We start from the raw sequence: 133,749 nt of genomic DNA, 5'->3' as shown, positions 1-133,749 counted from the left end.
GTCTTCTGACGTGAACAACGTGTATAAAAAAAGAATTTTAATTTTTATTACACATTTTTTTTATAAAAGAAAAAGAGACCATACTCCGTCTTTTGCTTTATCTTCACTACTTGAAGTATTAAGTCAAATCAAACTCTTCTTCTGACCTTTTTTTCGATCCGACACATGCACTCCAGTGGCATCAATTTAAATTGGTGTTACCGACACAATTATTTTTTTTATTATTTTTGTCGCCGCTCAAATTATTTTGGTATTCCGTTATTTTGTATAATTTATTAACTTGAGCCAACCTCTTGCCCAAATCCATTTACCAGGCATAGTGTAACCGTACTTGGGTCGTCAAACCTGAAAAACCAAGTCAATTCCAATTCCAATCTCAATCTGCATCTCCCCCGCCGTCTCAGATGATTTCGATGCCCTCTACTGTAATTCCACGAGCAATTAGCGAGAATTCCGTGAATAGTTTTTCGACACTCAATTGTTCCTCCGCAAAATGATGGCTAAAACCGAAATTGACTTTACCTTAAGGAACGTTTTTGTCACAACTGACCGGTTTACAAACATTAAAACTTCTGCCACATCCGAATTTAAAAATTTCTCTCCCAGCATGAGTCAAGTCCATCACGATCAGATTCGGACCTTGTGGGAAGAGGTGGAAAAAAGCTACGAGATCTGTTTCACCTTTCGCTTCGTGCCCGCTGATAGTACGGCCACTGCGACAGTGCTTGAATCGAAGTAGAATGATTGTTAGTCAATGTATTCAAGATTTGTTGCCCAACTCCAGAAAGCAACAGAGAAGCTCGCCTCCCCTTATACGGGTTGTCGCCTGCCACCGGTGGACACCGAAGTTTTTGCTGGTGACTATCTTTGGTGGCAACGGTTCAGAGACCTTTTAACTGCACGCCATTGTTTCCAACGCCCCGCTCACCAATGAAAGGTTCGACTCAGAGTGGCGAAGCCTCACCGACCACCTCAAAAACTACCCCGTGCGTATATGTCCCCGTTTCCTTGAAATGGGTGTTTTCGAGCGATCGGATTTCAGAGCTTCAGAGCTTCTAACAGAGCTTCGCAAAGCTCTGCCACCCTTCTCTCCACGGTACTCACGAGCGTCTCGTGTTTCCAAGCTTCGCCCTGTCAAGGTTGAGTCCTCATAATTTGAGTCCTCAGAATTATTAACTTTCTAGGACTCCAATGAAGTTTAATTTCCCTTTGTGAAGCTATCTGACAATGGTAGCTCCAGTTTTATTATTTGTTCCTACATGCTTACATTGTCGAAACTTCGTAATAATTGGAAAAACTTTACCACCATTCAGATGGTTAACGATAGGCTTTCGGATAGGAACCATTAGATTGTCCTAGTCCTAGGAGAGTTTAACATCCTTGGTCCACAAATGGACTCCTAACATCTCGTTGTCTCAAGAATACATCTGACCGTCCATTAAAAAAAGTGTTTTTGCAAGTCCGGCTGAAGTCGGCTGAATAATTTTAAATATGAATTTAATTGGTCCGATCTTTACAGTTGCCGTGGATACTTTTACAATGCCATGAGTTCATTTTACTCAGAATTTGTTCCGTTATACTATCACCTAATTTCGAATGAGTCTCCGCGGATTACTTTAGAGTTGAGTCGTCTTAAAAATACAAAATCTAGGTTGTATGCAAATTAAAACTCATCGGTTCTTAAACTATGCTATGTATGTAGCTATGCTTGGGGTCGCTTGTCAGTTGGACTTACAAACAGATCTTAATTAAATTATATTATTATTATTAAACTTGAACGACTTTAAATCTATTCTAATGAAATTTTTTATCGTTACTAAGCTTTCAACTTACACGTTGAAGTTTTGCTTTTCGGAAATAATTAATTCAGTTGATGTTTTGCAAGTCCTCTTGTATCTTAAACTTGACTATCGATTATATATGTGCTGGGATTTATTACTTCTTGAGTTCGTCCAATTTTAGAATATGCATCTTGGGTATGGAGCCTTTACTTCGAGATCCAAAGTAAACGCACCAAATCGATTCAAAAGAACTTTTAATTTTTCACTCTACGATTAAATTGGGATGCAGACTAAAGATTGCCGTTCTATTCTAATAGGTTCCTCCTTATAAACTTACCTTCCATAGCAAACCGTTTAGCCCGAGAGTTACTCTTGTAAAGAAATTCATGAACAATTGCATGTTCGAGCCATATGAAAGTATATAGGAACCTTAGTATATAACGCGTCTGGAAGTGCAATTTTAAATGAAGAAATATCTTGCTTCAACTTAAAATGGAATTTTGAGGCGGAGAATTCAGACATAGAAACATTCAATTTGTTGCTTAAGTGAATAGAAACATCTTTTTCGGATGCATCAGAATTAAGGCGAGAGACAAAAACTAGCCTTTTTGGGGCACTGCCAGCAAGAGGCGCCGGAGATCGTTGAATGCAGTGGTCTATGGCTAGATTTTGGAGATGAGATGGTGACCGCCGGGCCGATCGCAAAGTGAGCATTCTTAAGTTGGTTCAAGGCCAGCAAGGCTTTGCTTGCGGCAGCAGCATGCGACTTAGTTGCCTAAACCACGTTGACTGTCTGCAAGGTCTGAGATGCGACGATATCGGCTACTTCAGAGCAAGGGGCAGCGTTCAATACTTGACCAGACGCAGCGACATCGGCAGCTGAGTCATCGGCAACACCCGTGGTATCACAATTGGAAGGGTTGCGTGGGCTGAACAGCAAAATGTGGCTCGCAAGAGATTATTAGAAGTAGTTCCTGTATTGCTATTTGGTGTGACGCTTATCAGTTTTATCATTTTGAAGAAAGATTCCGTTTTCTGTAAACGGCTTGCTAAATCCTTGAAATCAGTTGCTAAAGATTAAAACTCCAAATGGGTTTGTCTCATAAAAATCCGCATTTTAGATTTAATATGTAGACAGCTCGGGCACGTCTAGACCAAGCCAGCGTGATCCCGTATGCGGTAAACGATGCGCGGGCCAACATGCCCAAGACCGGCACAGCCTTGGTGTGCGGCGTTAGTGCACAGCCAACAATAAACAGTGGCCTGCCGCGAAGTAATTTTGCAGGCTTGTGGACAATCCGTGAAAAGACAGGTTGACATTATGTTGACTTATTGATAAATCACAATAAGCCCTCGAAAGTAAAAGAAAGGCAATTAAATTGTGTGGCGAAGGAAACGATCAAAACAGAAACAAAGCAAGAGAAAAATATAAGCATTTTATCTCAGCTCACGAAATTATGAGTTTGTGTGATTGTTCGCGATAGGCAGATCACTGGCAGCAACAAAAACACTGATACCGATGCATCAGTAAGCGGTAAACGCACAGCATAAGAAAACAAGAACGAAAGACGTGTAGAAAAAAACCTATTTTTCGCCGATTTTGTTTTCGGAAATTAAAGTCACTGTCTTTATATGAGATGATCCAGATGTTTTCGGTAAATGAAGATCGCCAAAACACTGATCACTTGCCTACAATTTGGACTTTTTAGAATAAATATTCACGGTGAAAACTTTAAGCTAAGGTAGAGCAAAGGAAAACACGTCCGACTCGTAGGCAAAGCTTTCGTTGTTGTCGAGGTATCGAAAACGTGGATGTTGATGTTTTCATATCAAGGCAAGTTCTAGGTGTCATGTAGTCAGATATACTGCTCATGGTTCAACTAATTGAGCTGTGTCCGTATGGCGACATATTTTCTAGCGCTTTTAGGCGTTGTGCAGCCTTTCCCGCAGTCAGTTGCGCGTGGATATTCAGGGGATCAATTCCAATTAAGGTCTCTTGAGCTTTTGTGGGGGTGGACCTCAGCGCCCCAGATGTGCAGAGCAGTGCCTGCTGCTGGGTTCTCTCCATAAGCTTTTTGTAAGTCCCCTTTTCAATGGCCTCCCACTAAGACTCCGTATAGCAGTGTCGGACGCATCACCGATAAGTATACCCCATGTGCTGCTGAGCATCTCCCTGGATGCATATAGCGCAATGGTGGCCTTTTTCATCCTCTCTAGTACATTGGGTTTCCATGCCAGCTTGCTGTCCAATACAGTGCCAAGGTATTTGACTTGTGTTTTCGGGGTCAGCCTGATTGTATTGATTTTTGGGGGGATCCATGGCGGTACCATGTATCTCTTAGTGCAGAGAATGTGGTCCGTCTTGTTCGCGTTGATATTGAGTCCTACATTGTCTATCTCCACTCACAAGTCTCCCTGAGTGTTGTATAATATTAAATCTGATGGGAGATGCTGTTCTCTAGTTGCTAGTACTCGGAGATCGTTGGTATCGGTGATCTCTTACAAACTGGGAAGTGCGCGTGCATTAGTGTTGTAAGGCCCGGGTTGAGGTTGGGCCGGCCCCGGCGCTGGGTGCCGACCGGCCCTCAACCCGACAAAGGCGCGGCCCGCGTCTCCGACCCCGTCACCCGGGTATTGGAGCCACAGGACTCGCCTAGGTGAAAGGACACCTCCGGACATAGACATGGCGACCACGTCACCCGTGTGCCGCCCGCAATGCTTGAGGAACCCTGATAAGTCGCGGCCCCTTCAACCATGGGTAGCTTCCACACAGGGGGTTAGGGATGACTCGTTTGCCCGCGGCGGTCACGGCCCTCAGTCGTGAGCCGTTTCCGCCTTGGCCACCAACCTGGGTGGTAGAATAGGGGAGGAAAGGGAACCCTAATTGGACAAAACACACAATGGTAGTGTTTACAAATAATTGTTTATTGTATTAAAGGTTGCCCTACCCCTTCCTTTTCCTGACGATCAGTTCACCCGCTCCTCATGGTTCTTCATGGGACCACCCATCCACGGCGACGGAACCTATGGGTGGCGTCGTTGTTGCGGTCGCTGACCGCGTCGTCGCCCTGAGCCTGGGTCTCCCGGGACTCTGACTCCTCGCGGCTACCGGCTCCAGGAAGCGTGGCAGTGTTCTCGGCCGCGTGGAGCCTGGCTCCTCTTTTCGAATTAAGAACCGACTGCCGGACGCACGTCTGCCCTCTGGGCTGTTGAAAACCGACACCCGGAGGCTGATCTGTCCTCTTCGCGTGTTGAAAACCGACTCCCCGATCGGTGGGCAGAAGAGCCTTCGTCCGCCCTCCTTTGCCGCTTGGCACGAAACTCGGCGTGCCAGCGTTGGGCTTTGGCCGTTTCCCGAAGATCGTCATGGTCGTCGGCGATCGGATTCGCTGTCTGCGTGCGGTTTTTGCAGAAGCTCCTCGCTGTGATCCCGTGTGTGTGTGGTTGTGTCGATGCTCGGCGCTATGCTGTACTTGGCGCTGCTCGGGTGTATGGCTATGTTGCTGCTCTGCCGTGCGTATGGTTAAGCTTGTTGCTCTGCTATGCGCTGCTCTGCCGTGTGTGTGGGCTCTGCCAAATGTGTGTGGCTGTGAGCTCTGCCGATGGCGAGTGGCCTGGCCGCGTGTGTGGGCTATGCCGAGGGCGAGTGGCTCCGCCGCTGTGGGCTCTGCCGACGGAGAGTGCGTCTACCGATGTGGGCTCTGCCGCTGTGGCCTCTGCCGATGGCGAGAGGCTCTGTCGCTTCTTCTCTGCTGCGTTGCTCCGCCTTGTGTGTGGCCCTGCCGTGGGCGTGGCTCCGCCGATGGCGTGTGCCATGTGTATGTCGAATCTGGTGGGGGTGTTGTACGACTGCTCCTACTACTATCCTTACTACTAATCTTATTACTATTCCTTCCGCTATCCCTACTGATAGTCGTACTCATATTTTTATTACTACTCCCAACGCTATCCCTACTGCTAATCTTACTACTAACTATTCACTGTGCACTCCTTAGGTCTTCTGTCTGATTTTCTATACTATGCCTACTATATACAAGAGTTACATCTACAAATATTTACATAGGTGAGTGGGGAACGATCGGTTCCTCACAATATAAAAAGAATAGGCATTATGAAAGTAGGCATTATTATTTTCTTAAGTTTGTTTGCTTTAATTTGGTCGAGGTCGGTCGTGTCGATGGTGCCTGATACAATTTAATGTGCACAAGAAATCCAAACCTGGCCATCCTGTGGTGTATCGTTATTTCCGCACCTGCAATTGTAGATTGTACAGTCGATTATGTTCGAAATTTCTGACAAATTAGTCAACTGCCTTACAAGGCCATACTGTTCTCACACTAGGAACTTCCCGTCCAAAACCGGAATGTTGTTCGCATGAGCGAAGTCGGTGGTTGTCCGCAAGCTTGCGGAGATTTTGTTGCGGAGATGGTTTGTAAAAGGGCGTATCTGGTTTATTTCGTACTTATCAAATGCTTTCCTTGTGGACTACTCTCCTAATAATCGGAACAAATGTTTCGTATGCGTTTTTCCGAACAAAGCGGTAGAAAGTTTGTTCCTCCCCTTTTAGTATTTGTTAAGTGTACTTATTGCATAGCTTCGGTATAATACTCGGTTCCGCCAATTAGTGTTAATCCTATGCAAATTGGTTTGTTGTAACATTTAAATTTTTGGCAAAGTTATCTTTTTGATTCGCTGCTAGCTTGAATAACTTTCACTGGTCTGTGCACTGTGACTGGACTTATTATACTTTACGGTAGCGCAAAGGATCAGTACTACGATGTCGACTATTGAAACCCTAAGAGCTACTGTGCGCTTGCAACATCGATGCTGCATTGTTTTTTTTAGTAGAAAAAAAAAGTTTCGGCGTTTATTGAAGCTTAATTAAAGCTTGGTCTTGGTGTACGCTTGGTCTTGGTGTACGCTTGGTCTTGGTTTACGATTCAAGACTTACATACTGTAATAAAGTGACGCGTTCTGTTACTGACTGACTTCTTTCTATCAAAAAAATTTGCTTCCGAAAGCAGTTTAAGAGTTTGTCGGTGGTTTCAATAAGATATGACACCGAAAGTTCACTATGCCCACTGCACTGGGAGGCGGCAATAAACTGAGTTTTGACCTCTAGGGGGTTTTGCTTTTCTTGTGTAGTCAAGTGAAGTGTAAAACATTTACCAATTGATTTTATCAATGAATGTTTTAGACCGCTTCACTTTTCCGTTATTTTTCTGGACGTTAATGCACTACGGTCACTACATTTAAGTGGCCCGTATGACACCAGGCTCGTGCCTGTTTGGGTTAGGTGTTAGTAGGCGCGATGGAAAATATAGGACGGGATAAGAGGAAATTGACTACCGGCGCGCTGCCAGGTTGTTAGCTTGCATGTTTACTAAGTGTGTTAGTATTAAAGATTTTAATTTGGGAAGGGTATCTACGTTAGAGATTAGTGTGTACAAATCATTATAACTTTCACATAACACTCTAAAAGGTTCATGCAGTTCAAAGGAGGTTCTACAGTGGCGCAACACTACTGGGATATAGGATCGAGAAGTTCTACATGGTACGTGGAAATTAAGCTGACTCAACAAGTCAGCACTTTCCACATCACCATGGATAAGGTTAAAAATAAAGGTTATTCCGTGTTTTATTATTCAGCGTGTAAGTAGCAAGCTAAGGAACGACACGACAGAATGTCATTAGCTTGCATTTCGAGCCGTTTAAGTTTAATAAGTTTACACGGTACCAAGTTTGAAAATTATTGAGATCTGTTTGTGAATCCGACTGGCAGGCAACGTCATTGTTTTGCATGCATAGCTTGACGTCATCCGCGTACATATGTAAGCAATCTGGAGTTAGTCAAGACTTTGGGCAGGTCATTTATAAATAATGTAAACAATAAGGGTCGCAAATGGCTTCTTTACCAGATGTAACCCTTAGAACATTAGATAAATTATTCTCAAAGATCACCTTTTGCGTTCTGCCATTCAAATAACTTGAGATCCAATTAAGAAGATCACTTAGAAACCCCATTAAATAGAGTTTCCTTACGAGGAGAGAATGTTTAACAGAGTTAAATGCTTTACTGAAATCAGTATAGATTACATCTGTCTGACAATTATTATGGAAGCCCTTTATAAAATAGAAAGAGAGCTCCAAAAGATTTGTTGTTGTTGATCTTCGCTTAATAAAACCATGTTGACATGGAGATATAACTGATCTACAAAGGTGCTGGAAGTGAGGAGTACTAATATTTTCGAATAATTTAAGGTTGGCCGATAACTTAGAGATTCCTTTATAATTGCTATCATCCAATTTGCTACCGTTTTTGTGAAGAGAAATAATAAAAGATTCCTTCCAAATAATGCGAAAGTGGGAGTTTTCTAAGGATAAGGTGAACAATTTCAGAAGGGGATAGCACAGGGCGTCGGCACAATACCTGAGCACACAGCCACAACTGGCTTGACACGATGAAGATCTAAGACGTGAGAACTTTCGTTTAGGCTAGGACAGAAAATTAAGTTTGATTTGGTTATGTCGTAGGAATAGGTGTGGTGTAAATTCGAAGAGTTTGAATAAGTTGTCTATACATATATATAAAGAGGAATGGTTTGATTTTTTGTTTGTTTGTATGAATTGAATAGGCTCCGAAAGTACTTGGCAGATTTGAAAAATTCTTTCACTGTTGGAAAGCTACATCATTCCTGAGTGACATAGGCTATATTTCATTTAAAAAAAAAAATAGGCATCCTTACTAAAATTACGATAACGTAATCCAAGGTGTTAAAAAAATATCAAAAAACTACCTTACATCGCGTGCGCTGCGAAAACTATTGATGATAGAACAAAATGATATACTACATTTTTTTAGAACACACCATTATCTACAAAAAGTCAGCGGTAGCATATCTCTAACTATTACAGTCATGTCACAATAAGCGTTTTTTTTATTGAAAAAAAGAAATTAAAATACCACCGCTACAAAAATGGCCCAGCAGGTGGTCAACTAGCTCATATACCGAGGATACCGATGATCCAAAATGATATGACAATCCCATTTAAACGGCTTCAATTTCCGGTAAAAACATCTTTCGCATTAACAATTAACAAGTCACAAGGCAAAACCTTCGAATTAGTATGGATCGATCTGCGAAAGAAATGTTTTACTCATGGTCAACTGTATGTTGGTCTATCGCGAGTCGGAGCCAATGAAAATCAATTTATTTTGCTGCCACAAAATAAAAAAACATCAAATATTGTTTACAGAGAAGCTCTAAAAAAATAAATGTATTTAGTTCAAAGGCATTTTTTCTTTTGTCATTTTGAAATGCCTAAAAGATCAAGATATCAACTTTCTAGAAATAGTACCCAGGCCAGGGCATCAAAAATACGTCGAAATGAAGAATCTTCATCAGAAACTGAAAATCGTCTTTCAATTCATAGACAATATGTGGCACAATCGCGTGCTAGAGAGTCGAGTACCGAGCGTTCGCAACGACTCGCTGAACAAAATTTGAGAACCTCTCAAGCACGCGCGTGAGAATCGAGTCTTGAGCGTTTACAGCGTCTAGCTCAACAAAATTTGAGAACCTCTCAGGTACGCGCGCGAGAGTCCAGTCTTGAGCGTTCGCAGCGCCTTACTGAACAAAATCTAAGAACCTCACATGTGCATGCGCGAGAGTCAAGTACTCAGCGTTTTCAACGGCTTGAAGAGCAAAATATCAGAAATATTCAATCTCGCACTAGGGAATCAAGCTCTGAGCGTTTCCAACGTCTGCAAGATCAGAGAGAACGACAACAGACGTCAAGAGCGAGAAGTCGCAATCAAGATATAGCCCACAGTAAAAGATCGGCTTTTAGATACGATCCACAGATTGATTATGCTCAACAGTCTTCCGTCCAAATCGGCGACATGAATAAGATCTGCCCTAAATGTTCAGCCAAAAAATGGGTCGATGAAACTAATGGCATGTGCTGTGCTTCTGGAAAAGTTAGTCTCCCCAGTATTCAGGAATAACCACAGCAAATAAAAAATCTTTTGACAAATAATAATTCGCTATCTAGACATTTCATAACCAACATCCGTAAGTACAATAGCCTATTTCAAATGACTTCGTTTGGCGCTAAAGAAATAAGAGAGGGTAATTTTATGCAAACTTTTAAAATAGAGGGACGATCATAATTGGTCCTTTCAAAGGTGAAGATGTCCTCATTCCTAGGATTCCTCTGATCCCGACTGATACACCGTTCCAGTTCAAGAGATTGCAGTTTCCCATTCGTTTGGAGTTCGCAATGAACATTAATAAAGCTCAAGGTCAATCTCTGGAGTTGTGTGGTCTAGATTTGGATGCAGATTGTTTTTCACACGGACAATTATATATTGCGTGTTCCCGTGTCGGAAAATCAGATAGTCTTTATATTGACGCAGAGAATGGAGAAACGAAGAATATTGTATACCAAAAAGTATTTCAGAATTAAATGAATTTGAAAATTATTCTTTTTTGTTTGACTTATTTCTTATGCGTGCAACCACAATATGCCACAGAGAAACGTGGCAGGGTACAGTTAGTTTGAAATAACTGCGAAAACGGAACAAATTCAGTAATAAATGAATTCATGGCACTGTAAAAAATATCCACGGCAACTGCCAGTCAGTGCACGTGTATAGATCGGACCAATTGAACTCGTTTATAAAATTATTCATCCGTTCAAAGTCCGCCTTCTGAAAACATAGGACTTTTTTAGCTGAACGGTCAGACATATTCTGTACGTCAGTCCCAATATCAAGAGCCACATCGATGATAAGGATCTTCGGGCTGCGTCAGCGGCGCCCCCTTTACTAAACTGAGTCACGCAGGATCAGAGATGAAACAAAGATCGAGCAAGCGTTGTAAGGAATTTCGCACATGGTTGACTTGAGACAGCGAAATGTCGAACAAGCCAGCGATAAAGTCATGTTGTGTAGATTTAAGGAGAGTATTGGTGGAATTATTTGAGCACCAATTAGCACCAGAGCTAGTAAAATCTCCTAAGACTACCAACTGGTCTCTATACTGGAATCCATCTGAATAGCGGAAAGGTGATTCTAATAAATAAGAAGTTCCGACGAGGTATGATATGTAGGAACAGGTAATAAAAATGGAGCTACCGTTGATAGATAGCTTCACACAGAGGAATTCAATATCGTTGCATTCGTCGAAGGTAAATTATCCTGACGTGAGTGAGGAGTCCACCGCTATAAGAACTCCACCTCCGCGCCTGATAGGGCGATCTAGCCGATATACTGTGAACACATCTGGAAAAACTTCGGAGCTCAGAATCTCCGGCTTGAACCAGGTTTCTGCGAGCACAATAACCTGAGATGCAAATGAAAGGCTATCAGAATACGAGCTATGAAGCTTACTACGTAAGCCTCTTGCGTTCTGATAGGAAGTACCTAGGGAGTAGGTTAGTTGAGTCGGGATTGGACGTAGAAGGCGCAGTGGTATGATCAGCCCTGGGAAGAGTTATTCCTTTTCTTCGCTCCGAACTCCTTAAGAACAAGGTACTCTGGCCAGAAGTTGGCAGAGCAAATAGTGTTAAAGAGCTCGTTAGAGACATTTGTTTTGAAAGATGAAATATCCCTAGCGTAAGAAAATTTAAACTTTCCACCTTAATCTTTATTTTATCGGCTATGGCTTTGTCTTGTATAAAGGCGAGAACATCTTCCGATGTTTGATCAGGGGAGATCCGGGAAACAAAAATATATCTCGTCGGAGGAACCGCTATAAGGGCTTTTGGCAAGGCATATTGGTTATCTACAGGGCCAGTGTCGGCCGGTAATCCGGGCCTAACACCCTTGGCAGATATAAGGGTGTGCACGGGACTTTGAGGGGTCAATATTTGCGACCCCCCAGAGACAAAACAGAAATCACCGGCAGTACGGGCACTCCAACTGAACATTCGGGTACCGACTCTTTTCTAGCGCTCGATCTCAGCACTCTTGGAATTAATGCTGAGGTCGAGGTCTATGCCGAGGGAGGCTGCTGCTGAGAGCCCGTTGCAGGTAGTTGGGGTCCGTCTACATGCTGCCCACGAATAGCAGTTTTTTTGCCTCATTTAATGGCGTAAGGGTATTTAATTGGGTGTCCAGAACATATCAAGAGTTTTACGAAAACTCGTTAGAATGCTCTTAAAACCATTTTTGGTTTGCCGCATGAAGGACATCATTTCCCTTTCTACATGCGACAGGCCTCGCAGCAGTAACGCAGGCCGATGTTTTTTTTTACATCGTCCACCGCCCTAGCTGCAACACCAATACCCTTGGCGTGCATAACGTTGTCGCACATCCAGCAGAAGATTGTAAGGTAAGGTGTAAGATGGTGCACACGCGAAGTGACCGGGAAGTTATAAACACAAAATAGAAAATTTAAGTTAACCCCGGTGGTTATTTCCAAACTGTAGGACAAAACGAGAGCGCAAAAAAAAAACACGTCCGTTCTCTTAGAAAGATAAGAAAATTGAATGATGCGCAAAATCTAATTCAAGAAGATTTAGACAAAAAAAAAGACAATACAATTTTAACTGTCAAAATAAATCCAAAAAATGCACAAAAATGTGCAGTTTTTTTATAATTTTAAAAATTAATTTTGAAGGGAATGAACAGTTTTCGTTTTGAAAAAAAAGGGCCGCATTGAAGTTAAAGCAACTCAAATGTACCCAAAAATGTATCCTAAAAAGCTGAAATTTTCTGAAGTCGGATTTTAGTTAAGCACAACAAACACCTTCCAAAAAATATGTTCAGGTTTAATGTTTGCTATTTTTTTTTTAAATTTTGTCGGTCTATATTGCTTATCGACTACACAGGCCTACAAATATAGGGGTCTTGGGAGAGAGAGAGAGAGCTCAGGGTCATTTCCGAAGTAATTTGGTGTGTAGAATTCTAATCCGTCGAAAAATTTTCCCATCATGTCTGAATTTTCAGAAATCTTAGGTTATGAACCAAAACCAAAAGTTTTTTGAACATTTGAGGTTAGAGAATGCAACAAATTTTTATGGACTGACTTTCCAGTCGCATCATTTAGTGCAACTCTTTTCCTTTAATTTGAGAACTCAAGTGATGAACTATTTATTAAATTTGTATCAATTTTACGAATGCTATAGCATTTAGTTTTCATGCAAATGATAATGACTTAGAGGTGGGTTTCATAAAAGAGAGTCAACTTCCGATTTGTAATAGTTTATCTACTTATGTTACTTCTTGTAGCTTGCACACGTTTTGAAAGTTTTGTCTAGTTTAGGTATGAGTTTATGAGTTACGAAACTAAAATAATAGGATTAGTTTATAAGTTAAGTTTAAGGTACATTATAAGTTCAACTACTCATTATTTTTTTTTTAAATTATTCACAACTCAACTAAAACTATTTTTCTTTAATTTGAAACTCAAGTGATGAATTTTTTTTTAAATTTGTTTCCATCTTACGAATGATATAGCCTTTAGGGTTCATAAAACCGCTAATGACGTCGAGGTGGGTTTCATAAAGGAGAATTAACTTCCGATTTAAAATATTTTATCTACTTAGGTTACTTCTTGTAGCTTGCACATGTTTTGAAAGTTTTGTCTAGTTCAGGTATGAGTTTATAAGTTATGAAACTAAAATAATTGGATTAATTTATAGTTTAAGCTTAAGATACATTATAAGCTCAAAATCGAATAATTTTTTTACAACTTAAATGAAAGTGAAGACATTTATGAAATAAATTTCTTTAACTATACTTTTTTTTTCCTCCAAAATTAAAGCTTAAAAAAATGATAATAATAATAAGCTTTCAATACAAAATATTTTAATCCAATGACTTTATTTTGGTGATTGTCTTAAACTGATGAAAGTTGATTTGTAAATTTAAAATACTATTCAATATTTATAAAATTTTGTAAATATATGAAAAAAAATTTTACTGGCATTGAAAGTTGATTAAATTTAAGAAGAAATTATTTACTATTCTCTTTCTGACTTTAGAGATTCCTTATTATACCCTTGCAGGGTATTATAAAATAAGTCAAAAGCTTGCAACGCAGTGAAGGATTCATTTACGACCATATAAAGTATATATATTCTTGAACAGCCGAGTCGATCTAGTCCTGTCCGTCCGTTTGCCCTTTGCTACAAAATCAAGTTTCTCAGTTTTATAGCTTAATAAAGAAAACTTTGAAGCTAGTTTTCTATATACTCTCACTCGTATATAAGTTGGAATGTATCGGACGACTACATCATATAGCTGTGATAGGTACGAACGAACAACATATTTTTATCTATTTTGAAGTTGCTTTTTTAATTTTGATTTTACTTTTATGAAAATCTTTCGAAGATATCATACGAAACGATCGCTAATTATAAAGAAAACGCAAAATTGTGAATAAAGAACTGTAACAATGTAAATACATTCCATGTAGGTAAATGTTAAAACAGAATTTTTATGATATGTATAAATGTTTTATATATTTTCTGTTGGTTTTTCTTTTAGTTTGATCAAATTGTGCTAATTTAAAATTATACAATTATAAACTGCAAGGGTATATAAACTTTGGCTTGCCTAAGTTAGCGCCCTTCCTTGTTATTATACCCTTGCAGGGTATTATAATTTCAGTCAAAAGTTTGCAACGTAGTGAAGGAGGCACCTCCGACCATATAAAGTATATATATTCTTGATCAAGATTAACAGCCGAGTCGTCCTAGCCATGTCCGTCTGTCCGTCTGTTCGTCTGCTCGTTTCTACGCAAACTTGTCTCTCATTTTTGAAGCTATCTGAATGAAACTTTGTAGTTAGTCTTCTATATACTCTCACTCGTATCACTATATCACTATCACTATATCATATAGCTGTCATAGGAATGATCGGAAAATTTTTACAAAAAAAATTATAACATTTTCAGTTTTCAACAGAATTTAATCAAATTTGAGAAATAGCCATTTTTTATATTAATCTTCAATTTTATGTTAAATTTTATGAAAATCGGACTACTATATCATATAGCTCCATTGGGAACGATCGTTGGATGTGGAGGAAAAACGCAAATCTGTAAATGTAAAACTGCAAATATAATATGTATAGGTGAATGAAATGAAAGCAGGTATTACTTCATTGTTTTTTAACATAAATATATATAATTTATATTGTATGGATTCCTAGTCATCGAAGTTCTATCTGCAAGGGTATATAAACTTCGGCGTGCCGAAGTTAGCTACCTTTCTTGTTATAATTTATTTAGTTAAGACTTTTTATTAATTTTGACTGTCAGGAACCATAAAGTAGAATCCTTTTTATGTATTTCCATTTAGAAAGAAAAATGGAATTTACTTTAAAGTAAAATAATTTTAAAAACTATCATTAAATAACTCCCATCTTCTTATATATAATAAACTCTCTCAAGATTATAAAAATAATGATAATTTGTACGGATATTGCAAAATATCGTATAGTGCTGATGGTAACTTCGAAGTGACTCTTGCAACAAAAGCCACAATTTACTCTGAAGGATTAGTTGAATGGAAGCCACCAGCCATATACAAATCATCCTGTGAGATAGATGTAGAATATTTCCCATTTGATGAACAGACCTGTGTTCTAAAGTTTGGCAGTTGGACTTATGATGGGTTTAAGGTAGGTCTGTCCAAATCTGAGTTACTTTTATTTGTACGAATTTGCATATGGTTATTTTTTTGAAAATGTATCATAAAAAGTTTTGCATATTTTTTTTATTTGTTTTAATTTTATTTTTCAAGTTATAATAAGGTTTAAAAACATAAAAAGCTTAATCTCTACAGATCTATTGTATACTGCTTTTAGTTTTCAAAGTGATATTTTTTACAATTGCATATAGTAACCAATTTTTTATATATTTTGTCGTTCTATATTACAAAGTAATATTTTTACAGAACATGTTCAGATTTAAATATCGGTACACGTGAGTATATAGAGTATTTGAGATTATTCGCAATCAAAATTTTATTGTACACCATACTGTACAATATATTTAATGTTTTTTTAACATCATCAGTCAAGAAAAATTAGCTATGTTCGTTTGTCCGTCTGCATGTCCGTCAGTTCGTCTGTATTAAAAAAAAAAAAAACAGATCTTGAGCTAATAATAATATAATGTTTATTATTTTAAATTAAATCTTGGAATTTGTGGGATTAAATCCGCTCCGATTTTGCATTAAAGTGTTGCATCGTCTAGACATCCCATTAATTTGTTTGATACTTTTGGTAAGCGTAATAACACACACAGAAGAAAAATGGAGGAGGGATCAATCAATTCAGTTTCGACACATATTTTATCTTTAAGTGATTTTTTTCTGCCCCTTCCGTTATATTTCGTGCACATACTTGTTGCATATTTTGCGTTTCAATCTTCTGACAAAATTTATGATTCCTTCTGCAAGGGTATACAAATTTGATAAATTTAAAATAATTACTGTACTTGAGTGATAATAAAAAAATCCAATTTCTGATTATAGGTTAAAATACATAACATAAGACTTATATATCCAATATAATTGAAATATATTTTCAGCGTGTGTAATATTATGCTAGGCTTGCGTTCTGGCTATTAAAATTCATGTTCCATCACATAAAGTACATTTTTACATTTACATTTGTACAAAATCCTTTGTACGTCTTAGTGCAATAATAAGTAAACGGAAGTTTCTACATGTATCATATATGTTCTTACATAAGCGAACGAAGAACGTCACTATCATTTAATCTAAATTTTTTTTAATTTGAAGATTTTAATTTAAATCAAAAATAAAGAAGAATAAAACTAAAATATAAAAAAAATTATGTACTTAGTATATGATGCGGTAGTAAGAAACTTTGCAGAGAATTAAAAAAATAGGTCAATGCCTTATAATAAGTCAGAAGTTTGTAAGCCAGTGGTAGGACAGATCAAACGACTATCTCATACCAATAAACACGATCGAGAATTATTTCAAAATTATTATGACTTGCCTGTTTTTAAAACCTTGCAGGGTATTATCATTTTATTCAGAAGTTTTTCACGGAGTGACTGAGTCTTAATTCTACCTAGCTATGTCTGTTTGTACGTCTGTCCGTTTATACGCAAAGAAGTCTGAAGCTATCTGAATGAAACCCTTAAGTTATTTTCCTTTATATATTGTATACTAACTGTACGCTGCCACGTTTCCCTGTGGCATATTCAATCCTTTTGGTTCGTTTTTGAATTTGAGAGCCTGACAGTATGTGCAGACCTGATGCATCCGGCCAATAACGACATTGCGATTCGAGCTATAATCAACAGTTGGATTATATCGGAATGCAAGACGATTGTATTGCAGGTTTTGATCTGCTGCAAGCTGTAAACGCTTCAGCTACCCTTGCCTTGTCGCGTTCCTTATTTTGAGAGTGAATCAAATCGATTGCTGCAGAACGCGACTGCCAAACTCTCAATCGTTTTCTCTCAAGCCTATCTGCTCGTCTATCTGCTGATTCCGCGTTGTGTACCTGCATTGCCCTTAGCCGCTCAGTCTCCCGGATGGAGGCCCGTTCTTCGTCAGTCATATTCGTAATTGCGAGTACGACGACCCAAACTCGACTTCTTGGGTGGCATGACTTCGTTTCTTACTGAAACTGAACAAAAAAATAACATTTTAATCTCCAATTTCTTCTTTCAATATGTTTTGAATGTTTGACAGGAAATGCTTCGATTCAGTAGTAGATCTCAATCGTTTTCTCTCAAGCCTATCTTCTCGTCTTTCTGCTGATTCCGAGTTGTCCATCTGCATTGCTCTCAGCCACTCAGTCTCTCGGATGGAGGCCCATTCTTCTTCAGTCATATTCGTAATCTTACGTCTTTTTGCTTCTGTATTGCGAGTACGACGACCCAAACTCGACTTCTTGGGTGGCATGACTTCGTTTCTTACTGAAACTGAACAAAAAAAATAAAATTTTAATCTCCAATTTCTTCTTTCAATATGTTTTGAATGTTTGACAGGAAATGCATTGATTCAGCTGGCTGCCTGTAGATGGCGCAGCAGTAGGGGCACTGGGAAACGCGAAAAAAACTGATATATTCGCAAACGCAGATAAGCTATCAACATCAAAAGTAGACAATACCCGAGCTGGAACCTCAACGCATGTTGTGTCAAAATTTGGGCTTAAACGGTTCAGAACTTTTCAAGTCTATAAAGGAAGTAGACACGAACAGAGCATTTTTATATATATAGATAAGTCGAAGCAGGCCGGTTTCGGAACGGATGGCATAATAATGATGGGCCAATTAAAAAATTATATTTGCCAATTTTCAGCATATTTATACCATTGCAGTTTCAGTCTGAAGTTTGCAACGCCGTAAACAGGTCACCATCGACCATAGAAAGAATATATATTCTTGATCAGTCAGTCGATCTAGCCATGTCCGTCTGTCCGTTTCTTCTCAGCAAGTCTATTAAGAGCCTACTTGCATTGTCACTAGCTGCTTGTTAGTTTTCATGGATTTGATAACCGCTTGGTTATCCAAGTTATCGCCTTACTGAAAGCCTGGCTGCTTCCGTTATGGCGAGTATCTCAGCCTGAAAACCCTTTTCGATCCAACAGTGTTCAGCGTAGATCCCAGCCCCCACACCGCAGCTCATATTGGAACCGTCGGTCTACGCTTACTGTGTCCGTACTCCAACTTTCCAATGTCGGGTATGAGTCCGTCAAACCGTTATCGAAGTTCATCATTGATCTTGTTGTCCATTTTACGTTTGTCTGCATTGTAACGCTTTCAAGTATCTTAACGTTCCCTCCACTGGGTTTCCTTAGGCAAATGCTTGCCTTCAGTCTTACTGCGCTCGGCGCGGCAATGTCCTTTACGAACAATCGGCATGTCATCCAGGATAGCATTTAGAGCAGTAGCGGGCATAAGTGCCCTGCCTCCGCGGCTCCCGTGCATGCTGGTCGCTGTATCCTTGTTAATTTTGAGATGTTGTTCGCTCTCGTTAGTGTCGGACGCCGTACTAGGGTCCCGTGTCTTATTATTGGCCGTACCTTTACTGTGTTGAGACATATTATTATCTCCAAAAATGTTTATACAGAAGTAGAATGCAATATTTGCTTTTCTGCCTCTTTCCATAAGGTTCTTCTTCCATGAGAGCTTTGAGTGCACTATCAAACCGTGATACTTTGCTTGCTCTAATAGTCTTAGCTCTATGCCGTTTTTTAGTGAAGAGTAAAAGCTCTGTTTTTAGGGTTCATACCTAATCCGCAGGTTTTTGCCCACTTGTTTATGCTACTCAGCGCGCCTTTTACTGTCCCGCTGATAACGTCAGCATACGGTCCTGATACTAGCAAGACCACGTTATCTGCGTGCACCACTGCTTTATGTAGTTAATATTAATTAATTAATTAATTCTTGCAATTGCAATATGCAAGGTTATAATAACATCGGGGTGTCGAAGTTAATATCCTATCTTATTTTTTATTTCAGAATTTAGGTGTAAGTCTTAATTTTATTATTATAAGCTATAGATGCCAAAAAATTAATCGTAAATGAAAAGAAAAATGCAAAGTTGTGAATATAAAACTGTAAAGTAAAAAGCGAATTTTTATGTTATTTTTTAATATTATATAAATTTTGTATTTTTCTTTTCATTTCATCGAATTTTATTAATTTTTAATTATCCATTAATTCTTAATGGTCCAAGTGTAAGCTGCAAGGGTATACAAACCGGCGTTGTTCTAAACATATTTTCAGAATTTAAACGATTGTTAAATGTAGAGGAAAATGCAAAACTGTAAATTTAAGTAAAAGTTTTTGTGGGGTATAAGATAGTTTTCGTAAATATTATAACATTTTTTATATTTTAAAATATGCGGGCGATACAAGCAACCGACGCGACTGTAAAGAATGTTCCTGCTTATATTTTATTTTGTTTTCATGTGTCGATGACGAGTTTGGATTTTTATATATGCTATTAATTTCCACCCTTGCTACACAGTGTTACCGTGAGGTCAAAGGCATAGTCGGTAGTCATAACTTCGTTTTTTTTTAAATAAATATGTTATATTATTTATCATTATTGATTAATTTGCAATCTATAAGGGTAAACAAACTTTTGTATTCCGAAGTTAGCTTTAATATTTCATATTTTATTTTACAAAGACCCTATTAGATGTTTCTGCTCTATCAATTGAACACTTTAATCAACTGTTTTCTTTTATCGGCTTAACTTCTGTACGCTTTCAAACAAAGTGTATATTCATTGATCTTAAATGCATCTAGCTATTAAATGTTTAGCACAGTTTTACTTGCCAAATACATTTTTATACAAGCTACACAGATCCCATAAATGTGTCAGTAGTTTTAAAAGCCTATTTTCGGGACTTTTAATGTCGATAAAAATTTTAATAAAAATGTAATTAATGGGTCAGATGTAAAAATTTTAAGTGGTTTGAGTAATAAAACTGCAATTAATGAGGATTAGCTGTCAACCTGTCAGTGGATGGGGTAATAAAGATGCAATTAATTATGGTCATGCATGTAAAAGAAAACTTGTGTTCCCACAAGGAAGGAGCGATACCGAGCGATCCTGGAGCTCACGTGTACGTTCTTACGACCCCTCATTTAAAAGAAGGGACGGGGGAGGCACCGCAGCGATCCCGTTTACGCACGTGGACGTTCACCCACGATCCTCACTTACAAAGGGACGGGAGTGCAATTGAATAAGGGTGCTAGAGTCGTAACGCTCTGCTTGATCATGGAGCGCACGTGTACGGTTTCCGACGATCCTCATTTTAAAAAGGGAATGGGTCTTAAAAAAGGGTACATGTCTTGTAACGGAAAATCTACGCTCGGATTGAAGGACGTTCACCCACGATTCTCCTTTAAAAAAGGGATGGATGTGATTTTCCTTGTGAGATACTTGAAAAGGTCAGTAACCCGCAATCGCCCCCTTGAAAAAGGATCAGGGAAAGGTGGTTACGCGCACTCATTCTATCTGCAGTTGATCGAATGCGTGTCATGACATACACAGTTAGCTCATCTAAATAGGGGAGGAGGGTAAAAGGACACACAAATATTTTGCAACCCGTCCTAGATGGACAAGTAAAGCAATTTATTAATGGATACAAGGGAAGTATCCTTCAACATATGTTACGAATGAGGGAGCGGCTCTAAGAATTCCTGGAGAATTTTTATATGAGGCGGGCCAGGCGCTACTAAAAAAGTACTCAGTTTCCATACAGCTTCAATACAAATACATTTTGAGCTATTTGCGGAATACATGTTAGTAAAAGAAGATGAAACGTACACATGAATATGAAACGTGTATTTGATGATAGGATTCCCATACGGATAGTATAAAATCGAACATAGATGAGTTCCAAGAGAAGGACAGTGGGCGCTAACACGCATTCTTTGGATGGAGTTGAACATGCTTCAATGTGTTCCTCTCAAAGAAGGATATAAATATATATATCAAGTGAAATTAAATAATTAAAAATTGAGTAAGTCAATATATATATATATATATATATTTATATATATATACATATATAAAACTCAATTTTTAATTATGTAGTTACAGCCTCCTATCTTCACAGTTAGGAAAAAATGGAAATAGGCGATGGTTTTGCAACAAGAGCATCTCCTTTTCGACGAGTGAGTAAAGGACTCAGCAGCATACCGAAAGATGTGCCAACGTTCTGAGCCAACAACCGAAGGAAGGGGAAAATAAATTCAAGTTCAAGAATGTCCACCGCCAGCTGGAGGTGCCCTTCGCTGTGTATGCATGTATATGTAAGTGAAAAATCAGACATAGTAAATAAATATGTCCCGATAGCCTTTGCTTATTATATTAAACGTTCATTCGACCCCCCTTTAGAAAAATTTGTAACTGAGACTGGATCAAATGTCGGACGCACTTTTGTAGATAGTTTACCATTCGATTTGTCCGCTATATACCAAAACTAGATGAAATTTGGGGTACCACTTCAAATGAGTGCACAGGGTTCCTATGATTTTGACGAGGCCCATAAATGTCATATATGTTTTGGAATTTTAGGTAGCGACTCTATAGAGATCACTGCCATTTTACAGTGCAACTTTAAATATAAGACAGAAGATTTTGTCCCTATCTTCTTCCACAATCTTTTTAAATACGATACGAATAAGGAATAATATATTTCAATCTCAAAATATATTCCGTTAGAGAAAAATACGATGGAAATCACATTATTAGGTATCTTTCGTTTCATGCCCTCTAGCCTAGACACACTTGTAGGAAATCAATTTCCAAATCTAAAAGATTTCTTCCTACTTCCTAAAAACACCCAAAATAATGAGGGTGAGAGAGCAACTCTAAAAAGAAAATTAGAAGATACGGAAAGTGCGCTCGACAAATTCAAAGAAAATTTAATTTGGCATTACATATCAATAGATAAAATTCGAAAATTCCATTTAGACGAAACATATATTTTTTATTTCTAGTATAATAATTTATTTATAAATACTTATTTTAAGATTAAAAAAATCAAATGTGTGTAAAAAAAAGTTAAGATTAAAATTGAAACAAAAAAAAATAAATAAATAAATATTCAAAGGAAAAAATAAAACTGCTTGTGTCTTTATTTCATTACAAAATTTCAGAGTTATTTATCCAGCTGTCGTCGGTTTTCGTGAAACTTAACCAACGTACCAGATATTTTTCCTTCTCTTTTAAGTACCTTCTCAAATAGGTAGGTATTGGGAAATCTAGTTAATAGGATTTCCATTTAAATCTTCTAATAGATATGTTGTTGAATATGTATTTTGAACTTTGTATATCCTAAAAATTTTAGCATTCCAATTAGAAGTGTACGATTTCTCAAATACTCTCTTATATTTTGAAAAGCGAACATTGTCACCCATTTTCAGTTTGCTAGCTGTAAACATTTTTATATTTTTGTATACCGTTTCCAAGATGTAATTCTTATTCTTAGCGTCCACATCGATAGAAGCCATTTTTATAGTCCTGTGTATTTTGTTGTTGTAAAAGTTAATTAACTTTTTGTAAATATCAACCCACTTATAGCTAACATTGTAAAAAAAACTCTTTTCACATAAGTTCTTTTAATGTTCTGGTGAATTTCTCAACAATTGAAGCCTTTAAAGAACTAAATGTTCAATAATTATTTATTTGATGTCAATCCATCAAATGTTTGTAGATGCTTTGGTACTCGAGAATGTGTCCATTACTGTAAGTAGGAAGCGATATCCATTATACGAGGCTGAGTACTTTCCCATTTCCACCAGATCAGCCTGCCTCAACGAATTTATTCCGTTTGTATTAACCCTCCGACGTAGAAAATGTTTTCGCACAGGAGCATGTAATTCATAAATAATACCTCGCCTACTCATTATCAGCAAAAAGACTAACAAATTATTTCGAAAATCTTTTTTTTTTTTTCAATAATACTTCAGACAACCTCCTCAAGTCTCTCCAATCTTTCTTCAATATTTGCAGATTTGACTTCAGGAATACTAAAAATTAGTTCTTGTTGATGTGAAATAATTGAATCCCTCAGCTTCTTTGTCGACATATTCCTTGTTGGCTATATCCATAGCTTCTTTGGGAATACCTACGTTGAATATTAAAATTACCTTCTGTATCAGTATGGATTGCCTCAAGGCCATCATAACTTTGTCAAATTTCTTCTTGAAATTTTGTAAGCAATGATGTAAGGGATACTCTCTACTCATAAATATCTTTATCAACATATTCTTTGGTGACGATGTCAGCGTTCTCTTTGGGAAAGCCTCCATTTTTTATACGCATTTTTTGTATATTAATGTTCCTATCAGTATGTAGGTCGAGTCCTGTCTCAGTTTTCTCATATCATTTAAAATGATTAGTGTTCTACTTTTCATATATACAACGTCCAAACTTGTCTACAGTCATGATGAGTATAATCTAATTTGAATATTGCAAAATAAATATATATTTAATCAGCATAAAATTTTGGCCTCTGAACTGGGGAATTATCGTTGTAATTTTTTTGTGTGATTTGTATATTCAGCTGTGTTCGAAGGTATTAAAAGCTTTAGTAGTTCCACTAACTCTTTCGGATCGTTCCAGTATACATAATCATTCCTCTTAAGTGACAAGAAACCAGACCCGGTTACGTTTTCTTTATCGCGCTTGGGTGTAGACTTGATGAGTAAATTAGCTAAAAGTCGTTTGATAATCTGAAAATATTTTAATGCACTCGTTCCTTTCACTTGTCCGTTTGGTAGAAAACTTCTTCGGTAGACATTTTTAGTAAAATTTCTCTTTGGATAATGGATAATTTTTTGGAAGATGATTGAATAATATTAAAGAAAATAATCCGGCAATTTGTATTAGTTGATACATTTATTTGATTATTCCCCAGCATTAATTGACCAGATTCGTTTTTGTATGGTCCATATGTTTTATTCAAAATATGATCTCGTGCTAGGTCACTAACATTAAATTTGATTGAACTCTCTTCAAACACCGGTGGTGGAGATGTCATCAATGATGATATATGGGGGGGCTTTGAGTTGTGTGAGCAGTCGCTTGGTTTGATAATACTGGTGATGATTGATGTGAGTGATGATGAGGTGGTGAGAATGTATATCATCATAGCTGATTAAGAATAAAATTGATTGTTGTCGTCCACCTCATCCCCATTAGAAATATTTCCATAATCGTCATCACTTTTTAATCTCCAATCCAATGGCTTGTATTCATCATATTTAGGTTTTGTTTTTAGCTGCATAGTAAAATGTTAGTTTCCCTTTTTTCATAAGCGGAGTTTTATTGTCTTATCCAATTCAGATTGATAATTTTGATTGTCTCGCCCTGCATTGGTCAGAAATTTTTTGTTATTATTATTATTACCAAGTTCATTTAATGGATCAGTTATAGGCTTAATTGTTGCTTCTAAGCCCATAATATATTGAAAATACTTAAATTCGAAGAGTAGGAGTGGTTATATCAGTCATGAGGTTAAGAATGCACTGAGAAATAATTTATTAATCGTGAGCATATACACAGCTTATTTCGTGCAAAGAAAAACTTAAAATTCAAACTCGTATATTTAATGAACTGTAAGAGATATCAACAAAATTTAAAAGCAGTTTTGTTAAGTAGAATTTAGGCATTTATTAAGACACTTCATTATTTTTTAATACGCTTAAATCTAAAATAAAAAAAATACTGACTTTTTTCATGTCACAGCTTATATCGGGCAAGTAACTTGATCTTAAATATTAATTATAATAATAAACTTAATATTTTGTGTGGCCTCCATATTGCCTTATTACATCCTTAAAACGAGTTTCCATCGAAGAAACCAATTTTTCTGTTGATTCCTTTGGAATCTTGGGCCATTCTTCCAAGACCCCTGTTTTGGTTGGGTATCGACCTCTTGCGGATACCAAGATCCAAAATTGGCCACATATTCTCAATGACGTTAGGGTAAGCAAACTAGGCAGGTGTTCCCATTATGTGACGGCAGTTCCATTGCATCCAGATCTGCAGAAAATCTGATTTTTGCTTTGGGTCATTATCCTGGTTAAATCGGTAGCTCAATAGCCAATTTCTTGAAGTCCTGGTCAAAGTAATCCTTCAATTATTGAAGGTACTTATGTTTGTCAATAATTCAAGATACCAAGATCCAAAATTGGCCACATATTCTCAATGACGTTATGGTAAGCAAACTAGGCAGGTGTTCCCATTATGTGACGGCAGTTCCATTGCATCCAGATCTGCAGAAAATCTGATTTTTGCTTTGGGTCATTATCCTGGTTAAATCGGTAGCTCAATAGCCAATTTCTTGACGTCCTGGTCAAAGTAATCCTTCAATTATTGAAGGTACTTATGTTTGTCCATAATTCCTTATATTAACGCGAAGATTCCAAGTCCGGATGCCGCCATGCATGCCCAAGTGTAGCGCTTGCTTGGCAGAATATACTTTTATTAGCGCCATCTGTTGGTCGATCAAATGTCGAAAGGCGGCTTGGCCACTGTGGCAAGCGTAGGTCGGCTACTGATAGAGCAACATAGTCATTTGTCAACGGTCTCCCCTTTCCCCCACTTTCACATTGGGTTACCGCCACTTTTCCGGTCCCTATCTTTTTCTACTGGCGGGCAGATTTTCGATCCAAAGTATTCGCTAGTGTTTAAAGTGCCGAGAATACAATTTTGGTTATTGGCCACCGAGCCGCATACAGAAGGTGAGCGTGTAGAAGAGGGGAAAGCATAGGCAGCGGGAATTTATTTAAGAATTTTATAGGCTGCAGTTTGTACCGCTCGACGGCCCCAGGAGAGGAGTGGGGCAGGCTGAGAAACGACGCCGGCGCAGCAAGCTTCTGGGATTATCCGAATTTCTGGACGAGGACATCCCCGTCGCCCCGCTCAGCAGAGGTGGATAAAAATTTTCTTTTAAATTTATATATTTATAATTAGTTGCCGACTGGTGTAAATCGACCTTTGTCTAGAAAGGCCAACTAAGCAGAAGATTCGCTAGCATTACACTCAGTCTCATGTTCTCATTTGTTCGGCCGTTTTGAGCTCGCCGCCGCGTTACGATCCCGGCCAAAGTATGAGCCCCATGCCCCATCGCGACGAATAATTGTGGAAAAGGGGTATTTTCGAGCCCCGATTTAGTGTAAGACAGAATAGAAATTATAAGTTAGGTAAATTGTGGAAAAAGTACAGCAAGAATAATCGAAAATGAACCCATATATGTGTAACGATTAATGTGCGGCAAAGAGGGATATTAATTCGTTGCATTCCTGTCAAATTAGAAGAAAAAAATCAAATTAAATAGCGCGGGTCGAATGATTCGTTTTCTTGCAGTTTTCCCCGATCTTCATATTCTATTTTAGGTCGTCCCCTTTAGATGTGAGTTTCTTGTTTTTTTTGCATGCGACGTTTCCTCCAAATTTTCAGCAAGCTTCCGAGGAAAGCGCTTTCATCGGTGAAGATGTGAAATTGGTGAGTGTTGCGGTTCTGATTTAAATAAATTCAAGTAAGAATAAAAAAAAAGGAGAATAGCCCCAATTATGATCCGTTAAAGAATAAAGAAAGAAACGAAAATTTAACCGAACAAACGGAGGAAAACGAAGAGGGAAGGGAAAAAAGGAAAAGAACGTCGATACATAAGGCGATTGAGATTAAGGTTGTTTAAGCTGAAAGCTTTTATGCTTCTCCATATCTGATTGTTCTTTTTGTTGTAATATGTGTGATGATTTTCAGTTAACGTAAGCAGAGCAAGAAAGAAAAATTATCTAAGTTCGATTTGCCTTAAATTGCCTTTGCCATTATTCCTTATGAATGTCCCAAATCGAGTTAAAGGGCGCATACATATTTATAATTTGTATTTTTAGTTTTTATGTTTATTTGTCTATTTACGTTCTCTATTTTAAGGAATGAATTTATACTTTTCTAGTTTTAAATAAAATTATTATAATGTGCCGAGAATTGGCCGCAGCTGGCATGCTTTGTAATATATGGTAGCACTTGTTGAAGGGGTCGCTCAAGCTATATAGCGCTGAGGCTGGAAGCGACCATAGGAAGGGTGGGCAAACTTGAGCCTCCAGAACACCAGGAGTGCTGAGAAGGGGCAAGTAAGCCAAAGAGACATCAATTTTTCTTCAAATTTTTTTGAGTGTTGTCTGCACATCTGTCCCGGTATAAGCTTGTAGTTGCACGCATTCATTTATGTTTAAAATTATGCAAAGACAACCCGAGATCCGAGCAAGACCATCACTCCCGTATCCGATGAGCCGAAGTCGGAAAAATATCTTGCGTGCGCTCAGATCTCGAGCTAACAACTTGCCTGTAATATTCATTTGTGAGTGTAGCGATTCGTTACATTTATAAATAATATGGTTATCATTTTATAATTTTAACAAAATTGGCGCCAAACGTGAGGACCACATATATGTTTAATGTGACTCACACAAACACACACAAATAATTGTTAAAATTTTCGTCCAGCCAAGGGGTGGGGCCAAGACTAGGTTGTTTTTACAGATAGTCACCAAGCCACGGTTGCTCCAGCTGGTAGGAAGGCATGTCAATTTCCACTCACAGTTGCTCGGAAGCATAGGAACACGGAAGAAGATGACTCAGGTTTGAAGCGTCTAGCCGGCCGCAGACGACAACAGAGGAATAGGAAGTAGACAATTTCGTGTATACTCTATACCGTGTCACCCGTGTCGGTGCATATCACACGCATAGGACTAGCAGGTGCATTTGCTTTCAGAAGCGAGCACTTGACCACGGATGATAGGCATAGGCAAAGGGGCACAACAGATTTCATAGGGGCTTATTAATTTTGTTGTTATTTGCAGAGGACTTACTGAGCGTTTATCTTTCAGAAGAGAAACTCAGGCCACGGATAATAGCAGAAGGCATAGACCCAACATTGACGGAATAGTAGAAGCGTGGGCCGATCGGATTGCAGACAGCGAAGCTTTCGTCTGACCACGGCAACACACTCTGCGGTGTTGTTGTTATTGCCAAATAGCGATAAACAACGCTCGTAATAATTTTTTTTTTCAATTCTCTTTTGTGCTGACCGAAACCTTTTGCTTGTATATAAGTGCATTTTTTTTTTGCAAGCATTGCTATGCTTGCTGGCCAGACTTTTTGTATTGATTTGTGTTTGTCGATTTTGATAATTGATTGGTTGATTTTCGTTGCGAAACAAACTTTGTTATTGCTTGTGCTTATATTTTTCTATATTTCAGGTGTTATGATTGTATCTTTTAATATTATTATTACGCTCTCTATTATTTACATATATTTAATGAAGGGATTTGAAGTTAGGCTTCGATCTATATAGATTCCATAGCAATCTTGAGGTTTGGAGCTTGGATAAATTCTTTATTATTTATATTCAATTTTTTTTATTATGTTAATCCGGTTTTTGGTTTTATTTAAAAGTTAGCAAAGATCAAAAGTTAACCATGGATCCAGAGGCTTCGGGGTCCACGAAATGCATGCTCAGCGAAAAGACTTTGTCAGCAGATCAAGTAAGCCGTGGGAGTTGTGGGCATATATTCCACAAGGAATGCGCAGACGCATTGGTCAAGAAGCAGGGCAGTTGTCCTTGTTGCGAGGTCAAGGTAAATTCCGCCAAGGGGAAGACCCCAGACGATCAGCAACATTGTAGCGCAACAACTAAAGGCAGTGCAGCATGGGTGTATGGCTGCACCTGCTGCGCTCTTAGCTTTTCTCTTCTTATCTATTTCCCTCTCTTCTTCTTCTGTCGCCTTATCTTTATGCTAAGCTACATTTTAAGCATCATATATATTGAAGCTATTTGATCGGTTGTTGCAGCTCCGACCAGAGAAGTGATACGAAAATATACACAGCATTTAATTAACCTATTCGTGCGTTATAATTATTGCTCAAGGGTGGCAAATTGGTTGTCTTCCCCACAAACATTTTGGTGACCCCGACGTGATTCTTTGGCTCGGAGCCTGCAACCCGGTGTTCGCTGTTTAATATTGTTTAAACAAATCGTTTTGCTTCGCTGTCGCTTACTGTCACATACATACCTACATAGATAACTAGCTGAGTGCATATAGCCGTCCCCTGTTTTTCGGTTACATCGAGCTGTTGAAACAAAGCTATGTTGTGCCAAACATTATAAATAAAGGTGGCTCGCGTTTAAGCTTTCATATGTACATACATGCTCTTTATAGCATAGACGCGCGTTTACAAGGCAGGCAATTACAACAACAACATTGTCGAGGTTCCGTTGCATCTCGGTGACGCTGATTTACCTCTAAATTGGCGCGGTGAAAAACTAAACGGGTTCATATATACCGAAGCGGTCAGACATATTCCTTTTATTAATTCCTATCGCGTGAGAAAATAAAAATGTCTAATATGGATAACTCGGTTCAACCTCAAAATGAACCGCCAAGTGACGTGAACTTCTACCAAGCCAAAACCCAATCCCTTTTGCGGCAATTGAGCTAGATGAATTATTATATTAACGCAGAGACTGTAGATCAGTTTGATGAAGCTGATTTACTGGCGCGACTGGAGTGTATTAATTCCATAAACATGGCCTTTAATTCCGCACAGACTTCGCTGGAAAAATTTGACTTTTCGGAGATAGCAAGCGACCATCGGATCGAATTCTCCACGGCGTTCATGGATGTGAAGGCGGTAAAGAAGATAAATCGAGGTTTAGCGGCGCTTCGCAAATCGCAATTGCCGGCTGCAATAGCTGCAAATTCAACATCCATCGACATTATTAATCATCCGGATCTTTCTTTCCGATCTAGGAAGCCTCGATTGCCAATTTTGGAGATAGCTCGGTTCCATGGATTCTATTCCGATTGGCCGGATTTTATTGCGACGTTCAGCACGGTCATCGGAAATGATGAAGAGCTAAGTGATATTGAAAAATTACTATATCTAAGGTCAAGTTTAGGCGGTGTGGCTCTAGAGACCATACGTTCGCTTGAGCCCTCGAATGCCAATTATAGAACGGCTTTGGACTTACTCAAAAATCGATTCGATAATAAAGTTCTACATTTTCAGGCACACGTACAGGAAATATTTGGGTTAAAAGGTGTCGAGAGAGGGATCAGCCAAGTTTCTTCGGGAGTTAAGCGATTGCATGAATTCGCATCTGCGAGCAATCCGTACCCTTGCCAATACGCAACAAATGTTGGACAGATTGCTGATTCACATCTTCACACGAAAGCTCGACCAGAGGTCGCGCGAAAAATGGGAAGAGGATTTGTCTATCAACGATCTATCTACTTGGGATTCTATGGAATCGTTCTTGCAGAGGAGGTGTTGGATGATGGAAAATTTGGATCAAGCCTTGGTAACGCAAACACCAAGCCAGTAGGTGGGAAAAGCCCTGCATAGGTATAGTTTCATTGATTCAGCTGCTAGCTCAAATCTTCCGCTATGTACGTTTTGTGATGCGAGGGATCATTATTTGCCAAAATGCTCTCCATTTTTACATTTGAGTCCGCATCTTCGATTTAGACAAGCAAAGAAGTTGCACCTCAATTGTTTGCGCAAGGGGCATAGTTTGCAGCAATGCAAGTCAACGAACTGCAAATATTGTCACATGAAGCACCACTCATTGTTGCATTTCAATCAGGACCCATCTGTCCCATCCACCTACTTATCTCTCTCATCCGATCCATTTCTGAACTCTCAGCCATCAACAACATCCTTATCTGCATTAGCTTTGCCGAGCAATTTTAGAATCGGCGTCTCAGCTAAACTTCATAACTTCTCGCCTAGCAAACCAATTGAATTTGAATTATCGAAAGTCGAATACACTAGTTTCTGGGATTGGTGAATCTTATCTGAATTCTGATAAGACAGTCGACATTCAAACGCAATCCCGGGATGCAAGCTATCGTGCCTCATTCTCCGCGGTCGTGACTGATAGGATCACTGAGTATCAGCCCCAATTCGATATAAACGCAACATCATGGAAAATTCCGGAAAATATATCGCTCGCTGATCCTCACTTCAATCAAGCGTTGCTGACCCCATTGCCGAAAACTTGTTTGCCAATTGGAGGCAACAAAGTCGCCAAGCTATCCGTTCTGCCTCACGATGCCGACAAAGTTGGAACAGTACCTCTTCCAACGGGGGGAGTATGTTTGGAGCAGACCGTTAGCGTCTAATTATGCGCGCATGGGTGTATGGCTGCACCTGCTGCGCTCTAACCTCTTCTCTTTCTTATCTATTTCTCTCTCTCTCTCTCTCTCTCCTTCTTCTGTTTTTTTTTTTTTTTTTTTATATATATTGAAGTCAAGCATTCGATCGAGAGTTGCAGCTTGAACAGAGAACAAACAAAAATAATATACAGCATATAATCGATCTATTCCTGCGTTAGTAGTTATTGCTCAAGGGTGGCAAATAAACAAACGTCGATACATAAGCCGATTGCCATTAAGGCTGTTTAAGCTGAGAGCTTTTATGCTTCTCCATATCTGATTGTTCTTTTTGTTGTAATATGTGTGATGATTTTCAGTTAACGTAAGCAGAGCAAGAAAGAAAAATTATCTAAGTTCGATTTGCCTTAAATTGCCTTTGCCATTATTCCTTATGAATGTCCCAAATCGAGTTAAAGGGCGCATACATATTTATAATTTGTATTTTTAGTTTTTATGTTTATTTGTCTATTTACGTTCTCTATTTTAAGGAATGAATTTATACTTTTCTAGTTTTAAATAAAATTATTAAAATGTTTAAGCGTCGAGAATTGGCCGCAGCTGGCATGCTTTGTAATATATGGTAGCACTTGTTGAAGGGGTCGCTCAAGCTATATAGCGCTGAGGCTGGAAGCGACCATAGGAAGGGTGGGCAAACTTGAGCCTCCAGAACACCAGGAGTGCTGAGAAGGGGCAAGTAAGCCAAAGAGACATCAATTTTTCTTCAAATTTTTTTGAGTGTTGTCTGCACATCTGTCCCGGTATAAGCTTGTAGTTGCACGCATTCATTTATGTTTAAAATTATGCAAAGGCAACCCGAGATCCGAGCAAGACCATAACTCCCGTATCCGACGAGCCGAAGTCGGAAAAATATCTTGCGTGCGCTCAGATCTCGAACCAACAACTTGCCTGTAATATTCATTTGAGAGTGTAGCGATTCTTTACACAAGCCATGATTCTATCGTCACCATGCTTGACCGTAGGTTTTAGATTTTTATTGTGCAGCTCTGTATTTAGTTGATATCACTAATACTGCATTCCATCCGGCCCAGTTTTGGACAAAAATGTTGATCTTGGACTCGTCAATGAAAATAATATCATTCCAGATCGATAACGGATGAGTTACATGGTCGTTGGAAAATAAAGGCCTGCGCTTCTGATTCTTCAGCCTAATAAAAGGCCTTTTGCGGGCTACTCGGCCATTAAAGTTGTGTTTCCGCAAGTCGCGGCGGACGACACCTTTTCTTTCTCAATATCTACTGTAAGTTTTGGTGCCCAATTTTGGCGATTAATTAATTAATTAAATTAATTTTTGTGTTTAAATTTGTATTTTTTGTTATTTTTTTAAGTGATTTAGGACCAATTTGCCTTGCTCCATGGGTGTACGCGGGCTCATTTTGGTAAATCAAAGAAAACTTTTTTTTCAGTGTAACCAAACGCCAAAAAGTTATAAATATATAAGCTGATGTCTTCTCCAATGGATTGCAATAAGAAAAAGTTATTTAAGATTAAGAAATTACAAATTTAGTGTACTTAAAGTTATTGCACGAAATAAGCAGTGACATGAAAAAAGTCGGAATTTTTTTTTTTTTTTTAGATTAAAGAGTTATCTAATGGTAATTAAAAATAATAAAGTGTCTTAATAAATGCCTAACTCCTACTTAACAAAACTACATTTAATTTATTTTTTATTTTTATATCTCGTTCTGTTTGTTAGCTAAAAGAATTTTAATTTCAAGTTTACCTCTGGACGAAATAAGCTGTGAGCCTGATCTGATACCTTATCTGAATAGACTTGGAATTATCAGGTCTGATAAACAGATCTGGTTGTAAGACCTGATTTGATAAACAGACATGGTATTAACAGGCCTAATAATCAGATATGGTTGTAAGATCTGTGCCCCCAAAAGTCGATGTCCCTCTAGCGACTCTCGGATGTGGACGTCCAGAAGTCTTTCTTGTGTGTTCAGGGCGAAGGAGGTGGGACTTATCGGTCTGTAATTCTTTGCTAGGATGTGCCACTTTCCGCCTGGACTTGCTACGAAGATGTCGTTTGCTTCCCTCCACAAGAGCAGGATGAGCGTCAGTGTTAGCCATCTATAAATACTTTTCTTGGCTGATTGTATCATTGCCGGTATTATGCCGTGCGGACCCGGGCTTTTGTACTTGTCAAAAGAATCTATTGCCCACTGGATTTGCTCCGCGGTTATGATGTCTTTCCTTGGCGTGTCTGTTTGAGGGTTCTTTTCTTGCTCGGGTTCGGAGTTCTCTCGTAGGTTCTCAAGCGAGTGTCAACTAGTAGCTCTGGTGACTCCTCTATTGTCGTTGTAGCAGTACCATAAGGGTAGGGCTTATGTGCCCTTTAGCAAGTATCTTGCTTAATCTCGCCGTGTGCTTTTTGTCTTCAAGTGACTGCAGTAGCTTTGCCAGGAGTCTTCCTTGACCTTTTACACAGCGTTTTTGAATGCTTTTTCCGCTCCTTTGTATGGTTCCCATCCCCGGGTTACATAGTTTGAGTTGAAGGACTTTCGCGCTCTCTTTCTGAGACCGCTCAGTTCTTTTGTCCACCACGGTGGGTGCTGCTTCTTTGAGAATGATATCTTACATGTCGCTTGGAAGGCGTTGTTCATCTCTTCCCATCCTTAAATATTTTCCGTGCTTGGAAAAATGAATCTGCACGATCTTTGACTTCGATGTTTGCTGTGATTGTGTTAGGGGAATTGTCGTCGATGACCATGTCGTCCAACAGTTTGTTGGTCATCGTTGTCATCGACCTCCTCCAGTATCTTGTCCGGCTCGGCCAGGAAGTCCTTTATATTGGCTTTCCTACTGCCGTACCGGACCTAATGGTCGTTGGCTTCCAGTTACGGCAGGCAGCGCTGGTTTATCAGTAGGAGGAAAGGTTTGCTCACCTTTATCTCCTGTTCCGCTCTGAGGATGGTCCAGTCCCCTGTATGAACGTCCGGGTTCTGGGCCTTCAGACAGGCAATCACCCTGGCGTGGTTGGTTTGCCCCTTCGGTAACAAGATGCGAGCTCTGGGTCTTCTTGGGATCTCCCTGGCGTGGACTAGCGTAATCTTAGAGCCAGTCCAAGTGTCCCTAATCTTAGCCACACATTCCGAGAACCCGTCGTCACATGTGATGACCCGGTGCCCCTGACCACGTCTGAGGAGTCGAAGGAGGTCCAATTTAACCTCTATCTCCACCCACTTCTCCGACAGCAGGCGAACGTCGTCGTGGTGCTTATCCACCAGAGCCATAGCCAGACTGTCTCTTTCCACCTCTCTAAGTTTCTTTGCCTTGCTGATAAAGTTAGTCACTGTTGGCCTACGCTGTGGGTCTGTCGCCCTCTTAGGTGCGCTTTCGCTCACTTCCTGTGACCGATTGCGCTTTGTCTTCCGCGATCTCCGCAAGAAATTTGGCTTCATCTTCGGCACCCGCGTCTTGCCCTCAGCTTGGTTCTTGGCTGTCTTGCCGAGAACAAAGCGGGCTCTGTTGACCTTCACTCTCCTTTGATGATGCGACATTTTTGCCAACTCTATTTTGGTGCCCAACTGATCCCCAGCTGTGGATGGGGATTGCTACTTGCTCTCCCCTCGGATTGCGACTATTCTTCGTCGGTCCCCGATACTTACTGTGATACCGCGACCAATCTTGGCTTCAGCATCTCCTTCTCGTCCATCTTTGTATTTGGGGCTTATCCTCCCCCGGGAGTTCCGAAGCTCGGCGTTGTGTTTCCATTTTTCATTCAAGCTCAGCGTGCCAGAGGGGTTTGGGGCATTGAAACATGTCGACCGCAGCTTCGCCCCAAAACTACGGCGAGGCAACTTTCGACCCAGGGTTGCCTGGCCCTGAGAAGGTTCCGTACAGACACAGCTGGATTAGCCCCTCAGCTGCTAGAAGTCAGTGGGCACGAGACGCGCCACGCGATCATTATAGAAGCATTCATGTGGGGGCTATGAACATCGTTCTAATAGGCCTCTTTGATACTTGGATAGACCTCGCCAACCTTCGGGATCACTGCCTTCAGCATGTAAATGTCTCAAAGACCCCTAAATCCAATAGAGCTTTTTTTTTAATCTGGACTCTTATCCAAGCAGACTCTTGTTATGGGTCGCTATAACAAAATATTAATTTTTTTCATCCGTTGGGCTTGATTCATTTTGAATACGAATCAGGATTTTTACTAATTCAATTTCAAGGCGATTTTTTTTTTTTTTTTAATTTTTCCATTAATAAATAAGAATATTACATTCATTATTGGCACAGTTTATATGAAAATTTAATTTTTGGATTTCAAAATCGGACGAACAATGAATTATACTAGTTTACTCTTCAATTAGTTAATGCACTTCCTTGTGTAGCTGTGTTGCTTGTTTAAAAATTATAAGGATTGGGAAGTAAGAATGTGCTAAGCATTTAATAGCAAGATGCATTTAAGATCAATGAATTTAAACTATTTTTTTATTTTTTGCAAAGCATGTGGATTAAGATTGTTCCCTTGACCGAGCATTTACAACTAACAGGGTTTTTCTAAAAAGGAATACTATATGAACAAGAAACAAAGATAACTTCCGAACACCGAAGTTTGTATACCCTTGTAGCTTGAAAATTCGACCAACAATAAAGATTATAAATATATTTATGTTAAGATCAAAGAAGGTATGTCTACTTACATTTCATTCACCTGTACATAATATTTTTTCAGTCTTACAGTTATAATTTTATATTCAGTTTTGCATGTTCTTCTACATTTAACCGTCATTTTTATGTCAGCTAAAAGATGCAATCTTTCTATTTGAAATAATAAAAATAGGCATTTCCCACAGAAAATGAAAATATTTAAAACAAGAATGGAAGCTAGCTTCGGCACACAGAAGTTTACATACATAGTAGTCCGATTTTCATAAAATTTAATACAAAATTGTAGAACAATATGAAATGGCTATAACTTAAATTTAATGAAAATCTGTTGAAAACTGAAAAAGTTGAAATTTGATCAAATACTGTTGAAAACTCAAAGTGTTAAAAATTTGGTTAAAATTTTCCGATCATTCCTATGGCAGCTATATGATATTGGTTGTCCGATCCTGCCCGTTCCGACATATATACGAGTGAGAGTATAAAGAAGGCTAACTACAATGTTTCATTCAGATAGGTTCAAAACTGAGAGACTAGTTTGCGTAGAAACGGAGAGACGGACATGGCTAGATCGAATCGGCTGTTGATGCTGATCAAGAATGTATATACTTTATATGGTCGGAGGTGCCTCCTTCATTGCGTTGGAAGCTTCTGTATTATTTATACCCTGCAAGGGTATAAAAACAGCGAAGCTATAATTTTTGTTCTTTTAATTTCCTGTACTTTCATACGGCAACTGTAAAACTAAAGTTGAAATTCTAATATAACACAAAATGGTTGTATTCCTGAGAACTTTGTCTCGCCCCGAATTCATGTTTTATTAAATCCCAGAGTGATAATAAAAAGCAGATAATTCAAATGTCTTTCTAATTCATTTGAATCTCATTAGTTGAGAACGATTTGATAAATATTTATTTTTGAATTTATTGATTTGTTGTTTTTTTTGGACCAAAATAAAAAACGAAATCGTCTTTACTCTGATTTTGTTCAGCTGCCGAATCACCAACAAAATAGATCTGAAAGAATTGTTAGTTGGTGGTAACGAAGTTCACGCTAAATAATGAATTTGCCTTCTGAATGCTTGGAAGCAATTTAGAAGCAACTTAGCAGATTCGAATTCTTCATTTTCATAATATGTATTAGAAAGTCATTACGTATAAAGCACGGGCTGTACTGTTGGTTAACAATTTCGTCATTAAATGACGTCATTCAAATGATCCATTATATTGTTATGCACACGTAAGAAAATGGTTTGATTAGGTAGTTTTTTAATAGAGAAGCAAATACAATGGCTCTGGAGGATGTATCAAATCGGACAATTTTACCTTGCACATTGCACATTGGGCCAGTGAGCCGATTTTTCGACGAAAATTAAAGTTTTAAAGCTAGGTTCTTCAAATTTTGTACATATGATAATGTTGATGCAATTACAAATATATCCAAGTTTCAGAACGATCTGATCACGCCTTCCCTTGCCGCCCATCGGTTTCCTCTTATTATTAAATTCAACAACTGTTTTTAATTCATAACATAACACTTAACCTTAATATTAATAGGTAAAAAATAACAATGCATTCAAAATATTTATAAATAAGTATTTTTCATTTAAAAATGTTCCTAATAGTCGTCCTCTACAAACATTTCTATTGAAAACGGATTTTCAGAGTCAGAATTTGAATCACTATCACTTTTCGGGAACATTTTTATTATTGTTCATGTTACAAGAATTTAGGAAGTTTGGTGATTCCAAAAGTTCGATTACGTCTGTTGGTAGGGTTAGTTTATTTTCCTGACCCAATCTTTTCGTTAGATAGATACTCGACACAAGAGGATCCATTGCTCTGTGGAAAACGTCTACCATGTTGTTCTCCCGAGTACTCTTCCGAGCATGTAACCACCTGTCACTCTTATAGTATTTGTAGCGAGCCTCTGAGGCGTTCTCGCCGAGAACACCTAATAGAAGCATCAATGTACTGGACTGTTGCCGACATTAGAAACCATCGATACAAAGACATATATAGTGTTATGGTTTTCTGAAAATATTTTGTATATTTTTTTGGATTAATTGGTAAGAAAATGCAATTAAAATATTGTTAAAATATGCAATGAGAATTGCATCAAGACCAGATGAGGTACGATTGTTTTGTATATAAATATCAAGCAGTTGCTCATAGGCGAAATCAACCACGGGTAAGCAGGTTAGCTTTTTTCTACTTTTGGACAACACCAATAAACGTACACAAATGACACATAATCAAACATGTACAAAGTCTTTTTTATTACAAATATTCTACATACCTTTGTATTTCTTTTTCATAATTTTAGTAAAAATTGCTTAAACCACAACAATTTTGGCAAACTTGCAAGTAAACAAAATCTTGCCGCGCATTTAAGTTTCGCACGCATGCAATAAAACAGCTGACTTTGAAGGGCTGCCAAAATTTCAGGAATGCATCAAAGCAATTAAAATCTTTTGATTTTTTTAGTCAAAGTATATTCTATTCATATTTTATTATTAAAATAGCTTTACGAACTTTGAATTACGAAATTTGAATTTTCGTCGAAAAATCGGCTCGCTGGCCCAATGTGCAGCGGTGCAACATGATCCATTAGGTTCCAATTGAAACTTTACTAATTGGTAATGCGGACATACGACATATAGTGAACCAATAAGAACGCAGCTTTTTAGGCGAATGTAGAATCGTAATTGAAGCACGATTCAAGTCTAAATTTACGGGATGTTTTCTTCTAGTAAACTTCGTCTATTCTGAGGTAGCGTTTCTGCATTGGGTCCATATTAATGTATTTTATTTGGCACGTTCATCTTGTGTTAGATTATTACGAATATTCATTTGCCGAATGTTAGGTCGTCTTATACCAGACACTTAAAAAAAACAATTCTCATACAATTCTCATGGCGTCTAATGTTTAATCGCATAATAACACCCACACAATTACAATTACAAGTTCGGTTGTGCAAGTCGCGAGTACGGTTGCACTGCGGTGGTGCTCCCGCAAATTGTGCGCGGTGCGTGGATGGCGGGGCGCCGTCAGGATGCGTATAGTTGGCGGTGTTACTCACTTGCAGTGTCGGGCCCCTGAAGTCCAAGGAGGATCCGCTGAACCCAATCTCAGATTTCAGAGATCTGAGTTGGCCGAGAGAGTGGTGAGAGCATTTCCCCCCACCTTCGTCATGTCTTGTTGTTGCCTCTGTTTTTCGAGCTACCTCTCCCGCGGTATACGTGGCTGCCCCCGCAGTTTTTGCTAGTCCCGTTACCTGTTGGCGAGATCAGCTGCGACTAGTGTGGAGAAGCGTCTGGAACCACTCCGATCTGGCAGCCCCCCACCGCCACAGGTGGCGTCGGGTTACTCGACAGCGCACTATGTGGAATTTGACCCGTTTTCGTGGCCAAAACTCATTTTTCGCGGGAATTCAAATTTCCGTATTTTCAATGATACCATGTTAAGAAATGATCAAACTGCATACCTAAAATGTTAACTTAACAGTTCAATGTTAAAATAACAGCTGTTAAAGTCAGCTGTTGCAAGCGAACACCACGGGCAATCTTAAAGGTTGACTTTGCGATGCAGTTTCAAATTGGCATATCTCTGACAAAAAATCATTAAATAACCAAATTCAAACTGAATATTAATTCTACAGGTTAATACTATGTGTTGATACTAATATGTTGCGTATTGCGTGTTACATTTAGCAAGTGGTGTCTCCTTGTCAGTTTTGGAAAGAAAGTTGAACTTTCCAAAAGGGTTTTAAAAAAGGTTCAAATTGTATCAGTGAGTGTCCATATACATGGTGTAGGTTTGTCAAGTCTGAATTCAAAATATGAAAGCTCATTGTGCGTTTATTGCGGTTTTTTGTGTAATTTGAATTATTAGGAAGCAACATCTTGATCAGAAATGCAGAACTCCTAGTAGTGTGGCGTAAGCAAGGGAGGTTCAATTCCTCCGGAAATATATTGTGGAACAATCAAACTCCGCTGAATATAAGGTTTTCTTAACCGTTAAACTTATATCGACGTTAGGGAAGACGACAATACATATTTTTTTATAATAATAATGAAATTGATGACAATGATGAAGTTGAAAATGAATACTGTTCGGAGCAGACCGCTAGCGCCTAATTGTGCGCGCATGGGTGTATGGCTGCACCTGCTGCGCTCTTAGCTTTTCTCTTTCGTTATCTATTTATCTATCTCTTCTTCTTCTGTCGCCTTATCTTTATGCTAAGCTACATTGTAAGCGTTTTGATATATATGTTTAAAACTAAGCATTCGATCGGTAGTTGCAGCTCCGACCAGAGAAGTGAACAAAAATAAAATACAGCATATAATCGACCTATTCGTGCGTTCGTAGTTATTGCTCAAGGGTGGCAAATTTGTTGTCTTCCCCATAAACATTTTGGTGACCCCGACGTGATTCTTTGGTTCGGAGTTCGTTTAAACAAATCGCTTTGCTTCGCTGTCGCTTACTGGCATTCGGTCATAAGCACACAAGCAAACTCACATACACACATACCTTGTACATAACAAGCTGAGTGCATATAGCCGGCCGCTGATTTTCGTTTAAATCGCGCTGATAAACAAAAGCTGTGTTGTGCCAAATATTGTATAGAAAGGTGGCTCGCGCTTAAGCGTCGTTAATAGCGCCTATTGAACATATATATACTTATGCATATATAGCATAGACGTGCGTATGCCAAAACTCCGCTGTTTCGAGGCAGACAATTGCAACAACAACATTGTCGAGGTTCCGTTGCATCTCGGTGACGCTGATTAACCTAAATTTGCGCGGTCAGACATTTTCCCTTAATTAAATCTTTTCGCGTGAGAATATAAAGATGGCTACGGAAAATTCGGTTCAGCATCAAAATGAGCCGCCAAGAGACGTGGACTTCTACCGAGCCAAGGCCCAATCCCTTTTGCGGCAATTGAGCTCGATGAATTATTACATAAATCCGGAGACTGTAGATCAGTTTGATGAAGCTGATTTACTGGCGCGACTGGAGTGGATAAATTCGTTAAATTTGGCCTTTGATTCCGCACAGACTTCGCTGGAAAAATTGGACTTTTCGGAGATAGCAAGCGACCATCGGATTGAGTTCTCCACGGCGTTCATGGATGTGAAGGCGAAAATAAATCGAGGTTTAGCGGCGCTTCGCAAATCTCAATTGCCGGCTGCAACCGCTGCAAATTCAACATCCATCGACATTATTAATCATCCGGATCTTTCTTTCCGATCTAGGAAGCCTCGGTTGCCAATTTTGGAGATAGCTCGGTTCCATGGATCCTACTCTGATTGGCCGGATTTTATTGCAACGTTCAGCACAGTCATCGGAAACAACGAAGAGCTAAGTGATATTGAAAAATTACAATATCTAAGGTCAAGTTTAGGTGGTGTGGCTCTAGAGACCATACGTTCGCTTGAGCCCTCGAATGCCAATTATAGAAAGGCTTTGGATTTACTTACAAATCGATTTGATAATAAAGTTCTACATTTTCAGGCACACGTACAGGCAATATTTGGGTTAAAAGGTGTCGAGAAGGGATCAGCCAAGGGTCTTCGAGAGTTAAGCGATTGCATGAATTCGGATCTGCGAGCAATCCGTACCCTGGCCACTACGCAACGTTTTGTGATGCGAGGGATCATTATTTGCCAAAATGCTCTCGATTTCTAAATTTGAGCCCGAATCTTCGATTTAGAGAAGCAAAGAAGTTGCACCTGTGCCTCAACTGTTTGCGCAAGGGGCATAGTTTGCAGCAATGCAAGTCAACACACTGCAGATACTGTCGAATGAAGCACCACTCACTGTTGCATTTTAATCAGGACCCATCTGTACCATCCACCACCTCATCTCTATCATCCGATCCATTTCCCAACTCTCAGCATTCATCATCACATTCATCATCGCATTCATCATCGCATTCATCATCCCAACCTAATCACCGTTCATCGAACCCTCCACCAAGCCCCACAGATATTTTGCCTGTTGATTACGTGTTGCTTCCAACCGCGATCATATATTTGAGAAACAAGGCTGGAGAATTTGTGCCTTGCCGAGCATTCTTAGACTCGGCTTCTCAACTAAACTTCATAACGTCTCGTCTAGCGAATCGACTTAATTTGAATTGTAGAAAGTCGCATACCCTAGTCGCTGGGATTGGGGAATCCTCTCTGAATTCCGATACGGCAGTCGACATTGTAGCGCAATCCCAGGATGCAAGCTATCGTGCCTCATTCTCTGCGGTTGTGACTGACAGTATCGCTGATTATCAGCCTCATTTTAACATAAATGCCACATCGTGGAAAATTCCGCAAAATATTTCGCTTGCTGATCCTCATTTTAATCGGTCAGAGCGGATTGATCTTATAATTGGTGCTGGACTCTTCTTCAAAATAATGGCTACGGGACAAATTTATTTGGGTAGCGCGTTGCCAACCCTTCAGAACACCAAACTTGGTTGGATCGTGTCTGGAGGGCTGCCGAGTGCGTCAACTCCTCAATCTGTCTCAGCTGCCGTCGTCAAGGATCCTAGGAATCATTTTGATGGTGGCACACTTGCTGCCGTAGGAAGGCCAGCTGCCTTCTTGACCCCATTTCGGAAAAGTTGTTGGCCAATTGGAGGCCACAAAATCGCAAATGAGTATCAAGACGTTCTGCCCCACGATGCCGATATAGTTGAAACAGTACCTCTTCCAACGGGGGGAGTATGTTCGGAGCAGACCGCTAGCGCCTAATTGTGCGCGCATGGGTGTATGGCTGCACCTGCTGCGCTCTTAGCTTTTCTCTTTCGTTATCTATTTATCTATCTCTTCTTCTTCTGTCGCCTTATCTTTATGCTAAGCTACATTGTAAGCGTTTTGATATATATGTTAAAAACTAAGCATTCGATCGGTAGTTGCAGCTCCGACCAGAGAAGTGAACAAAAATAAAATACAGCATATAATCGACCTATTCGTGCGTTCGTAGCTATTGCTCAAGGGTGGCAAATTTGTTGTCTTCCCCATAAACAAATACATAGAATAATAAAACCAAAAAAAAATGTTATTCTTAAATAACTTCTATATTTATTATCCGATCTGAACCAAATTTGCAGGACACATTTAAAATAAGAAATTCCTCCAAAATTGGGGTCTCTAACTTGGAAATTGCTTTAAATATTCGATTTTTTTTTCGATTTCTGTGGGCGGAGAGGGGCGTTGATACGCCCACTTTTCTAAAATACCTTCCTCTAGTCATAACCATCATTATACAAGAATCCTGCAGTGAAAAATGTTAATAATTTCAAAAATTTTAATTTTGTCCACGAAAACGGGTCAAATTTCAAATAGTGCACTGGGAGGCCGGATGGTGGTAAAGGTCAAGGAGCTGGCCAACTGGCAACCCCCCAGCAAGGCTGCCCTTGAGGTGCCCCCATCCAACACAGAGGAGACCAAGGGGCGGGCGCTTACGCGCACAAAGAGCTTCTGCATGCTCGGAAAGCTGCTGGACGAGCTCCACAGCCTTGTTCACGAGAAGCAGGTTCGCCACATCAATATCGCCATGAAGTCGAGGATTTACGAAATGCGGAAGCTGAAATCTTGCGGCCGAAGGGCCTGAGGAGTCCAGGAAGGCTCGGGAAAGAGTCTGCGCCAAGTGCTCTCAGACTGAGTCAGGTGGCAAGCCTGGCGTAAGCAAGGCCCAACAAACGGCTGCTGTAGGGAGGAAGGACCGGGCAGTCTAGTCGGAGCCGTGGCGAAGGGTCAGCCAGCCAACAGACCCGGGTGCGAGTAGCGACGTCCCCGGGCGGACGCGAGCCCCACAAACCCAGGCTACAGCCCCTGCAGCGTCAGCGAGGGGTATTCGAAAGGGCCAACGAGCTCCCCAAGCAAAGTCTCGGGCACCAGAGCACGGGAAAGGGAACTCGGCAGGACCAATAAGACCTCCTGATCCCGTGCCAGTGAATGGCGGGGACTCGTGGAGCACCGTGGTCAGAAGGAAGAAGCGGACCCGCAAAGCCCGCCCCGATGCGGTGATCGTAGAAGCACCGGGGACAAGCTACAGCGAGATCCTGGCGCTGGTCACTAGAAGGAAGGACAGCAAGCTAACCGACCTTGGAGGGGCAGTCAGCAAGGTGCTTACAACAGAGAGCGAGATCCGCACAGCCTTCTCAGACCAATATAAGATGAGTGAAAGTGCAGTGAGGATCTGAAGCCTCCGCCCCGGGTACGGGGAAACTAAAATGGTGGTCCTCAGCCTGCCGAGCTCATTGGCGTCGGAGGTCAGGCGGCGAGGCGAGGTCCGCATAGGATGGACCCCATGTAGAGTGCGAGAACGCGAGGGCCTCCCCTCGCGAGGCTTTGCCGCGACTGACGTCGTCCTAAATAATGGGGGGCGGCACACGTTTGTCAGAACAGGAGCCACCTCTATTATCGACCTCACATTCACGAGTAGAACAATCTCCCACTCTGCCAAGTGGGAGGTTAGAGACGCCTACACCGGAAACGATCACGAGGCGATCCTGTGCTCTGTTGGAGTACCTGAGGAAGATACCCTCTCGGCATTGAGGCCCGCAAAAGCGTACCGGCCGGACACGCTGTGCATCCGAACTTTCACAAATGCGTTGGAAGGCATGGTAACAGGTAAGCCGGGTGGAGCCGAAGAAACAGCGAATCATGTTGCAGCAGCGCTGGAGCATACCTGGGACCAAAGCATGCGGCTAAGAGGGTCGTTTCAGGGAAGTCGCAGGCCAGTATTCTGGTGGAGCGACGAGATCGCCGATCTGAGATCCACTTGCCATCGAGCCCGCAGGCAGCTGACTCGTACGCGCGAGTTATGATCACTATTGATCTGTAGGTTCTTGTAAGGTATTTTCCCGACCAGTAATTAATGGTTTCAAAGGACTTGTCTGTTTGCCGTTACAATTCAGAATGAATTCTTTATTCTTATATCTTTTGTTCGAAGCTTATCGTCTACTTACAATCTGCTGACCTAGCGGAATTAAAGTGAAACCGGACCGAATGCATGTTGTTGTCGTCTCGGTGCGGCCCAGTTGGTTATGCTTATTTGGCAACATAGTTGCCGGCCAGCTTTGCTACTCGAGTGGCTGCCGGAGGGGTTTCGGCGGGGGACCGCAGAGGGCCAATGCTGAGGCGGAGTAATGGTAGGTGTGAAGGTGGCAGTTGGAGCAATAGTTGGCGTGAACGTTGCAAGTTGTGTCTCTGCAGTGAAGGTGGTCGTCCTTTTTGAACAACCGGCCACAGCCAGCACCACTATCAGTAACATGGTTAACATTGTATACGTCGCTGTTGTGTGTATTGCCGTTCTAGTTTGTATTCCGTTGATCTGTAGTTTCGTATCAATACCTTTCATCTTTGAATCGTGTATTCCCAATTCTAGGGTAGTTCTATTCTTTTTAATAACTTCGATCTGGGGTATCTCCAGTTTTAGCTTCGCCGTGCCAAGTCTCTCCACCGCCTCGTACTGGACGTTGTTTATCATGGTTCTGCATTCCTTAAATGCAATTAATGCCGATCCATTCACCATTCTATCTTCTCCGCAGTCCGTTTGCAATCTTACATTTTCTCCATTGAAAATTGCAATATATTCTTCATCCGGCTCAAAAATCCTGGTATGAGCCCTGCATCTCTTGTTTTACAGTCCGCTTCCTTTCCGCTGACCAGGTTTTTAAACAATTTTCATTAATCTGATTTACAATTTTGTTATTCTTACATATATATCAATTTCGAATTTTCTGACATTTGTTTTGGTAGCAGTACATTTCTTCATTATTAATTACCACATATTCCGGTGATATTACAAATTCTGTCTTATTCATAAGTAGTGATATAATTCGATGTAAAGAATACGTTCCTTTTTTAAAAATGGGTAATTTTATTTCAAATATTAAATCTGTCTTATTCATTATTTCTTTAAATTCTAGAAATTCGTACATATGTTCCTCTGATGTTATCTGTATGCCCTGTTCTTCTAGTTCCTGTATGCATTTAACTGTTTCTTAGTTGTCAAAAATGAATTTTGAAATTAATCCGATTTTAGCCAATAACAAACTTTCGGCTACGTCTTTTATATTCAATTCGATCATGTCTATTGTTAACGAAATTCTGTCGATGTACTCTAGCCTATAAATCTTCTGTGATCTTGTTAATGTTAGTGTCAGACCATTGTCTTCCAACACCTTGTGTTTCGTAAATCGAGGGGTAAGCTTATCTCTCCTGTTCTCTTTCCTAAATATCGTATTCCCTGTCTGTATCGGACTCGGTTCTGTTCTACCTGTGTTTGCCGTTTCTATTCTTCTGGTCTTTTGCTGGTCTAACCTTTGTTTGATTTTTGGGTACAATTCTGCCTGGAAAGCATTGATCTTTTGCAAATAATCGTGTTCGTTGTTAAAACACACGTTATTTAAGAAGTTATGTGTTCTTCCCGTAAATAAGTCTTGTGGTGTTAATTTAGTAGCTGAATGAATAGCATTATAATACGTTATAAACGCCTCATCCAGTACTTCCTCATGCCTGATTTCTAATCTATTTGTCCTTTTAGTTTCATTTATAAGCCTGTATATTTCTGTAATCGTGGAGTGCAGTCTTTCTACCGTGGCGTTACTCGACGACTGCTGAAATGACGTTGTGTGCAGTTCTAATTCGTACTGCCTACAAAAGTCTTTGAAGAAGTTCGACGAGAATTCTATCCCCTGATCACAAACTATCTTTTTGGGTACTCTAAATAAGGCCATAAAACCTTTTATTGCCTTGACTATATTTACGCTTTCCTTTACTGGGATGGTTACTCCCCAACCGTACCTGGAAAATTTGTCTATTATAGTTAGTACATTTTTCTTATTCACGAAATACAAGTCAATGTGTACTATTTCCATTGGTCTCTTTGGTGTTTCTGTGAGGCTATACTTCATCTTGTTTGGGTTCCTATCATATTTCTGCATTTGGCAGCTATCACAATTATTTGTTGTTTTTGTGATTGTCTGCTTCATGTGCAGGAAAAACACCTCTCCTTTGAGGTGAGCTAAAGTTTCCGCTATTCCCCGATGTTTACTCTTTTCATGGTATTCTTTAATGACCCACTCCTCTTCACAACTTTCCGTTATATCTGGCAGCAACACCGTACATCTTATTGTCTTATACAACTTACTATAGGCAAAGTATTTGCAGTATACCTCTTGGATTGTTATCACCAAGTTATCCGGAATTAACAATGCTACCGTCCTCTTGGGCTTTAAGATTTCTTTTAGCCTACGACCAACTGTTTCGTCATCGAAAGTGTTCTCCGTCCAAATTATTCGTAACTTATTCCTGAATGGAATTTGTTTTACTACTCCCGCTATTCTCCCCTCCTGTATGACCACTTGGATATTATATTCGTTCAATGGTCCTTCTGATATGAGGAAACCTAACTGTAGGTCTTCCTCAGCGGATTGAATTGTCTCTCCATTCGTTACTAACTCCGAAGCGGCTTCTACCATATTGAGCTCGGGTTGAATTCTGCTCCATGCATCAGCCACTACATTCAAAGACCCTTTCTCGTACACAATCTCATAATCGTACTCCAACATTTGGAGTATCCATCTTATGAGTTTGGACTCTGGTTCTTTGACGCTCATTAGCTAGGTTAATGGCCTAAGATCGGTCACTATCTTGAACTTTGTGCCGAATACATAGTGTTTGAAATGCTTTATCGCCCAAATAATGGCCAACATTTCTTTCTCTATAGCGGCAAAGTTCACCGCTGACCCTGACAAGGTTTTACTCGCATACGCTATTGGTCTGTCCGTTCCCACATTTCCTTGGGCTAATACGGCGCCAATCGCATAGTTGCTTGCATCCGTTGTATGGATGAATGGTTTGTCGAAATCGGGGAATTGGAAAATTGGGTCGTGGCTTAGTAAGGTTTTGCAAACCTCAAACGTTTCTTTATACTCTTGGTCTAACTGTATGGCGATCTTGCCCTTTAACTGGCTCGTCATTGGCTTTGTTATAGCCGCGAAGTCTCGTATAAACTTCCTATAGTATCCCAACAGCCCCAGGAATGACTTGATCTGTTTCCTAGTCTTGGGAATATCGAATCTTTTTATCGCTTCGATTTTCTCTTGATTCGGCTTAATGCCTTGTTGGGTTACTACATGTCCTAAATACTCTACTTCTTTTCTCAAGAATTCTGTCTTGTCCAATTGTAATTTAAAATTTGCTTCTGCAGGTTTTTTAAAAACCTTTTTTAAATCTGTGATGTGTTCTTGCAGTGATGCAGAGAACACCATAATGTCGTCCATGTATATAAGGCAACATTTCCCCAGCAGTTCTCCGAAAATATTATTCATCAACCTTTGAAAGGTTGCGGGAGCATTATTCAAACCGAAAGGCATTCTCACGTATTCGAAATGTCCCCCTTCAGCGGAGAACGCTGTTTTCGGGATATCTTCCTCCTTTACCCCGATTTGGTGGTATCCACTCGCCAAATCTAAGGTAGAGAAATATTTGGCTCTTCCCAAACTATCCAATACATCATTGATTATTGGTAGGGGGTATCTGTCTTTGATTACTTTCTCGTTTAACTTCCTATAGTAAACCACCATTCTGCATTTCCTCTCTCCCGAGGCATCCTTCTTCTTGGGCACCAAACCGGTGCATTCCATGGTGAGTGGCTATGTCTAATAACCTTCTGTTCTAGTAACTTCTCGAGTTGTTTTCTTACTTCCTGCCTTACTTGGAATGCATACCTGTACGGCCTGGTGTACACCGGTATGTCATCCTTCGTTCTAATCTGGTGTTTGACTGCTTTAGTGAAAGTCAACTTATCTCCTTCCTCACGGAATATCTTCGGGTACTTCCTGCAAATTCTGTGGAGTTCTTTAAGCTTCTCGCTGTTTCAGTGTTCTGTTCTAATCCTGTGAAACGGTATGCTTTTACTTCCGTTAACTGCCCTCTCTAAGTTATTCAATTCGAAATGTTGTTCGGTTTTGAATTGTACAACACTTAACGGTTCTTTTAAAAAGAACTCTTGGTCTATCTCCGCGTAGTTTACTACCTCCACCAGGCTCGTTCCGGCCACTGCCCTATAAATACCTTCTGTGATGATCATACCCTCTTTCACCGATGTTCTGCCTAACAAAAAATCTCCAAGGGGTACCTGTACTGGAATTCGGATAACTCTCTTTGCTCCAGCTTCGATTGTATGAATTTCGCTTGGTCTATATGTAGCGAACTGAATCCGTAACTTTTGATCCCCCGCATGGACCCAACCATTTTTTATGTCGATCAAAGCTTTGAGTTTGTGCAATTGTCTTAATCGGTATTGGATTTTGTAGGTCTTCCCTTTACTGTGCTTGAACCAATTCTGGGCAAATAAAAGAGAAAGTGGAACCCGTGTCGATTAACATTTTTACTGTTTTATTTGGAGTGATCTTGATCAATACATAGGGTAGGTTTCAGTGACCCCTCTTGGTCCCTAAATATCCTGTTGGCTGCTTGCGAAATTGGCTAATTGCGAAAAATTTGCATCATCCTCTTGGATGTTATGCAACTGGCCACCTCTCTAAATTGCTATTCGAATTATTTGACCGTTTTGAATCGGCGAAATTATTTGATTGCCTTGAATTTTTTGAATTATACGATTGTCTGGAAAAGTTTGAATTCCTAGACATCCTAGTCTGACCACTGCCTTCTGCATCTCCACCTGCATGGATGACTAGCAGGCCCTCTCTAGGCTTGTAGTTATTATAATTATTGTTTACATACCACTGCCTTCCTCGATTATTTTGCCAATAATTCCACTTATTGTTTTTGTTTTGATAATTGCGATTTGGTCTTTGATAGTTAGTAGTTTCCCTTTGGTTACTATCGTCTGTTCTGAATGGGTTACCCATCATTGGATACGGAAATCCAAATCCTGGCCAACCATTCATATCTGGTACCGGAAACGGCATTGGGAACTGCGGTTGTGCATTTGCTGGCCAACGGTATTGAGACCAAATGCCAGTCTGCGACACCGGCACTGGATTGTCTTGTTCCTCTAGTTCTTGCTTTTGAATTTCTTTAGCCTGGTCTTCAGCCATATCCTGACCTCTTGCCTCTTCCTGTGCCTCTTGTAGAGTACCCAGGTTCTTCTCTCTACAAGCAATCTCGTAAACCTTTTCTATTTTGGGTATTCCCATGTTTCTGATCGTTATTCCTATCGGTCCCCTCAAGGTTGCAACAAAGGCGTTTAAAGCCATTTCTTCATACCATTTGGTCTTCTCGCTTCTCAACAACATGCCCTGCTCATTGGATTTGGATAGACTCACCAAAGCTTTCTTCAGTGTCATAACTTTCGTGTATAGGGCTTCCAGCTCTAATTTCTTTTCCTTAATATGGGTCAACTCCATAATCAAGTCCTGCTCGGATCTCTTATCCTTGAAATGGGTAATCAATATTTTCTTTATTTGATCCCAGTTCAACTCAGATGAGTCCAAGTCAAGGACTCTATCCGCTGGTCCTGTGATCTTACTCCTTCTCGCCCTAAGTGCGATTACTCCTATGTTTGACTATAAAACCATATAGTTTTCCTGCCTCTTCTTCATACTTGGGAATGATCTCTACCAGGTCTATTACCTAGATAGCTTCTAATACACTTGTTGTTGCCATTGCTGTAGGCCTCCTTTCTTCTGTCATTGGTTTATGAATTCACTTGCTTTGGGCCTACCCGTATCTACTTAACTTGTGTTTTAATTCTTACTTAATATGTGTTTGTTAATTAAAAGGTAATGTTCTTAAAGCTTTATGTGTATGCGTAAACGTGTACTTATTTTAGTGTTTCAGTTGTATAAGTTATCTTCTGTTTCTGTTGGTAGTGTGTCGTAGTTCAACGAGTTTCCGGGTGGTGACTTGGAGTTCTGTAATTAATTAAAATGAGTAATTCTTCTTTTACATTGAACAACATGGCAACAATGGATTTCGTTAATTGTTAATAATAATAATAATTAATAATTATTTATTTCTAGTTATTATCTTTCTTTTATCACTTATCCTGCTTCTTCTTCTATTGTAATCACCTAGTATGCTGAAGCTATGGCTGCGCGATACAGTTTAACTAACTATTCCCACGCTAGGCGGCCGCCTCGTACCCCACGATGCGCCGTCCAATACATGTTAATAGACGCATTGTTATTCCCTTCCATCCCCATGCTTAGTGGTTGCCCCGTGCGTTACAGTTCACCACCTAATACATGTTAATGGACATACAACCTCTTCCTAACCAACATTAGTTAATTATTAATTTTGAATTAATTACTTCCTTATCCATTCTCATGCTAAACGGCCGCACTGTGCCATACAGTACGCCGTCTAATACATGCGAATGAAGATTTCATTATTGTGCGATATCTTGTGCTGACTCCTGTCCCCTTTACCGAAATCCACCGTCTCGGAGTCGATCGTACCTTTCGCTTCACTATTCGTCTTAGTTAGAACCTGCCTCCAACCACCGACAACCGTTGTTAACCCAATCCGAACTGTTTGTAACCGCCCGAAAGTCGTCGAACGATCGTTCGACCAAGCTGCTCGGTACGCATAGAGGTCCAGAAACATCGAGTGAAACATCGATGTTATCGATGTTTGCAAATCATCGGAACCATCGATGGCTGGGTCACCACCATCGATGTTTTTTCACACAGCTCCGAAAAAGAAAACCTTGGAGAAAATGAAGACCCTCTGAAATATTGGAAGGAAAGACTTTAAAATTGTTATGCGGAAAATGCTAAGTAACCATTTTTTTATAGATGAGTACTGATTACTGCTCTTTAAAATTGGTAGCAACCAAATACTTGTCTATACAAGCCTCGTCATGCGAAGCGGAAAGAGTGTTCAGCAAAGCTGGACAAACCATTAGTGACCGCAGGACATGGCTCTGTGAACAAGTTTTTATTTAACAATAAGAATTCACATTTCAATAATACTGTTGATAGTCCTGACATCACAGATCTCGAATAAAATCTAGTCATATTGTTAAATTCAATTCTTTTTTTAGAAACATCGATGTTTCACTCGATGTTTTTTTTTAAACATCGAAAACATCGATTGACGCACACATCGATGTTTCTGCATCCCTAGGTACGCATCGAACCGGCGACCACAACACCCGTCTGCCGACTCTCGTCGACAGCCGACCGTTCGATCGAACCTTTGGATGCAACTTCGAACCCCCTGCAGTTCCAATCGCTCGTCGTCGTTCACACACCGAGCCCCGTTGGCTCGAACCTTTCTTTAGTCTCCATATGAACACTATTTAATTAATTAACTCTCACTTATTCCTTTTATTTCTTTTATTTTTTCCTATTCTTTTTGAACTTCTCGTAATTTATTTCTCTATATTATATCTTTCATTGTTTCCACTGTTTACTGTTTTTTTTTTTCTTTTTTTTTTTTGGTTTGCAACTCTTCGGCCATATTTATTCATTAATTATTCATTTACTTCTTGTATTATCTGTATTTATTTCACTCCATGTCACCCACTTCACTCTACTCTTACTCTAACTCCAGAACATCTGTCCTTCCTTATGTTTCCTTTCGCCGTCTCGGATCCTTCCTGTGTCCTTGGTTGAATCCGTTCGTTGACGAAAGCTACCGACTGCGCCAGTTATGATCATTATTGATCTGTAGGTTCTTGTGAGGTATTTTCCCGACCAGTAATTAATGGTTTCAAAGTACTTGTCTGTTTGCAGTTAAAATTCAGAATGAATTTTTTATTCTTATATCTTTTGTTCGAAGCTTATCGTCTACTTACAATCTGCTGACTTAGCGGAATTAAAGTGAAACCGGACCGGATGCATGTTGTTGTCGTCGCGGTGCGGCCCAGTTGGTTATGCTTATTTGGCAACATAGTTGCCGGCCAGCTCTGCTACTCGAGTGGCTGCCGGAAGGGTTTCGGCGGGGGACCGCCGAGGGCCAATGCTAAAGCGGTAACTCGTGACTCCCCTCTGTTGGGAAGGAGCGTGCGCCACAAGAAGGCGCCGGGGCCGGATGCTATACCCAACAGGGCTCTAAAAATATCCATCGCGCTTCACCCGAGGGAGTTCGCCACCATGTACTCCAAGTGCCTGGAGGAGGGAATCTTTCCTGAGAGGTGGAAAAGGCAGAAGCTACTGCTGCTCTCCAAGCCGGGCAAGCCGCCGGTGGAGCCATCCTCCTATAGGCCGATCTGCCGGACCGACACCACTGGCAAGGTGTATGAAAAGATCGTGGCAGCCAGACTGGCTGTTGCCGGGAGAGGGAGGTCCACGCTCGATGCCATTGAGATGGTTAAGGACATAGCCCGTTCGGCCATCGCGGGCAAAAGGTGGAAAGGCGGCTTCAAGAACTACTGTCTTGTGGTAACGCTGGACATAAGGAACGCCTTCAACACCGCGGACTGGAACCGAACATTGGAGTCCCTCGTCGCCCTGAATATCCCAGGGTACTTACTAAAAGTAGTAAGGAGCTACTTTTGTGAGAGCGTACTCTCAGAGCATACGAAGTCTCAGCCGGAGTCCCCCAGGGCTCCGTTTTGAGACCCCAGCTCTGGAACACTATGTACGACGTGGTTCTGGGACTCCCAATGCCCAGTGGCACTACTGTTGTCTCGTTCGCTAACGACGTGGCAGTGGTCGTAACCGCCAAGAAGCGCACCGCAGTGGAGGACTTGGCGAACAAAGCGATCGGATCGATCGAGGCATGGCTTACGAGCGCTGGCCTGGAACTAGCAGTGTACAAGAAAGAGGCAGTCCTGATCTCGAGCAGGAAAGCGGTGGAAACGGCCGAGATTCGGGTCGGTAGAGCCGTGATTAGATCGCAGAGGGCGATTAAATACCTTGGCGTCCTAATCGACACACAGCTGTCATTCAGGGAGCATCTGGAGTATGCCCAGAAAAAGGCCAGTGGGACGGCAGGAAGTCTCGCCCGCATACTGCCCAAGCAGATACCCAGGAAGCTGCTGACGAGCGTCGTAACTTCCCAGATTCTGTATGCCGGTGTGGGCAGAAGCAGCCGAGACGAAGTCCTACATGCGGGGCGTAGAGGCCACTTACAGACTGTGCGCTGTTAGGGTGGCAAGCGCATTCAGGATGGTTTCGGACGACGCCGTTCTGAAGATAGCCGCCATGGTCCCCCTGACGGAGCTGGTCTGCGAGAAGGTAGAGATTCGGAGCGCGCTGCGAGGACATGATGGACCAGGAGCCGGAACTAAGGCCGAGGCGAAAGCGCGGCCAGAAGAAGGAGGTAGCAGTCGAAGTGAAACGCCTTGTCCAAAGGGCGATGGACGCATAGGCCGGTCCCCAACATATAGGCCTGGATGGAGCGGAAGCATTACACACAAGTTACTACACTAAAGTAACACAAATTTATTATTTCACAACAAAATATTATCACAATTAGATGCCTTTGTAATATATCCACAAAAATATCTACTCGAGATTAATTCAATGCGAATTTTATTGCTCGAAAAGTGATCCGTATTTTTGCCAAAGAACCTGTCATTGTCATGGACAATTACAGAATACTCTGCCAGGCTGATTTATAATTGAATAAAACTCTACTGGCAGCATAACATCATCATCTGATTCGCAATTTGTTTTTTGGGAAAATTTTAAATTGTGCAAAGATATTAGTTTGGCAATTATTATATTAAACTCATTAGCTAAAGGGTTTCTGCAGTTACCACCTTTTGCACGAACGCACGCAAATATATTTTCAAGCGGATCCTGGTTAACTCGACTAGTTGAAAAGAAAAAAGTGATCCGTGTGGTATTTAAAAAGATCTTTAACGAGCCCAAACATAGTCTTAATAGTATGTTGCAAGTCATCACGACAATATATTGTATTTTCTTGGTATTTAATGTTCTTTAGGTATTCCTGCATTTGCTTCAGTTTTTTCCAAACCATATTGCCAATTTGAAGTTCGCATTTCATGGGGTTTTTGTCAATTAATACTCTGCTATTCAGGGAATCAAAGTAATCATTAACTCTTTGGACAAATGCAGCAGTAGAGGCAGCCACTTCCGAACTATTTCGATGGATCTGCTTGTTCTAACAAGCTTAACGAGATTTTATTGCCGCAGAAATAGTGTGGCTAAATTTCAGTGTTGACAAACATACCCGCATAAGATCTATCTATCTGAATTTACATGCCTTCCTGTTAATTTAGTCATTCTCGTTACTGATCCCTGCCCTAATTCGTATACCTCGTGTAACATTAAAAATAACTATTCCGTCAGGGGTTTCAAACTTAGCAGTTAGTAAATTATTTCTTGCGGATTTGAAAAAATTCGGAATGTCATAAAACAAATATATATATATACTTTTTTTTTTTTTGAAGCTAAATAAGGCTTGTTAAGCATTTTCTTTTTATCTTTTCTTCTGGCACAAAATATTTTACTATAAGTTTCTATTTTTTTTAAATACCACGTATAACAAATACGCAGATGTTGCTTTGAGTGTTCAAGTAAATGCTCTGAGGCATTAATTACGACAACTGGGAAATTGTAAGTTAAATGTTATTATGCATTCTTTTTAAGATTCAGTAATTTCCACTTATAATATCTTTAAGGGCTAAGTACAAAAATTAGTTGTCTCCCGGCTGTAATTTTTTATGCTGTTCCATTTTTGTAAAGACGATGGACTGGGAAGAGTCTCTAAAAAACATATATGTTGAGGTCGACCTGTAATAAATGCTCTGAACAAACCAATTTTCGGAATCATTCCATCTCATATTTGTTCCCTTTTTTTTCTTTTAAACAAATTTTCGCCAATATCTTTTTGTTTCCAGTCAAATTCATTTTGCCAATTTAAGAAAGTAGGTCTTTCTCTAGAAATTCTAACAATTTAAGGGCGGGAAAATCGCGTCTAGGTTTTTGGCAGTGGTGCAGGCTGCACTTGTTACCACTGATTTGTGCTCTTTCTTTCATATGCCATTTCCATAAGGGCTTTCAAATGGCCTAATAACCAACAACTAAACAACAAATAATTGTAAACCTGGGACAACAGCAAGTACCAGCAGCACGAAAAATAGGCGCGCAATGTTCAGAAAAAGCGAAAAAAGTTGTAATATATAAATTACAAAAAATCATTTAACTAAATTTTATTTTCATATCAAATACTAAAAATGGGTTATTTATATAATATTTACACACAGACTATATTAATACGTATGTATATCATATATTTTAATTATTAAATACATATTATAATTATTATTAGTTTTATAACAAAAAAAAAAAATAATTTAAATTCATAATTACAATTATTATATTGAATATTTATTATATTGAATGCATAATGTCGGAAGAATATTGTTTCAAGTTTATTTATTTATTTATTTATAAAAGAAAATAGCAATGAACTGCCATTCTTAAAATTATATTGTACCCTTACCTCTGCACAACAAAAGGGAGTGTTTTTTAACGATGTGCTCCGACTCACATCAGGTTGGCAGAGGTAAGGATAGGTAGGTTAACAGATTTTGGACATTTAACTCGTAGGACAATTCAACATGTAACAGAAAATAGTACTTATTGTACATGGAACATAGAACACGGAAAGGATCATGCTCGTCATTATTCGTCTTACAAACGTTAAGGGCTATTGGACGAAAATGACGAGAAGGCCTTACAGGGACTGCGAGACGTAATTTGCTTAATAAATACGTGGAGCAAATTTGACCATTGAGAAGCTTAAGTATAAAGATAACGCCGTGGCAGGTTCGACGATCCTTTAGGGTGGGAAGGCTTAAAAGTCTTAGCCTGTCGGCATACGATGGAAGATGACGATGTGGATCCCAGCGTAATTCACGAAGAGCGAACAAAAGGAATTGTTTCTGAACAGATTCAATAAGGTCTTGATACTTCGCATATTGAGGTGACCACACACACGAACAATATTCAAGAATAGGGCGAACGAGTGAGATATAAAGAAGTTTTGATGTGTAAGGATCATCAAACTCCTTTGACCATCGCTTAACAAAGGCGAAAACCCCTCGAGCTTTACTAATAATTAGACCAATGTGGTCATTAAAATTAAGGGTGTGGTTAAATAGGACTCCGAGATCTGTTACCGTATAAATGCGTTCAAGATCGCACGCACCTATAGAGTAATTGGCGAGCAGGCAATTCTTCCGGTAAAATGACATAAATTTGCATTTGGAGTTGTTGAGAAAGAGGAGATTATTAATGCACCAGGATTGCATGTTATTAAGGTCAGTTTGCAAAAGGTTGTGTGAATGAGAATTCGTCAATGGCAAACAAAGTTTGACGTCATCTGCGTACATCATCACACTTGAGTGTAGAACCACTTCAGGCAAGTCATTGATAAAGAGGCCGAACAGAAGTGGCCCAAGGTGGCTCCCTTGAGAAACGCCAGAAGTAACAAAAACCCGGTTTGAGAGAGAGCGCTTAAAGGCAACACGTTGACTACGGTTGGATAAATATGTTGCAATCCAGTTAGTCAATAAAGCAGGGAAACCAAGAAGCGTAAGTTTTCTAAGTAATAGTAGGTGATTTACCGAGTTAAAAGCCTTGCTGAAATCGGTGAAGATAACGTCTGTTTGAAAATTTAATTTGAAACCGTTTCTAATGACAGCACAAAATTCTAGAAGGTTAGTAGACGTTGATCTGTTTTTCATAAAGCCGTGCTGAGAGGGGGACATAATAGACCGACATTGGTGCTGCAGCTGCGCAGTAATCAGAAGTTCGAACAACTTTGGAATAGCACTAAGCTTTGCAATACCTCTGTAGTTTTCGATATTAGATTTACTGCCCTTTTTATGGAGAGGAATGATGAAAGATTCCTTCCAACTTTCTGGGAAAAATGAAAGACGAAGCGACATCTGAAAAAGAATTGACAGAGGTCGGCATAAAGCACCAGCACAGTGTCTCAAAACACAGCTAGGAACGCGATCAGGACCAGAAGAAAAGGAAGGTTTTAGTGTCTTGAGGTTCTGAAAAACATCGTCTTCGCAAATAGCGGGCATGAAAATGGAATTAGAAAGTGGAAGAGAATAAGGATACGAAGAGGATGTATTGTAGCCAATGGATGAGTACGTAGACTGGAAAAATTTTGCGAACAGGTTCGCTATATCAGGCTCGTTAGACGCGGACTCAGTATTGAGATGAAGACAAGAAGGAAAATTTTGGGATCTTCGTTTTGAATTTACAAACGCGTAAAATTGCTTAGGATTAGCCTGGAACTCATCCCTACACCGATTTAGGTGGTTTCTGTAGCATACAGAATTGTGGGCTAAGAATTTTGTGCGAGCTGTCAAGTATCTAGAAAGGTCCACCTGTGACCCAGTCCTAGTGAATTTCTTGTGAAGCCTCGACTTCAAGTTTTTAAGGTAAGATAGTCGACGAGAAAACCATGGGGGCTTGTAAGACGCGTCAGGTGAAGGAAAGGATGGGACATAAATGTCAAAGGCAGAATATAAAATATCGTAAAAGCGCATAACCATGTTATTGGGGTCGTCTAGAGAATCCAAAAAAGTCCAATCAGCTAGGGATAAATAGGAGTTAATGCCATTGAAATAAGCTCTGCGGAAGCAGCGAAAAGTTGTCGGTTCAACTTCTGGACTAGGAAGTAAAGGAGACGACACTTCAAGAATTATCTCCAGAGTGGGATGATAAGCATTTCAAGTCAATTAAAGCGAAGTTATGAGTATTTTAATACCAGCCGGATTTTGTTTTTTCCACAACATACGTTTTCAAAGGCGGAGCCTCTCATAACTTCAAAAACTTCCACAACTTCCATTTTCAACGTCGGTGCATATTTTACGAGGTAACATTGTTTTTTCCTTTTTTTCATAATTTTAATTTTACAATGACAAAATTAGTTTAGTTTTTTTTTCCAAAAAATTTTCACTTCAGTCTTCAAAAAAATTAAAAATTGAAATTAAAAAAAAAAACAACTCGACAGCGTTACATGGGGTTGGCTATATAACAAATAAACTTGGATTTTTTTTATTTCCGATTATCCAACACCGAGTTATAGCAATTAAACTTTTTTTCGAGACACTTTCGGACAATTGCTATCATTGCCATATTTTTGAATATTTCTTTGTAAAAATTTTAAAAGACATTCTCGGAGGTCAAACTTAAATTACCATTCGTTGAGTCAATCGTTTTAACTGTGTCGTCGGGATAAAAGTCACAAAAACATGGATTTTTCGTATTATTTAACCTAATCCTCCCCCCCAATTTCGAAACTTTCAACCCTACGTAATCGTAAAAATATTATCTAGCTCTACAAATAGCAAACCTTGTGTATATTCCATGCGACTTAAATAAGAACTTTAAGAATGCAATGCAAAAACATTTTCATAAGGCTAAAAATGCAAAATCTCTCATATAATAAGAAGCAGAAAACAAGGGGATTCACAAATTAGTATCTATTCTTCTCTCAATGCTTAAATCGTCGCTCCCGCAGCACAGTATCATATTTCAACGAGAGAGTTGAGACAAGCTTTCTAAATATTCTTTATCAAACGAGTTTTAGATACAATTATATATTTTTTAAAATTAATTTGTATTGTTCCTCCTGGTGTTAAACTAAACAATCCTTTTAATTATGAAAGCAGTCACAATATATAAGTATTATCTGTTTTTCTAAATTTTAAGGGTACCACATCGTTGTAAGTGTTAGTAAAACTAATTTGTATTCAAAAAATAATATTAATTTTAACTCAATTTTAACTTATTTAAAAAAAAAAACAAGGTCTTAAGCAGAAATTTTTACACCCTTTTGACTTCGGAACGCCGAAGTTTGGATGTCGTTGCAGATTGCAAATGAGATTCTATTAATTTTACCATATAAAAAACATATTATTCTTTTTGTGTCCCTTCGTCTGTTAATTTCTACCCAAAGTAGACTATGTTTTATTGGTATTTGAATGAAACTTTGCAATTAGTCTTCTATTTAGATAGTAGGTAGGTCAAAGTGGTCCCTGGCTAGCTCGTCCTCTTTCTCAGTCCATTATTCTGACGGCGTTATCTCGTGCAAGTTCATTTAGGGTTTCCTTGCATTCTACTTCTAACGGCGAGATTGTTTTGACTAACTCTAGAGCTTTGATAGCTGCTTGTCTATCAGCGTACATCCTCACCTTGGTATTCCTTAGTCCTTGCTGTATTGAGAGTCTTGTTGCCTCCATTATAATAGGTACCTCAGCCTAGAAGACTGGCCCTGATCCTGGGAGGTTGAAAGTCGATTAAATCCCCCAGCTCTCAGCAAATGTCCTAGGCCCCACCCAGCCACTTATCTTAGAGTGTAGAGTGATCTTCATCTTGTTCTGTTTTAGTCCATTCTTCTTTCGATGGGTAAGACGTCATGTAGCACTTTCGGAATCTCATTAAGGTTATTTTGTGTTTTCGTTCACTAGTGATGGGACCTCATCAAGAATAGTGCGATGCGATGATCTCTCCAGCAATCACTCGCTTAAAATCTCACCGCACTCACCGCCGCCGTATCTTTAATGAACAGCTCAATCGGCATTATATTTAGGATAACATTCAGGGCGGCCGCTAGGCAAGAGCGTAATGCTCCTGTTTTCTCCGGTGCAGGCCGTACGTTGTATGCTGTTTAGCATTGTAATATTGTACGCTCTTGTGTGTGCCGGCCACGGTACCAGAGCCCCGTCCCTCATCATGGTCTTACTACTGCTGCGTAGACCCACATTATTGTCTTTGTGTGTATTTCCAGTTTTTTTTCAAACGTTTTCCAACAAAAGTAGAATTCCCACCTTCCTGACTAACCTCAATTTTTCTCTTCCATTTAAGCTGTAAGCCAATTTCACACCTAGAGATTTCGCCTGCTATAATAGTTGTAGATCGATGCCATCTATCTTGGTCATGTTATATCTTGGGATTTTTGAGCTCCTTGTAATAGCATTAGTTGTGTCTTCTTTAGTCTAATATCTTGTCTACAGGTTTTCGTCCAATTGTATAAGCATTCCAACGTTCCCGACATTATGTCGTGATAGGGTCCTGAATCTAGTAGCATCACGTAGTCGTCGTGTGCTACTGCTTTTCTCCCCCACAAATGAGTTCCTTCAATATGTGGTCCATATTGATTAGTCAGAGAAAGGGTGACAAAACTCCACACTTGGGTGTGCCTCTCTTCACTACTCGCGTGTGGTGAGTGCCATCCAGTTCGGGTATGGTCGTCTGACCCGTAAGCACAGCACCTAACTACTGTCTGATGCCTCTTCTAATACCTAAGGAGTTGAAGGTGCACAGGATGGATTTGGCGTCTACGGCGTTCCAAGAAGGTGGCCATCGTGTATTGCTTTTAGTTGAGTGATCTCTCGACCTTTCCTTTTCATTCTTTTGCATTCATCTTTGTGTCTCTGTTTAGCTTTTGTCTACGCCGTCGCGACAGCTAAACGTTCTCTTCATCGCTCTCTTTGCGCCGCTTATCGTATCTATCTATCTATCACTTATCGTATCTATCGCTCTCTCTCTCTCTCGCGTATATTCATACGCTAAAGTACAGTGGTAAGCCCCTAGATTGACTTCTGAAATTGTCTGCTTTGCTGAAACCTGCAAAAAGGTGACCTTACAATCGGCGGCTGGATGTACAACATCTTGCATGCCAAGTGCATTGGTGTTACAGCTCGGACGGTGGACGATGTTAGAAAAAACATCTGTCTGCGCTACTTCTGCGAGGCCTGTCGCTAGGTGGAGAAGGAGATGATGGCTTTTATGGGGCAAACGAAAAGCAGTTTTAAGGACATATTATTGTGTTTTAACAAAACTCATATGTTCTTGGTTCTGGTTAGCTAATTAATAGTCTTACACTATCAAATGAGCCTCCCAGGCACAAAAGCTGCCACTGGAGGACAGCATGTAAGCGGATCCGGATCCTCCCCCGGCACAGCTGTCGACCTAAGCATTAATTTGAAGAGTGCTGACATCAAGCCGAAAGTGCCGCTGGAGTGGCCGTGCCGCCGATGATATCCGTTTTGTCCCCTAAAGGGTCCCAAATAATGACCTCTCAAAGCCCCCCAAGTATAAATATATCCGTCCTGGGTGTTAGGCCCGGACTACCGGGCGACAATGGCACGTCAGATAACCAATCGCCAAAAGCCCTTAGAGCTGTTCCACCTAATATACATATATTTGTTTCTCGGCTCTCCCCAGTACAAACTTCGCAAAATGTTAGCGCCTTTCTCCAAGGCAAAACCAAAGCCGAAAAAATAAAAATAAATGTGTTTCTCTTATACTAGCACATTTCATCTTACAAAATAAATGTCCCTAACGAAGTTTTTGATACAATTTGGTTTACCAAATTCTGGCCAGAGTACGTTGTTGTCAAGGAGTTCGAAGCTAAGCAAACGAAAAGGGGGCCTTTAAGAATAACTCTTTCTAGGCCTTATGAGACCACTGCGCCTTCTACGTATCCCATTCCCGATCCGAAAAACTAACTTACTCCTTAGGTATTTCCTATCAGAAGGCTTACGTAGTAAGCTTCATAATTTGTATTCTGCTAGTTATTCGATTGCTTCTCAGGCTATTGCGTTCATAGAAACCTGATTAAAACCGAAGATTCTGAACTCCGAAGTCTTCCAGCTGTGTTCACAGTATATCGGCTAGATCGGCCTATCAGGCTTGGGGGTGGAGTCCTCATAGCGGTTGACTCCTCACTCATTTCAGAATTATGAATTCCCATGGTGAAGCTATGGTATAGTAGCTCAATTTTTTTTACCTGTTTCAATAAAGCTCCTTAGTCGAAACTTTATTTTTACAGGAACCACCTTTCCGTGATTCAGATGGTTTCCAATAAACCCCTCGGCTCGGGACCATTTGGTAGTCTTAGGACATTTTAATATCTCTGGGTCAATTTGGTGCTCAAATAATTCCACCAACACTCTCCTTACTTCAACACAACATGACTTTATCGCTGGCTTGTTCGACATTTCGCTGTCTCAAGACAACCATGTAAGAAATTCCTTACAGAGCTAGCTCGATCTTTGTCTCTGATTTGATTTGTCTCTGATCCGCCGAGAGTCAGTTAAACCAGGGTGGCGCCTCAAAATCAACCCGAAGATTTGTATCATCCTACTTTACTCTTTACTTTACTCTTTACTCCTACTTTACTCTTTACTCTCTTTACTCTTTATCAATTCAAGTTGTCCGATCGATACATGTGCACTGACATGGCAGTTGCCGTGCATATTTTTTACAATGCCATGAACATATTTTCTACTTTAAAATAAAAACTAGGCTATATGCTAATTTTGAAATTAACGGTTCACAATCTGCCCTTTCATCTTATTTATCAGCTCGATCAAACTTTACTGTATTGAACGCGCCGTGTTATGAAAACTATTTAATTTTTTGCAGGGTCCAGTTTTATAATCAGGACCCAGGTTTATAATTTTGTTAACATTAAACGTAAGCCTTAAACAAAACCTTCCTTGCTTTCATTTGAAAATACGACCGCAAATAATGATCAGGCAATAGCTCTTTCCTGGCTGTGCGCTCAGGTATTGTGCCGACGCCCTGTGCTATCTCCTTCTAAAATTATTTACCTTATCCTTAGGAACATTCTATTTCACCTTGTTTGGAAGGAATACATCATCATTCCTCTCTACAAAAAAGGTAGCGCATCTGATGCCAACAATTATAGAGGATTCTCTTAGTCGTCGGCTATCCCTAAACTTTGCGAGAACATAATTACTGCCCACTAACAGCACCTTTTGTAGATCAGTTATTTTTTCATTTCAACACTGTTTTATTAAGCGAAGATCAACAGCAACAATTTTTTTTGAGCTCTCTTCCTATATAATAAAGGGGTTCCATAATAACTTTCAGACATATGTAATCTATACTGATTTCAGTAAAGCATGTGACTCTATTAACCATTCAATCCTTGTTAGGAAACTTGATTTAACAGGTTTTTCAGGAAATCTTTTTAATTGGATCTTAAGTTTTCTAAATGACAGGATGCAAAAGGTCCTCTTTTAGAATAATTTATCTAATATTCTAAAGGTTTCTTCTGCTTGTCAATCGGATTTACAAACATATCTTATTAAACTTAAACGGCTTTAAGACATTCTCTCGTGCCATTACCAAGCTTGCAACTCACATGCTGAACATCTGCTTTTTAACAAGAAATAATTCAGTTGATGTCTTAGGCGTTCGCTTGGATCCTAAACTTGACTTTATCAATCATATTTCGTCTATGGTAAATACAGTCAGGGTTGTTGACTCTTCCTAATAAAATTACCCTCTTTAGCCAACAGTAGAACTATGCTTGGCATAATCTTTATCCATAAATTCATCCATTGTAACGTCGAAATTGCTGACTGGTTGAGTCAGCTCAATTTCCACGTACCAAATAAAAATACAAAATACGACCATAGGGTTCCGCCACTGTAAAACCTCACTTAAATTGCATGAGCCTGTTATAGTTTTATGTGCAAATTATAAATATTTATACGCACTAATCTCTATGGTAGATAGTCTTTCCAAACTAAAAACTTTAGTTCTACTGAGTAAACATGCAAGCAAAAAATCTGGCAGAACGCTTAAGTTAATTTCCTGGATATCTCTTATACATTTTATATCGCGCCTACTAACACCTAACCCAACAGGCACGTGCTTGGTATCATAACGGCCACTTGAGTGTACTGACCGTAGTGTCACAACGTCCATAATAAATGCAGTCAAGGCTCGAGCTTTTATATTTGTCAAAAAAAGGTCTATCGCCAATTAAATCTTTTCAATTGTGATTATCTCCTGGAAAGTGCGTATCTACCAGAATATCTATTAGCTAGCTAGCTAGAGGGTTCCATTCTTTGGACGCATAGCTAGATAATATAGATAACTTTTCGTGCCCTCTTTCAGTTCCTTGGTCCAGCACGGTGGATACAGCTTCTATGAGAATGTCACTCTACATGTCTAATTGAAGGCGTTGTTTAATATATTTTTAAGGTCCTCTAATTCCTTCACCATTGCTTATTTTGAGGTTTGTGCCATTATCCTTTTGTTTCTGACCCTCGCTGAATTTCGGTCGAGGACCGGCGGCCCTCACTTGAATAATATAGTCGCACTACCGATAGTGCACACAAGAACGGCAGACTCACCGTTAATCGCCTGTGCACCCGATCGGCCAAGGGCCTATGTATATATTCTTACTTGTTTTCAACATTTTATATTTATATATAATTTGAGGTGTAGCCATTTTGTATTATTTTTTAATTTCGGTTTTTAGTTTATCAGAAGCGGGCAATTAAATCATTAAGCTGCCTTAGTAAATCGTTATTCGTTCAATTAAGAGACTCGGCTGTTGATGTTGACCAAGAATACATATATACTTTATAGGGTCGAAAATGACTCCTTCACTGCTTTGCAAACTTCTAATGAAAATAAATAATACCCTGTTCGGTCAAAACATAATCGATCAATTCTGTTAAACAAAGGGAAACATTAGTGGTGCCATATAACAAGTGAAAATAAAAAACCTTTAACCTTTTCTAAAATGTCTTGTAATATTGCCGATCGTTTCTAGGGCTGGTGCAATTAAAAATAATAATAATAATAAAAATAATTTGCCGGATAGCGTGAGTAAGAGAAGTCTCTTGATAATAATTATAATAAACTAGCTGTACCCTGCCACGTTTCTCTGTAGCATATTGTGGTTGCACGCATAAGAAATAAGTCAAACAAAAAAAGAATAATTTTCAAATTCATATAATTCTGTAATACTTGGTAATACTTGGACACGGGAACACGCAACATATAATTGCCCGTGTGAAAAACAAACTGCATCCAAATCTAGACCACACAACTCCAAAGATTGACCTTGAGCTTTATTAATGGTCATTGCGAACGCCAAACGAATGGGAAACTGCAATCTCTTGAACTGGAACGGTGTACTAGTCGGAATCAGAGGAATCCTAGGAATGAGGACTGCGAGTCGCGTACCGTTGCAGAGTTTCGGCTGATTTATATTCCGGAGCATGATAATCGGCACACCTATTTTTAATTTCAATATGTGTGGTGGCATTCCATCCAGGCAGATCAAGTGAGTTTAGAAATTCCGTAGGGTAATTAACTGCTTCCTCTGCCTCCATAACGGTATCTATCGACTTATATGTAATTTCGTCAGTTTCTATGCTGGATTGGATTACATGATTGAGCTGGTAGACATCTTCGTTCTTGGCAGCGAGAATCGCTCGTCCACTGAGCCAATCGTGATTCCTATAATTTATTCGGATATCGGGGAACACTTTTTGGATAAGTCCTTCCTTCGATGTAACTGAATTACAGAAATTCTCGGGCAATACTATTTTTCTCGACGTCTCATTGACTGGCAGCTTCCGTTCCCAATGTCCAGTAGCTGTCGTGAGAATACGTCGGCTGAGTCATCGTTCTGTAACTGGACACGCATATTCGTCTTCAACTGTAATATACGTATTACGGTCTATCATCACAGCATCCCGCAAATGAATATATTCCTCGGAGCGAAGTTTCGTCTGATTCAATCGGAGGAACAGCAAATGTTCTGTTTCAATTTTTGCATACATATCGATAATGTACTGATGAAACAACTGACGACATTTCAATATTATGATTGTCATCGGTCCTCCGAACCATTAATCGGTATGAGTAAAATTTCATCGCGTTGCACTTTTTATTCGTTTCTACACCATTGACTGGATCTACCATCCTCACATTGAAATGGTATCCATCGGCACCATCCCAGAAGATGAGTGGATACTGCAAAGCTTCGTAACAACGGTGAGTTTCTGCCACGTTTACCAATCGATCGTTTCGTCGATGGAGAATAATATCTCGAGGTTGAAACTGATCCCCGACTATGACAATTGCCACTTCGTCTATAGTTGGAACATTATATCTCCTGATATGTTCTCTAGCAGGCGTTTTGTCTGCATGAATGACAATTTTATGGGTATCGGAAGGCATCATATCGATTGCTGTTTTGAACAAACGCACCAAATTGTTCCTTTGGTGAAAAAGCTTCTGTAGCTGCGAAATAATGTGCCTCTTCAGCGAGGTATTGATTCCATAACGTGCATCTACTTAATCTCCATCATCACCAATGAAGTACATTTGAACGGGAACAAATCAGCTCATAACTTCCTTAAAGCACGTACCTCAAAAACGAAGACAAAACACCACACTCTTACTCATCAATCGCCAAGAACCAAAATCATCAACGATACATCAATGCAGCAGGATCTAAACAACGCAAAGGTCCGGAACAAAGAAACCAGGAAGTAACTGCCTGTAACTGCATCCTCCACTGACCTCTACCCTAGCTCCAGTAACAACTCAACCACTAAGTCCCCAAAGTCCCTAAATCCCTCATCACTGACTTTTAAGCCACTAGGATCACTATAAGCTCCAAAACAAAAACATATCTAATATCTATGTATATCTCACCCACCTAAATATGTAATCTAAGAAACTTAAAAAAACGTTTAAAACACTTCCTTTTCTTCAATCGTTGTAGTAGGAGATTTCAACAGGTGGGACCTGTTTACACAATAGCCAAATTCTAGACAAAACCGGATACACACTACCACTTTCCACTTTCCTATTATAATGTCCATACTCCCAAACCCTTCCCCCACGGGTTATATCCATGCCATCTCTTAAACTTAAAAACGATAACTGAAACAATCACAACCCAGCAACAACACAAACAAAAAAGCAGCTAACTGATAAAAATACACTATCCAAAGCGCCTACCTGTCCATACCCCAGAACATAACTTTCTTCCTCCCTCGTACAGTTCCCAGGTGGAATGACCAAGTTAGAGGGAGCAACTAGGGAAGCTGATAAGTCTCAATTCTAAATTTCACTTACAAAATTCATCCAAACACTTATATTTCCTCAGATTTTCACAAAAACAAAATCCACCTCAATCTCCCTAATACTTATGTGCCATCCGGAACAGCGCTAAACTCCGCAACCAACTCACTAAAAGGACACACACCAGGACTAGACCGGACCTCCTAATCTGATTAAAAAACAATCATTTCCGCAAAAAAAAAAAAAAATTCTGCACCATGTCAACATCGAATCTCATATCCCCCCAGGGATTTAAATTCATGTCAAACCGAAAAATCATTGTAAGTAACATCCCTTTGCTACAACTTCCGACTCGATAATGGAATCCCTCAGTAATTCTCTATCTCGCCTTCAATTCCTTAACCAACACTATCTCCTTTCCAAAAGAATTTAAATTTGCAGCCTACGCAGAATAACCGAAACAGCGACCCCCAAATCAAAGTCTCTTACTCCTACTCAGGATCATCACTCTTACTAGATAAATGCCTATTACTGCATATATTCTGAATAATAAGTTGTAAGGCCAACATTACCACAAGCTTAACCAATATTCCAACTACTGACATTACAAAAATTCAAGGCCTAATAAAAATACCAAAATACAACTGAAATTTCAAATTATAAAAAACCTGAAAACATCCCTCTCCAGACCTCCCAATATGATAAAGTTGTGTTTTATCTCTCTCTGTCACTTATAAAAATTTTCATATTCATCCTCATCTCAAAAAAAAAAAAAAAAAACAACTGCCATCAATCTACTGAAAAGCTTCCAACCTCCATTTTAAACCGACTCAGACTCAATTCAATGTCGTTATTGGCCGGATGCATCAGGTGTGCAAATACTGTCAGGCTCTCAAATTCAAAAACGAACCAAAAGGATTGTGTTGCGCTTTTGGGAAAGTGAAATTGCCTCAACTTGAAGCACCAACAGAGCCTCTGCACTCTCTATTCGCTGGATCTACTGCTGAATCTAAGCATTTCCTGTCGAACATTAGGAAATACAACTCTTGCTTCCAAATGACGTCATTTGGCGCGGAAATTATAAATGCGCAATTCCTGCCAACTTTTAAAATCAAAGAACAAATCTATCACAAAGCAGGTTCCCTGCTTCCCAGACAGCGAACACAAATTTCTTCAAATGTACTTTATTGGTGATGATGGAGATGACGTAGATGCACGTTATGGAATCAATACCTCGCTGAAGAGGCACATTATTTCGCAGCTACGGAAGCTTTTTCACGAAAGGAAAAATTTGGTGCGTTTGTTCAAAAGAGCAATCGATATGATGCCTTCCGATACCCATAAAATTGTCATTCATGCAGATAAAACGCCTGCTGGAGAACATATCAGGAGATATAATACTCCAACTATAGACGAAGTGGCAATTGTCATAGTCGGGGATCAGTTCCAGCCTCGAGATATTATTCTCCATCGACGAAACGATCGATTGGTAAACGTGGCAGAAACTCACCGTTGTTACGAAGCTTTGCAGTATCCACTCATCTTCTGGGATGGTGCCGATGGATACCATTTCAATGTGAGGATGGTAGATCCAGTCAATGGTGTAGAAACGAATAAAAAGTGCAACGCGATGAAATTTTACTCATACCGATTAATGGTTCGGAGGACCGATGACAATCATATATTGAAATGTCGTCAGTTGTTTCATCAGTACATTATCGATATGTATGCAAAAATTGAAACAGAACGTTAGCTGTTCCTCCGTGTTCATTCACGGAGTACTGGACCGAATTCCTACCTCTGCTATCCTTCGCCACATCTCATCTCGCCGTCGCCGCTCCGTGAGCAACCTGGCGCCCGCCATAGCCGTCCTCTTAAGGGAGTCGCAGCCGGCCTGGCCCCCTTGCTCTCACCGCCGCAGCGCAAATAGAGTGTCGCTCCGTCTCAGGGCATAGGGTTTTCCGGTATCCAGAATACCGCCTCGCTACGCCGACCAAGAGCGTCGTCGAGCACATCCAAAATAACCACTGTTACAACGGGGTCCCTTCAAAGAAAGCGCCCGGACACTTTTTTTTATGAGCTGAATTTATTATTGTACGTTACTGTAGTGTAGCAACTTATATAATAGTGAGCGGAGGATTTCAATGGAAAGTTACAAAAGTGTAAGAATTAGTGAAGATGAAGATGAGTGTAACAAGTGGCAGGGAACGCCCAGACACGAAACTGAAACAGGATACTGGAACGGATTCCCACCTGTGCGACCCTTCGGCGCGCCTCATCGAGCAACCTGGCGCCCGCCAGTCTTCCTCGAAAGGGAGTCGATGCCGGCCTGGCCCCCTTGCTCTCGCTGCCGCCGCCCAAAGAGAGTGTCGCTTCATCTCGGGGTGTAGAGTCTGCAGCAATCCAGAATACCGCCACGCCACCCAGAATAACTGCTGTCACAACGGGCACCCCCTCAAGGGAGGTGCAGGCCGTCCGTTCACAGTTGTCGCAGGAGCCGGCGCCAGGCAAGATCGCCTACCGCCCACCGTTCTGCTTAAGGACTTCGAGCGCCCATCTGGAGACCCACCACAAACCTCCTTAACTGCGGGGAACCTAAGAAAACCTGGAAATCCTGTCCCGGAGCTTTGCGGGATCCATCCCCCACCCAATACGTGTAGTGCCGCTAGTGGCCCACATTTACTTTGTTTGATGTTTTCACAGAAGCATCCGGTACGTCTGATCTTACTAAATGGCAGCGTTCTGCCAGAACGCTCTACAAGGACTCTCGGCAGAACAATTCGTGGCCACCGCTCGAGTCAACGACTGGAAGTTGCCGGAAGGCCGGTCACCCACGAGCTCTTTCTGGTGGAGGGCAGCACTCCTTGCCTCTTGGGTATGGATTTTCTGCTGCGCCATGAGGCCACCGTGGATCTAAAAGATCTTCAGTTACGGATCCCGTGGGGATCAGTTCCAACCTCGAGATATTATTCTCCATCGACGAAACGATCGATTGGTAAACGTGGCAGAAACTCACCGTTGTTACGAAGCTTTGCAGTATCCACTCATCTTCTGGGATGGTGCCGATGGATACCATTTCAATGTGAGGATGGTAGATCCAGTCAATGGTGTAGAAACGAATAAAAAGTGCAACGCGATGAAATTTTACTCATACCGATTAATGGTTCGGAGGACCGATGACAATCATATATTGAAATGTCGTCAGTTGTTTCATCAGTACATTATCGATATGTATGCAAAAATTGAAACAGAACGTTTGCTGTTCCTCCGATTGAATCAGACGAAACTTCGGTCCGAGGAATATATTCATTTGCGGGATGCTGTGATGATAGACCGTAATACGTATATTACAGTTGAAGACGAATATGCGTGTCCAGTTACAGAACGATGACTCAGCCGACGTATTCTCACGACAGCTACTGGACATTGGGAACGGAAGCTGCCAGTCAATGAGACGTCGAGAAAAATAGTATTGCCCCAGAATTTCTGTAATTCAGTTACATCGAAGGAAGGACTTATCCAAAAAGTGTTCTCCGATATCCGAATAAATTATAGGAATCACGATTGGCTGAGTGGATGACCGATTCTCGCTGCCAAGAACAAAGCTCAATCATGTAATCCAATCCAGCAAAGAAACTGACGAAATTGCATATAAGACGATAGATACCGTTATGAAGGCAGAGGAAGCAGTTAATTACCCTACGGAATTTCTAAACTCACTTGATCTGCCTGGATGGAATGCCACCACACATATTGAAATTAAAAATAGGTGTGCCGATATATATTTATATATTTTTTTGTAAAATAAATAAATCATAAAAACGGTATGTTTTCTTTTCATAACAATATGTTAAGCAGAGAAATTATGTTTTGACTTTTGCTTCGTAAAATCACTCAGAGAATGCACACTCGAAAAAACTGCAAAAAAACATGCGATTACCTATAACGATATAGTTTTCAGTTGAAATATCGCTTTTTTAAATGTTCTTTGCGAATCTACTTCGAATTAAATAAAAACAAGAAAGATAGCTAACTTCAGTACGCTAAAGTTTGTATACCCTTGCACATTGCAATTCGATCGTTAAAAATTAATACAATTTAAATTATATATTATATATATTTATATGAAAAACATCAAAGTAATGTCTTCTTTTGTTCAATTCACCTTTACTTACTACATATACAGTTTTACACTCACAGTTTGACATTCACAGTTTGGCGTTTTCCTCTACATTGCACGATAATTTCAGTGCACCTATATAATATTTTCTTATAATATTAAATTGTTCTATCTCGAATGTGATTAAAAAATATGTTGAAAACTAAAAAAGTTATACAAAAAAAGTTATTTCAAGAGTATTCATTTTCAATTGTTCCTACTGCTGCTTTATATATTGTAATGAAAACCGCCAGTTTCGCCGAGTCCGCGATATTTATGGCCATTGGTAACGCGAGAAGCCGCGAATTCCTTTATAGGCGCAACTATGAGAGCTTTTGACAGCCAGGATGCCTGGTTTCTGTAAGCGCTCTCGATTTCCTTCTCTTCTTCTTACGAAAGTGTCCTGACAATCACGCGTCTCTGATCACTTATAAAGAAAAGCTAAGAAATAACCACCTTTACACATGGGGCCAAGTGTAGATTTGGACGAGTGAGTGGGTCAGACCGGGTTCTAGGCAGCCACACCTAATAAAAAGTTCCGCTCGGCTTTCCGTAATGAACTCTGCCTGTGGCCCAACAACAACCACGACAGAAATTCGTTACATTGGTGCCAGGTGTGGGGTCATTAGGGTTTGGGAAAACCCTGACCTATGAAAATGCCCAAGAATTCCGCTCGCCACCGCCGTCAGGCCTCACCCGAAGGTGGTAAACAGGGAGAGCTGCGAGATGGAGTCGCATCGCAGAACGCCGTGGACCGAGCCGTCGACCGCTTGTTCTGGCAAATGGAGCAAAAAGTGGACGCTTTGGACCAGTCGCTCCACCTTAAGCTGGATCAGAAGTTCGAGCAAATGTGGGCGACCTTCGAGAGGACTATGCTGGGAGACCGTTTTGGAAACAACGGTGGCCAGCCGGCGCGCCGTCGTGATAGTATGCCGCCAGCCGGGAGCGATCGGCATTCCTCGAGCACCCCGCGCGTAGGTGAGGTATCGAACGTGGACTCCGGACAGGAGCGACAGGTGTTCAACCGAGGGATGGATACCGGGCCAGGTGCAGCACCAATCTCTGAGCCGCCTACAGCGTGCGACCTAACCTCACATTGGGGACTTTTTCAGCTCCTTTTAGACGACATGGCCGAGGAATACCACTGGTCAGAGAGGAAGAGGTGCAGGAAGCTCTATACAAGCCTTCGAGGGCGCGCCCAGCGCTTTCACGCCACTCTCCCAGAGGCCACGCTCCGCTTGTATGACGCCGTAGCCGCCACGATCGGCAAGCATGCCGGCTATCACGCCTTTCATAATCGGATGCAAAGACCACGAGAGTCCTTCGAGGACTTTGCAATGGAGCTCGAGCGTTTGGGCAGATGCGTCTTGGGTGAGTTGCCGCCTGCGACTTAAACCAGCATCATAGTGCAACGCTTCATCGACGGGATCCGGGAGACCGGATACCAGGTCCCTATCATCAGCAGCAATCCGCGATCGCTGACAGAGGCCCTAGACATGGCTTGCCGCATCGAAGCACAATGTCGAGGTCACCCCGAGAAGGACACCGGCCCTTGCGGAAACGACAAAGCCGGATTCCTCCCAAAGCCCCATGTCGTCCTCAGGAAACTAAGTGCCGTCAACTTCTCGGGGCAGAGGTTGACGGCCCACCCCGAAAGCCCCAGCGAGGATCCACTCCCCACGTCCTATCTCTCTTCATTCACGAAGTACTGGACCGAATTCCTACCGCTCCGTGAGCAACCTGGCGCCCGCCATAGCCGTCCTCTTAAGGGAGTCGCAGCCGGCCTGGCCCCCTTGCTCTCACCGCCGCAGCGCAAATAGAGTGTCGCTCCGTCTCAGGGCATAGGGTTTTCCGGTATCCAGAATACCGCCTCGCTACGCCGACCAAGAGCGTCGTCGAGCACATCCAAAATAACCACTGTTACAACGGGGTCCCTTCAAAGTAAAGCGCCCGGACACTTTTTTTTATGAGCTGAATTTATTATTGTACGTTACTGTAGTGTAGCAACTTATATAATAGTGAGCGGAGGATTTCAATGGAAAGTTACAAAAGTGTAAGAATTAGTGAAGATGAAGATGAGTGTAACAAGTGGCAGGGAACGCCCAGACACGAAACTGAAACAGGATACTGGAACGGATTCCCACCTGTGCGACCCTTCGGCGCGCCTCATCGAGCAACCTGGCGCCCGCCAGTCTTCCTCGAAAGGGAGTCGATGCCGGCCTGGCCCCCTTGCTCTCGCTGCCGCCGCCCAAAGAGAGTGTCGCTCCATCTCGGGGTGTAGAGTCTGCAGCAATCCAGAATACCGCCACGCCACCCAGAATAACTGCTGTCACAACGGGCACCCCCTCAAGGGAGGTGCAGGCCGTCCGTTCACAGTTGTCGCAAGAGCCGGCGCCAGGCAAGATCGCCTACCGCCCACCGTTCTGCTTAAGGACTTCGAGCGCCCATCTGGAGACCCACCACAAACCTCCTTAACTGCGGGGAACCTAAGAAAACCTAGAAATCCTGTCCCGGAGCTTTGCGGGATCCATCCCCCACCCAATACGTGTAGTGCCGCTAGTGGCCCACATTTACTTTGTTTGATGATTTCACAGAAGCATCCGGTACGTCTGATCGTCGACACCGGTGCCGCTGTCTCCTTACTAAATGGCAGCGTTCTGCCAGAACGCTCTACAAGGACTCTCGGCAGAACAATTCGTGGCCACCGCTCGAGTCAACGCCAGACTGGAAGTTGCCGGAAGGCCGGTCACCCACGAGCTCTTTCTGGTTGAGGGCAGCACTCCTTGCCTCTTGGGTATGGATTTTCTGCTGCGCCATGAGGCCACCGTGGATCTAAAAGATCTTCAGTTACGGATCCCGTGGGGATCTCTGCCGCTATATGCCTCGAATATCCAGCATCGAAATTTGCTTTATTCGACTGCACCCACCAGTATCCCGCCATATAGCGACACCCACGTAGCAGCTCGGTGTAGGTCGGAAAAACTGCTTCCTCTGGCCTTGCTGGAAGTAGACGGGGACGGAGCATCCTCCCACGCAGAGGTGTCTCAGGACTTGCCGGTCAACCTTCACCTAAAATGGACGGCGCTGATCGGCGTGTTTGCCCGAAATGACGATGACTCGGGGCATACAGATTTAACCCGGCATGTCATAGACTAGGGTCAATCTCGACTCAATAAACAACCCGTACGTCGCATGGCAATGGCCAGGAAGGGCCATGTAGAGCAGCTCGTCGCCGACATGAAGACTAGAGGCATAATTCGGCCATCCACCAGTCCGTGGGCCTCGCCGGTTGTCCTGGTAAAGAAAAAGGACGGGCCCACCTAGTTCTGTGTGGATTATCGACGTCTGAACCACATAACCGTCAAGGACTCATAGCCCCTACAGAGAATGGACGACATCTTAGGCACTATGCACGAAGCCTGCTACCTACCATGGACCTCAAGAGCGGCTGCTGGCAGGTGGAGATGGACATGTACTCTAGACCTAAGACCGCGTTAACGTGTGACGCTGGTCTGTTTGAATTCAACGTAATGCCGTTTGGCTTGACCAAGGCGCCAGCCACCTTTGAGCGATTGATGAACGGGTTGTTCTCCGGTTCTACACGGAAATTCACCCTGGCTTATCTCGACGATATCATCGTACATTCCCGTACCGCCGAGCAGCACCTGGACCACTTGCAGCAAGTCTTCGATAGATTGGAGAGCTTAGGGCTGAACAACAAGTGTCATTTCTGTCGCACCGAGGTTAACTATATGGGTCACATTGTTAGCTGCAAGGGATTAAAATCGTGTCCAGAGAAGGTTTGAAAAGTCGTCGATTGGCCAACACCTCGGAACAAAAAGGAAGTTTATTTCGGACTTCGCCACTATCGCGCACCCTTTGCACAACCTAATGGAAGCTAAGCGCCCCTTCACATGGTCAACAGCTGCTCACGGTGCCTTTGAGGCTCTCAAAATCAAACTTAAAACGCCCCCGGTACTAACTTTTCCCGCTCCCGATGGGATATTCATTGTGGTTGCCGACACGTCCAACCATGGTGCCGGAGCGGTGCTCGGTCAACGGCAAGATGCCCCGGAGCGTGTACTGAAGTATTACAGCAAGTCCTTTAGTGCTGCGGAGCGCAACTACTGTGTAACTAGGAGGGAACTGCTAGTGGTTGTCTTGGCCACGAAGCATTTCCATTGGGCACGGATCACTCGTGTCTCCGGTGGCTGTTTAACTTTCGAGCGCCTGAAGGACAACTAGCTCGATGGAACGAAAGACTCCAACATTACGACTTGGACATCCAGCACCGCAGCGGAAAGCAACATGGAAACGCCGACGCTTTGTCTCGTCGACCCTCTGGCGACTGCCGTGTATGTACCAGGGCCGAGCAAAACGATGGCCTCGAGATTCTCTTTTTGCAGACTCAACCCATCGACATCGCTCGCAGCCAAGAAAAGGACCCCACTCTCGCCTTGATTTTGCAATGGGTAGAGACGGGAGAGCGACCGGCAAAACCTGCAACATAGAGTGAAAGCCCCGAAGTAAAAGCTTTTTGACATTTGCTCGAACAGCTCTTCATGGATAAAGACCTGCTGATGATTACTACCAAAACAGCAGAGCCAGCTCTGGTAGTACCTCGCTCTCTTCAGAAAGGCATAAAGAAGACGATTGCCAAGCTGAAGAACGCTACTTTTGGATCGGACAAACCGCCGACGTAGCCATTTGGTGTGCCTGCTGTACTGAGTGCAATGCCAGAAGAGGACCTACTAGCCGAACGGTAGGCAAACTGCAGCCCAAAGTTATGGGCGCTCCATTCGAGCGACTTGCGATCGACATACTGGCGACCGCTGGCCACTACAGCACTAGGAAATCGCTACATCGCTGTAGTGATGTGCTACTTCAACAAGCGGCCGAAACGTTAGACCGAGTCCAAGAAGTCTTTTGCCAATTTGGTGTCCCCTTCATCCTTCACACTGATCAAGGCCGAAACTTTGAGTCAGAAGTATTCCAAGCTTGCCTGCGCCTGCTTCACGTGGAAAAGATTCGTACTACGCCGTTGCACCCTCAATCGGACGGAATGGTTGAGAGGTTTAACAAATCTCTCCTGGACTATTCGGCGAAATTCGTTACCACAGATCAACGCGACTTGGACTTGGATCCGGCAGCGCTTTAAATTTCGCTAAGAACATTTATCTTATGTTAGTACTAGTAGATTATAATTTGCACATAAAACTCTACAGGTTCGTAAGGGCTCGTGTTTATCCGAAAACACGGGATCTTATTTATTTACAGGGAACGGAGGTGGCCGAACATGGATACCCCCGGGCCTGGATTTTTTTTTCAGCCCTGCGTAAGTTAATTATGTTAAAATAAACTGGAAGGACCTTTTGGCGGACCACGCTTAGGCCAATACGGCCCTTAGCTTTTGTTTTTGTATGGACCCGGAGATTTTATGCGTTTTCGAAGTCCTTGAAGAAGTTTTTGAAGGTGTTTTTGGCAAGGGCTATTAGTTCACCTCTTGTCCTCTTGGAGGCATCTTCCAGTGATGCCAGAACTGGGCCACCTAGGTACCTTCATCTTGCTCGCATTAGTGATGAACACCTGAAGATGAGATGTTGCAAGGCTTTAGTTGCCTCGGATTCATCGCACTACCAACAGTTGCCTTCTCCATCTGCTTTATGCTATTATGTCAGCCCATCTCTCGATCTCGCTCTGGAGCGTTCTTAGGGACACGGGGACGTTTTCCGTTCTGTCGCTAGTCAGTCCGACATCTTCCTTTGCGGTATCTTTCCCATCGATGCTCTTGTGTCTGAGCATGGTCCTGATCCGTTTTGCAGTCTTTGGGTCCTATGAATGTTGTTGTTTTGACATCCGGGCAAGTTCAAGGTATCATGTAGTCAGATATGCTGCTCATGTTTCGAACAACGACTTGTAGCGACATATTTCCTGTTGCTACTAGGCGTTGTGCAGTCTTACCTGCAGTCTGTTGCGTGTGGATATCGAGGGGATCAATTCTGATTATTGTTTCTAGTGCTTTTGTGGGGGTTGACCTCAGTGTCCCTGATATCCACTACAATATCTGCTGCTCGGTTCTCTCCATAAGCTTTTTGTATGTCTTTTCCATGGCTTGCATCAGAGCGGGCGAGAGACCCCATGTTCTGCTAATCATCTTCTTCGATGCGTATAGCGTAATGGTAGACTTTGTCACCATCTCTAGCACATTGGGCTTCCACGACAACTTGCTGTCTATTACATTGCCAAAGTTTTTGACTTCTGTTATCGGGCACAGTCTAGTTTTATTAATTTTTGGGGGAATCCATAGCACTTTGTATCTCTTAGTGAAGAGAATGAGGTCCGTCTTGTCCGCGTAGATATTGAGTCCTATATTGTCTGCCCACTCACAAATCTCCCTGAGTATATAGAGCTAAGTGTCGATGGAGAGAATGCCGTGATATTTATGCGTATATCGTCAGCATAGGCTGTTATCTTCGGGGCCTTCCTCTCGAACCTTCTGATACGGTCGTCGACCACTAGATTCCATAGGAGGGGCGATAGGGCTCCGCCTTGCGGCATGCTTCTGTGCGCTCCTCACCATGGAAGCGGTACCCCAATCTGATTGTACCCGCCTACAAAAGATGTAGAGCTCTACAAAGTTGACTACAGAAGTTTCTCCTAGAGCTTCTTTGCGCCCTGCGTATTTCCTTCATATAACCCCTTAATAGGATTTTGTATCCTTCTTGTATAACGACTTTGAAAAATTCCCTGAGATTATTGCGTTGGAGCTATTATCCTTATCCGCTTCCTAGTTCTCTATACCGGGCATGATGTGTGGGTCTCAAGGGGTTTTTCAAGGTCTTCAGCGGATCTTTCAGCTTGTTTAAGAGTGTGTTCGAAATCGTATGTACTTATGGTCTAAAAGTATGTATGGTCTCTCTAGTACTCTTCATTCTGATACCATAGTACCCTGTCCCGGCAGTCCTGTACCGGAGTCCTGGACCAGAGTCCGGCAATGACAATGTCCGGGGCAATCCACGGCTCCTGGACCAAAGCTAAGTTGACGGACCCTTGCTCCATGGCTATAAGAATTTCCGCCGACGCGAGATTGAGCTTCATCACCTTAAAAGTCATGGGTACCGTGCTCAACTTCTGACGTTTTGACTATGACTGTCCTCCTATGCTTATTCGTCCAGCGTCATCTCTTGGACGGCGTCTATGATGCTGTAAAGACCTAGGTTCTTCTCCATCTGGTGATCTGATCTGGAGTACTGCTCGTTGACCCTCATCTTTGGGTATTGGGCAACTTCAGAGCCCGGTCTCCTTGGATTGCGATGGGGATTAATGGGGATTTGTCCACCACCTCCAGCTTGGCTGGGTATATGAGTGCCTCGATCAGATGTCGTTTGTTCACCTCACTGACCTTCGCCTCCTTATTTATTGGCTTCTTTACCTTGTATGGGGGGCCTTCCTGTTTAGGCCCGTGTTTCCGCTTGCTTGACGGAATGTATTTGTTGACCCTCTCGGCGGAGCTTTGCCTTTTGCTGGTCAGCAACTCTTTCACGTTGTTGGCAAAACCGCCTGCCGAGATTTGCTTTGCATTCTCCTCTTGGGAGAGGGACGGCGTGATCTGGAGCCGGCTCTGGATTTTGAAAGCCGCCTTGTACTGTGCCGTGGCACCGTTTTGGCCCATCCATGCGCGGGGAGCTGTTGCCTGGTTCCGGCAAGCTAAGAAGATTCTCTTCCTCCTCTTTAGTGAGCTGCACACTTTATCAGACCCAAGTCTGTACCGACGACGGCACCCTTGAGGCATAGCTTGCTCTGTGTCGTTGTGGTGGTGGCAGTAGTGGTACAACTAGTATGACCTGCTCCTGTCATGCTAGAGTTGTGACCGCTGACGACACAAAATGAGGATTGCTCCCTCCTTGACCGCCAGTGGTAGCAGTCACGACGTTTGGGCTGACATCCCAGCCCCCGTTCACTTTTTTGTTTCGTCCATTCAGATAGAAACTGGTTTATTTTTCGGGGAACCACCCAATTGAGTTTTATGCCTTCCGCCAGGCAACTCCAACCATGGCTAATGATTCATTTCCTTCAATGTTTGGACGGGCGGAATTGAAAAGAAGCCTTCGCTGGACACTATTACCGCGGACGGTCTTCGGTCTGCATTCAAGTTTAAACCACGAAGAGCGAAAAGTAAAAAGTTTCTTTAAACAGACTTGATGCGTTTATTGTGGACTCCATACTGGAAACAAAATAAAAATTAAATGATAATTTTGTATCATTGGGGTCATTGAATTCCTTCGAACACCATTTAGTAAATCCAAATACATCCCTGGCTTTATTTACCAATTATATATCATATGGTAAAATCGCCGTTTCGACCATAAAATGAAAAATATACTATTTAAGGTTTTTATTTATTTATTTTTTTTTTTTTTGAGATAAAAGAAAGGATGACGAGTAGATTTAAATGACAAGATCGGGGTGGCTTTTTATATTAGTCCAGAATATGTTAATGATAAAAAATAAGTGTATTGGATCGGAAATAACTAACTCACTGCGATGCAATCTTCTGAACAATAATTTAATAGCCTGCAGGGGTATATCTTATACATATATCTTATTACATATAAACTTGATTTAAATATTAAATTAATGCTTTGCTTTTAAAAAGGCCCGGCTTCTATAAAGTTACTTAGGGGAACAATCTGAACATACAAAAATAATATACGCACTTGAGACAAAATTATCACACTTTTCTGACTTTCATGGTTAGGAATAAACATTCCTCGCAGTATTATTATCCTTACAGTAATATTATTATCCTTACAGTAATAGAAGTATTTAAAATAGTAAGTGTAAGTAGGATTACCCATTTGAAATCAAGCAATATACGTTTGCTGTAAAATATTTAAATGGTATGTAGATGTTTTTAAAAATAAGATAAGGAGTACATAAAAACAAATAAAATAAGTATTGAAAAGAAAAAATAAAATCATATACTGCAGAAAAAATATAGAAATAAGACTATGTATTTTTTTTATTTAAGTTAAGTGCAGAAACGCCTGCAATTTAATATATTGGCGTCTTACATGGTTACAGGAGTTGTGTTAAAATATGTTTTTTTCAGTGCTGATGGTCACTATGAAGTGACACTTATGACAAAAGCAATAGTCTATAGTAATGGACTGGTGATTTGGCAACCACCTGCCGTATATAAATCCTCTTGTTCCATCGATGTTGAATATTTTCCGTATGACGTACAGACCTGCATCTTAAAATTAGGAAGTTGGACCTATGACGGTTTTAAGGTGCTACTCAAATATTTCTAAAATCTTAGTCGTTTGGAAATGATTTCTTTTTTTCTGGAAAATAAGTAATTCTTGCATGAATTTTTAAAATTTTATACATTTTATATTTTATAAGGTTCTTTGCCATACTTTTAATGTTGTATCTAATATTTATGATACAATAACATAATTATATTAAATCTATATTCGTATTTTGCATGTTTTGATAGTTTACTATTTTATTTAGGAAATGAGCTTGTCGAATTTTAAATGGCACTTTCGATTATAAAAGCATTTTTAAATTTGTATGTGTAAGTTAGAATTACTATAAAATGTACATTAAGCATGAGCACAAAATGTCATTAACGTATAATGATGTACAAAATTATTAAAACAAGAACTGTAAGAAGGACAGGTGTAAAATTCTTTTTATATAATTTTTCCATTATTGTAAATTTCATGATATGGTAATAAAATAAAAGTTTGACAGAACTGAATTTTTTTTTACACATTCATACTTATATTATGCACTCCCTTAATTACAGTTTTGCACATCTTATTGATAGCTTGAATAATTTTTTTTTGTTTATTTGCTTGTGCGGTGTTAAGTTGCATAAATGAGATATTTTAAATATTTTAAATTAAAGTATAAAAAGCACGTATACAGCGAATGATTTACCAGCAGAGCAATTATTAAGTTGAAAGACATACATTTTCAAATCTCTAAAACAAGCTTATATGTAAGAAAAGAGAAAGTCCAAGTAATCAACCCATTATACATAATTCATAAGTTCTTTATGTATATTCCTATTAGGAGTATATATCATAGGTTTTATATTAAAATCAAATATTTGTAAAGAATACAATTCTTTTATATAACGTATTTTTCATAGCCATATCTGTTCGCCTGACAAAATCTTACAAAGAAAACTTGTCTCAGAACTTACGGATAGATTATACAGACTTATTCATACCAATCGGGACTCGAATCAACTAAATTTTTATTTAGAAATACAAGTAAAGATATAGAGATAGAAAGTTGAAACTTCAACTTGAATCCAACAACTCCCATATCACTATGGACGGTGAGCGCCTACGGTGTACCAAAAGAAACTACTACACAAGCCCTTTATTTCGAATCCGGTAAAAGCCATATTTCTTCATTTTGCTAAACTCTTCAGATTATTTAATTTATTTAGGGCCTTAAATATTATAACTGAATACTACATTTTTTAAGTTTTTGACTATTTTTTTCAAAATCTTTGCCTTCTAAATAAGTGCAGAAAAATTAGCTTAGATTTATAAAGAGATTAGGCAGGGGTAGGTTGTGGACTTTTGAAAAATCAATCTGTTCTGGAGAATCGTGGATGAAAGTGAAACATTTTTTTTTTAATTGGATCGTTTTAAGGCTGTTGTGTAAATCATAAAATGCGTCTAAGATACATACCTCGATCCGATACTCTGTTAAAAAGAAATTAAATAAGCAGGATTCTTTCCAAAGGAAAACTTTTTCAAGCTTCTCTGTTTGTCTGTCTAACTTAAATCGCTTTTAAAACTACTTGTAGTATACATATAAAATGGCTTGAGCTGAAAAAGTTGTGTCTTAAAATTTTTTGGCTTGGGAGTTATAAGTGTACATATTTATATATAAAAACAAAAATTTTTTCGGAAAATTAACTACTCAAATTAGTAGTAATGAGGTATATATTTTACGATAACCGTTTAAGATTTACATCCATATGTTTATATAGATATTGGTTGCGTTCTGCAGAACAATATGATCCCTGATGGATTACGTATGATTGTTCTGCTCAACGCGTTTGATCCTTGACCATGATGCAAGATTTCTCTTCCGTCAAGATTATCAAAAAAGGAGCTTAAGAACTATGCTCCGCCTTTTCGCGATACTGATGGATTATATGGACGTTTGTAATATCGATAAGAATAATAAAGAATGTGGAATGAACACAGAAAGAAAATATAAATTATTAGTCATGCAATCAGTGGCGCCCAAAGTTATTCTTTAAAAATTAGTTATTTTTAATTAATAATTAATTTTTTCTTTATTTATTATTTAGTTTTGTTGTAGCTTTGAATTTATTGTGCAGTGGAGGTAGCAATGGACGAAATAAATTTGACAACCCGCATATCCAAGAAAAGGAGGCACCACATTAAGTAACAATTATATTTACGAGGAGTCTGGTCAACAACATTTTTTTTTTGACAATTTGAAATGTTTTCGAAATCTTTTAGCTTTTATACGCACAGTTTTCCACTCCAGTTATTTATGAACAAAATCAAATCAAGGTTTGCGGGAAGCCGGACGACAACGATAGGTTCCAGCCGATTATTTTTAAGACGGCGTAATGTACCACAAGCGTTTAGAACACACTTGATCACTGATCCATCACTGATCGTTGATCATGTTATCTGCTGAACATCACCATTAGGCCAATAAGTTTTTAGAACTGTAATTTTTCAGTTGAACAATGTCAATTTAAAATACGAATGTCTGAAATATAAAATATAAAAAGAAATTAATCTTACCGAACCGAGAAACGGTAACATGACATTTTCGACTGTACAAATTTCAGATTTAAAATTTGTGGTCATTAATACTTGCAAAAATAAACCATAGTTCACAAAAAATGTTATCAAGTTTCCTTTTGGCACCAAGCAAAAAAAAATGTTTCCCTATTTAAAATGTTAAAAAGTTTTTAATAATGGTTTTACCCTAAATCATTTGTTTGACCATGCCTCCCAATTTTTTTTTTTATTCGACTTTATTCATGTTATTTTAGATTAGAAACAACACCTAAAGTAACATTATTGCTTATAACTAGGGTGGCCCTGCATCTGTCGTGAATATTTTTGTAAATTTATTTTTCTGGTCAACCCGACGCTAACAGAAAAATATACAAATCTTTTGGCTCTTATAATCTCTGCTTTGTCATTTTGGTCCTACGATACGCTAATGCGATTTAATTAAAATACGGTACGGTGAAAAACACCGTTGAAAAGCAGAGAGAGAGAGAGCGAAAGGCAATTAATTTAAAATGGCTGTTCGTAGTGCCGTTTTAAAGACATACACAGAGACACGAAATCAAAAATACTACACAGAAAAAATTCTGGTGGGTTGAATCTACAATTTTTTTGGGTTGAATTACAGTAAAGCTGCAGTCAATGTATTTTGTTGTTGGATTGGTGACTGCACCCTTACGTATCATTACGTATCAGATTATTTGTGTGTTTTTTTTGTTGTTGGCTTTCCGAACTGCAAAAGACTGTCAACTGCATCCGAGTTACTGTAGGTTTTACGTACAAAATGTAGAGTATTTCTTGTTCTTGTTTGGTTAGCGTATATATATTTGTATTCCCTAGGTGAGCATCGAATAAATTACTTGCCAGAGCCATAAATTAAAATATTTTATTGATTTTTAATTAAAATCCAAAACTTTTTTTGCCTACTAAAAAAAATTCTAGTATATTTTGGCAGATAATTTGTACGGCCAGTCTTAGCTCTATCGGATTTTATTTCGGAAAGATTACTTGTGGAAATTTTCTGCCTACTAAAATAAATTCTAGTATATTACCAAGAAAAATAGCTGTAAGTGGCAATCGAAAATACGTCATAGAAATCCGCTTCCTGCCTGTTGCAATCACTGAGTTACATTTTTTTTTCACTTCATTTTTATACCCTTGCAGGGTATTTTAATTTCAGTCAGAAGTTTGCAACGCAGTGAAGGAGGCACCCCCGACCATATAAAGTATATATATTCTTGATCAGGATCAACAGCCGAGTCGATCTAGCCATGTCCGTCTGTCCGTCTGTCCTTCTGTCCGTCTCTCCGTCTGTCCGTTTCTACGCAAACTAGTCTCTCAGTTTTGAAGCTATCTGAATGAAACTTTGTAGTTAGTCTTTAATATACTCTCACTCGTATATATGTCGGAACGGGCCGGATCGGACGACTATATTATATAGCTGCCATAGGAATGATCGGAAAATTTTTACAAAAAATATTATAGCATTTTCAGTTTTCAACAGAATTTAATCAAATTTGATATATAACCATTTTATTATACTCTACAATTTTGTGTAAAATTTTATTGAAATCGGAATACTATATCATATAGCTCCCATAGGAACGATCGAGAAATTAATACAATTAAAAATTATAACTTTTTCAGTTTTCAACAGATTTTCATCAAATTTGAGGTATAGACATTTTAAATTAGTCTCAAATTTTGTGTCAAATTTCATGGAAATCTGACGACTATATCATATAGGTGCCATACAAACGATCGTTTGATGTAGAGGTAAAATGCAAATCTGTGAATGTAAAACTGCAAATATAATATGTATTGTAGAATGAAATGAAAGCAGGTATTACTTGATTATTTTTTAATACAAATATATATAATTTATATTGTATGGATTCCTATTCATAGAAGTTCTATCTGCAAGGGTATATAAACTTCGGCGTGCCGAAGATAGCTTCCTTTCTTGTTTTATTTGACTTTTATTCATATTTCCACAAGAAACTTTCCGAAATAAAATCCGATAGAGGTTAGACTGACCGTACCAATCATTTGCCATATATATGCCTTATATGTATGTATGTATGTATGTATGTATGTATGTATGTATGTATATTCTAGAATTTATTTTAGTAGGCACAAAAAGTTTTTTTAATTAAAAATTAATAAATTATTTTAATTTACGGCTCTGGCAAGTAATTTATTTGTTGCTCACCTAATGAATACAAATATATATACCCTAGACCAAGCAAGAACAAGAAATACTCTACATTTTGTACGTAAAACCTACAGTAACTCGACTGCAGTTGACAGTCATTTGCAGTTCGGAAAGCCAACAACAAAAAACACACAAATAATCTGATACGTAATGATTCCTAAGTGTGACTGTATTTGACTGTCACGACAGTTTCGTGCAGTTACCAATCCAACAATAAAATACATTGACTGCAGCTTTACTGTAATTCAACCCACAAAAAATTGTAGATTCAACCCATCAGAATTTTTTCTGTGTGCAGATTGCCGTTGTTGCTGATTACCAGCTAGACTGCATGCGCTGCAGCCAGGCAGTGACCTGTGAGAATTCCCACCAACAGTCTACAATCTTTCCGGGGTAGACGCAGTAGGTAGCTTATGAGTTTATCATTGCGCTCTTTGGACATGATATTGGATATTTTGCTGGTTGCGGAGATTCTTCTCTATCTACATATAAATAATAAAATAATGCCTACTTTCATTTCATTTACCAATGCATTTTATATTAAAAGTTTTACAATTGCGGTTTTAGAAATTTATTAAATTTTGCTTATAATTAAAACAAATAAAAAAAATGTGTTGAAAACCATTGAAGGTATAAATTATTTTAATTAATTTAGAATTTTCTTAATGCTATGACCTAACCATGTCTCGCAGAAGATGAAAATATGTTAAGGAACAGTTATAATATTGTTTCTATAAATTTTTCTGGGTAGTTCCGACATACGAGTGCAAATAGAAAGAAGACTGACTAACTAAAAAGTTTCATTCAGATAACTTCAAACCTGAAAGGCTAGAGTTTGCTTAGAATCGGTCAGACGATAATGGTAATGGTAATTCACAGGACAGATATTACTTTACAACTTAATAAGTAAACAAAACAGTATTAAAAATCTTTTAGGCTTCAGCTTTTTACCTTTTTTTTATTTGGGGTTACGCGACGTAGATCGCCGAGGTCGGGGTTCGTAAAAAATTGTATATAATATCCGAGCCCTCTTTTTCCGAAATAGCGAGTAAAGAGTGAAAGCGAGTCAATTTATGTATATTTTCTGAGATTATTTATTGATGTGTCTTGTTGATGTGATACCTGTGTAAAAACACGCTATTCTCCTGTTCACACCAAAATGGGCTATCAAAAACTTAATGTTGGCTTTACCTACGCTTGATATCCTATAAGATTCGGTCACATTAGCCTCGCTTTACAAAAGTTTCTCCAAGAGCCTTGGTTGTTTACTAACTACTTCATGACTTACCCACTTAACTACTTGGCCATTATTTAGGGGTCGATCAAGATATCGAATGTCGATTGGCAAGAGGTTTGCCAGCTGGCCGGGATCCATTTGATTTGGATCAGCTATTTAGGACTGGAGCTCCTGCCCTTAACCAAGATATGGTTCGAGTTAACGAGATCCTTCTTTTGGATAATCCTTTAAAAATGAAAAATTATATTAATAAAAATTTTTGTGGTAAGAAAACAGATTATTACTATACGTTATTTTATAATATGACACGAGTAAAATAAGTCTCACCAGGACAAAAAGGGGAAAAAATATAAAGCTAGACACCGGGATACATATTATATAGTTATATAATACATATTATAGTTTTTCATATTATAGTTTTTAATTTAGGAGGGCTATCTAAGTTGGAGATTATTGTGTACAAATCATTATAATTAGCAAATAAGACTATACAACGTTGATGCAATTCAAAGGATTTCCAACAAAGACGCAACACTAATTATTACGATCTACTATTTACGATCTACTATATCTATTCGGACAGTGGAAATTTAGCTGACTCAACAAGCCAGAACTTTTCATGTCACCACGGATGAGGCTATAAATAAAGGTAATGACTAAAAGTAATGAAGCCGCTTAGAATTAAAAGTAAAGTGCTTTTGAACCAATTCGGTAAGATTATAATCAACGCCATATTGAGGGCTCCATAAACAATATCCATATTCTAGGATAGGATGAACTCAAAAAGTATATAAGGATTTAGTAACATTGGAGTCATTGAATTCCTTCGACCACCGTTTAATAAATCAAAGCACTCCCCTGGCTCTATTCACCAAAGACGAAATATGATCGATAAAGTCAAGTTTTGTATCTAAGCGGACGCCCGAATCCTCAACTAAATTAATTTATCACAAAGAGCAGCAGTTCAGCGTTTATTTTACATTTTTTACGTTAAAAGCATAAAAAAGTTCTCTGAAGTTATTAAAAGCTTGGGCATAGAGGTGGAGAACTATCGATGGTTTGGAGCTATCGCACCGCCATCGATGGCAGCCCTGCACTATCGATAGTTTTGCACGCGGCTCATCACATCACAAAGAAAAAATAAAGTTGAAAGTGGAACGCAAAAATATAGTGAAAAACAAAAGTATAGCTGAAAGTAAAAATCTCCTAATGCTCTTTTTAAAAAAGAATTAGTTTTGTAATTCTTTTCCGCTCGAATGCGCAGTTCGACGATGTACTTTTTCTACAATCCCTAACCAAAAAAGTCTAGTTATTAACGTAGGTCCTAAGCCCAGTTTACTTAAGAGTTAAAAATATAATGAAGCAACAAATTAAATTAATTTTTTATTTTTAAAGAGTTAAAAATATAATAAAGTTTTGTTCAAATTTCATTTTATAGCTTTTTTAAATCTAAAAATTAAAAAGCATCACACTACCGATAGTACTATCGACACAATCGATGGTTTGAGAAAAATAATCGCTCACTATCGATTCTTTCTTCTTCTTTCCAAAGAGCAGCCGTTCAGCGTGTAAGTAGCAAGCTTAGGAGCGACACGAGAGAATGTCATTAGCTTGCATTTCGAGCCATTTAAGTTTAATAAGTTTACACGGCACCAAGTTTGAAAATTATTAAGATCTGTTTGTAAATCCGACTTGCAGGAAACGTCATTGTATTGCACGCAAAGCTTGACGTCATCCGCGTACATAAGTACTCTGGAGTTAGTCAAGACTTTGGGCAGGTCATTTATGAACAATGTAAACAATAAGGGTCCCAAATGGCTTCCTTGCGGGACACCAGATGTAACCCTTAGAATATTGGATAAATTATTCTTAAAGGGGACCTTTTGCGTCCTGCCATTCAAATAACTAGAGATCCAATTAAGAAGATCACTTGGAAAACCCATTGAATCGAGTTTTCTAACAAGGAGAGAATGGTTAACAGAGTCAAATGCTTTACTGAAATCAGTATAGATTACATCTGTCTGACAATTATTATGGAAGCCCTTTATAATATAGGAAGAGAGCTCCAAAAGATTTGTTGTTGTTGATCTTCGCTTAATAAAACCATGTTGACATGGAGAAATAATTTATCTACGAAGGTGCTGTAAGTGAGGGGTGATAATGTTTTCAAATAATTTAGGGATGGCCGACAACTTAGAGATTCCTCTATAATTGCTGGCATCCAATTTGCTACCTTTTTTGTGGAGAGGAATAACAAACGATTCCTTCCAAATAATGGGAAAGTGGGACGTTTCCAAGGACAAGGTAAACAATTTCAGAAGGGGATAGCACAAGGCGTCGGCACAATACCTGAGCACACAGCCAGGAATTCCGTCGGGGCCTGGCGAATAAACTGGCTTAGCACTATGAAGATCTAAAAGGAGAGAGCTTTCGTTTAGGCTAGGACAGAAAATTAAGTTCGATTTGGGTATGTCGTAGGAATAAGTCTGGTATATATACGAAGAGCTAGAATAGGTTGTTTGAAAAAACTGCTAAAATAGATCGGCTATTGCCTGATCATTATTTGCGGTAGTATTTTCAAATGAAAGCGAGGAAGGATTTGTTTCAGGTTTACGTTTCGTGTTAACGAAATTATAAAACTGTTTTGGGTCCTGTGAGAACTGGGCCCTACAACGAGTTAAATAGTTTTTATAACACTGCGCGTTCAGCACGGTAAAGTTTGACCGAGCTGATAAATAAGATGAAAGGGCAGATTGAGAACCGGTGATTTTAAATTTAGCATACAGTCTAGATTTTTTATTTTTAAGTCGGCTCAACTCTTTAGTAAACCACGGCGGTTTATTCGAGCTTGGCGGATAATATAACGGAACACATTCAGTAAAAAATGAATTCATGGCACTGTAAAAAATATCCACGGCAACTGCCATGTCAGTGCACATGTATAGATCGGACCAATTGAACTCGTTTATAAAATTATTCAGCCGTTCAAAGTCCGTTTTGCGAAAACATAGGACTTTATTGGCTGGACGGTCAGAAATATTCTGTACGTCACACCCAATATCAAGAGTCACATCGAAAGTTGGATGATAAGGATCTTCGGGCTGCGTCAGAGGCGCCACCCTTGCTAAACTGACTCTCGCAGGATCAGAGACGAAGCAAAGATCGAGCAAGCGCTGTAAGGAATTTCGAACATGGTTGACTTGAGACAGCGAAATGTCAAACAAGCCAGCGATAAAGTCATGTTGTGTAGGTGTATTAAGAGTATTGGTGGAATTATTCGAGCACCAAATAGCACCAGGGATATTAAAATCTCCAAGAACTACCAACTGGTCTCTATCCAAAAGTCTACTGGAAACCATCTGAATAGCGGAAAGATGATTCCAATAAATAGGAAGTTCCGACAGTGGAGGTATGTAGGAACAGGTAATAAAAATTGAGCTACCTTTGATAGATAGCTTCACACAGAGGAATTCAACATCGTTGCATTCCTCGAAGGTTAATAATTCTGACGTGAGAGAGGAGTCCACCGCTATAAGAACTCCACCCCCGCGTCTGATAGGGCGGTCTAGCCGATATACCGTAAACACAGCTGGAAAAACTTCGGAGCTCAGAATCTCCGGCTTTAACCAGGTTTCTGTGAGCACAATAACCTGAGATGCAAACGAAAGGCTATCAGAATACAAGTTAGGAAGCTTACTACGTAAGCCTCTTGCATTCTGATAGGAAATACCTAAGGAGTAGGTTAGTTTTTTGAGTCGGGATTGGAAGACGTAGAAGGCGCAGTGGTAACATCAGGCCTGGGAAGAGTTATTCCTACAGGCCGCTTTTTCTTTTTCTTCGCCTCGAACTCCTTAACAACTATGTACTCTGGCCAGATGTTGGGAGAGCAAATAGTGTTAAAGAGCTCGTTAGGGACATTTATTTTGAAAGATGAAATGTCCCTTGCATAAGAAAATTTGAACTTTTCCACCTTTATCTTAATTTTTCGGCTCTGGTTTTGCCTTGTATAAAGGCGAGAACATCTTCCGATGTTTGGTCAGGGGAGAGCCGCGAGACAAAAATATGTCTCGTTGGTGGAACCGCTATAAGGGCTTTTGGCAAGGCAGATTGGTTATCTGCCGTGCCATTGTCGGCCGGTATTCCGGTTCTAACACCCTGGGCAGATATATTTGTGTGGACGGGACTTTGAGGGGTCAATATTTGCGACCCCCCAGGGGATAAAACAGAAATCACCGCACTCCCGCTGCACATTCGGATACCGAATCTTTCCTAGCGCTCGATCTCAGCACTCTTGGAATTAATGCTGAGGTCGAGGGCTGTGCGTTGGGAGGCTGCTGCTGAGAGCCTGTTGCAGGTAGTTGGGGTCCGTCTACATGCTGCCCACCAATAGCAGTTTTTTTGCGCCTAGGAGACTCATTTAATAGCGTAAGGCTATTAAATTGGGTGTCCAGCGCCAAGAGTTTTACGAAAACTCGTTAAAATGCCCTTAAAACCGCTTTTGGTTTGCCGCATGAAAGACGTCATTTCCCTTTCTACATCGCGACAGGCCTCACAACAGTAACGCAGGCCGATGTTTTTTCTTACATCGTCCACCGTCCGAGCTGCAACTCCAATACACTTGGCGTGCATGACGTTGTCGCACAGCCAGCAGCCGATTGTAAGGTCACCTGCAGCAATTGCCTTTTGCAGGTTTTAACGGAACAGACAATATTTGAGGACATTATAACGATTTACCACTGTACTTTCAATTCAAAAAAAAAAACAACAGAGCTATGAAGAAAGAAGCGAGAGCGAGAGCGAGAAAGCGGGAGAGCGTAATAGATTAGATAAGATAAGAAGTGTAGCGGCACAACTAAAGCGAGAGAGTTGGAGAGCGTGGGAGATAAATAGATGAAACGTTTAGCTGTTGGGACGGCGCAAACAAAAGCTAGACGAAGAAGGCAAAAAAAGGAATTCAAAATATGCAAAAGCTAGCACTAGCAGCACAACTAAATTGGAGAATAAAACCAATTATATACACAAAATTAGGATAGCTGCATGCACACGCGAAGTGAACGGGAAGTTATAAACACAAATTAGAAAATTTAAGTTAACCCCGGTGGTTATATTGAAACTTTAACACAAAACGAGAGCGCAAGAAAAAAACACGTCCGTTCACTTGGAAAGATGATATGGTATCGATTATTGTAAATAAAACTAACAGTAACCCGACTGCAGTTGACTGTTATTTGCAATTCGCAAAGCCAAAAAAAACACACGCATAATTTGATACTTAAGGGTGATTGTATTTGACTGTCACGTCAGTTTCGTGCAGTCACCAATCCAACAACAAAATACATTGACTGCAGCTTTACTCTAATTCAACCCAAAAAAATTTAAGATTCAACCCACCAGAATTTTTTCTGTGTAGGAAGGACTAGGCGGATAAATTAACATGTGGCAGCAGCTGAAGCAATGCCGTATAGGCTTGCCAGGTGCGCAGTATATTTAGTATATTTAAAAACAAAAAAATAATTAAGCTGTTTTTTTGTCTTATATAATAATACCATGTTAAATTAATATCATCCTTTATTCAAGATGTACATATGGGCAATTCTCTGGTGTCGCATGCGACATTCGTACGCATGCAAACTAAAAAAACACATGTGCCAAGACTTTATTTTAATTTTATAAAAATTGAAACGTATAGCTCTTGGTTAGCACTATAATTGGTGCTAAGGTCGATTTTGAACCCTTGTTTGTTTTCAAGATATTCACTAAAATGTACTGTGTTCGCACGCTACAAAAATAGAACTTACATTTGAAAAAAAACCAGTTTAAGCTCTGATTTCAGCGAAACGTGATGAAAAACTTTAGTACAATAAATTTTAATGAACTACGCAATGAATTATCTTACTAACGTATTTTGTTTGATTTTAAAATATTAAGTAGTTCTTTTTTAAATTCAATTTTAGTCCCGGTCGCACGCGACAGTTTGGAATGCGATAATTCAAACTGAAACTGTACGAATATTGGTGATCGGATATGTCCTTTTGCACTTAATATTGAATCTTTGGGTTTTTTATGTCATATTAGAAACCAAAAGTTAAAGCAAAATGGTTCGGTTTAAGAGATGGGCATCAAAACAAAACATGCCATTTTTTATGCCTTTTTTTTGATAAAAACAACATTATTTGCGTTTGAGCGTGTTTGACATCGATTTTTTTGAAACTTATTTTAGAAAATGAAAAATTCTCTTAGTGTTGATCACCCTGACCAATTTTTTTTTGTAATCATGTTAAAAATACTCGTTTTTAAGCAATATTAAGTTTTTGGCCGCGGTGCACCTTTCTGGAGAATTGCCCATATGTTCTCTTATAAACCAAAACCACTTAAACGATTTTTTTTATTGCGCCGTTCAACATACATACTTTTTGGTTGAACATTTAAAATATGTAAGCCAGAAAGAGTTTGTAGTGCAACATACATATAATATGTTAATCCATTTGCAACATCCCCAATATTCATTATCCACTTCGGCATGATGAATATGATTTTTCTTTACATTTGCTAACGTATCCAAAATTTTTAACGAAAATTAAAAATCATAGCTTTTTAATTAATCAGCTATTCCTAATCATTTTCTTTCATTTTTAAAGTTTCGAAAGATTTCACAGTGTTATTTCTTCAGCATATGTTATATGACAACTGTTTCTGTAGGATGTTTTTCAAGCATTGCTTTAATTATTTATGTGTTTTGCTTTATTTTAATACAATCCACGAATTTAGAAAGGCGAGTTTTTATATTTAGACGCCAAAACAAAAAGTAAAACCAAAAATATAACCATAATTCAATATAAACCACGGATCGTAACAGTTAAACAGTTTAAAATAAAGCTCATGAAATAAGAGGTATTTTCGAATAATGTAAAAAAAATTTAAATTAATCATTATTTTTCAAAGAAGTTATCTTAATAGATTTAGCTTAGATATATAAAGAGGCTTAAGCACGGACAGAAGCAGCTTTAAATCTGCTCACTCTGAATCAGATAATCTAAAACTTGATGTGAAGCGTTTTTTCATAAAGAATTTAAATTTGAAAACAAGTTTTAACATTTCATCTTGTCGGAACATCAACTACTAACGGGAGAAGTCCGGTTTTCCACATAGTAAGCTTAAAATACAGATAACATTTTATAATATAAATTGCTGCCTTTATATTTAAATATTATTATCTGTACCTCGGAGTGCGAAACTTTTTCCTTTCACCATTAAAGCGGTGCCCCAATCTGATTGTACCCGCATACAACTTTATAATTTTTTTAACCGGAAGTTGATGGCGGGGGGCGTGTTGATCGCTGCTTAGCGGTCCATTATTGCGTCTGTGCTCACGTTGTTGTCTATAAGGACTCCGAGCTTATATTTCTTATTGTACAGGGCTTTCTCAATTGTGGCTACTAACGAATGATGCAGTGCCGTCTTTACCGATTTCCCTTTTGTGTAGGCATGCTGGTTGGTTGCCAGAAGCCTTCAGACATCGTTTCTGATGTATAGGTCCAGCTGTTTTGTTTAGTAAGAATGTTGTAAGGCTTATCGGCCATGTCCTTGTCGCTCACATGGCTGCTTTTTCTTGCTTTTGGCTGGAAGACAATCCAAAATATCCTCCATAAGTAAGGGATATAGCCCATGCGTTCTGTTTTGAAAGATTCTCCTCTCCGGTTATTAGGTCCTGATGATCGTTGGTATCGGTCCACTGTCCGCCATCGTGTTTGAGCTGACTCTATATGGTAGGTTGCTTCGATAGCAACTTCCGTAGTCTAGCCGTCTCTATATTGGAGCAAAAGTTTATCCATGAGAGCCCTGTGTATTTCCTTCTTGTAATCCCACAGTGGGATTTTATATTCTTTGGTAATTATATCATCTTTCGCTTCTTGAGCAATTCTGAAGAATTCCCCGAGATTATTGCGTTGAAATGAGAGGTTCTTGTTCCACCAAGGTGGAATTCTCCTCTTCCTAACTCTCGGTATTGGTAAAGATGCGTGGTGTGCGTCTAGTAATTCTTTCAAGAGGGTCTGCAAGAACTTTTTAATGTCTTTCGCAGATCTTACCGTGCCCGGACAAGTCGCGAGTCTTGTTGTTATTGCCTTCATGAACTTACTCCAGTAAGTGTTCCAGGCGTTCAGGTACTTAATTTTTTCCATTATCAGAGGTAACCATTTACAATTGTTATTTTACAACTCTAAATTCGTCCAAAATATTTTCCATTTCCACTTTTAAATGGAACCACAAACATTTTTTGTGTAGCTCAACTACTCCCAAGGTCTTTACCACCATGGTGCGATCCTAATAATATTGTAAATTTACGCCCAATGAACTTGTAGTATGTCGGGACGCATTATTGGACTCATTTCCAAGGCATAGAAAATTTTACCGGTGAACATTTTGAAAGCTGTAAACTCCAATAGTTTAAACGGGATCAGATGACACAAGCTTCTTTTACTTCATCAGTTGAAGAAGACACAGAAAATTTAATTTCCTTCTCGCAGAGCTTGGTGCTCTCTGGCAACATATCGCTCTCATAGTTCAAGGCATGACTTTATTTAAATGCCTTTGCATGTTAGTTATATATTTGCCTTCGGAAAATCAATTTCAAATTTTGCACTGTAAACCATTTTTACTTGGATCAAAAATAAAAATAAAAAGGTAGTCACTTCGGCAGTCAAAGAAGTCGGGTTTTGCTTCAGTGCGTCTTCATTTTTCGTAGTGAAAGGTTGTGTGCGGACTATTTTTTTTCTAACATTAACCCTTATGCAACATGAAATTTTGCTTAACTATTAAAAAATTATATTTTAGGACAATAATATACTCTAGGACTAAGCATTTAAACAAAAGACTCGCCACGCAAAAACAAAAACAACGGCTCATTTCCTCCTCAAAATTGTGAAGAATTAAATTATAAAAAAAAAATGTTCTACTCGTTTTATTACAAAAGAAAATCTAAAGCCCCATACATCATTGTAAAATACAAATTGAGAAATAACTGTTATTTTCATTTTTTTTTTTAAATAAAAATTGAGAATAATTGTATTTGTAATTAGTATTTAAATATTGAAAATTACGGTTATTACTCTACTCTGCTATATAAAAATTTAGCATTAATAATTATTATTATAGGGTTTAAAAACAAATTCAAAAAACAAAAATGGTTTCAACAATTGATCTCATATCTCAATAGTCCTAAAATAAATCATTTTTCCATCTTCCCAGCTCAATTTTTTGGTAGTAATTATCATTTTACTCATAACTCTTATTTGTGATCCCTGATATAAGCCATGCATATGACACTTCATTATAACATTTCATAATGAGTATTCAGCAGGACACTATTCGAATTATCTCCCAACGCAGGTGCACTAGTAGCCGAAGTAATAAAGAAGTTGGAAACGCTCCCGATCGACCACTCAGATTAGCCAAATTGTTACTTTGTATAAAGCGCTTAAGTCGAACACACTCCCTCAAAGTAACAATCGTATACATATGTACTTGTTATACCCAAAAAAAAAGCAACCATTATGTTTGCTACTGCTTAATCCTTTGATAAGAACATCAGCGGGCATCTTCTCTATCGGCATGTATATCACTGTGACGTCACCACTCTCTTTCTTTTCTTGAATGAATTGGTGGAGGATATCGATGTGCTTAGTGCGTGGATGAAAGCCGAACTCCTTTACATGTTGTTGAGCGCTCTGGTTGTCATTAAAGGTTCGGACCGATTCACAAGTCGATCCGATTCAGTTGGGAAAAGCCTTTAAATCCCCAAATACTTTGACTCTGTACTCGATAAGGCCACGGTGCGTTGCTTGCAATATGGAAGCGCCTGCAAGGATGATCGCTTGCCCCAAATAGATTTAATCCAATAGATTTTACCCCCAATTTGCATACACAAGGCCGTATAGACCATCTCCAGTCTTCTTGAAGAGTAACCCAAGCTTCATCTTTAGGTACTGTAGAATGCGCTTTGACACCTTCCAGTGCTTGACTGAGTAGTTGTAGTTGAACTGACTCAGAAAATTCACACCGTACGCGATGTCTAGTCGGGTAGAAACTGCAAGAAACACAATAGATCCAATTAAGCTTTAATAAGCTTTTTGATACCGTTTCATTTCCTCGTCGTCTGAGTTCTCCGGCCGTTTTGTGCTGATTTTGCCTCAATCGGCGTTATGGCATGCTTGCAGCTGTCAATTCCGAATTTTCTTAGATTCTTGAATTCATGATTCATGATTCTCTTGATTCATGAAACCTGTCTGCTTCTGAGAATCCTGCTTGAATTCGATGCCCAAGCATATTTTTACTGGTCCAAAATCTTTCATCTTAACCGATGCTCCTAGGTGTAATTTGGTTTCTTGAAACCAAACAGGTTGATTCGACGCCAAAATCAAATCATCTACGTATATAGTGACCAGTAGATATTTTCCCTCTCTTTGCTTGACGAATAGGCATTGATCTTGCTCAGTTGGTCTAAGGCTTATTTCCTTAAGTTTTTCGGTAAGCTTGCAATATCAGCGAAAACCTGATTTATGAAGTCCCTAAAGAGCCTTTTCTAATAAGCAGACGCGATCATTCAATTGTTTCAGGGATTTTCTCCAAAAACATGCAGCCTCTCTGAACTCTGCCGATGCTACCTCCTTTTTCGATCCGATTTTCGTTTCTGATTCCGGATTTGCCATGAACTCGCTAAACCTCTCAGGTATGTCCATAAATAGTCCTGCAGCTTACCGTTTAATTTGTTTACTTCATTTGTTGCGGTATTCAAATAATAAAAAGTCAAACTTCATTTTTATTTTTCATAATTAAAGCTTCCTCTTTACGAAAACGCACTTTTTCGGTTATTTTTGAAACAGACAATAAGTTCTGGTGAAGATCAGACACAAGTAAAACTTCTTTAAGAGCGTCGAAAAACATATTGATATGGAGACGTGGGTCGTCGCCCTCACTCATTCGCGACAATGCAACATCTTTAACATTTTTAAAGGTCAGCTGCCTTTCTCACCGGCCCTTTTGATTGAAAAGTAGTTTGAAATTTCGACCAATAATCTCTCGATGTGGTACAATCCTCGATTAGACCTAACTCAGAAGTACTTATAGATAAAATTAAATCGGCTCGATCTTTCTCGTCCTTTATGGTCCATTCTGCCAGCTCTTCTTCATTCCTGTGACACTTTATCGAACCATTTACGTATGGCCGTTTTTCATGGTCGTTTTTTCACGAGAATAGCACACATTTCAAACTTCCATGTATCGTAGTTCTCCGCGTTTAGCGGTTTAATGCGTATATATGTACCCGCCATGTTTTTGTGACGGCGTCTCCTATTTATTTTTTTTTTGCCTCTTCGATACTGGGCGTCTTGGGCCCATAACCAGTTGGAATAATCTCCCAACGCAGGTGCACTAGTATCCGAAGTAATAAGTAGTCACATCCTTTTTGGGGTTTAATGTAAGTATGGAGTTTATTACTATTAAAGGAGTAAAAATATAAAGAAATTGGAAACGCTCCCAATCGACCACTCTGCTAGAAACTATAGACTCGAATAATAAAACTGGTGTGACCGACTTCAATATTCTTGGATGTCCAACAAGGGCTGCCAGATTGGCACTTTGTATAAGGCGCTTATTTCGAACAGACACTGATTCCATAACCACTTCTAATCAGTAATCCGGTTTCTGTTCTTAGATAAAATTAAATAAAATAAAAACAAGGTTCTTTAATCGTCCAGCTAAATCTTATTTAAGTAACTTTAAAATTCATTTTAACCGAACGTCTCTACACTTTGATATTCACTTTAGTTTTGATAAAAAGCTTACTTAACGCACTTGTGCTGCAAAGTAGAACACGTGTACACGCTTTGCATTATATTTTAAGAATGTCTTATTAGACAGTAAAGAAATTTTAACAAATTTTAACAGACAAATTCGTTAAATTTTTTCTAAATATATTTAAAAACATTTTTTTAATTATGGGCGCTACCACTATGCAGTGTTACCAAAGAAATTAAAGAAACCCCATGAAAAGAGTCTCACCGTTATTTCCACCTGATTTTCAGGAAACTTTATTAAATGAATATAAAACAAGAAAGGAAGCTAACTTCGTCATGCGGAAGTTTATATACCCTTGCAGATAGAAATTCGATCATTGGTCATTAATACAATATAAATTATATTTATTTATGTTAAAAAAAAATGAAGTAATTCCTGCTTTCAATTCATTCAACTTTAAATATTATATTTAAAGTTTTACATTCAAAATTTTGAATTTTCCTCTACATGTAACGATCATTTGTATGAAAGATATAAAATACGATTCTTCCAATTTTCATAAAATTAAAATCAATTTTGCAGAATTATATAAAAGGGCTATATCTCAAATTTGATGAAAATTTGTTGAAAATTAAAAAAGTTATCGCCAATGCGATCTCCGCCGTAGTCACAATAAATTTTTGAAAATCTGTTCCAGTTTCACTCGGTCAGGATGGCGTCACCCCTTAAATCTCATATTGTAGTCGTTGCCAATATGGCATTTAATAATTCTAACCCTCTCATATCTTTTACTGACGTCGATTTCTTTTGCAGCGTATTAAATACATTCGGGAAGTTATATTTTTATTTGTATATTTTGCCTTAATTATTTATTTAACTTAATTATCACTAATTGAAACTTGTGAAAGTTGGGTACAATTATAAAAATAAAGTACGGTCTAAAAATGGCTCATTTGAGGCATAATATGTTCTTCAAATTGGAATACAAAATGTTCTTAGATGCTTACCCGGAAGAGAAAAATTGACATAACTAATAAGCGACAGTAAATTTTTCCAAAAAACAGGTCAAAAATGATAATGAGTCTTTTACAGCTATCCTATCATGTAATTATAAAAAAATATACTGGAATATATTAAAATATGTTATTAGCGATGAGGAAAATTAAAGCAAAAAAAAATGCTAATTTTTGGAACCGTCCGGTTGAAAATAAATTAAACCTTCTCTAACTTAACATAGGCCTGACAAAAACCAAACAACAACAAACAAAAAAAGCTGAGCTTGCTAAATTAAGCAGCATTACGTTTTATAAAGCTACATAGAGTTTATGTGGTCAATGGAAATAAGTTTTGCATAAACATAACTTCAAAGTCAATCAAATAGGGAAGCAGAGAATTGTTGATCCGTTTGCTGTACATAGCAGCACGGCAGCTTATTACGATAACACCAATATAATAGTCCATTCAAATAATTATGAAGCTTAACGCTATCATCAGCAAACAACGGAAATTTAGAGTTCCTACACTCATAAAAATATTTTTCTAGATTTAAGAAAAATCGCCCTAAAATATAATCGCCCTTAAACTAAGGAATAAGTTCTAGAATTAAGAAAAGGTTTTCATAAATTTAGGGAAAGGCACCTTAAAATCAAGGCAAGCCACCATAAACACAATTTTTTAGGGTTAATTTACATTTTTTTTTTTCTAAAATTTAGGGCGATTTTTCCTGATTTTGTTCGTTTAGCGTCGTTCTCAATATACGGGCAAATCGCCCTAGTTTTGACGGTCAAATTGTCGTGTAACCATGTCGAATTCCCCCTAGAACTACAGGTTACAGATTTAAGTTTAAAGGGGAATGCATGAGAATGACAGAAAGGAGATATTTTCGGTATTCTTCGGGAGGGCTTCGGGTTTTCAGTTCGTGTAAAGGGTTTGCTTCGGGTTTTCAGTGTGTGTAAACAGATCGAAGTGTTAAGTTGCGTGTAAAAAGTGCAGCGATGGAGACATTAAACATTTGAACGGGGATATGTTGCTCAACATTTTTGAAGGTAAGTTTATTATAATTGTTTACATAAAGGTATTTATATAGATATGTATATAATCTTAATCTAATAGAAGATGAAGAACGGAATTTCACAATCAGTGCAATTAAGTGCCTAACTTGGGACCAACTTCGTGGGAAAATTCCAACGGATATAGTTGGTGTGGCCATGGAGTTTTATAATCTTGAAAAACTCAGGCGTAATGTAAGTAATTCATTATTAACTATATTATTTGCGATAAGTAGTCAAAAAACTTGTACACATACATTCATATATACATATACATACATACATATGTATATATATATATGCATTTATATACCTTCATACGTTTTGGTGCATGATTGCATCATATTTTTTAACACGTGGAACCCTAACCAAACCCTGCAGTACCGCGTGGCATCAATAGCTACTGTCATCAACCCGTCATCAACGCGCCGACTGCGACTTCTATAGAGTAGACGCTCTGCCGACTGCGACTTCTACCGAGTCGACGCTCTGCCGGCTGCGACTTCTATAAAGTCGACGCTCTGCCGACTGCGACTTGTACGGAGCCTACGCTCTAATGTTGCCATGGTGATTGTCTCTCTCCCTGTCTCACTCACTCTTCAAACGAGCGAGATGAGCCAAAAGCAAATAAGTTAACAATTAAAATCGAACCAACTGTTTCGAACCCTAGAAATTTAGCATTTCTATTTGTATAATATATTATCATGAACAATTATAATGAATATTTATATGTACATATATGTATACTTTTTTCAAATTTGGCCTGCGCACACTTCTTACTTAGCTCACTGTTTAACTGCAAGTGAAAACACGAAAAACGGAAAGGAAAAAAAGGACCGTGCCTCCAACAACAAAACGAACAACGATCCGGAAAAACGGATCCTCAAGTCCGTTTTTTTCTCTTATTGTTCGTTTCGTTTCAGAAGGTCCCGTTTGGCAAACTTGTGTCCGGGAAGCAGAACTGCTTCCATTGGAAACAGGGTATGAAGGATATATCCGACTAGACAAAAAGTTACTTAAAATGTTATTGCAACTAAAACTATTTATTCGATATGCAATTATTATTTCATTCTCATTTTATATTTAAAGAATATTTATTTCTAATACTATCATTATAATTGTTCATGATAATATATTATACAAATAGAAATGCTAAATTTCTAGGGTGCGAAACAGTTGGTTCGATTTTAATTGTTAACTTATTTGCTTTTGGCTCATCTCGCTCGTTTGAAGAGTGAGTGAGACAGTGAGAGAGACAATCACCATGGCAACATTAGAGCGTAGGCTCCGTACAAGTCGCAGTCGGCAGAGCGTCGACTTTATAGAAGTCGCAGCCGGCAGAGCGTCGACTCGGTAGAAGTCGCAGTCGGCAGAGCGTCTACTCTATAGAAGTCGCAGTCGGCGCGTTGATGACGGGTTGATGACAGTGGCTATTGATGACACGCGGTACTGCAGGGTATAATTAGGCAGTTGTTCAATCGACAACGATGGACGTGTGATAAGTATGGCTAGACTGTGGAAGCAAGCTAGCAAACTCGATTATAAGCGAGTTTTAGGGTTTCATAGTGGTGAGCGAGTAGTACTTTTATCATATGTTTTGTCGATTAAAGACAAACTACGAGCAGTGAAACGATTCCTCGCCAGCCAGCAGTGTAAATGTCCAACGATAAACTAATTGAAACATCTCTTTTATTTACATGGAGTGTATAACTATTGAAATTTCCATGAGCAAGAAAATATTAATTAATTTCCCCACCGTCTGCGGGCCAACTGCCTAACGACGAATAAAACGATTCTTCTATCGCACATTAAGTCGATAATTTATAGACAATTGACGTGCCCCATGGTTTTATTTTATTCTAGTCTATGAATATGTTTATAATTCCCACGAATGTATCTATTTTATTATTTTTTGGTTTTTTGTACATTTATCTTAAACATTGCAATGTATGTTTAACATAAAACCGTTTAAATTAAAAAATTTTTTTGACTTTTTTTTATTTTCTAGTTTTTATTTTTTTTTCGCATTCTGTTTAATTCATTTAGTCCTTCATTATTGCAAGGTTTCTCGCCCGTTAGTTTATTGCAGTCCAACTCCTCTATACGTAGTCCCTGCAATGATCTTACTCTACTAAGAGCCACGTAGGCTTGACCTTCTTCAAACAGTTTCGCACCTAAGTATACGACATCGTGATCCACAGTGCTGCCCTGCATTTTATGTATTGTAGAAGCCCATGATAGTATTAAAGGCAACATTCTTCTTTCAGCCGTCCCGTAATTGTACTTAGCTGGAAACTGTATGGCTTTCGGGTGTATAAGATGTACTCAGTCTCTTCCGAAATCAATTCGGACGGAAGGTACATCTGTTGCATACAAGGCTATGTACAACAAGATGCGCCTAAGTCTTGAGGGCAAAACGCTAACGATATATCATTTTTATCCACCCTAATCCCTTACAGTTCTCGGGGCGTTTTAGCCTTTCACCTTAACTTGGGCGGTGTACCGCTAACGACGTATCATATTTAGCCACCCTAACGCCACACAGTCCTAAACACGATACAACATTTTGACTTGGGTGGTGGATTCAGGCTGGATTAATCACATACCTAAATTACAGATTCAATTTGTAAATTTAAATTTCATTTGATACTCATGTTGATGGGATTGATAAAAACCTAAGTTATCCGCCATTTTGTAGCGGCGGCCATCTTCAATTTATAATGATAATGAATAAACATAATTGTATTGTCACCAAAATCCAAAGTGTATACAAAATATTAGATTAATCGGTTGACAGGAAGAGGGTGAAATTTGAATTACTAAATTTGATCCAAGAATAAATAAAACAAACTGGGTGAGCTAAATAAAACCTTTAAAAAATTTCAGATTAATCGGTTGACAGGAAGAGGGTGAAATTTGAATTACTAAATTTGACCCAAGAATAAATAAAACAAACGGGATGAGCTAAATAAAACCGTTTAATTACAGATTCAATTTCTAAATTTAAATCTTATTATTAGACGCCATTTAGTGGCTGCGCCCATCTTAAATATTGAGGTTGTATAGTGCACTGTATTCTTATTGTCAAGCCCTTTTATTTGATACCCGTATTGGTGGGATAGATAAACAATTGATATCAGCCATCTGGTAGCGGCGGCCATCTTAGATGTCAATTTTGCATAGTAAATTGTATTCTACTTGTTGAGACCTTTCATTTGATACTCATGTTGATGGGATTGATAAAACCTAAGTTATCCTAAGTTAATAAACATAATTGTATTGTCACCAAAATCCAAAGTGTATACAAAATATTAGATTAATCGGTTGACAGGAAGAGGGTGAAATTTGATTTACTAAATTTGATCCAAGAATAAATAAAACAAACAAGGTGAGCTAAATAAAACCTTAAAAAAAATTCAGATTAATCGGTTGACAGGAAGAGGGTGAAATTTGAATTACTAAATTTGACCCAAGAATAAATAAAACAAACGGGGTGAGTTAAATAAAACCGTTTAATTACAGATTCAATTTCTAAATTTAAATCTTATTATTAGACGCCATTTAGTGGCTGCGCCCATCTTAAATATTGAGGTTGTATAGTGCACTGTATTCTTATTGTCAAGCCATTTTATTTGATACCCATATTGGTGGGATAGATAAACAATTGATATCAGCCATCTGGTAGCGGCGGCCATCTTAGATGTCAATTTTGCATAGTAAATTGTATTCTACTTGTTGAGACCTTTTATTTGATACTCATGTTGATGGGATTGATAAAACCTAAGATATCCGCCAATTTGTAGCGGCGGCCATCTTCAATTTATAATGATAATGAATAAACATAATTGTATTGTCACCAAAATCCAAAGTGTATACAAAATATTAGATTAATCGGTTGACAGGAAGAGGGTGAAATTTGAATTACTAAATTTGATCCAAGAATAAATAAAACAAACTGGGTGAGCTAAATAAAACCTTTAAAAAATTTCAGATTTATCGGTTGACAGGAAGAGGGTGAAATTTGAATTACTAAATTTGACCCAAGAATAAATAAAACAAACGGGATGAGCTAAATAAAACCGTTTAATTACAGATTCAATTTCTAAATTTAAATCTTATTATTAGACGCCATTTAGTGGCTGCGCCCATCTTAAATATTGAGGTTGTATAGTGCACTGTATTCTTATTGTCAAGCCATTTTATTTGATACCCATATTGGTGGGATAGATAAACAATTGATATCAGCCATCTGGTAGCGGCGGCCATCTTAGATGTCAATTTTGCATAGTAAATTGTATTCTACTTGTTGAGACCTTTTATTAGATACTCATGTTGATGGGATTGATAAAACCTAAGATATCCGCCAATTTGTAGCGGCGGCCATCTTCAATTTATAATGATAATGAATAAACATAATTGTATTGTCACCAAAATCCAAAGTGTATACAAAATATTAGATTAATCGGTTGACAGGAAGAGGGTGAAATTTGAATTACTAAATTTGATCCAAGAATAAATAAAACAAACTGGGTGAGCTAAATAAAACCTTTAAAAAATTTCAGATTAATCGGTTGACAGGAAGAGGGTGAAATTTGAATTACTAAATTTGACCCAAGAATAAATAAAACAAACGGGATGAGCTAAATAAAACCGTTTAATTACAGATTCAATTTCTAAATTTAAATCTTATTATTAGACGCCATTTAGTGGCTGCGCCCATCTTAAATATTGAGGTTGTATAGTGCACTGTATTCTTATTGTCAAGCCCTTTTATTTGATACACACATTGGTGGGATTGATAAACAATTGATATAAGCCATTTGGTAGCGGCAGCAATCTTAGATTTCAACTTTGCATAGTAAATTGTATTCTACTTGTTGAGACCTTTCATTTGATACCCATGTTGATGGGATTGATAAAATCTAAGTTATCCGCCATTTTGTAGCGGCGGCCATCTTGAATTTATAATGATAATGAATAAACATAATTGTATTGTCACCAAAATCAAAAAGTGTATACAAAGTTTCAGATTAATTTTTTTTTAAATTAATTTGAATTACTAAATTTTACCCTTGAATAAATAAAACAAACGGGCTGAGCTAAATAAAACCGTTTAAAAACGGAGGAACATACAATTACATTCATACATGTTCATGTACATAAAAAAAATGTAAATAAAAGTGTATTTTCAAGATTATATATTAATATATGTACTATATGCAAAAAGCTAAGTGTAAATATCTTTATATAAATATATGTATGTATGTTAATATTAATATAATAAAATAAAAATAAAAATAAAACAAATACAAATAAAAAAATGTGTTTTTCTTCATTGCCTTTAAAAATTAAAAATTCACCCCAAAATCATGAAAACAGATTCTTATATCTCGGGCCAGTTTTCTTAATTCAAGAAAACTTGCCCTTAAATTTAGAAAAATAAAGTCTCATTTTAGTGGTCAAATAACCCTAAAACTAAGAAAATCTTTCTAAATTTAAGAACAAATTTACCTTTAATTTTAGAAAAATTTTCACATATTTATGGCGAAAAACAAAACAAAAACAAGGACATTTTTTCTACATTTAAGAAAAATCGCCTTAGATTTGAGGAAGTTTCTTCACCGATTTTAGGGCAAATGTTTCTTAAATTTAGGGTGACTCGCCTTTGGATCTTTTTGTATGGCGAATTTCTAAATTTGCGGGCGAAAAGTGTACTTTTTAGGGCGATTTCGGGTTAAAATTTTGATGAGTGTAAAACACTAACCTTTTTAATTTATGTAAAATGTAAATGTAAATGATTATTTAATTTTAGACCACTCTATACAGGCGGTCATCTAAATTGGAACATATTCAGTTCAGCTTTGACGAGTTAAAACCCTTTGTTTTCAGTTTATCCGATAGTGCAGTATTGCAAACCATGTCAAATGCTTTGGCAAAGTCAGTGTACACGACTTGATTATGACTTAGCATGGCATTAATGTAAAAAATTTATATATATATTTTTTTGGCTTAGTCAGCAGTTCTTTAAGTTTTAGTATGCCTACTGTAACGTTAATAAAAGCTGCGTTTAATCACGCATAAAACATGCATCTATTTTTAATTTGCAGTGACTAAATAGAGTGACTAAATCCTTCCACATAATCTCAAATATAAGAAAAAATGCGGTTTTTCGATTCAATTGTGTTAAATATCTTCAAATTCTCATGCGATCTCTCGGCAATCTTTGTCTTGCCCCTTATTAATGTTTTATATAACACCAGAGTGATAATAAAACAAAGACAATTTAAATTTCTATGTAATTTATTTAAATCATATCAGTTGAGAGTGATGCGATAAACTTAAGTTTTTGAAAAAAAAAAAAGATAACGGCTTTTCAACACGCGAACATACAACGTACAACTGACGATGCGAAAAACAGGGGTATTCAAGTTAAATCCCACAGACCTCCAACGATTAGCCTTGCGAAATATGAAATGAAAGATCATTTGGAATTATTCAACTCATGGAAAGTCCTGCCTTTCCTTTAAATTTGCCCTTGGTGATCGTTGCATGAAATATATTGTTCAATACTTCTTGACGGACAACCGCGTACCATTGCACAATTTAGGAAGATTGTGATGAAGTCAACTGTAACTTATGCGACGGAGTTCCTAGCGCATCAAGCAAGTTTAAAAATTCCATTGTGTAGTTATTCGCTTCATCCTATTTGAATGCAGTTCTCCGGCGATTGAATTTATGTTAGCTTTTCGTCACCACAAAATTGAATTTTAAAGGTCAAACGTTCACTAGAGAGGTCCGATTTCAGTTATTTTAAATAAATTTTAAAGATTTAGGCATTTACTTTACTATATTGTTATTATTGTTATTATCAAATTAATTTGATTGATTCATTATTTTTTGTTTATTTTTAAATGAATTTACTCTTTTGTGTAATATGTGATCCTAATTTTTCAGGTTTAAATATACTTTTATATATGTTACACCTCGATTCCCCCTTTGTGAGTGGTATCAGAGTATTCGGTAATGTTTTAAGGTAATACAAATATAAAATTTACCTGCTAATATTTGTTTATTCTCTTTTTTATTTTTTGATTTGTCTATATATATTAATACACTCACTGCTTACTGTTTTTAGGGTCTAATTTTTGCGCAATCTACTGCTCATTATTTTTGCGATGTTTCTTTTGTTCTAACCATTTGTTGTTCACTTGTTTTTTTTTTATTTTTGTTTATTCACAATTTAACTTAATATTATTTCAAATACAAAAAAACTCGTAGTGTTTTTAGTTTGGCAGAAGAAACCATTAAAAATAATGGTTACGCTGTTTATTTAAATTATTAATATAAATAAATTATCTCTTATATATTATAAAAAGAAATCGAGAATTAAATTTGTTTATATTTCAAATAGTCTTTGGGGAGATGGGGGAGGGTGGAAAGGAAGAGTGTGGACCCAGTCGGACTTTGCTTCATGCGGTGGGCGATTCTGCATAGAAAACTATGTCGAGCAGGGATGGCCTGATGCATGGTCCCCAGTTCAGCAAAGCAGCAAGGTCGGCGTTCATGTACATGAATCGAACGCAGCTCCGTTAAATATAGAATTCTGTAATGATTGCTCAGGAAGGTAATTCCCTTTCGGGATATTTTTTTTAACACGAAGTGCGCCGATAAAAAATTAATCAAAAATTCAGAAATTATTTTACGCTTTGCTTTTCAAACTTCGTAGAATTCCTTTAAATGAAAATCGGAAAATATCTAGGGAATAGAATCCTATTAATATGAACTTAGTATTATATTTTCAAGAGTTAGTGTACTTTTTATGTAGTGTAATTTTAAAACAAAAATTTTTAAAAGAAAATTCATTGAATTAACAAATTAAAAAATAAACTGAGAATAAACTGAGTCTGCCTCGCGCGGGATTTGAACTCGCTCTAGCCTGTTTGAAAGACGGATGTTCAAAGCCCTGAGCCACGCACCACGATCGCCCCGCGACGACAAAGACAAATATCAAGCGAGTAAAAAAATAAATGTCATAAAGGGGTTGCAAGCTTTTGCCTCTTTCACACGCGATGTGCACATGTGTGTATATCGCCGACTCAATTTTACGGGGTCTTACCCGCCGAACGGGTAAGAATAAAAGTTAGCATGAATTTGGCTTAAAAGTCCGAATGGAGAATAGTAATTGGAAAGTGTATACAGAAGATAATTTAAATATATGTAGTACACATCTTAGATTCCGATAATACAATTTTAGCACTTCAAGTCTACTGGAAGTATTGCGCACCATCAGCATATAAGCCTTAATAAGGTGAAATTAGAGCTATAGGATATAGTCGTCCGATGAAGCCAATTTTTATACCCTTGCAGGGTATTATAATTTCAGTCAGAAGTTTGCAACGCAGTGAAGGAGGCACCTCCGACTATATAAAGTATATATATTCTTGATCAGGATCAACAGCCGAGTCGATCTAGCCATGTCCGTCTGTCCGTTTCTACGCAAACTAGGCTCTCAGTTTTGAAGCTATCTGAATGAAACTTTGCAGTTAGCTTTCTATATACTCTCACTCGTATAAATGTCGGAACGGATCGGACGACTATATCATACAGGTACCATAGGAATGATCGGAAAATTTTTACAAAAAAAATTATAACGTTTTCAGTTTTCAAAAGAATTTAAATTCAAATTTGAGATATAGCCATTTCATATAATTCTACAATTTTATGTAAAACTTTATGAAAATCGGACTACTATATCATATAGCTTCCATAGGATAGATAGAGAAATTAATTCAATTAAAAATTATAACATTTTTAGTTTTCAAAAGATTTTCATCAAATTTGAGATATAGCCATTTCTTATTATTTTACAATTTTGTGTAAAATTTTATGAAAATCGCGCAACTATATCATATAGCTCCCATAGGAACGATCGAGAAATTAATACAATTAAAAATTATAACGTTTTCAGTTTTCAGCAGATTTTGAGATATAGCCATTTTATATCAGTCATAAATTTTGTGTCAAATTTTATGCAAATCGGACGACTATATCATATAGGTGCCATACAAACGATCGTTAGATGTGGGACAAAAATGCAAATCTGTGAATGTAAAACTGAAAACGTATTATGTATAGGTGAATGAAATGAAAGCAGGTATTACTTCATTGTTTTTTAACATTAATATATATATTTTATATTGTATGGAAGGAATCCAGGAAATCATCGAAGTTCTATCTGCAAGGTATATAAACTTCGGCGTGCCGAAGTTAGCTTCCTTTCTTGTTTTACTATGTGTTAAGAACATTTTTTTATATTTTAAATTAAGTATTTATGACCCCGTTTCCGTACAAGTGCAACCAGTGTGCATTGATCCAAACTTTATTTGCCATAAGATAGAATCATTCATCATGGCGTAGATGAACTCTGGATATTCGTTTAAGGGCATCAGTTAAATAAACGTCAGCGAAGCTTACAACAGCTTCATCTTTCTTCCGGCGTTGATACTTTTTCGATGCAACTTTCCATATACTTATAGTAGCGTTGCATTTCAAAATAAAGTAGTCTTTTCAAACGGATCGCTTCTAAATGTTGTCGCTGCACTATGGTCGAGCGGACCACTATTTTTGACCAAAACTAATATTTTCGGCAATTTAAAAGATATCGATTTAAAATTTTATCGTAATTTTGTACTTAAAGGATGATACTGGATAAAAATTGTTCGGATTAGAAAACTATACCCTATAGCTCTCATATTAACGATAAAAAATGTTTTTAAGATAAATTCATAAAACATCGGTTATTTAAAAGTCATATAATTTTAACAAAGTTTAAAAAATTGTATCAAAATCGGATAACGAATTCCAATAGTTTTCATTAAAGGAATTGAAATATAGTGTTTTTTTTGGCCTATAATTTATTATAAACGCTTTTTACGACATTACATTTTGTTTTGACATTTGTCTTACCTTAATGATAATATTTGATCCATTTTATTGCATTTATATCAGTTTAGTATAAAGGCAGTGTTACATCTTTTTAATTGGCATTTTCATAGAAAATGTGATTTTTTAATGCAAATTCTAAGATATGTGGTCAAAAGTGGCATTTCTCACCATATACAAAAAGAAAAGGGTATGAAATTCCCTACAAATCCTAATAGGTTTCAAGGTGGGACTAGGGGAGACGCACTTTGTATACCTTTTTAAAAAAAAATTCTTTCAATGAAAGTTAAATACGTATTTTTAAATGCATATTTTAACATCAAATTAGAAAGATACCAGAACAACAACATTTCCTATTACAAAACAAGTAGTTCACATATCACTAATTCAATGTAAAAAAAGTTGGTTCAGTTCGGTATATTTTTTTCCGAGTTTTCGTAATTTTAAGAGACTTACAAGAAAAGTTCAAAGTATGCCAGAGAAACTCTTCGGTGTTATCCGGCATGTTCTAGTCCCAAAGTGTATGCGTGAGAGTTTTTATACCTTTGCACGGTTTTATAAAAAAAAATTCTTTAAGCTTAGATTAAATTCTTATACATTAGAGCTCAGAATATGAAGAAACAACTCGGGACACAAAAACAAAAATAATAATAATAATAAAAAAAAATTTCTACTCGTTTTTACAAATGAGAACTTAAAGCCTCATACATCATCCGAGGGTTAGTCAACACATTCTATAGTCGTCCTGTTCGCATTTACTAGATTAAGCTCCTTTGATGAGCATTAACAATAGGAGCGCCATCTTAGAGTACTGTTTAACTTAAGTTTTCAAAAAACATAATGGCGTGATGAACTTGACAAGAACAGGGCCTAGATGCAATACAACTCTTAATGAAGACATAATTCTTTTACGGGTATTAATAAAAAAAACTTTTAATGTCTTAGTCCATTACAAATCAATAGAATCTTATCAAAAATGATCTTTTAAGTGAGCTTAAAACATAAAGTTATCGCACAGTCCGTTGACGCTCAACAAAAAAAGCACTTTAAGACACTGAAAACTAAGGATTTTCCAAGCGAGAATAAGCTTTAATTTCCGAATGCCGAAGAAGTTACTGAGAAAAGTTTTATGAACAGATGATAGCTCCTTTATGTTAAACTCTACAAAAAATAATGTCTTTGTAAGATTTTTTAAAGAACAAAATGCAAAGAGCACAGAACTTTTGTCAAATAGTGAGCAAATATTGTCTTGGTATGGGGATATTTTGCTCTTCCGACCCTATATCCAGAAAAACAGGTTTGTGAGACATGTATTTGGGGGGTATTATAATTTTAGTCAAAAGTTTGCAACGCAGTGAAGGATACATTTCCGACCAAATAAACTGTATACATATATTCTTGATCAACGTTAACTGCCGAGTCAATCAAGCTATGCCCGTCTGTACGTCCGTCTGTCCGTTTCTACGTAAACTAATCTCTAAGTTTTAAAGCTATGTGAACGAAGCTTTTCTGTTAGTTTTTTTTTATAATGTCAGTCTTATATATGTATGTCGGATAAAAAAAAAAAATTTGGAAAAAGTGCTAACTTTTTCAATAATTTTTCTTTAACATAAATGTATATAATTTATTTTATATTAATTAATAATAATCGATTTGCAATCAGCAAAGGTATACAAAATTCGGCGTGACGCGAAGTTAGCTTTCCTTCTTTTTTTGTTACTTTAAAGTTGTTTTTCTTACTACTTAATAATTGTCAAAATACTTATGCCACTACTTAAAATCGCAAAACCTTTTCATGTTGTTGTATATTTTCAAGAGTTTTTTAAGTTTATATAAGCTATCTGCTATAGTATAAAATTAAAAACAAAAAAAATTTAAAAAAATGTGTAAAATTATTTAGCTGCTATAAAATTATAACGAAAATTTCACGGCAGCTGTTTTTTTAACAATTGTCCCGCCAATTAAACTGATGTCGTTTTGTGTTTCCGAACAAGTTCATGCCTTGACCAAGTGAACTGTGACCGAATCCTTGTAGATATATGCATGTATATTGCCTGATGCAATTCAAACCTAAAATCTCTTGATTAGATCGTCGACCACCAGGTATAATAGCAAGTATGACACGACCCAACCTTGCGGCCGCGCTCCTTTCACCATAGAAGGAGTGCCTCAATCATCTCAGAAACAACTTTTTCATACTCCACGCAGTGTGGAGTAATTTTATAATCGGCAGCTTTGCTTGCCAGCAGGAGAGATGATTCAAGCCCTGAGAAGGTGCCATCTTGTTACAGCTGCGTCCCTAAAAGTCAACAGCATAGGGTCGTCTACACTTTGTCAGCATCGTAGACGAGGCCTGCTTTTACCCACTTGCAGAGTACAGTTGAACCATTAATAGTACACACAATTACTAGGTCGCCTGTTGTACCCTGACTGGCTGGCGGTGATGTTCCGGTACACATAAGTCCTAGTATTTATGCATTTAATACGATTTTAATATTGCGCTTCAAACGTTATTAAAATTAAATTATTAAATCATAAAATATCTGCACACAAATATCTTTTATATCTCTCCCTGTGGTCTATCGGTATTTAACTGAATCGACACATGCAAACTGAAAATTTAAATTTAAATTAAAAAAAAAACAGTTTAATATTTTGTGTTGTTAAAAAAAAAATGTTTTATATTTTAGACCGAAAATAGTTTATGTTTTTTTGTCTTTATTTAAAAAATATTGCTCCTTAACACTTATTTATTATTTCATATTCAGAATACCATATTTTGAATTATTTCTGGCAGGATTCTTAAAAGTTAAAAGTAAAAACAGTTTCAGCTCGAAATATAGCCTTGTTTATTATTTTTTTTTTGTATTTTTAAAGAAATATTTTAAATTGTACATCCGAAGTATTTTTTAAATTTACTTTATATTTTTTTTTATAAACAATCAAATAATATATATATAAATTGCATGAAAAAATAACATAAAACAAAAAAAAATTTTATCCGTGTAGGTGTCAGTGAACTTCACATGTGTTGTTTTATGTAATTAATTTTTCCAAACATAAAAAAATAACGCACGCCGTATTTCTCTTCTTTTCATAGGTTGATCTGCGACACATGGATGAACAACTGGGTAGCAATGTAGTTGATGTTGGTGTCGACTTGTCCGAATTTTATATGTCAGTTGAATGGGATATTCTTGAAGTGCCAGCCGTAAGGTAAGGACTTAAAAATTTAATAAGGGGTGTTTATAACATTTTAAAATGTTCAATACTCAATTAGTTATAAACTCGGTCGAACCCTCATTAGAATACAGTTAAGTTCTATGTGAAGAGGTACTGACTTCACTGAAAATATACAATCATTTACTACCATCTGGAGGAAGCTGAATATGTACGACTGGATGGTTCTACTTCGAACAAATCGCCAATACCCAAAGAACTCCCCTTGCATACGAAAAGTTGAGTACTTCTGCACTCGAAAATAATCACCTAAGAGACTTTCACATTGAATCGAGGAAGTCAGTAGCAAGACAGAATCGACAGGAAGAAGAAGACAGGTTAGTCTTGGCAATAGGAGATTTCTCGATCTGTTGAATGTCCGAAATTTGCCTTAAAAGTAATTGATCTAAATAGCGCGCCATGGAATTACGTAAAATGATTGTATTGGCCAAGGTACTAGTATCGGGGATGGTACTGGTGTAAGTAGAATAGATAATAGATAGTACAATAGGCCAACTCCGTACTTATCAACAGCATCAATTAATGTTATAGTATTATTTACATTTATTTATGTGTTTAAAGCTTTGAACTATAATTGTATGTGAATATTTGATTTTATATATTGTTCAGTATTAAAAATATTAACCCAAAAGAAAAATGTTCTGGAAAATATTTTATATATTTATATTTTTACTTCGCGTCACAAAACTCAAAAACATATACAGTCGTGAAGTAAAAAAATAGCCGGCAGAGTTTTGGATCTTTTGAAAATATTGAACAATTGTTAAAAAAAAAAAAAAAACAAGGCACGCCGAAGTTTATATACCCATGCAGATTAAACTTCGATCACTAAAATTAATACAATATAAATAATATATAATTATGTTTAAAAACAAATATGTAATGCCTGCTTTCAATTCGTTTTATCGTTCAATGGTTTTATTTCTTATTGCTTTCCATTCTTTCGTGCGAAGCAGATACATAATTCTATCAACGTAGTCTGGGTCAGTCTGAATGTGAAATTCAGTGATCATGCCAGGGGATAAAAAAAGTTTCGCCGAAAGTCCAGTTAAGAACTTTGATAATGGATCATCGTCATCAGAAATAGGATTACCTCCGCCGTCAGCTTAGGACTCATGGGCAGCGCTCTTGTAATGGCCCTCAGGCTGAGGGCCTCAGCATATCACTGGAAGGCACCGAATCTCACTGGCTCTCGCAGAAATGTTTTCCCGGCATTACATGAACGCAGTTCCGATCATTATTTTTGCAATACTTTCAGGGTAGGAGACTTTGGTCGCAATTGTTATATATTTGCTAAATGAACTCCCAAAAAAAGGAGAGTGCCAGTCCCTGTATGGAACCAGAATGGTCACTTCATTAATGGACCGGTGGAAGTCACTCAGCGTTGAGCAGATTGCAGTATCCGTTACTTTGGCACATGCAGCTGGGAAAGACAAACGATTGCACCGTTTGGTTTTTACGACGGATATCAAAAACCGAAACGAGCTGCATCAGGAATTCAAAGCCATTTCGTTTGACGCCAGACAGAGCCAGCATTCAATAAACAACTTACCAGCACCAGAAAAAGAGCCAGTGCTATGCCTAACATCAAAGAGACAACGTAGCGTCAGCAGTCTCGTAATCAACAAACAGGAGCAAATGTTACAAATGTGGAAAGGCTGGACATGTATTTACGGTTTATACTATCAAAGATGTAAATATATGCACCGTACTTGAGTCGTTAGGAAAGTAGCTGCAGTTTGGGGGGTCGTTCCAATTTAATTTCGACTGCGGAGCCGAGTACTCACTCATCAAAGAGATTGCATCACTGAGATTATCCGGGATTAGAATAAACAACGTAGTGACATTGAGAGTTATTGGTGGTGACTCTGTAGCACTTTACAGATATTGGCAAGTCTTTTAATTTGTGAGAGTTCTTTTGAAATCTTATTTTGCGTAGATAATAGATAATCATATCAAATAAGAAATTCTGATTGGTCGGGAAATTTTGAGCCATGGCTTCGGCGAGACAATTACATTAATTATGTTTAACGAAAAGTCTGTATTACCTGTCGTAGTCTCCAAATGCACTCCTGACCTGGCTAGTGTTGATACCGATTTGCATGGACAAGCTAAAGATAAACTGTTATCAATATTACAGGGGTATTAATATTCGTTCATAAACGGTATCCCACAGAGCCGTGTGACTACGGGACAGCTAAAGATTCGCCTGATTGATTAAAATAAGTCGGTTCAGATGCGCCCTAATCGATTGAGTGTGTATTGATATGGCAAAAAGCTTCTATCAGATCCTAATACATACAAACTCTTTTGAACGGACAGCGACTACAAAATCCCAGATAGGCAGTAGAAATCATTTATTGACTTCCAGTAAAAATTTCATGACATTTCATCTATTGAAAGTGAGGTTATTGCGTTTTAAGTGTCAATTTGTTTTTGTCATCGGTGCGAAAATGAACTTCTAACAAAGAGCCAACATTAAATTTTGTTTTAAAATTGGTAAAACTTTTACCGAAACGTTTCAATTGGTGAAACAAGTTTATGGCGATGATTGCTTATCCAGTAGCAGAGTGCACGAGTGGTTTCAACGTTTTCAAAGTGGTCGTGAGCACATAAATGACGATGAACATGTGGGCCAACCAAAATCCGTGATCACCAAAAATTCATCATTGAATGTCATGGAAATAGAATTGAACATCTCCAAAACATCGATTTATCGCATTTTGACCGAACATTTGGGCTTACAAAAGGTGTGTGCGCGGTTTGTTCTGCACAAATTAACTGACGTCGAAAAAGTGCTCAGAATTCAACATTCGAAGGACATCATTAAAGAGGCAAAAAAAGACTCGAACTTCCTTTACAAGATTGTGACTGATGACGAATTGTGGTGTTTTCAATATGATCCTGAAATGAAACGCCAGAGTGCTGAATGGAGGGCGCGGGACGAGCCGAAACCCAAAAAATCGCGCCTGGAGAAGTCAAAAGTGAAGACATTGCTGATTTTATTTAATGATTCCAAGCATATTGTCCACAAAGAATTTGTGCCATCCGGCCAAAACGTTAATGCGGTATTCTACCTTAGAGTTTTGAAGCGTTTGGTGTGCCGTATTCTACGTGTTCGGCCCGAATATCGCGAAGATGGACTATTTGACCAAAAATCACATTTTAACCATCAACCACTCCCCGTATTCACCTGATATGGCACCGTGCTACTTCTACCTTTTCGGAAAAATGCATTTGCCGATGAAAGGAAAGCGTTATGCAGACGTAGAAGCCATTCAAAAGGCTTGCATCGGCATACTGGCGGCCATACCGGGCAACGAGCTAAAACACTCGTTCGACATGCTTTTGGACCGTGCAAAATGTTATTACGTATTAAAGCAGAAGGATACTATTTTAAATAAAATAAATTGATTTTGCCGAAAAACCATTTGTTCTATATTTTTTTTTAAAGTCCTGTTTATTTTGGAACTCATCTTGTATTTATGTGTTTTCTTATTTGAAGGTTAAAATGTAGTTCTGTTTTCTTTTTTATTTATTTTGGTTGGAAAAAGGCTGTTCAGACCAACTCTACTTTTTTGTCATACTTTACGAATTTTTTTAATCTATCCTTATTTACTTATTGTATTTTACTCTTCTTACCTTTTATCACTGTGTAGGTAGGTAGGCTGAAGTAGTGAAACTCATCTTGAGCCACCAATTAAAGCTAAGCTCCGTTTTGATCCACCCCCTCCCGAATCATTGATGGCTGCAATCTTGCGCTTCCATACTTCTCCCAGCGGCTCTAGCTGGTTGGCAACGAAGGGAAGCATTCTGGTCCTGTTTAGTGCCGGGCAGTGGCAGAGTAAGTGCTCTGTCCCTCTTGCTCTGGGATATCAGTTCTGGTGTGCGTTTTTTGACGAAGTTTGGCCAGCATAGTTTCGCTCTTCTGGATTGCTTTGTCCTTGACCAAACTCTGTTGACCATGTTTTTGTAGGGTTCAGTATCTGCTTAGTATCTGCTTACTGTTGCTTCGCCCAGATGAGCCTTCTCTGGCTAGCTTGTCCGCTTTCTCATTTCCTGGTATGTCGTTGTGTCCTGTCACCTAGGTTATTCTTACGACATTATCTCATGCGAGTGCATTTAGGCCTTCTTGGCATTCTGTCATTAATTGCGAGTTGGTTCTAACTCTAGAGCCTTGATAGCCGCTTTCAGAGCACATCCACACATTGGTATTCCTTAGCTCTTGCTGTGTTGAGAGTCTTGCTGCCTCCAATATAGTAAGTACATCAGCCTGGAAGACTGTTGCTGATGCTGAAAGTCGATTCAGTGTCAAAGCACTCAGCAAAAAACCAGCCCCGCAAGTGATGGGACCTCAACAAGAATGGGGCGGTGCCATATGCGCTGATCTTTCCAGAAATCGCTCGCCTGCAATTTCACCGCACTCTGCGCCGCTGGATCTTTAATGAACAGGTTAATCGGCATTATGCTTAGAATTATATTCAGGGCAGCTGCTGGACATGAGCGTAGCGCTCCTATTTTTTCCGGCGCATGCCGGCTCTGGTGAGTCAGTCTTAAGCTTACAATCGCTGTGTAGAACCAAATGTTGGTCTTTGGGTTCTTTCTTTCGCTTTCCTCTACGAAAGCGGTATGTATGTTAGTGTAATGCATGCATTATAGACGACTTTGAGCCATCTACTGATTCTTTCTTTTGCAGCTTGTAGCATTGACGGAATGATACCATTAAGGCCCGGGCTTTTATATTTGTCGAGTGAGTCTATTGCCTATTGAATCTTCTCAATTGTGATAATCTCCCATGTTGTCATGAGTGTCTGTCTGGTTCTTGACCTCTCAGACTCCGAGTTTTCTGGCACATTCCCTGGAAAGTCCGTGTCTACCAGAATCTCTACAGATTCTATTACTGACGTTGCTGCTCTGCCGTCAGGTTTGTTTATAGGGGATGGGCCCATTAGTAACGATCTTACTTAGGGTTGCAATGTCGTTTGTATCCTCTATTGCATCGCAGTAGCTCTTCCAGTATTCATTATTGGCTTCGTATACTGCTTTGTATTGTTTTTGTGTTTCTTTGTAAAGCTTCATTTTTATGACGCATAGTTTGTGTTGAAGGTTTTTCGTGCCTTTTGGTGTATACTGCTTCTTTGAAAATGTCACTCTATATGTCTCATTAAAGACGTTGTTTAGTATATATGTTAGGCTATCTACTTCCTTGTCGAGTGCCTTTTCTGAAGATTGCACCCTTATCCTCCTGCTGCTGACCTTCGAGTGGACAATTTCGCTGAATTTGCCTTAGTTCTTTTTGCATGGTGCATCGGTGCCGGCTTGCTCACTGGTATCGTCAGCTTGAAAATATATACCTGTGGTCTGTAATAGCTGTTGTTTATGAGATGAGTTAGATCTATCACCTCCTCCCCCCACCCAAAAAAATCCTCCGTTTTCTGAAATACAAAGGTGTGCTCGCATTATATAATATAATCAAAGAGTGACTCACCTCTGCCAATGATTTTCGAACTTCCTCCAGAGAGTATGCCTCGTACCCGGGCACAAGGGTCGTCTTCTTATCTGCGGCTCATTATTATTATTATACCGGTTTTGGAGGAGCTGGGTCGTCGTGGGCCATGTTAGCTGGGGCAATTAGCACTGGAAACTGCTAGATCCGGTGTACTAAGGTTAGAACATAGAAATGCGTTAAAATGATTCTTTACTACTATACAAGCTCTTGTCCTACCCGTCGAGTTTGTGTAGAGTATAATGTATCCAGGCAGTAATGGGCCAGAGACTTGCTGGTCTCTGGTCCATAGTTCTAAGATTAGTGCTATGTCGATGCGCTTTAGGTTAGTTTGCACTATCTTTAGCATAGTGTTTGATTGGCGTGGAGTCGGGAGACTTGCCGTCGATGACTATGTCATCCAACAACTTCTTGGTGACGTCCACCTCCTCGAGGATTTCATCTGGCTCTGCAAGGAAGGCTTTGACCTTAGCCTTCCTGATGCCGTACTGATTTTTATACCCTTTTCGTCTAGCTGCGACAGGCAGCTGTGGTTTATCAAAAAAAAGAATGGATGGCTTGTCTTCATCTCCTCTGCTTTGAGGATGGTCCCTTTCTCGGTATGTATGTGTGGGTTCTAACTCTAACTGTCTAACTCAAGTTCTCAAGTTTTTATCATAATATTTCTTGTTTTTAGTATAATGTTCCTCTAACATTACCCTAACTCTTTTGTATAACATTTCTAGTCTATACTTTGTTTCTTTGCCATAATCATCTACATTATATTATGGATCTACTTTATGATCGCTGTCAAAATATTTGAGCAAGTTGATTTGCTTGCCGAAAACTAGCTTATATTGTCAATAATTATGTGCCATAGAGGGTGTTGTGTTAAAACAATAAATAAAATAAGAAAGTCAAATGTCCCATTCACTTTTGTCACCTCATAAATATGAACGAATGTATCCATTGAATGTTCTATGACTTCTTTCTACAGTACCTACTGTCCTATGGTGGTGCGCGATAGATTTTATGTTATTAATGTTTAAATGTTTACAAAAATTTTTAGTAATTGAATTCTTATACTCTGTTGACGTGTCCATAATGAACGCTTTCATTGGACCGTATTTCAGAATAAAGGATTCAAAAATTGCTTTTGCGTCAGTTTTGCCATTTAATTTGCAACGGGGATTAATACTAAATATTTGGTTAAGTCACACACGAGTAATGTTTTTCCAATAATAGTTTCGTTTTATTTGTATACCCTTCCGGGGTAAAATAATTTCAGTCAGATGTTTGCAACGCAGTAAAGGAAGCTTAACCAATCATATGTATGTGGGATCCGGTAGTGTTGGTAGGGTGGCCAAAGTTACCAGAAGCGGACTCACATACTAAGTCTCTGATTCCCTTCGATACAGTATACTAAAAGGGAGTAATCGATTGCAGATAAGTCTGGCATCTCCTCGCAAAGGCATTCGCCGCCAGAATCTCGTTTTGCTTGGACGTTTTAAATTAAGATAACCACGTTTTGTTAAATTAAGATTGAATTAAGTTACAAGTTACCAGTTAAATGTATTAAGCAATATCATTAAATCAAAGCCGGTGTTGCAACTTTTACTAAAGAGGACACTGCAATTTTGGGGACTCGACCGAGGATATTGCCCAGCATTTGACAACTTGAACCTTAATAAAATATAATTAACAAAACACTGTGCAGTGAGGTGGATGACAAATTGAAAATTTGGAAATGGTTAAGAGTTCGGGAAAGACACGCAATTTGGTCAACGAGAAACATTGTGCAGTGAGGTGGATGACAAATTTAGAACATTTTGGAACTGGTTAAGAGTTCGGAAAAGCCACGCAAATTGGTCAACGAGTGACAGAGACAGCAAGAGACGCAAAGAATTTCATCACAAAGCGTAAGGAAATTCTTCGGAAGGCGGAAAGCAGACACACACATGGGCGAGTGAGACGGAAGCAGCGAGTGACGACGACGAAACCGAGTGGCAGCGTCCAAATGTAGATGGCATCGAATCAGGCTGGTAAAGGGCAAAGATTCAAGAAGCAGCGGATTGGCTGGAGAAAACCGAAGCAAGACGAGGAAAGGCAAGACACTTGGTGGCGTTCGAGGAACACGTAGACAAGAACGTGCAGGTCAAGATTGGAACACGGAGTTGGAGGAAGAGAGCTGGAACACGAGGATCAGCAGCAGATCAAGCTAGAGAAGATCAGGAGTTGGACAAGCAGAGGCGAAGCGGAATAAGGTGCGGAGCAGGAGCAGTAGAACATCAGCAGAACCTTATTGGCCATAGCAAAGGCACATGGTTTTGCAAGTCTTCAGAAATTGGATTCCAATTGGAGACATTGCGAAGTAGTAGGTAGCTGTGTGAAGAAGAAGAAGGCGGTCGAAGTGAAAAGAAGCGAGACAGCTCGAGGCGAAACAGGGTCGTCGCAGGCTAAGTAGCAGTCTGATCGTATGTGTGAAGAAGAAGAAGGCGAACGCTACAGAAGGCGGTGGACGTGAAAAGAAGCGAGACAGCACGAGGCGAAACAGGGTCGTCGCAGGCTATGTAACAGTCTGACTGTATGTATGTGTGAAGAAGAAGCAAAAGCAGGACTGTTAGTTTGTTAACAATTGTATCGAGAAAGATTAGAGTTAAAACACAATTTTGTCATCATATTAACTGTAATTTTCAACAGGATATTTTTGTAAAATGGAGAGAAGCGAGATCTTGGCATTGCGAGTGGAAGAATTGCGACGGTTGCTGTCAGAGCTGCAGTTGAATACAACCGGATTGAAAGCTGAATTACAACACCGATTGCTAACTCATTTTGGGTTGATGGATGAGGGTGAGTCAGAGACAGAGGGTGAGCCCGTACAGTTTAGGTCAACAGTAGCCACACCAACCACCCACCACAACAGAGTAGACAACCAACATGGCCAAGTTTCCCAACATAGATCGTGGTTTACTTTGAAAGATGTAGAAGGAAGTGTTTCTCAGTTTTCTGGCTCAGGTGTCCCAAATATAGATTTGTGGATTGAGGAGATGGAAGATTGTTCGGCTACCGTAGAGTGGAGCCCTTTGCAGCAGTATGTTTATGCAAAACAGCTACTATGTGGAGCAGCCAAAATGTTTGTACGTAGCCAGAGAAACATTAAGGACTGGGAAAGTTTGAAGTTAGCTCTCCTACAAGAGTTCGGAGTGCAGGTTTCTACAGCCGAGATTCATCGCAGGCTAGGAAAGCGTCGTCAGCAAAAAAGTGAATCATTACAGGAGTATTTATATGCCCTAATGAAGATAGCTAAGCCTATACGGTTGGAAGACGAAAGTCTAATCGAGTACTTCGTAGAAGGTATACCAGATGCTAGATTGAATAAATCGATGTTATATCAGGCTAGAAATCTGAAAGAGTTGAAGTGGCAGATTGAAGCATACCAGAAGGCAAGAAGCTCGTATAAGCCAGACAACAAGTACACTCTTCAAAGCAGTAAGGTATTTAAAGAGTCGGTCAACGAAAAGACAACAGAGTCGGTTAGGAAATGTTTTAGGTGCGGAGATCCGTCTCATATGAAGAGAGACTGTCCAGTACAATCGAAATGTTTCAAGTGTAATCAGCCAGGGCATCGAGCAGCGCAGTGTAAAGTAGGGACTCAAGTCAAAACGGAAGAAAGAACTAACGTGGTTCAGGCGGAGAAAATAATTCCGAAGCATTCTCGTACATCTTGTGGTTTAGAAGTAAAGTCCGCATTTTGTTCGAATGTTGAATTCAAAGGACTTGTAGATACCGGAGCAGAGTTGTGTTTGATGCGTAGGTGTGTATTTTTAAAACTTGATATAGGCGTTGGCAGTTTAATTGGCAGGCAAAGAGTTTTGACTGGAATTGGAGAAAGTCAGGTGCTGACTTTTGGCAGTTTTAAAGCACCAGTTAGTATCGATGGCATAGAAATGTGGATCGAGTTCCACGTGATTCCGGATGAAGACATGAAATTCGATGCAATTTTAGGCACTACAATTTTAGAAAATGTAGACATGATGGTCACACAGAAAGGAACCGTGTTTTCAAAGAGAGTTCAAAGTGTGCAGCCAGCAGAGGTTCAGGGAAGGGAAAGTTCCTGTATGCAGCTTATGAACGAATTTGGCAGCCTTTGTATGTTAAGTACCGAAGATCATAAGTCAAGCTTGAAATTGGATCATTTAAAGGAAAATGTCGCTGTTGAAGTACAGTTGTTGGTAGAAAATTACAAATCAAAGAAAAACCAACGTTCACCTGTAGAAATGAAAATTTTGCTGACAGACGAGTTGCCGGTTTTTCAACATCCAAGGCGTTTGGCCTATTGTGATCAAAAGATTGTAGATGATCTTAGGCTTAGGCTTAGGGAAAAAATAATCAAACCAAGTACTTCAGAGTTTGCTTCACCAATTGTTTTGGTAGACAAGAAGAATGGGAAGAAGCGTTTATGCTGCGATTACCGGAAACTGAACGAAAAAATAGTCAGAGATAATTTCCCAACAGCACACATGGATTGCGTTTTAGAAAAACTTCAAGGTGGAGAGGTTTTCACAATTTTGGATTTGACAAATGGATTCTTTCACGTTCCTGTGTCTCCAGAATCTCAAAAGTACACATCATTTGTAACCATGAATGGGCAGTAAGAGTTCATGTTTGTACCTTTCGGTATCACAAATTCTCCAGCAGTGTTTACCAGGTTTATAATGGCTGTTCTTCGAGAGGCGATAAGAAACGATGATGCAGTAGTGTACATGGACGATGTGATCATTGCCAGCAAAAGTGTATAACAGGGCTTGGAGAAATAGAAGCGAGTATTGAAAGTGGCAGAAGAAAGTGACTTGCGTATAAATTGGACCAAGTGTCTGATATTGAAGGACAGAGTAAATTTCCTAGGATATATCGTGGAGTTGGGAACAATAAAACCAGGTGAAGAGAAAACAAGAGCGGTTGCAAATTTTCCGATCCCACGAGATAAAAAGGGAATCCAAAGGTTCTTAGGTTTGACTTCGTATTTCAGAAGGTTCGTAGAAAATTACGCTGTGATTGCTAAGCCATTGTCCGATCTGTTACGTAAAGAAGCTAAGTTTGAGTTCAAAGAGAAGCAAGTTGAAGCATTTGATAAATTAAAAACAGCCCTAATCAATGGGCCCGTTCTAAAGTTGTATGACCCTTCACTCGAAACGGAAATTCATACTGACGCTTCAAAATTTGGATTCGGAGCTGTGTTGCTTCAGCGTGACAAGGAAGATAGCTTGTGGCACCCAATTTTCTATATGAGTCGGAAGACCAAGCCGTGCGAAGAGAAGTACCATTCTTATGAACTAGAAGTGCTTGCAGTTATTGGAGCTTTGATTAAGTGGCGAGTCTACGTTCTTGGAAAAAGATTTAAAATAGTCACAGACTGCAATGCGTTTGCCATGACTATGAGAAAGAAAGAGATTCCGCTCAGGGTTTCGCGTTGGGCAATGTACCTTCAAGACTTCGACTATGAAATTGAACATAGGTCAGGTAATAAGATGAGACATGTAGATGCGTTGAGCAGGGTGTTTTGTTTTGTTGTGACAGATAGCTTAATACACCGTTTGCGAGAAGCTCAGCTATCAGATGATTGGACCAAGGCTGTGAAGGGTGTTGTCGAAACAAAACAGTATGAAGACTTCTATGTATCAAATGGAATCTTATTCAAAGATCCGAATAGGGAGCTGCTTGTAGTTCCATCGCTTATGGAAGACGAAATCATACGAAACGCCCACAAGCAAGAACACTTTTCATCAAAAAAGACGCAAGAATTGGTCGAGAAGTCTTATTTCATTCCCAAGGTGAGAGAGAAGATAGCGAAGATTGTTGAGAGCTGTGTAGAGTGCATTTTAGTGAATACAAAAGCTGGAAAGCAGGAAGGGTTTTTGACGCCAATAGACAAAGGGGACAAACCGTTGGTTACATACCATATTGATCATGTTGGCCCGATGGAGGTAACCAAGATGCGCTATAACCACATTCTCGTCATAGTCGATGCTTTCTCGAAGTATTTATGGTTATACCCTACGCGAAGCACTGGGGTTGAAGAAGTTTTGAGTTGTTTGGAGCGTCAATCAGTTCTTTTTGGTAACCCATACAGAATCGTGTCAGATAGAGGGGCTGCATTCACTTCACACCTTTTTAAGGAGTATTGCGAAAGGCAGAAAATACAGCACTTGCTAATCGCGACAGGAGTTCCCAGGGGTAACGGACAGGTAGAGTGTATGCATCACGCTGCTATCGAAACTGAGCCAAGAAAATCCAGGGTGCTGGTATAAGCAGGTAGGCAGAGTGCAACAGGCGATTAACAACACTGAGCCGAGGAGCACGAAAGTCGCCCCGTTCAAATTGCTAACTGGATTGGATATGCGTGTTTCAAGTAATCAGGAATTGAAAGATTGAAGATTGTCTGATTTCTGAGCTACAGGATGAAAGGGAAAAGCTAAGAGAGATAGCAAGGCAGAATATTCAGGATATTCAAACAAAAAATAAAATGGCATTCGACTCTAAAAGAAAGGTAGAACGTAAGTTTGAGTTGAATGATTTAGTTGCTATTAAACGCACCCAATACGGGACAGACTTGAAGTTGAAAGGAAAGTATTTAGGACCATATAAAGTAGTTAAGGTCAATAATCATAGACGTTACGACGTGGAAAGAATAGGGCAAGAAGAAGGGCCATATAGGACTAAGACTGTTGCAGAGTATATGAAACCATTCGGGTCGAATCAAGCATCAGGAAGGCCGAATGTGGGATCCGGTAGTGTTGGTAGGGTGGCCAAAGTTACCAGAAGCGGACTCACATACTAAGTCTCTGATTCCCTTCGATACAATATACTAAAAGGGAGTAATCGATTGCAGATAAGTGTGGCATCTCCTCGCAAAGGCATTCGCCGCCAGAATCTCGTTTTGCTTGGACGTTCTAAATTAAGATAACCACGTTTTGTTAAATTAAGATTGAATTAAGTTACAAGTTACCAGTTAAATGTATTAAGCAATATCATTAAATCAAAGCCGGTGTTGCAACTTTTACTAAAGAGGACACTGCAATTTTGGGGACTCGACCGAGGATATTGCCCAGCATTTGACAACTTGAACCTTAATAAAATATAATTAACAAAACACTGTGCAGTGAGGTGGATGACAAATTGAAAATTTGGAAATGGTTAAGAGTTCGGGAAAGACACGCAATTTGGTCAACGAGAAACATTGTGCAGTGAGGTGGATGACAAATTTAGAACATTTTGGAACTGGTTAAGAGTTCGGAAAAGCCACGCAAATTGGTCAACGAGTGACAGAGACAGCAAGAGACGCAAAGAATTTCATCACAAAGCGTAAGGAAATTCTTCGGAAGGCGGAAAGCAGACACACACATGGGCGAGTGAGACGGAAGCAGCGAGTGACGACGACGAAACCGAGTGGCAGCGTCCAAATGTAGATGGCATCGAATCAGGCTGGTAAAGAGCAAGGATTCAAGAAGCAGCGGATTGGCTGGAGAAAACAGAAGCAAGGCGAGGAAAGGCAAGACACTTGGTGGCGTTCGAGGAACACGCAGACAAGAACATGCAGGTCAAGATTGGAACACGGAGTTGGAGGAAGAGAGCTGGAACACGAGGATCAGCAGCAGATCAAGCTAGAGAAGATCAGGAGTTGGACAAGCAGAGGCGAAGCGGAATAAGGTGCGGAGCAGGAGCAGTAGAACATCAGCAGAACCTTATTGGCCATAGCAAAGGCACATGGTTTTGCAAGTCTTCAGAAATTGGATTCCAATTGGAGGCATTGCGAAGTAGTAGGTAGCTGTGTGAAGAAGAAGAAGGCGGTGGACGTGAAAAGAAGCGAGACAGCACGAGGCGAAACAGGGTCGTCGCAGGCTATGTAACAGTCTGATTGTATGTATGTGTGAAGAAGAAGCAAAAGCAGGACTATTAGTTTGTTTACAATTGTATCGAGAAAGATTAGAGTTAAAACACAATTTTGTCATCATATTAACTGTAATTTTCAACAGGATATTTTTGTAAAATGGAGAGAAGCGAGATCTTGGCATTGCGAGTGGAAGAATTGCGACGGATGCTGTCAGAGCTGCAGTTGAATACAACCGGATTGAAAGCTGAATTACAACACCGATTGCTAACTCATTTTGGGTTGATGGATGAGGGTGAGTCAGAGACAGAGGGTGAGCCCGTACAGTTTAGGTCAACAGTAGCCACACCAACCACCCACCACAACAGAGTAGACAACCAACATGGCCAAGTTTCCCAACATAGATCGTGGTTTACTTTGAAAGATGTAGAAGGAAGTGTTTCTCAGTTTTCTGGCTCAGGTGTCCCAAATATAGATTTGTGGATTGAGGAGATGGAAGATTGTTCGGCTACCGTAGAGTGGAGCCCTTTGCAGCAGTATGTTTATGCAAAACAGCTACTATGTGGAGCAGCCAAAATGTTTGTACGTAGCCAGAGAAACATTAAGGACTGGGAAAGTTTGAAGTTAGCTCTCCTACAAGAGTTCGGAGTGCAGGTTTCTACAGCCGAGATTCATCGCAGGCTAGGAAAGCGTCGTCAGCAAAAAAGTGAATCATTACAGGAGTATTTATATGCCCTAATGAAGATAGCTAGCCTATACGGTTGGAAGACGAAAGTCTAATCGAGTACTTCGTAGAAGGTATACCAGATGCTAGATTGAATAAATCGATGTTATATCAGGCTAGAAATCTGAAAGAGTTGAAGTGGCAGATTGAAGCATACCAGAAGGCAAGAAGCTCGTATAAGCCAGACAACAAGTACACTCTTCAAAGCAGTAAGGTATTTAAAGAGTCGGTCAACGAAAAGACAACAGAGTCGGTTAGGAAATGTTTTAGGTGCGGAGATCCGTCTCATATGAAGAGAGACTGTCCAGTACAATCGAAATGTTTCAAGTGTAATCAGCCAGGGCATCGAGCAGCGCAGTGTAAAGTAGGGACTCAAGTCAAAACGGAAGAAAGAACTAACGTGGTTCAGGCGGAGAAAATAATTCCGAAGCATTCTCGTACATCTTGTGGTTTAGAAGTAAAGTCCGCATTTTGTTCGAATGTTGAATTCAAAGGACTTGTAGATACCGGAGCAGAGTTGTGTTTGATGCGTAGGTGTGTATTTTTAAAACTTGATATAGGCGTTGGCAGTTTAATTGGCAGGCAAAGAGTTTTGACTGGAATTGGAGAAAGTCAGGTGCTGACTTTTGGCAGTTTTAAAGCACCAGTTAGTATCGATGGCATAGAAATGTGGATCGAGTTCCACGTGATTCCGGATGAAGACATGAAATTCGATGCAATTTTAGGCACTACAATTTTAGAAAATGTAGACATGATGGTCACACAGAAAGGAACCGTGTTTTCAAAGAGAGTTCAAAGTGTGCAGCCAGCAGAGGTTCAGGGAAGGGAAAGTTCCTGTATGCAGCTTATGAACGAATTTGGCAGCCTTTGTATGTTAAGTACCGAAGATCATAAGTCAAGCTTGAAATTGGATCATTTAAAGGAAAATGTCGCTGTTGAAGTACAGTTGTTGGTGGAAAATTACAAATCAAAGAAAAACCAACGTTCACCTGTAGAAATGAAAATTTTGCTGACAGACGAGTTGCCGGTTTTTCAACATCCAAGGCGTTTGGCCTATTGTGATTAAAAGATTGTAGATGATCTTAGGCTTAGGCTTAGGGAAAAAATAATCAAACCAAGTACTTCAGAGTTTGCTTCACCAATTGTTTTGGTAGACAAGAAGAATGGGAAGAAGCGTTTATGCTGCGATTACCGGAAACTGAACGAAAAAATAGTCAGAGATAATTTCCCAACAGCACACATGGATTGCGTTTTAGAAAAACTTCAAGGTGGAGAGGTTTTCACAATTTTGGATTTGACAAATGGATTCTTTCACGTTCCTGTGTCTCCAGAATCTCAAAAGTACACATCATTTGTAACCATGAATGGGCAGTAAGAGTTCATGTTTGTACCTTTCGGTATCACAAATTCTCCAGCAGTGTTTACCAGGTTTATAATGGCTGTTCTTCGAGAGGCGATAAGAAACGATGATGCAGTAGTGTACATGGACGATGTGATCATTGCCAGCAAAAGTGTATAACAGGGCTTGGAGAAATAGAAGCGAGTATTGAAAGTGGCAGAAGAAAGTGACTTGCGTATAAATTGGACCAAGTGTCAGATATTGAAGGACAGAGTAAATTTCCTAGGATATATCGTGGAGTTGGGAACAATAAAACCAGGTGAAGAGAAAACAAGAGCGGTTGCAAATTTTCCGATCCCACGAGATAAAAAGGATATCCAAAGGTTCTTAGGTTTGACTTCGTATTTCAGAAGGTTCGTAGAAAATTACGCTGTGATTGCTAAGCCATTGTCCGATCTGTTACGTAAAGAAGCTAAGTTTGAGTTCAAAGAGAAGCAAGTTGAAGCATTTGATAAATTAAAAACAGCCCTAATCAATGGGCCCGTTCTAAAGTTGTATGACCCTTCACTCGAAACGGAAATTCATACTGACGCTTCAAAATTTGGATTCGGAGCTGTGTTGCTTCAGCGTGACAAGGAAGATAGCTTGTGGCACCCAATTTTCTATATGAGTCGGAAGACCAAGCCGTGCGAAGAGAAGTACCATTCTTATGAACTAGAAGTGCTTGCAGTTATTGGAGCTTTGATTAAGTGGCGAGTCTACGTTCTTGGAAAAAGATTTAAAATAGTCACAGACTGCAATGCGTTTGCCATGACTATGAGAAAGAAAGAGATTCCGCTCAGGGTTTCGCGTTGGGCAATGTACCTTCAAGACTTCGACTATGAAATTGAACATAGGTCAGGTAATAAGATGAGACATGTAGATGCGTTGAGCAGGGTGTTTTGTTTTGTTGTGACAGATAGCTTAATACACCGTTTGCGAGAAGCTCAGCTATCAGATGATTGGACCAAGGCTGTGAAGGGTGTTGTCGAAACAAAACAGTATGAAGACTTCTATGTATCAAATGGAATCTTATTCAAAGATCCGAATAGGGAGCTGCTTGTAGTTCCATCGCTTATGGAAGACGAAATCATACGAAACGCCCACAAGCAAGAACACTTTTCATCAAAAAAGACGCAAGAATTGGTCGAGAAGTCTTATTTCATTCCCAAGGTGAGAGAGAAGATAGCGAAGATTGTTGAGAGCTGTGTAGAGTGCATTTTAGTGAATACAAAAGCTGGAAAGCAGGAAGGGTTTTTGACGCCAATAGACAAAGGGGACAAACCGTTGGTTACATACCATATTGATCATGTTGGCCCGATGGAGGTAACCAAGATGCGCTATAACCACATTCTCGTCATAGTCGATGCTTTCTCGAAGTATTTATGGTTATACCCTACGCGAAGCACTGGGGTTGAAGAAGTTTTGAGTTGTTTGGAGCGTCAATCAGTTCTTTTTGGTAACCCATACAGAATCGTGTCAGATAGAGGGGCTGCATTCACTTCACACCTTTTTAAGGAGTATTGCGAAAGGCAGAAAATACAGCACTTGCTAATCGCGACAGGAGTTCCCAGGGGTAACGGACAGGTAGAGTGTATGCATCACGCTGCTATCGAAACTGAGCCAAGAAAATCCAGGGTGCTGGTATAAGCAGGTAGGCAGAGTGCAACAGGCGATTAACAACACTGAGCCGAGGAGCACGAAAGTCGCCCCGTTCAAATTGCTAACTGGATTGGATATGCGTGTTTCAAGTAATCAGGAATTGAAAGATTGAAGATTGTCTGATTTCTGAGCTACAGGATGAAAGGGAAAAGCTAAGAGAGATAGCAAGGCAGAATATTCAGGATATTCAAACAAAAAATAAAATGGCATTCGACTCTAAAAGAAAGGTAGAACGTAAGTTTGAGTTGAATGATTTAGTTGCTATTAAACGCACCCAATACGGGACAGACTTGAAGTTGAAAGGAAAGTATTTAGGACCATATAAAGTAGTTAAGGTCAATAATCATAGACGTTACGACGTGGAAAGAATAGGGCAAGAAGAAGGGCCATATAGGACTAAGACTGTTGCAGAGTATATGAAACCATTCGGGTCGAATCAAGCATCAGGAAGGCCGAATGTGGGATCCGGTAGTGTTGGTAGGGTGGCCAAAGTTACCAGAAGCGGACTCACATACTAAGTCTCTGATTCCCTTCGATACAATATACTAAAAGGGAGTAATCGATTGCAGATAAGTTGGCATCTCCTCGCAAAGGCATTCGCCGCCAGAATCTCGTTTTGCTTGGACGTTCTAAATTAAGATAACCACGTTTTGTTAAATTAAGATTGAATTAAGTTACAAGTTACCAGTTAAATGTATTAAACAATATCATTAAATCAAAGCCGGTGTTACAACTTTTACTAAAGAGGACACTGCATGTATGTAAATTCTTGATCAGCATCAACAGCCGAGTCGATATAGCCATGTTTCTACGCAAACTAATCTCTCAGTTTTGAAGCTATCTGAATGAAACTTTGTAGTTATATCTCACTCATATATATGTTGGAACGGGCCGGATTGGACTACTATATCATCCAATTAAAAATTATAACATTTTTAGTTTTCAACCGATTTTTATCAAATTTTAGATATAGCCCTTCTATATTATTCAAAAAAAAATTGTTTTTCAATTTAATGAAAATCGGACGACTATATCATATAGGTGACATACAAACAATCAGTTAGATATAGCTGAATGTAAAACTGTAAATATAATATGTATAGGTGAATGAAATGAAAGCAGGCACTACTTCATAATTTTTTAACATATATATTTAAATAATTTATATTGTATTGATTCATGGTCATCGAAGTTCTATCTGCAAGGGTATATAAACTTCGGCGTGCAGCTGTTAGTTGTTAATGTTTTTGTAATTCCTGTACGACTCCCTTGTATAGGATCGTCATGATTCGTAAACAGTATTGATTCTTTATCTTATCTTTATCTTTTTCGTTTTCTACAATGGTCACCGGCTTGAGCAGCGCTACTCTTTAATATTAAATTATTTTATTGCCCATATATTTTAAAGTATCGATTGAGATGATCTCAAGTGTCAAAATATTTTCTTCTCCTGCACACGACGCGCCGAAGTTCTTCATGAATTTTTACAATAATTGCAAAATGCAACGAAACGTCTAGCGCTGTCCGCATTATGTGGCAAGATTCCCTTATGTATCCATTTATTTTCCAAAATTGTGACTTTATGCATTGAAAATTTACATTTTTGTTGATGTAATTTTAGGCTGTATATTCTACATTTCTCAAAAACATCAAACAAGTTCTTAACCATATGTTTTTTGAAGCAACCAATGATTTAAATCGTCCATATAAAGGAATGCTTGCGAAGGTTCTTATCATAAAAATGCTATATCCATTATTCTCTGAAACGAATTAGGCGTCATTTTTAAACCGAAAGGTAATCGCGTAAAGCGATATGAGCCTTTTGGTCGTTGATAATAATGTTATATTTCTGGAACTTTTTTTAAGTTTAATTTGATGGAAGGCTGACATTAAGTCAAGGCATAAAAAGTATTTTGCTTTGTCTAGTTGATCTAAAATATCGTCGATTCTAGGGAGCGGGAATTATCTGATAACAGGTTTATATTTATTGGGCGATAGTCTATTACTAATCTCCATTTTTCTCATTTGAACCTGGAAGTGATTTTTGTGCACCAACAACAGTCAGACGCAGATGGTTCCACTATTTTTTTTCAATGCTTTCCTAAAGATGTGTCTAAGTGTGTCTATGTGGTTCTTTGTGCTTGAGCCGAAAATTTTGCTTGTAAAAATTGTTTGTAGTTAGGGGTTTAGTTTCAAGTCCGAAAACATCACTTTTAATCATCACATTGTTTGTATTGTGTATTTATTTATTTGATTT

The 133,749-nt window shown here is 39.0% G+C and overlaps 1 protein-coding gene and 2 long non-coding RNA genes across 4 annotated transcripts; 2 read left to right on the top strand and 1 right to left on the bottom strand.

The window, feature by feature from the left end:
• Positions 1–15,229: 15,229 nt before the first annotated feature.
• On the top strand, positions 15,230–126,304 carry LOC110182175 (acetylcholine receptor subunit alpha-like). Of its 2 annotated transcripts, none has more exons than XM_086832987.1 (4): positions 15,230–15,414; positions 81,180–81,360; positions 114,216–117,105; positions 117,159–126,304. In XM_086832987.1, exons 1-3 carry the CDS (start codon positions 15,401–15,403, stop codon positions 114,333–114,335), a joined length of 315 nt encoding a protein of 104 aa, XP_086689113.1. In that variant the 5' UTR covers positions 15,230–15,400; the 3' UTR covers positions 114,336–117,105; positions 117,159–126,304. The 2 variants fall into 2 exon arrangements, with proteins under 2 accessions (XP_086689113.1, XP_086689114.1); XM_086832988.1 differs by lacking the exons at positions 15,230–15,414; positions 81,180–81,360 and adding exons at positions 98,264–101,170; positions 101,238–101,368.
• LOC147643614 (uncharacterized) lies at positions 83,510–88,395 on the bottom strand. The gene is made up of 3 exons (XR_015271744.1): positions 88,313–88,395; positions 87,384–87,557; positions 83,510–83,851 (listed from the first exon to the last, which is right to left on the bottom strand). It is a non-coding gene; the product is annotated as an uncharacterized LOC147643614 (long non-coding RNA).
• On the top strand, positions 87,631–95,566 carry LOC147643613 (uncharacterized). Its single transcript, XR_015271745.1, has 2 exons — positions 87,631–88,043; positions 88,100–95,566. It is a non-coding gene; the product is annotated as an uncharacterized LOC147643613 (long non-coding RNA).
• Positions 126,305–133,749: the final 7,445 nt, after the last annotated feature.

The sequence above is a fragment of the Drosophila serrata genome, unplaced genomic scaffold (assembly GCF_035046125.1).
Source record: "Drosophila serrata isolate PLE 108 unplaced genomic scaffold, ASM3504612v1 contig_262, whole genome shotgun sequence".
Lineage (NCBI taxonomy): Eukaryota > Metazoa > Arthropoda > Insecta > Diptera > Drosophilidae > Drosophila > Drosophila serrata.
This window is presented reverse-complemented; position numbering and strand designations above follow the sequence as displayed.

What these genes read in the sequence shown, in the direction of transcription:
- LOC110182175 (XM_086832987.1), top strand. An exon ending in GGACCTATGACGGTTTTAAG is followed by an intron (nt 81,361 to 114,215) that starts GTGCTACTCAAA and finishes TTCTTTTCATAG; the next exon opens with GTTGATCTGCGACACATGGA.